Raw genomic sequence first — 119,271 nt, forward strand, 5'->3', positions numbered from 1 at the left:
TGTTCCACAATTTATCCATTCACCTATTATTTAGTTACCTATTTTTGGCCATGCCGCGCAGCACACGGGATCTTAGTTCCCCACCCAGGGATTGAACCCGCACCCCCTACGGTGGAAGCACGGAGTCTTAACCACTGGACCACCAGGGAAGTCCCTCCATTAACCTACTGAAGACATGTTGGTTGCATCCAAGTTTTGTCAATTATGAATAAAGCTGCTATAATCATTCGTGTTTTGGTTTTCGTGTGGACATTTTTTTAAACTCCTTTGGGTAAATACCAAGAACTGTAATTGCTGGGTCACACTGTAAGAAACTGCCAAACTGGGATTTCCCTGGTGGTGCAATGGTTAAGAATCCGCCTGCCAATGCAGGGGACACGGGTTCGAGCCCTGGTCCAGGAAGATACCACATGCCGCGGAGCAACTATGCCCCTGCGCCACAACTACTGAGCCTGCGCTCTAGGGCCCGCGAGCCACAACTACTGAAGCCTGCTCACCTAGAGCCCATGATCCGCAACGAGAAGCCACCGCAATGAGAAGCCCGTGCACCACAACAAAGAGTAGCCCCCGCTTGCCACAACTAGAGAAAAGCCCAAGCATAGCAACAAAGACCCAATGCAGCCAAAAATAAAAATTAATTATTTTAAAAAAAGAAAGAACCCACCAAACTGTCTTCCAGAATGAGCTGTACTATTTTGCATTTCCACCAGCAATGAATAAGAGTTCCTGTTGCTCCACATCCTTGCTCCACATCCTTGCCAGCATTTCGTGTTGTCAGTGTTTTGGATTTTGGCCATGCTAATAGACGTGTAGAGGTATCTCATTTTATTTCCAATTCCCTAATGACAAGTGATGTTGGGCACCTTTTCACATGCATATTTGCTACCTGTACATCTCTTTGGTGAGGTGTCTGTTCAGATCTTTTGCCCAGTTTTTAAATTGAGCTGTTGGTTTTCTTAATTGGTGTCACACTATCCACTTTTCTACCATTTACATTTTTAACAATACTCTTCACAAATTCTGGCCATGTTTTACTCAATTTTATGTCATTCTGTTTATTCGATATATTTCACAGTGTTAGTGTACCATACTTTAACAGACTCCTAATAGATGAACAATATTTTGATTGTTCCCAATCTTTCATTACCATAAATAGTGCTCTGGTGAACATTTGTTCATACACCTGTATGTATATGTTCCAGTTATCTACTGCTGCATAATAAAATACCTGAAAACTCTGTGGTTTAAAAGAAGCATTTTATTAGAGCTCACAATTTTTGTAGGTCAGGCATTCTAGCAAGGCTCAGTTAGATGATTCTTCTGTGTGATACAGTAGAGATCACTGGTGTGGCTGGAAGGCTGCATCCACTGGTACCAGGACCAGAGCACCTACACATTGCCTGTCCAGCCCAGCTGTGCTTCTTATGTGGCTGCTCAGGGCTTCTGGAGATTTCCAGGAGGCCCTGGTGGAAGCTGCCAGACTCTTGTGACCTCACCTTGGTCATCCCAGGACATCACCTCACCACATTCCATTGGTTGAGTCTGGGGCCAACCCAGACTCAAGGGGAGGGGAAAGTAGACCCCCACCTCTCAATCGGAGGAGTAGCGCAGTTGTGGCCATCTTAATCTACCACATTGTCTTATTAGTTCTTTTTTTTTTTAATATTTATTTATTTGGCTGCGCTGGTTCTTAGTTGAGGCATGCAGGTTCTTTGTTGCAGCGTGCAGGATCTAGTTTCCTGACCAGGGATTGAACCCGGGACCCCTGCATTGGGAGCGTGGAGTCTTAACCACTGCACCACCAGGAAAGTCCCGTCTTATTAGTTCTTCAAGATAGATTCTTAGAAATTGTATTGCTGGCTCAAAGGGCGTGTTCTAAGTGCTGCTATTTCCAAATGCATTGCCCGAGGGGAAGGTTATACTGACACTCCATTGCATATGTTTCTACTTTTGCTAACCCTAGATTTCACCAGGCTTTATTATCTTTGCTTAACATGATAGGGGGAAAAAAACCTCAGTGTTTTGTGTTTCTTTGATTTCAAGTGAGGCTAAACAGATTTTCACACATTTGTTGGCTGTTTGTAGTTCTTCTGTCATTTTATGTCCTTTACTGTTATCTATGGGGAAATTGGTCTTCATGCCTTTCATCTAAAAAAAAAATTCTTTATTTTGAAGGGTAGTGGTCTTCCTGTATCATATAATGAAAATAACTCCTCCCAGATATTGATGAATTCTCTTACAAAGACCATTTTAGAAACTGCAAAAATGAGAGATGATTCCCTAACTATTGTCGACTGAAAAAAAATGCACAACCTAAAAGTTGAGAATTCAGCTTTATTTGTCAGACTTTCTGAGCAACTGCTCTGAGAAGGTAAGAGAGGAGCCAGGATCTATGAGAGTTTTTGCAACAAAAACGGCGCAGTCGAAACATCAAAAGAGTACTGTTAATTAAAGAAAACAGACACCTCAAGTTAATGGAGTTAACACTTTTCTATGTATGGGAAAATTCAACAGTCTGGGCTCACTGAAATCATTCCTCTGATGTGCACCTTAACTATCTAGGGCCAGGATCCCGCTTCTCTCCCTCCTGAATCCCCTCAGGGTGCACCATCAGGGGTGTCTGCAGTAGCTGCCGGCTTGATAGCTGCAACATCCTTTGTTTACTGATAACGGCAGAGAGTATTTTTCATCCATGCTTTTTCTTTCAGTATGTTGCAATACTTTAGATAAATCTTTGATAACAAATTTCAACCTTGGCACTACTGACAGTTTGGGACCAATAAGTCTTTGCTGGGGGGAGGGGGGCGCCTCTCCTGTGCTTGTAGGATGGCCAGCAACAACCCTGGCCTCCCCCACTAGCTGCTCTTAGACCCCACCCCAAGCTGTGACTGTCAAAATGTCCCCCAGTCAAGAGCCAGTGCTTTGGGGGAAGGCTAAGCTACTCTAACAAAGAAACCCAACCAAAATCCACTAGCACAGAAGGAATTTTATTTCTTATCTAACAGTCCAGGGGCCAGGCAGCCATGCTCCGCGGGGTTACTCAGGGACCCAGATTCCTTCCAGCGTGGCGTCTGCCCCCAAAGGGCCTCGCCATTGTCTTCATGGTCAAGGGTGGATTGCAAGAAGGTCGGGGGGGTTGGGGGAGAGGGAGAATGCTCCGCCCACCGTCTGAAGGGGCACACACCACTGCTGCTCACGTCTCATTGGCAGTAACTTAGCCACCTGGCCCCATCTACCTGCAGGGAGGGCTGAGCGATGGCATCTAACAGGGCAGTGATGTGCCCAGCACAATCTTATTCTTCTGGAAGTAGATGAGTGCTATGGACTGAATATTCCCCCCCAAAAGTCATAGGCTGAATCCCTAAACCACAATGTGACTGTATTTGAGAGATCATTAAGAGGAAGAGAAACCAGACCTCTCTCTCTCTGTCCACAGCTGTACAGTGTGAAGGCCACGTGAGGACACAGTGAGAAGGTGGCCACCTGCAACCCAGAGGGAGAACATCAACCCTCCTGGCACCGTGAACTTGGACCTCCAGCCTCCAAAACCGTGAGGAAGATGTTCTGCTGTTTAAGCCACTCAGCCTGTGGCATTTTGCTCTTGCAACCCAGCTAAAACAGGGAGAAAGTCTTTGATGGATAGTAGCAAAGTCTGACCAATTCCTGTGATGGAAGGTGCAATAGGACAGTAAGAGCTATGGGGCCTCTTTTTTAAGGCAAAGTCTCAAACTCACAAAAGCCGAGAGGACCTAACAAACTCCACATCCCATCAGCCAGCTTCAGCAATTCTGGCCAGCTTCTGGCCCTTCCCTCGCCCCAAGTACACTCAGGCCCAGCGCCCTATCTGGCATTTCCTCCGTGAAGTAGATGCCCTTGTGCCCGCTACCAGGCCTCCGTGGCAGGGGAGACTCGCACTGCTCAGGGCAGACTGCGGAGATGGTTCTCAGTGTAGCAAGCACAGAGACGGACGCAAGGACTCTCCTGTACCTGCGTCAGGGATGTGAGGTCACGACTGCATGCATGGAGGTGCTGCAGTCACCCTGTGACCACGAGGGACAAGCTATGAGAACTGGTAAGTTGTTGACCCAACATCTGACATCACTGAGTAGCAGAAACAGTTCTTGGCTGCCTAATTCTGGACTTTGTGTTATGTGAGATGATTAGACATCCTGGTGATTTAAGCCAGTTAGGCTGGCATTCTGGTACCTGCAGTCAAAGGCATGTTGGAAGAGGTGGAAGCAAAATTGCTTCCTGTATCTTAATAAGAAATTTCACTGTACTTGTGCCAGTTTAGCAACTTCTGCCATCAAAAGGGCATCCCCTGCATACAAGGACCCAGCAGCCAGGCTCCCCACATTTCCATGGGTGACCAGGAAGGCTGTGCGGTCACAAGCTGATGTATTGCACGTGTTCCTGCCTGTCTGCCTGGTAAGTTCATCCTACAGATGTGGTACAAGGCTGTCCTGGGACTTGCCCAACCCCAGGAGGGTTCTCTTGGGTACTGTAATCCCTAATCCCCTCATCCTTTTGAGGGCAAGGAGATGAAAATTTCAGAACAAGACTCATAATTCAAAGGCAGTGTTAAGTACTAGTGTTTGTATCAACGACCTTTCACTAGGTCGTACCGCAGTAACAAAGGGCCCCAAAGTCTCGGTGGACTCGGCATCACAACTGTGTTTCTTGCTGGTGCCACCTATCAGCTGCAATGGCTGTGGCTTGGCTGTGGCTGTTTGTTCATTCCAGGGTCCAGGGTGAAAAAGCAGCCCTAATCGTGCACATGCTGTTCTCACACTGGCGGCAGGAAGGGGAGGGGTGACCCGCACAACAGCTTTTAAAGTTTCTTCCTGAAAGTCAGCTCTGGTTACTTTACAGATGCCCTGGAAGTCACAGGGCCAAACCCAACATCAAGGAAGAAAGCCAACAATTGGGAATGATAGAATCTACCACCTTTCCGGAACCCACAACCAAATCAAGCAACGGTCCATCAGGAAAACGTCAAGCGACCATAGGTGTCTGGGGTCACGGGAAATCAGGGGCTTGAACCAAATGAGGTGGGGTAGGAAAGTCAGGCAAACTGTTGCCACGACCTCAGCCCAAGCACCGAGGTGGACGGTCTAGAGCTCGCGGGGGTCCGCTGCTGTCCCCAGCCCTGGAGAGCCCTCGCCCGTCTCTCGTCTGCAGCAGGGGAGTAGGTGCTTCACGAAGGCTCCCTGGAGAGCAGTCCTGAAGTTCACGGCCACACTTCCGGCTGCCTCCGGATTTCTCCTCGGCAAACTCGAACGTTCCAGAGGCAGTTCTGGGAAACGCGGCTCTCAGCTTGGCACGGGCCGAACGCTGGTGTCCGCCCCAACCCCCTAGGTTGAGGTCTGACCCCACCGTGACGGTACCTGGGGACAGGCCTCCGGGGCCACGAGGCCCGAGGGCGGGACCCCTCGACGAGAAGGCGGCCGACGCGGTCTCACCTGGAACCGCCCCTAAGACGACAGCGGCCAACCTCACTGAGCGCTTCCCGGTGCCGGGGCGCGCGCCCTCAAGGTCCCCGCCGTCGGAGAGTCGGCGGCGGGCGGGCCCCGAGGCCGCAGCCCCGAACTTTAGGAGGAGGGACAGCGGCCCGCGCCCACGACAGCGGCCCGCGCGCGGAACGAGGCGCGCCCGGCTTCCGGCCCGGAAGAGGCGGTGCGACCGAGGCCCCGTCGGGCCAGTCGCGCCGCTTCCGCCGGACTAGTCCCAGCCAATCCGGCTCATCTGAGCCAATCCCGGCGCGCGCCGCGGGCGCCGGCCCATTGCAGCCAATGGGAGGTCCGGGCGGCCCGGCTGCGCTGGGGGTGGTGGCGGAGGCGGGAAACGCGGCGATGGCGGGCAGGCGCGGCGCTCTCATCGTGCTGGAGGGTGTGGACCGTGCGGGGAAGAGCACGCAGAGCCGCAAGCTGGTGGACGCGCTTTGCGCCGCGGGCCACTGCGCCGAGCTGCTGCGCTTCCCGGGTGGGCGCGGCGGGCGCGGGGTTCCGGGATGCCGGGGGCCGGGGAGGGGACCCAGGGGCCACGGAGGCCTCGCCGGCTCCTGAGGACGAGAAGCGAAGGCCTCCTGCGCTGAACTCGCTCTCGTTTGTCCGCGGGTCGGAGCGCGGGGACCACCCTTGTGGTCCCCGAGCCTCAGTGGTCTGTGGTTCTGTTTTTGCGCAGCTGCCCCGCGGCTGATGTGCAGTAAAGTCACGTGTTTAGTGAGTCTTGGCACATGTACACCCAGGAAAGCGTCTTCACGACCAAGAGAATGAGTATATCTGTGACCCCTAAAAGTTTCCAAGTGCTGCTTTGTAATCCAAGTCTCCGTTTTATCTTGGGTTTCCCGCCCCCTGTCCTTGCATGGCTGTTTACCCTGTGAAGGGTTTTGTGTCATATTTTTAATTTTTTAAGGCAAAACATTGATCTTGAAAACCAGGGGTAGGGAGATGGGGGGGGGATGCTTTTTAAATTTTTCTTGTTTTTTTTTCTTTTGGCCACACTGTGTGGCATGTGGAACTTCACTGACCAGGGAATGAACCCGTGCCCCCTGCGAGTCTCAACCACCGGGGAAGTCCGAAAGTGCTTTTTTTGAATATTTATCATTTTAATCTTTAAGCCAACCAGTCTACAAATCTTATACAGTTGATCCTTGAACAACATGGGTTTGAACTGCAGTGGTCCACTTATATGCATATTTTTTTCAATAAACATACAGTACTATGCAGTCTTGTGTTGGTGGAATGCAAAAATGCAGAACCTCAGATGTGGAGGGCCGACTTTGGGAGTTGAATATCCTTCTCTTGGTATCGAGGTAGCTCCTGGTACCAGTTCCCCTTGGTTGGCAGTTCCTTTGCAGTTGCTGCCTCCTACCTGAGTTCCTTCTTCCTAAAGCATTTTTCATCCCAGTGTGTCTGCACACTGCTGCCCTTTCTCAGGAAAAGGTCTGAACCTGTCTAAAGTTGTTGTAAAATAAAACTCAAAGTTAGACTTGGGTCAGGGCCTAGAAATTTGGCACAAACTACGAATGTAGATGGAGAGCCTGTCCTCACTTTTGTGTGTTGTTCTCTTTTATTTTAGAAAGATCAACTGAGATTGGCAAGCTTCTGAGTTCCTACTTGGAAAAGAAAAGCGAGGTGGAAGATCACTCGGTGCACCTGCTGTTCTCTGCGAACCGCTGGGAACACGTGTAAACACCCCTGTCCTTCTGCCGCTCCCCCTGCTTCTGTGCCTGCCCCAAGGCTGAATGCGGCTCTGTTTCTGAGTGGTTGAGAGCATGCTGGAGGCTGTACCTTTACAAGGTTCTTTAGGTCACGGATCCCAAAGAGCACTAGTTAATGCTTTTTTTCTTCTCCCCACCCCCCGCTCCCAGCTTTTTGTAATTAATAGACTAGGTAGTTTTAGGTACACAGAAAAGAGCCCCCCCCAATGCCCCCGTCCCTTCCTCCCCGCCCAGAGATGCTCTTATTTATGTCTTTGATGAACCAGTGTTGACACATCATTAAGTGAAGTTGAGTTTATGTTGGGGTGTGCCCTCTCGCACCCTCTTTTTGACTTACATCATCTTGGTGGATTCCCTCTTCACCCTGCACAACTGTTGACGAAGTGCCTGTGGGGTCCGCTCTCAGGTGCTTCTGTTTCCATTTACACACGTATGTAGGTAACACACATGTCATCGGAGGTGTTTTGTTTTAACGTGAATGAATGGGACCCTACCGTACAGATTACCTCACGGCTGGCTTCCTGAGGCCGCCTCCCGATCTGCACTCTTCCTCTTCTCTCCCGTCCCAGCGGCCTGCTCTCCGGAAAGGCTGCCCCACCTTGGACTGAGGGATGCCAGTGGGCGGACGTTCAGGTGGTTGTGCCTTGTTCCCTCTCACAGGCAAGCTGGCACTGCTCTCCTCTGGCTTTGGCTTAGCCGGTGGTCTTGTCTGGAAAGGCCTCCCCCCTCCGTGTATTAGATGAGAATGAGGGCAGGTTTACAGTCTTTAACACATCTGGAGTTTATTGACATAAATGTTGTGATTTTCGCTTTTTGTGGATTTCTAGAAAAGTAATGTCAGAGCAACTGAAAATGAGAAACAGTTCTGACTCCATTCCCTAATTGCTGTCTGCTTCCAGGACACAGGCCTGCAAGTCTCTGGGCCATTCGTTCTGCCACAGCTCCCCCTTCTGATTATTCCAGCCACTGCCATCAGATTAGGTTTGCTGACACTTGGAAGTCCTTGGCTGACAGGTCGGATGCCGGGCAGCGCTGTGGCCCCTAGTACCCCTCAGGTCTCGTGTGCAGGGCGGGCCTGGGAATGGGTGCTCAGTTAACCTAGGCTGTTTTGAGTTCACCCTGGTGCTTGGAGCACTTTCTGAGAGGACTCTGGTTACTTCCTCAGCCTCTGGTTTTCTGCCCTTTTGCTGTGCTGCGTCTTTACCGGGTCAGTTGCTGGTCGTGGAAGTCATCTCCCCTCCCAGCTGCTGCGCGGTTTCCCTGGCACCGATTGCGGTAACAGCCTCCACTTCCCTCCCCGGCTGTTTGTCAAAACCTACTGATCCTCTAGGGCCATCCAGGAATTAAATTCCTGGAAATGAGCAATCTCTCTTACTTTCCGTAGCAATTTAGCGATGTTCTTCTCTACCTGTTTTTAAACTTTTTATTCTGGAATAGTTGCAATCAGTCAGGAAGTCTGCGCCAAGAACCCCCGGGTGCCCTTCCCCAGGCTTCCCCGGTTAGTAACATTTTGCCACATTTGCTTTACCATTTGCTCACTCTTTTTAAAAATCAAGGGCTATTTTATGAAATGCTGGGTTTACCTGATGTTTCCTCATGAGTAGATTTGGGTTTGCATTTTTGATAGGAAGACCCCAGAAGTGACATTGGGTCCTCTTGAGGGCATCGTGGCGGGATGCGAGGCCACTTGGGTTTCCCCTGATTAGTGAGGGGGCTGCTGGCCAGGCTCTTCCACTAAGTGACTCTCTTTCCTGTTGTAAATAGTCAAAAGGGGAACTCATAAAACCAAAAATATCCCCTTTCTATGAAACCTCCTAGTTTGTGTTGGTTAGTCATCCTGCTGGAGTCTGTTATTGTGATTTTCTGATTCTGTCATTTCCGCAACACTGATCAGCTGGCATTCTGTGTAAGGAAGAGCTTTCCTGCCTTCCGTGTCCGTCCATCCGTCCGTCTATCATCAGTGGGTCATAAGCACTACTGTTAGTCGTTTCGCTGTTCAGATTGTCCCAGCCTCGGCCTGTGGGAACCCCTTCAGGCTGGCTCCTTCGTCCCTTGGACGTGTTTCTGGCCTGACAAGGTATTGCGGCTTTCCGTGCCTCCTGCTTTAGCCGGGGCCAGCTGTTCTCTGCTCTTTGTGGAGGGTGGACTTCAGAGACCGACATCTGCTCAGCTTCTGCATGTGTTCACGTCCCCTGCATCTGTTAGACCCCTGCCATCTCATCCAGCACCCGGGCTCATCTGCCCCATCCTGCCCTCCACGGGCTGGTCTTAGGATCACTGCCCTCACCTACGTAAAGCCTGCCTGGGGCTCACGGGTGGTTGCAGCTCTGTTGTTAGAATGGGGGCACACGGTGCTGTGTCCAAACATCTCAGGCACGCCTTTGCCATTCCACTGTGTTCATTTGGGATACGGGTAGGTTCATTTGACTTTGTATACAATTTTAGGTTTTTCTTTTTTTTTTCCCATTCTTGTTGATTTCAGTTTTCAAATATGTAAAACATGAAATGGTTCTAAGAGTCAGAATCATACAGAAAGGTCACTGCCCTGCCCACCCCCTTTCCATCCAAGCCCTGCCTTCCGCTGTCGGTAAGCAGGCCCATTCACTTCTAAACGAAATCAGCAGATGCCTGTTGTCTTGCCTCACCTTCTGTCTGATATAAAGGCAGCCGCCTGTGTGCCCAATGTGCTTTGCTTTGTTAGCAACGTGTCAGGAGGGTGTTTATGGGGCATCTTTCTCGCTCTCTGTACAGTTGCATCTTCTGTGCTCATGCCATATTCTACCAGTGTTCTGTTCATAAGATTAGGTAGTTTTAAGTGTTGATAATTTGCACGATAATTTGGAATGACGCTGTGATGGGAATGGCGTCTCACTGTTGGAGGTGCCCCCCGCTGTGCTGTTCTGCGAGCTTCTCACCGTAACTCTTGTTCCCCAAAGTGCACGCAGTGCTTCTGGCCCATGCCAAGCCTCTGCACCCATCCTGCTAAGGTCTCGGGGCCGGAGGGTGGTGGGGACCTGCTGCCTCCTGCTGGAGGGTGTCCTGGCTCCCAGGCGGATGCAGGAGCATCCTTCATCACCTCCGGGCCACGTCCAGCCTTCCCTCCTGTTGGCCTGGCCCTCCCACTCCCGGACAGCCGAGCTGCCTCTGGACAGCTGCCGATGCCAGCTGCATTTATCCCCTTTAGTGGCGTTGTCTTTTCGTGCTGGGCTTTGCTGGGAGTGAAGATTCAGAGCCCTGGGGGATGAAAGTCAGGCTACAGATGGCTGCCCGCGCGCTCCCTTCATGCTGGCTTCTGAATTGAATTGTGTCCTCAGGGTGATTTGAGCATGCGACTCAGGGCCTGTGAAGCCAGGACCATGGCTCACAGGATCCTCTTTTTTGTAGGCCGCTAATTAAGGAGAAGCTGAGCCAGGGCATCACCCTGGTCGTGGACAGGTACGCCTTTTCTGGGGTCGCCTTCACCAGCGCCAAGGAGGTGAGTGCCGCTCCGGCCCCAGCGCGTGGTTTGTGCCTGGTGTGGACTCAGTGTGGTCCCCATGGGCACAGAGCAGTCGCAGCGCGAGTCTCTTCATGTCACTGCCTCTAGCGGTTTGAGATCCCCGTGTTTGCCAGGTCAATTTGGTCTTTGTCGACAAGAAGAGAAACCTTTTTTGTAGCTACAGGTTTTCATAGATACAACTGCATTTTTCATTTGGCCGACACATTTCACATCATACATTTACACATATGGTCCATCGGAAGGCCTGTTTCATCCAGCGTCTTGTTTGCGGAAAAGATGGTGAGAGTGTCTGGGGTGCTTTCGTGCAGTGTTCCTGACCCCCTGTTCCAGGGAGCTGCTGTTTCACAGGCATAATGGCAGTGACTACACTGCCCTTTTTTCCTGCTTTTTATTTAAAAATTTTCAAACATATACCAGCAGAGAAAATAAGCCACCCAGCACCGTCACCTGCCTCAGAAGCTTCTGGTCTCTGTGACCCCCAGACACATCATCAGTCCCTTCATAAACATTTCGGTGCACATCCCCAAAGCAGCTTTTCAGAAACCTCGTCTCACCCATTCCAGAGTGTCATCATTCAGGCAGTGTGCAGAGTTCCCAGTGCTCTCAGGAGCCGTTTGATCCGTCTTGTGTTTTTACAGTTCGATTGAATCGGAATCCCGCCAGTTAAGGTCCATTCTTGAAATGTCTCTTGAATCTCTCGATACATAGGTTCCTGCATCTCTTTTCTTCCTTCCGCTAAAATTTTTGAATTTTTTATTTTCCCGAGTCGCCTATCAAGAGGCACGGTGTGCCTGGTTATCTCCTTTTTGTGGTAACCGTCTTTGATCGTGGCTAATTCACGAAGGGCTGCAAAATGACAGCCTTCTAACCCTGCCAGTCTTCCCGCACGAGCTAGCTGGGTCCTCCTTTAGGGCAGTCCCCCGAGGTACCGGCCACACGGCTCCATCTGTGAAAAGCACGCAGGCTCGGGCAGGGCTGACGGGCTCCCTTCTCCAGTCAGGGTGTCCCGGCAGCACAAGGCTCTGAGCCCACAGCTCGGTTCTAACCCTTTTAAATCTTCAGAGCTGTGTGGCTCTCTCTTCCTCTAGAAGTGGGGACACTATTTTTAGAGTTGCGAGGATGAATGAGAGGGGACATGCAGGAGACAGCACACGGGGCGCTGGCGAGCGTCTCCAGGATTGGGGTCTTCCCCTCTCTGTAGAAGGGAGTGATGCCCTGGCTCGTCTGCTGCCACTGCTTGGCCAGAGGGTGTGGGACGCACGCATGATGCCCTCGGTCCCGGGCCCTGAGTGACGCGTCCTGGGCCCCGGGGTGTTCTGTCCACTGTGAACGTATTCACATGTCAAAACACAGGAAGGTGATGTGAGTGAAAGCAAAACGCTGGAGACCTAAAGGACAGAGCTGCTGCTGTGTAAGAACTCTCCCCTCAAACGTTAGCTCGCCTTTCCCCCTTTTCGATGAATTTTGAAACCAGGAATGAGACCGCATTAAGCTGGATCCGTAACGGTTGGGTTCTTCGTCTCCAGAATTTCTCCCTGGACTGGTGCAAGCAGCCAGACGTGGGCCTCCCCAAACCGGACCTGGTTGTGTTCCTGCAGCTGCAGCTGGCAGAGGCCGCCGCGAGGGGCGAGTTCGGCCGTGAACGCTACGAGAGCAGCCCTTTCCAGCAGCGGGCCCTGCAGTGCTTCCAGCAGCTCCTGGGAGACTCCAGTCTGCCCTGGAAGGTGGGCGCGGTGCCCGGGCCCTCCTGGGGACAGCACTTTCTGGTCCTGGGGTTGGTGCAGGACGTGGGTCGGTGCCCTGATGCTGGCCCAGGGCAGGGCCGCACGGGCAGCGGCTCCAGAGCAGGCGTCCTGCACGGGGGACCCTGTGCCGAGCCGGCCGTCCAGCGGGCTCCCGTCCCCTGCTGGACGTCAGCTGTGCGAGGCCAGCACCCAGAACGCCGAGTCCGTGGGTGTCAGGCAGCGGCACTTTAGCTCCCATGCAACCGGGTCGAGCGTGGGGCCTTCGTTGACTCCAGGCGCCAGGCGGCCCGCACCCGCCACAGCTGCCACCTCCCTGCTCTCCGTCCCTGCGGCCTGGCGCCCGCCCACCTCAGGGCACGTGACCCGGCGCCCCGGTCCATCTTCCCTGCACGTGCCCACCTGGCACGGCCGCTGCTCCTCTTACTGCTGGCAGTGTCCTCGCCACTCGGGCAGGTCCCAAGGTTTGGGTTCTCAGTTCTGGCACCTCGTGCTTCTCCCTCGCCCTCCAGCTGTGCCTCCCCGCTGTCCTGCTCTGGCTGGTGCTGGTTTGTGGCCAGGGCCGGGGCTCCTCTGTGTGCAGGTCCGGAGTACACCCTTGACCTTTCTGTTTGTCTCCTGTGTGCTCGGGGGTGGAAGGAAGGGCGTGTCTTTCCCCAGATGGAGGCTGCAGCGCGGTGCCTCAGATCCCTGTCATCTCTGCTGGCTGGTTCTATCAGCTACTGAATTCCAGAGTTTTCCTCTGGTTCTTCTTTTTTTGGCTGTGCCACGCGGCCTGTGTGTGGGATTAGTTCCCCGACCAGGGATCGAACCCCTGCCCCGTGCATTGAGAGCACTGGACCGCCAGGGAAGTCCCTCTCTGGTTTTTTTTAACTAGTTCTACATGGTGTAAGTTCCTCTTGATTTATACTACGTTTCAGCACCTGCTGGGAACGCGACAAGACTTCACAGCATCAGGAACGTGAAAGGGGAAGGCCAGCGGCGCTCTCCTCTCCTTCCTGCACTGACTGTTCGTCTTGTCTCGTTTCCCGCAGCTTTAAGAACTTCCTTTAATGTTCCTGTAGGGCAGGTCTCCTGGCATAGCATTCTCAACTTTTGTTTATCTGAAAATTTATTTTTCTTAGTATTTTTCAAATTTTTAAAGCAGTCACAAACTTACAGGAAAGTTGTAAGTACAATACAAGGAACTCTTCCAGGACCATTTGAGAATAAATTAGTACCTGACACCCCCTCCCTGTCAAAATGGGGCCAGTCACATGGATCCGCTCCTACTGCCTGACCCCCCGGTCCCACTAGTGACCCTTGTAACAGGACGTGGTTCACAGGCACACCTCTCTGGCCTCCAGCCTGTGACTTTCTCAACCTTGACTTTTTTGAAGGTCGCAACAGTCGCTTTGTAGCCGAACCTCAGATTGACTTTGTGATTGGATCAGGTTGTGTGTCCTTGGTGGGCTGTCGCTGCCCCGTCACGGGCTGCGCACCCTTGGTGTGTCGCGCTCCAGCGACGCTCCCCTTGAGCTCTGGGTTAAGCAGTTCACGGTGAAGTCACTCCGCGTCCCGCTTTGAGGTGGTGCTTTGACGCTGCTCATAGACTTCCAGTTCGTTTATATGTTTACACTTGCACGGACTCACGTTTGTACCGCGTACTCACCAGCAACCTGTTTTCCTCACAATTGGAGGTGCAGGTTGGCCCAGGTCTGGCCCCTGGGTGACCCCCACCCCAGCCCCGGGTCCTTCTGATCAGTTCCCCTCACTTCCGGCCCTTCCCGGTCCCGGCCCATTACGATTGACCTCTGGGCTCACCCTGTGCTGTCCCGGCCCAGTGTCCTGAGGTGTCCCTGGTTCCATTTTATGAAGGAAGAGATAGAGGCGGTTATCTGGGCCCCCAGAGGACGAGGGGTGTCCACGTACGTGTCCACACGGGAGGTGCCACGCACCGCCAGCTGCCTGGGATGGTTCTGTGCCAGAGCTCTGCAGCTGGGCCGTGGCTGGCAAGGTGACCTTCAGGCGGGGCCGGGGGGCCCGTGGGGAGGCGGTGTCGCTCCTCATAGACTTTGTGCCGCGGTTACAGCTGTCTGAGCGTGTCTACACCCTGGAGCTTTTCCAGAGTTTGCTGCGCCAGAGGCTGCCTAGAGGCTCTTAGTGCCCAGAGCTGAGCCTTGCCTGAGGAGGGGCCTCCCAGGCACGCCTTCCCTCATGTGGCCCGGCATGTGTCCCTCCCTCCTGTGGAGGGTCGCTCCTCTCGTGGGCTGGCCCCCCGGTGACCGAAGGTCCTTGTGTCAGCAAGGTGGGGCAGCCAGCTATCGGGACGAAGCCCATCGTACCAGGGAGAGGAGTCGGACCCAAGTTGGGCTCCCGGCAGAACCTGCGGTACAGGCAGGTCCGGGCGCAGCCGTGGAGGGGCGGGAGTGGGCGCTGCCCTCGCCGCCTCTGCTGGCGGCACCGGGGTCCCCTGGAGGTGAGCGTCTGACCGGGGCTGCAGCCGGGGGGCCAGGCGGCTCGGTCCCAAGGGCCTGTCCAGCTCACTGTCCCTAGGCGAGGCCGGGGGTCAAGGACCCCAGAGGAGCGGAAGCCGTGCCCTCCGGAAGCTGCCCCACCCGCTGAGAACATTAACCTGTCTCTCCCCCCTGCCCCTGCCCAGACAGTCGACGCCTCCAGGAGCATCGAGGACGTCCACCAGGAAATCCGCGTGCTGTCTGAGGGTGCTATCCGGGCCGCTGCACACAGGCCGCTGGGGCAGCTGTGGACCTAGAGGGACGGGACCCCCGTCTGCCGCAAGGCAGGAGCCGCGTGTGCACAGTGTCCGGGGGGGGGGGGGGGCGAAGCGGGACCCCCCAGGGAGTGGCCTGCGGGGAAGCCTCTCCTGCCCTCACCTGTGCCCCGAAGATACTAATAAATTAGTTATTGTGTTTCGCTTACTGGAGTTTCACAATGACTGTGTCCAGGCAGTTCCATCAGGGTCGCTGACCTCCTCGTGGACGTCTTCAGACACCAGTAAAGATGAAATGAAAACAGCTGTGGGCAGCCCCGGGCCCAGCAGGCATCAGCCGTGCCTGGGCTCTGAGCGCCGGCCTGACCAGTCTGTGTCTGAGTGGCAGCGTCGCTATCTGAGCACGCCCAGTGCTCGCTTTGCTGTTCCCTCTGTTAAGGTCTGAAACGCAGGTGTGTAGTCCCTCCACCCTGTGAAGTTACTCCAGGATGCAGTGGCCCGGCAGTGGGCGGTGGGCAGAGCCCCCGTCTGCAAAGCACCACAGGTCTCAGCGCCCTTCTGTGCGTGCCAGGAGACCGGATTCCGAGCAGAAGAGGATGTGACAGTTTAAAGTGTCACAAGACAGTCTGACTAGGGCTTGGGAAAACCCGCATGTGGCCAAGCGGGTTCCAGCTCAGCAGTGGCGCCCGCTCCCCGCACCGGGCAGGGTCCCTTCTCATCCAGGTTGAATAGATGTGGCTGTCCATCCACAGGTGCTTGGCAGGTGGGGGCAGCCCAGCCCTCAAGGGAGGACAGGACACAAGCGCTGGGGGTGGCTGGAGCTGTGCACTCGGATGGCTGTGCTGTCAGTTCACAGCGGGTCCTGCCTGCTGATGACACCAGGCTGGCCTCGGGCGCCCGTCCGTCTGAAGGGCCTGGCTGTGTCCACCCCGACGTGCAGCATGCACTCGAGGTCAGAACTCGAGGCCCGTGACCCAGTGACAGAAACAGTTGGGAACCGCTCGCAGGGTCAGACCACTTGTTCTGCAGTCCCAAGGGTCACCCGCGGGCGTGGCCTGGCAACCCTCCCATCTACCTGCCTTTTGATCTTTCACATGACCAAGGCCACGTCCTAGGTGAAGAAAACGAAACGTGGGGCGGGGGTCTTGAGAGTACCGGGCCGTCAGGGAGGCTGCGTCGGCTGTGGGCCTGGGTGGGATGCCCGGAGCACGCTTGGGCGGGCCCCTGAGCGGGAGCTGGGCACCAGACGAGAGCTCTCTGTCCCAGGCCAGGAGCGGGGCCATGAAGGCCCCAGCGCAGACTCTCTCAGGGCTCGGCCGTGCAGGCGGGGGTGGGTGGGCAGGCCGGAGCCCAGGGGAGGAGAGGCCAGAGCTGAGTGGGGCCCACGGGCAGCTGGATGGTGTGAAGACAGAAATGGCCCCGGAGACCACAAAATTAACGGGCCGCTGAAACTTTCTTCAGTAAGCCCAGCACGGGTTTTAAAACATCTTGCCAGGGCCGCGGCAGCCGGCACCGCCGACGGGGCTGCGTGTCCTGAGGCGCCCTGACCCTCTGGCCTCCCCTAAAGAAGCCTGTTGGGCCCCGTGGCCGGCAGAATGACGGCCCCCAGAGACATCCTCGTCCTGACCCCCGGAACCTGTGAGTAGGGCGCCCACCTGGCCAAAGGAACCAGGAGGTGGGAGGCCACCCTGGAGAGCCCGGGAGGCGGGAGGGGCCTGGTCAGAGGGGACGATGCCAGCTCTGCGAGGGGGGTGGGAGTTGATCCAGGGGACGCGGGGGCTCCTAGGAGCCGGAAAGGACAGGTAGCCAGTTCCCTGGGACCCCAGGGGGACAGCCCCGTTGACCTCTGCCCGCCAGGGCCCTGAGAGGTAAGTGTTGTCTCGGGCTCCTGCGTGTGGAGGGCGTCACAGCTCAAGAAGCCAACGCGGCCATTTCTGGAGGCCAGGACTCAGGTTCTGAGCCATGGCGCTTCCTGCTCTCCTCTGGCCTTGGTCCCCTTGCACCCAAACTGGAGGGTGGGTGGGCAGGCGGAAGCGGTGAGCCGAGTGGGCCGGGGTCACTCCGACTGTCCCACCAGGACTTCCCGGGCAGGGCGAGAGGCCCTTGTTCACATCCTTGGTGACCCGCTCGGGGGTGACCGGCTGAGGCACGGGGCGCCTACAGGGACGCTGCCCAGGGAGCCAACACGCCACCCGGCACCGCAGTTGCTCCCTCCCCGTCTATGAAAGAAGAAGGGCGTCTTCCCAAAATCAGGCTCCCCTGCATTTTTTTTTTTTTTTTGCGGTACGCGGGCCTCTCACTGTTGTGGCCTCTCCCGTTGCGGAGCACAGGCTCCGGACGCGCAGGCTCAGCGGCCATGGCTCACGGGCCCAGCCGCTCCGCGGCATGTGGGATCTTCCCGGACCGGGGCACGAACCCATGTCCCCTGCATCGGCAGGCGGACTCTCCACCACTGCGCCACCAGGGAAGCCCCTCCCCTGCATTTTTTGCTTTCAACGCAAACCACACGAGTCAGAGAGAGTCGAGAATCAGTGTCGCGGAACCAGGTCCAAATAGGAGGTCTGGCAACAAACGAGCTCAGCGCGTCCATCCACCAAGTCCTTCCTCAGAACCCTCGTGAGCTTAGAAAACACTTGTTCTCATTCTTACCATGTCCAACTACAGCTCCGAAAATATCTCCGAGAAAATCAAGACACAGACGAACCTTGTTTTCTATTGAAACTGTTATTATTTGCCATTAAGAATCGCGCACTGTACGGCTAAGAGTGAGCGCTCCTCAGTAATCCTTTCCCGACACACGCGAGACACAGCCCCCGCTGCTCAGGGTGGCCCCCACCTCCGCCGTCCGTGCCGCCAGCAGGAGCTGCAGCGAGACCCCCGGCCCTGCCAGCAGCGGCGCAGCAGAAGGAATGGAAACCTTCCCACCCAACTCGACCTGATGGATGACGGGGGGATGAAGGGGAGAGAGAATGGGAGATGGAGGGAAGCACTCACGTCGGCAACACCTGGGGGGCCGGGATGCCCTCTGCTCGCTCGCTAGGCCGGCGAGGGCTCTGCAAGGAAGGCCCCCGGGGAGAAGGCTGCCACCTCCTGGGCTCCCAAACCCCCGCCTGCGCTCCCTGGTGGGACAAAAGCCACTGCGTGCGGCGGTGCCCGGGGCCCAGAACACAGGTTGAATGAAGGAGGCGGGTGCTGGCGTCCGTCCAGAAGGTCTCCAGCGGGCGCGAGGGGCAGAGGCACAAAGCTGAGGTTTGACCCTCCGGCCCCAAACCATCCGAAGCCTCGCTGACCGGGAGGCGGAAGAAGGCCCCGGGGATGCTGGAGCGACAGGCAAGCAGCAGCTCGGGGGCCCCACGGCCTCACCTGCGGCTCTGGCGGCGCGTCTGTCCCGGTGCCACCTGCATGGCGATGTCTTTGGGCCTCACCGCCCCCACCCCTTGCTCCTCTCCTCCCAATGCGAGGAGGCCCGGGCCGTGGTTCCTCGGCCCCTTCTCCCGCCGCGATGGCCCTGGAGGCCACGTCTTCGGAGCCTGGCTCAGGACACGCCCAACAGAAGCCATGTCCGTCACGAAACTTCAAACAGGACTTTAATTCCAAAGCGAACCCGGGCCTGGAGCCCAGGAGGAAGCGGGGCCGGGCAGGGCTGGCAGTGTGGCGGGAGAGCCCCTCGTGCGTGTCTGGCGCTTGGGTCTCCAGCGGCGCGGGCCTCTTTGTGGGCGGCAGGCGGGCGGGCGGCGGCAGGCGGGATGAGATGCGGCGGCCGAGCGCCCCTGCAGGGCCAGTGAGACCGTCCCCCAACTGCAGGATCCTCAAAGGGACAAGATTTCAAAGTCTTCATCTTCTGAGTCAAAGAATCTTTCCAGTCGCTCTACGTCAGAAGCATCTAGAAGGAACACGACAAAACCTCAGCAGGTGCCAGGCGTGGCTCAGCCTGGGGTGCGGGCCGAGGAACAAGGGCCCGTGTGAGCACACCCGCCCCACGAAGGAGCGGTCCTGCCCAGCGCCGGACCGGCCAGGGCGCGGAGGGAGGCCGGAGGGTGCCCGGACCACCCGGCTGAGGCGCCCTCCTCCCGGGCGGGGGGTCCGAGCAGGTGGGAGAGGGGTTCTGGCCCTGTGAGCACAGGGACAAGGGCCTGGGCGGGTGAGGGCATGTGCAGCTGGGGGCAGACACGCCCCTCACCAGAGCCCAGAGGGAAGCAACGGGGGCCAGGAGGGCAAGGGTCCCATCCCAGGAGGGGTGCCCGCCCCCTGCACCAGCCGGGTGTGGTGGGGCATCTGTCCTGAGTCTGGCGCTGGCACCCCGACCCCCGCGGTTCCCGTGAGGCGTGGTCTGTAGTCCTCCCCAGGGCAGTCCCTATGTGCTCAGGGCCCCCTGGTGGGTCCCCTTTCCCCACGTGCCACGTACTTGATGCACTCTGGGGGAGGCGCCCCCAAGCCCAGAGCCACCGGGCAGTGGGGACGGAGCCACCTATGCCACATCAGCACAGGAAGCCTGGCCTGGTCCGGCTGTCAGGACCAGGGGCCGCGGGAGGGCCCGGGCGGGCTGCGGGTGTGCTGCCCCAAGCGGGTGGGAGGAGGGAGGGCAGCACCAGCAGCGTCCCTGGTCCCACTCACGAGGGGCTGCCGAGGGGCCGCACAGCGTGAAAGGTCAAAGGTAACTGGGACGGGACCTGGGGAGGTGGAGGGCAGGGCAGAAGCATCACGCAGGCAGCACCCCCAGCCTCAAGGCAGGGGACGCCCCCGTCCCCACCTGAGACGGGGCCCTGGGGCATCCGGACTCACCTAAGGACAAGTTCAGGACGTCAGGACAGGCCAAGTGGGAAGGCTGCCGCTCCACCAGCTCAAACATTGGCAGCGCGCCTCCAAGGAGGGATAGCTGTCAGCAGGACACAGCGCGTCAGGGGCCCCGTGGGCGGAGGGAGGCGCCGTGCGCAGGCAGGAAGCCCGCCACCCCTCACCACCCAGACTCGGGACTGGAAATCCCAGTGAGCCTCCAGCAGAGTCTGGCCCCGCGCTTTGATCACAGCAAGGACGCACCTGGCGTCCAAGGACCAGGCAAGGCGCGCGAGACGCGGTGCAGCCGAGCACCGCGGAGCAGGGGAGGAAGGACCCTCAGACCCGCGCGGGGGCGGGGCCCCACCAACCTTTTTCACTTGCTGGCACCAGTCGTTAAAGTCGTCCTCGGTCCCACAGAAAAAGCCCTGAAACCAAAGCCAGCAGGAAGCGAGTGGCACACACGCCCCACCCGCCGGCCGCCGTGCGCGTCCTGGGCGTGGTGGCCACCGCACACCCGGCCCCCTTCGCCTCTCCAGCCCCTACGCCCCTCTGTGGGCTGCGTCCACAGCTCTACCCTCGCCCTGTGCCTGGACTGACCGGGGAGTGAGCCGGTCACAATGACAAGTCAGGGCAAAGCAGAGAGCGCGCCCCTCCCCGTGCCCCTGGGGCTGGGCCGCAAGCCTTAGTGGCCCACAGCATGCGGCACAAGGGGATAAGCGGACCCCTCCCGAGGGGACACCAGACATGCGGACCCCGTCCCCCTGGAGCTACCGTCTGCAGGGCTCCAGGGTTGGGATGAGCTACTGGGAATGCTCAACCCGCCACGTGGAGAAAAAGAAGCTGGGGAACCAGAGAGGCACTCGGGGCTCTTCTCAGGGCCCTGGTGTGAGAAGACGCGGGATGTGGCCGGAAGACGGAGGCCTGTTTCCCCGGAGCAGCCGTCCTCCGCGGCCATGAGAGCCAGGATGCGCGCTCCCACCTGACCTGATGTTCACGAGCTCACAGCGGGGGGGGGGGGGGGGCTCCTGTGACAGTGGAGCCCCCACGCGCCAGCCCGCCGCCACCGACCTCAGGGCGCGACCGAGACCCATGGGCGGTGCGTCTGGGGTCGTCCCTTCTCAGGACCGAGTGCCTCATCGTGTCCACAACTCAGTTAATCACTCCCCTAGGGGTGTTATGATTCCTATAGGTGTTTTTGGCCTCTTTCAAACCTATTTTGAGAACAACCAACAATTCCAGCCGTGTAATCAGAAGAGAGCAAGCGAGGAGGTTCATTCCTAGGGACCGCTGTGCAGACTGGGCTACTCTAAAGAGTGAAGACAGACCAAGAAGCCCCGCAGGGGTGCTGCAGGGCAGCGACGCGGGACACTCTCGCGCGCACACGCCTGCCTGGGCCGCACCTGAGGCTGCCGTCAGCCCTTCGTGCTCCTTTGAGTTCTAAGCCACGTGAGCATAATACTTATTCCAAAACGCTGAGATTACAGAAACGGGGATGCCTTCCTTCTCATCCTAAAGCAGCAGGACTGGGCACAAATGCCTCGGGACACCCGGGCACACGCGCGTGCAGCTGGCGACAGTGGGACCAAGCGGGGGACGCACCACGGCGATGGACGGGTCGAGCTCTGCGATGCTCATCCTGCTGGGCGGGTGCTGGCAGTGGAAGCTCTCGTCCGGGATCGGGCAGTGCTCAGAGGCCTGCAGGGCTGGCTGCGTGGTGTGAGGGTCCAGGTAGATGAGTTCCTCACCTGGGCGGGCAGCAGGCAGGTCAGCGGGAGGCCGACAGAGCTGCCTCACCACAGCCACCAGCGCCACGTGGCTGGACGGGAAAAGGGCACACGTCGCACCGGCCAGGTGGGGGCACACTGCCTGTCAAGTGGGGGGGGGGCTGCCCGAGAGACCACGCCCCTTCCTCCGACGTCACTGCAGACCCCACTCACCCACGTAGCCGATGAAGTAGCGGGCACTGTTGGGCTTCCCTCCGATCACGCCCAGGGACTGGGGCATCATGAAGCAGTGCTGCGGGGCGGAAGACAGGCCGGGCCACTGAGCGAGGGGCTTCCCGCTCCCCCTGCAGCGCCAGGTGCGGACAACCGCAGACGAAGACCAGACCCACAGGGTGCGGGTTCCGGACGCCGAGGCTGCAGGTCCTCAGGAAAGCCCCGGGCAGCCGGAAGGGACAAGGGGAGGCTGGGGAGGCGCAGACAGGGTCGGCCCAGCCTGCACACACGCCGGGCGGACAGGCGCAGGGAGTGGCCGGCGCACCGTGGGGGCGGGGGGTGGAGATGGAGACGGGAGGCCAGCAGCTCCACGTCAGCAAGAGGGGCAAGGGCTGCGGGAGGTGGCAGCAGGGACGAGTGAGCTGGCGGGGGCCGGGGGCCCGCAGGGCGGTCAGAGGGCTGGAACGGACAAGACGGAGACAGCTAGTGCTTTCGCGAGGACGCGGGGCCTCAGCCCCCCGGTGGGCAGGGAAGACAGGCGGGAGGGCACCGGCCAGCACAGACCCACCTTCAGGGTCTCCGCGTAGGCCGCATTGATGTCCGTGAGCCCCAGGCGCAGCGGGACCAGCAGCACCAGCGGTCTCCATGGTGACGGCCTGCTGGCGACCTCAGGGCCGGCCGGGAGCCCGTTACAGCGCGGCTCGGAACCTGCAGGAAGCGCTGCGGCCCCGGCACAAGGCAGGCTGCTCCCGCACAACCTTCCTGAAAAAGGGACACGTGCTTTTATGGGCTAAACGAAGTAGGCAGAAGTTCACCCAAGAGAAACAGTTACAGGATTTACACTGTTAACAGGAAACGAGTATAAAAAAGTCAAGTACTTGAAGTACACCTCAAACTTGGAAAATAAAGTATAACACTAACCCTGCTGCCGAGAGGAAAAAAAATAAATTTGCACATTTTCTATGCGTTTAACTTAAATTTTTTATTGTGAAATAAAGCATACACACAAAATAATGCAAGAAAACATTTACATGCATCTTAGAAGCAATAATAAGACAAGCACCACAGAGCCACCAGCCCGGTGGACGCAGCACTGACCCAGGGCCCCTCTGGTCCCCGCTCAGCAAGGACAGCAACGAGCGATAACTTTTCTCCTTCCTTATTCTTCTGTCTAAACACACTGGGTAATCCTTCAATAATCGGATTAACTACAGGGTTCAGTGGTAGGAGAGAGCCACTCCAGTACCCCAAGCACACCAGGCACCCCGTCCGTGGTTCCTAAACACCTTTCCCCACTAAAAGGAACCAGGGGGAAAATGTCTGATTCCAGGGATGAGGCAGGGAATGTACCAGGTGAGCCTGAGTCTAGTTAATGCCAGAAAGAGAACGCTGAACAACAAAAACGACAAAGAGGCAGTCGAATTTGGGACAAGGAATAAATAATGACCATAAGGGATAACACCTTGAATTAAAAACAGAATCCAGGAAGCTGCTGGCTCTAAAAACAGGTCTTCCAAATGTAAATAAGGCGAGGGCAGAGGGGAGAACAGAGGGCTCTTCCCAAGAAGAGCGCCAGCAGATAAACTGGAAGGGGTGCACGCACTAGAGACACCACCGTTTCAGACCCGACGTAGTACATCCTCAGTGCGTGTGATGTATCCCCGCCAGATCACTCGCGAGCCGCTAGGCACCAGGGGTGCGTCCTGAACAGGTGACCGAGGCAGCGCTACTGACAGGGAGCAAGCCGTTTCCGGGTCGCTCTACCGTGGACACCGCCACCAGGCACGCTCCTGGTCAACAGGCCCGATCCAAACCTAAACGGGCCTGTGTCACGAAGCCTCCACAAACTCCAGAAGGCCCAGGCACATACATCTCCTCCATCGGGCTGCTCCTGCGGTGTGTCCTTAAACACACCTGTGGCCTAGTGAGTGACGTGCTCCTGGATCTCCCAGCCGCTCCAGCAAAGTAACAGAGCCAAGGAGACGGGCGTGGGAACCTCCAACCCATAGCCAGTCTGTCGGAAGCACAGGTGACCACCTGCACTGGCCACTGGGGTCTTAAGTTGGGGGCGGGGGCCAGTCTGTGGGTCTGATGCCACCTCCAGGTGTGCAGACAGGGCCAGAACTGAGCTGAACTGCAGGATGCCCATTCATCTTCACTTTTTATGATCTGGTCACCAGTATTAAAGGTACGTGTTTTCTCCTGAGTTCAGTACACATCAGATTCTGATATGTAGTCTGTAAACTTGACTCTTTTTGACCCAAAAGCTAAAACAGAAGTTTGACATTTCTAGGTAGTAAGAGTTTGTCCTTTTTTCTATGTACTCTGCATTAGTTTATATAAATGTCCCATGGACATTTCTGAAAAGGTATGTTCTGCTACCAGAATCTAGGGTTTGACACATGTTCCGCTAAACGCTCTTACTGTATTATTCACATCCTTGTAACTTTATTTTTATATACTCGATCTGCCATACTGTCTCTCTTAATTTACTATAAGTTTTGCTTCGCTGATTCTGAGGCTCTTTTGTGATGAGAACATTTTCCTTGCTGACTAGATGGTCGCCACTAGCGCGGCCCCTCTGGTGTCTCTGGAACAAGCGCAGGGAAGCAGGACTGTCGTTGCTGAGCTCGGGGCTCACTGCATCCTCGCGTGGCCTGGCCCATACAAATGCCCTGTTAGTAAGGGGTGGGTTTCTGGCTGCACCAGGCCCCCATTTGTAGTTTTCTAGCCCCATTAGCATTGTCAACGTGTCTAAATTCTCTGCTTTCCCATCAGGAGACCTCATGAACCCAGGTACTCCTCAGAATTCTAAACACTTCCAGTAGCGCCTGGCATGGCCGGAAGACGAGATGGCCAGGGCCAGTGTGAATCGCCCTTCTTCATGGCGCATCAGGGCACACACAGGGCCTTGCAGTTGAACTCAGCACACAGGCGTCAATTATTTGTAACGAAGACGCAGAAGCAGCGTGGGCACCAAGTGGCCTTCCGCTCAGCCTGGCCGGCACCGCCCTCAAGGGCCCACGGGCCAGGCAGGGAAGCGAGCTGCCCTGGTCCCGTCTGCCACGACACCGCGCTCTGGCTCACTTACTGATGTCCTCCATCACCACCGTGTTGTCCATCGCTACGTGAACGGCCAGGGCGCTCCACGTGTCGAAGACGGCGAGCTTCCTACCAGAGAGGGCAGAACACACTGATGAGCCTTCACAGCTCGAAGACCTGTGGCCTCTGCCGGCCGCTTCTTCTCGCCCGGGCCCCACGCTTGCCACACCCAGCCGCCATCGTGCAGGGCAGGTCCTGTGCAGGAGCCTGCCAGGGTGCCACTTCCCGATCAGGCTGGACACGGGCAACAACCAGAATGTAAGCCCAGGTCTCGGACACTGCCCGAGGCAGGCCCAGCCCCGTTGTATCCCCCAGGGCCCCTGAGCCAACGGCCGGCTTGAGTTCTCACAGAGAACCTGCGGGTGACAGAGAGCCCAGCAGGGAGTCACCGTGCTGGGTGGGTCACTGTGGCCGAGGAATTACGGTTCTGAAAGAAGAGCAGATTCCGTGACCGAAGGCACGATGGGAAGGCCTCTGAGCTCACCTTAGGGGCTGTGCAGGGGCTCCCCAGGTGAGAGCGCACCCAGCGCACCTGGGGACACGGGTGGAGGGCGGAGGCCCCTGGTCTCCTGGTGGGAAGGCCAGAGCGGATGCCACCTGCAGGGCTCCACCGGCTACCTCCCTCCCCTCCCTCCCGGGCTCACCGAGGGCCAGGTGGGTCCCCGTGCTGAGAGACGCGGACACACAGGAAACCAAGTCCCAGGAGAGGCTGGCACTCCAGGGGAGCTAAGTGCCTGGGGAAAGCACAGAGCAGGGGCAGAGGGGAGGGCGCTCCTCTGACGCAGGCGCAGGGAGGCCTGGGTGGGAGAGGCCTCGGCGCAGAGGCCCGGGGAGCAACGCGGAAGGCCTTGGGGGGCGCTCCAGGCGAAGGGCACAGCACTGCAGGGGGAGGACAGGGCCGGCATGCTGGCCTTTGCCTGCCGCCCTCCCGGGAGCAGCGGGAAACCCCAGGACAGCTGAGAGAAGAGGAACAGATGGCCACCGTGTTTCTTGAGGATGTGACTCTGCTGCAGACTCTGCTGCAGTTTGGAGGGAGACGCCAGGATGGTAGAGAGAGAAGGCGGCGAGGGGGGGGCCAGGGGGGCAGAGAGCACTGCTCAGAGCTCGGGCACACGTGGGTGGGCTGTGCTCAGCTTTTGGCCTGAGCCCCTGGAAGGGTGGTGCTGCGTTCCTGTAGGAGCAGTGGGCTGCACTGGAGCAGAGGGCAGGGCCAGCTCTGGGTCTGGGCTATTAGGTCAACGTGCCCCTTGGGCATCTGAGGGGCACTGCCGAATAAGCGTCTGGTTGTGAGTCTGGAGTTGGGACAAATCAGGAGCTGCGCGTGCGCAAACAGGAGGTGAAAAGCCGCGACCAAAGGCGCGAGACAAGCCCGCAGGGCTCAGCAGTGCCGGCGACCAGATGGACAGAAGAGGACAGCTGAGCAGCCCAGGTTTCCAAGGAGCGCGGCAAGCACCCACACCGGGGGCTGCCTGTAGACAGCTGAGTAAGTCGGGGCTGAAACTCGGCCTTGGGACATGATGATGGAACTGACTGTGACCTCGACCGGGCTGCTTCAGGGCAGCGGGGCTGGGCCAGGACGCTAAAGGGCAGTGGGGGCTGGAAATCCCAGGGGCTGGGCAAGGAGACACAGACACAGTGGGCTTGGGGATCAGCTGGAAGCTGGACAGGAAGCGGAGCAAGTGTCCTAGACCCCAGGAACTGACCCCAGCAGCAGGTGAGGAGGCTCACGCTGGGCCCAGGGGCAAAGGGAGGCGCCCACGGGGACTCCTGCAGCGCGGGAGCAGGCGGCAGAGGCGCGAGGCGGACGCGCGGGGAGCCAAGGCTGAAGACAGTGGTCTCAAGGCAAGGGGATGGGCGGGAGCAGAGGCGGAGGCCCAAGGCGGCCACAGGCTGCCCGCCTGAGTGTCGTCACCCCACGACCACTTCCCACTTCCCAGGCCACCAGACACCATGGCACAGGAGAGGACGCGACACACAAGGAGCAAAGGCCCGATCCAGTGGCTGCATCTGGATGAAGGCATTCAGCCTCACTAGAAACGGAAATCCCAATTCGCGAGACCACCGGCACGGTCACCTCTGAGGACCCTCCTGAGGGTCCTGAAAAGAGGACGAGACCCCTTATTTCCTTCAGCAGCAAAGACTGAGGCAAGGCTGAGCACCCCAGGCACCCGTGCCACCCTGCAGGGGGGGCAGGAGCGCGCTCGGCACCTACTTGAGGACCTGGGCGACGGTGTTGGGCCCGTACCACTGGCCGATGGACTTGCCCTCGCCGACTCCCATTTGTGCTGCAGGAAACAGAGCCGGTCAGCGGCACACGTGCCCCGCCACCCCCACACCCCTCCCTGCGCCTCACAGAGGCCGATCCCAGCACGTGTGGCGTGAGGCGCGCGTCACAGGAAGCCTGCCTTGGGCACGAGCTCCTGACTGGCACCAGGACGCGTCCTCCCAAAGGGACAGACTCCTCCTCAAGATGTCCCCTCCCCACCGACCTGCACCGGGCAGCAGGACTGGGGACATGGCCCAGGCGAGCGAGTTCAGGGCTCTACCCGCACCTCCGTCTACAGGTGGAGACACGACGCTCAGAAGCTGGATTAAGACACAGGAGCGCCCGGACTGCCGGCCGGAGCCCGGGAGGACCAGCGTCCAAGGCCACCAAGTTGGTGTCCAGAGACGGGGCGCCTCAGAGCACTTCACCACTGGCCCAGGGCCGTCCCCACCCTGCTGGCCTGCGCCTCACAGCACGCCAGAGCTCTCGGGGACCCGACGCCGCAGCGTCCCGAGGCATGGGCCCGGCGCGCTGCCACCCCCCACCTATCTGGTGGATGGAGTAGCAGCTGTCCTTCCTGTCCAGGAACTCGTGCAGGACGCTGAAGTAGCTGTCCGGCTGCCTCGTCCGCCGCGTCCACCTCCAGTCTACGGAAGACACAGACGAAGTTCAGTCTCACCAAAATACAGGCAAGAAGGTTTCATTTCTCTAAGGCACTCAAGGCACTCGTGGTATCCAAACCTCTCGTGAACCTTTCTAAATTTAAGAACCGAGTTCTCCGGGATTTCAAATACACAGATGCCAACACATCAAGACAAATCCATACAGAAAGGAGAGAATGGCTCAGTAGTTTAAAAATAATTTCTACAAGACAAACGTTTATCAACATTTCTTTAAAGCCCCTTTCTCTAACCGACGAGAACCACTGGGTCGTCGCTGAAGGAAACCCCAAATCCTAAAGTGTCTCGTGGTGACCCACTCCCGCCGACCTGGCCCCACCACCCTCCTGGCTTCCTGCAGACGTGGCCGCCCCAGGCTGACTCACCTCGGCCCAGGTGCCGGCACACCAGGGCTTGGGCAAAGATCATCTGTCCACACCGTAGCATGCAGCCCCAGCCCGTGTCCGAGGTGGGGCCGGTGCCCCCTGCCGTGGAGGACAGAGAGAGAGAGGCACTCACCGTCAGACCGCGGCCAGGAGCCCACGCACGGGTCACCTCCGCGTCAGGCGACACATGCCACGTGAACCTGCTCACACCAAGGCTGCGTTTGCTGGGAAGTGAAACGTCCTAACAACCCCCTCAAAATGGGCCAAGACGTGAACAAGTCACAGAGAGAAAAGAATGTCTGGAAACATGGAAAGATGCTCAGCCTCATGAGTAACGCGGAAAACGCCGCCCACCGGCCAGGGCACAGGGAGACTCTGACGCTGGGCACCGCGGTACCAGGTGTGCGCAGGACAGGCCCTAAGATGACAGGAAACAGCGCTGAGACCACGCGGGCCACCGTGGGGGGCTGCATCCTTTGCCCGCCCCTCTGGCAGCCCCTCCCGCACACACGCGCAGGGGACAAGGCCCGCCTCCCGGGGCAGCGGTGGGACTGGGGGAGGCAGAGCCAGGTGTGCAGAAGCAGCCCCAGCCACCCACCCACGCCCCACACGGCTGGCTCCACGCGGCCAAGGCCGACACAGACCACACGGCCGGGAGAGCCACCGCGCTCCACCCGATGGCTTTTCCAAACGCAGGGCTGCCCTCCAGCCTGCCCTGCCCCTGTGGGTTCAGACACCTATGGGTTCAGGACGCTGTAGGTCAGGTGTCTGTCCTCCCGACCACACAGTGAGCCTCACAGGCCAGGCGACCCCACCCCTGACTCCAGGGCCAAGTAGGGGTGAAAGGAGAACTTTCGCTGGATGAACCAACATTTCCCGAGCATGTCTGACAAGCCCTGTCACTAGACACTAACCCTGGTGATGATGGCCACACCCCCTACCTTCCAGTGTTCCCAGACGTCGAGCTCTGGGGGACGGATGGAAGCACATCTAGCAGTGGGACCAATCAAGACAGGCCGCCAAGGCAGGGCCGCCTCCTGGTCCCAAACCTCGGCCTGGGGTTCTCTGACTGGCAGAGGCCAGGCGCGGAGCCAGGCCCCATCTGTCCACCTCCAGGGGTACCGCGAGGAGAATCACTTCAATGGAACATGCTTTCGTATCACGTGAAACACGTCACATCCACCTTCAGCTCCCACCACAACTAGGTGTGGGAGATACTAGAAAAGGCAACGGGTACGGAGCAAGGGCGTCCCAACATCCTGGACCAACAGCAAGAAGCACGCTGTACAGCTACGACGCAGGACAACACCAGATGCACAGGCACACGAGCCCCCCGGGAGCAGCAGGCTGCAGCGCGACCGTGACGTGCCACACCGCTTCCCGCCCCGTTCTGCTCTACGTTTCCAATGCCGGTCGTGACCCATTATCCAGATTTTAGGCCCCAGTAATAGAGTGTGGCTTACAGTCAGAAACAGCACTGCCTCAGCAGAATCGGGGCCCTGGGTTCGGAATCCAGCTCTGCCACCACCAGGCGCAAGACCTCAGCCGGTTTATTTAACGAGGGTTGCCTCAGGATGACACCAAGTGACAAGTACTTGACACACTGAAGTCAAAGCTAGAAACCTAAGTTTTCCTCTTGAATCACATGCGCTTCATCCCACGTTACAACAAACAGTACTCACCAATGGCCGGGAAGTTCTTCCTGTATGTAAACCAAAGTCTCGACGCCACATCGGCCAAGATCTCGTCCTTTTCTAGAGAGCGTTCGAGAGAAGAAACACACGCACAGCCGTCAGTTTCCAGGGCACATGCTACAGAGACAGCAGACAACTACCGCCACCAGACGGTCCTTTCTGCAGACTGAGCACGCAGAGCGCAGCAGGCTCCGGCAGGGCTGGTACCTGTGAAGATGCTGTACTTTCGACCCAGGATCCAAAGAGGCTCCGAGGTTTCGGGGAAATCTTCAAACTCAGCAAATCGGAGAGTGTCGTAGGTCAGAGTAGCTATGGAAAGCAAAGACACACTCTGATGACAGTTCTGTGATTTCATAAAACAACATCAGAGATAATTTATAGCATCTCCGTACAAAGAGCACACGTGGAATTCTGCATCTCAGTGCACCAGCCACACCACTACACTGAGAAATCAAACACTCGCGACCCGGCAGCGGCCCTGCACCCACTTCCTGAGCCTCTCAAATTCAAGACAGAGTCATTGTCTGGCAGACCCAAGGGTGAGAGACCAGCTGGGGGCCAGGCCCAGGGCACAGAAAGGAGGGGAAAAAAAGGCACCTGATTTAAGCCCTTAACTGGTTTAAATTTAACTCTAAAAAGACAAAAACACAAGAGGTCAAACCTTTATCTCTGTACACGAGGGCGGCCCCAGATGGCACAGAAGGTCGAGCAAGCCCTCCTGGCCGTCCCAGGGCTCCCAGGCCATCCCGACTTCTGGGTTAGGAGCCGTAATGCAGTGAGCAGCAGAGGGGCAGAGCACTACTCCTGGGAGGGACACTGACCTCCTGAAACTAGTGCAAAGCCCTTCAAGGTCCCGGGTGCCGCGAGGCCTGGAACCTGGGGGGCGCACCCCGACTTCCTAAGGAGGTGCCGTGCATGCAGCAGCGTCCACCTGCTGTGTCTCCAAGGCCTGAGCGCCTCCTCTGTGAGCACCCCCTTCCGTGTGGCTTCCACAAAGAAGCTCGAGAGGCCGTGTCCCTACCGCCCTGGAGCTCCGGCAGAGGACACCCTCCCTCTGCACACGGCCCCGGAGGCGACAGAGCTCAGCCACTGCCCGCGAGGTGAGGGGCACACAGTGTGTCCCAGGTACCCCATCTCCCCAGCTGCTGCCTCACCAGCTCCACAGTGCTCTCTTACCCTTCACCTGCACTCAACTCTTTGGAAAATCAAAGATATTAAATGCGTTTCCCCCACACCGGAGTTTATTTTTCAACAGCCCTACCTTTCGGTAAAAATGACATGCTATTTATAAAAAAAAAATAAAAACCCCGAAGACTACAAAATGTAAAAAATCACCCTCAGCTTCGTGCCCAGCACTGACTCTCCTTCCAGAAGCCTGTATGTGTAGATCCATAAATGAAGCCACGCCGCACCTGTGGTTTCTTCATCCTTTTCCACGTGGTGGTCGCAGCACCCCACCCAGATGTCTCAGGGCCTCACAGTGTCTTGCTGCACGCACATCCCTGCCAGTCCACATCCCACAACCTCCCAGCTCCGGCCTTCACAGGCTGGAGGTTCCCGAGCAGGCACTTAGCCTCTTGGTGTGGAAAGCCCCTCACCCATAAAACGGAACATATAACAGGATGCCCGGCAGCGCAGCGCTGAAGTGTCCCTGAAACCCTTCCCATGAGGGGCTCACGAGGAGGCTGGCAGACAAAAGGCTCCAAGATCAGCTGGTGTCACTAACGTCAAGGACGAAGACAAGCAATTCTACTACATCCAAAAGGATTAACTGGATGCACAGCAAATTCACAGTCACAGGGCTGGGATAGCAGCGCTCACTGAACGAACAAATCTGCTTCAACAGAAGGCCCTGTGTTCACCGCTTCAAGAATGCTCAAACTGGGACTTCCCTGGTGTCCAGTGGTTAAGAATACGCCTTCCAATACAGTGGACGCAGGTTCGATCCCTGGTCGGGGTACTAAGATGCCATATGCCGCGGGGCAACTAAGCCCGCACACTGCAACTACTGAGCCCTCGAGCCGCAACGAAAGATTCCCCATACCGCAACTAAGACCTGACGCAGCCAAAAATAATTATTTTTTTTAAAAAAAGGGATCCTCCCCCTTGCAAAAAGAAAAAAAAAAATAGAATTCTCGAACGTTGGGAACCCAGACCCAGCTCTGCCTTTTTTCTTTTCACCTGAAATCCTACAGGGTCAGAGGAGTCCTGTGCTTCCAGAGCAAGCTCTGCTGCCCAGAGGGCTGGGTGCAAGGCAGGGAACATGTCTTTCCAGACATTCTTTTCTCTCTGATGTGTCTGCTTGTCCACACCTCTCCAGACGATGTCAGCCAGGCCGCTTTGGGATCAGGGGTAAATAATTTAATGTCCAAGTTTCTCTCTCCCCTTTTTTACATAAGATTACTTGTTTCTGCAGGTGATTATAAAAACCGAGTTGAGATGAGTTAAAGTTCTACCTTTTCAAGGAGCTGAAAACATCATGTGTCTCTGCTGCCCCTCGAAAGCCACCCCACATCTTCAGAAAGCACGGCCTTCTCTGACCTCGAGGCTTAAACGATACGTACGCTCAAAACCCACAAAGATGACTCCAAGAAAAAAGCACGCAAACAAGACCTGATTTCAACTGACAGCGCTGTGGGACTGTACCTCTCACCCTGCTGGACCGAGACCCCAGGAGACTGCAGCCTTGAACTGAAGGCAGACATGCCTTCTAAACGCTGGAGGCTCTGAGCGACAGAGGGACGCGGCACACATCAAAGGACTGTTGAGACACTCCTGAGACACCTAGCTTCCCACAGTGAGAAAACTACCACCACGAGGGAGACAAGCAGATAAGGAAGAGAAGGAAACAAGGTTCGTTCTGAAAGCCAGGTGACGACGGCCGGCCGCCCTGCAGTGGAGGGGATTTTTCATCTCCAAAGACACCACATGCAAAGCAGGCACATCTCTCAGGGTAATGAGCCAACTTTATAGGCAACAAAGCCAACTTCAGAGGGAAGGTAGTAACAGGTGTCCTACCTATCAAGTTAGAACACATCACCGAGCTTCCTGCTGTAACTGACAGAATGATGGCTGTGCAGTCTCAGCCTTTAGAGTCCTCACTGCGTGAGGCACCTGAAGGGAAAAAATGGGCAAGGTGGCAGCCGCAGGGCCCGGCAGCTCAGGTGCAGCCGGGAGGTGACAATGCAGGTGGTCCCCACGTCCCCTGGGCCCACACCTCCCTGTTCCTCCTGATGGCAGGACCACCCGAGTCCTGCCCCCTGTTGGGTGCGGGTCACACCTGCCTCTTGAACCAGCCGCGGACACCCCGCAGGCCCTGCTCCCCTCTCCGGGCCACACGGGGCCCCGGGCAGAGCATCCGGTCAGCGCGCGGGGCCAGAAGTCCGTCACTCCCCCCGTGGGGACCCTCCGCGCCTGTTTCCTCGCTGGTAAAGCAGGAGTGCTGCTGCTTTCCTCGAGGCTCATGGGAGGAAGAAACACGTCAACACACAAGAAGAGCTCTGATCCTCACTGGGTGGCGATGGGCAGCGCACGCGGGGCATCGCTGAAGCGGGTAGGAGACCTCGTCTCCAAGGCCCGCGACCACAGGGAGGTGCAACACCCGGGACGACGTCCACCGCCCGAGTGACTTTACCAGACCCGGACCCGGTAACGGAGCCCGCTCGCAAGGGCAGGGCCGCCGGCCACTTCCCGGGCTGCTTCACTGTCCTCAGGCTTCCACCCCGGAAAGCAGCACAGAGACGGACCTGCGGCGGCTTCAACCAGAAGAGCGGCGAGCGGAGGGCCTCTCGTCCCCGGGCCGCTGTTAGAAAGTCCCCGCGGGCCTGCGCAGAGGACGGGACCAACCCTCCCTCCTGACACCCACCCGCGAGGCCACGGGCCGGGGCACCTGGACCGGACCCCCAGCTCCCTGACCTTCGGCTCAGCCTGTGTAACGGAGAAATGAAAGACTTTTCCGAATTCCATTCACCTCCAGTGTTCAACTTCCTAATTTGTATTAAGATTTGATTTTGGAGACAGAGAATCCACACGCTAGCTGTATGACACCCGACTCAAATCTCTAAGCCTCAGTTTCCTCACCCACGAAATGGGGAGAAGCTGCCAGCTCTGCCCAGTGGGCTGAGAACACAGGACGGGTTCCAGCACCGTGGGCAACCCCCAGCCATGGCTCTGAGCACCTCCTGTGCCTCTTCCTCGTGTGATCTCAGACCTCATTACTTACAAGAGGAAACTAAATTCCCCCTTCCCTGAACCAAACAACACTTTTGTTTTATCATCGGTATTAATTTAGCCATAAATATGTATTCATGTTTGTGCAGAACAGAAAACATTACAGAACACCAGTCCAGAAAAGACTCCAGCAGAAAAACTAATACTTTTCCCTTTTAAAACTAAAGTTCACGATCACTGAGCTTCACAGAGGCCGACCAACATGAGGAGCCCACCCTCGAAGGTTCCTCATCGACTGTTCTCAGACTGACCAGCTCCACTGGGGACTGAGGCCAGCAGCCTCCGCACTCCGCCCAGAGGGCTACCTCGTCTCACACCACAGCCCTGTGATAACCTCAGCACCTTCACATCCGACATCATTTCATTTGAAGTTCACACATCTCCTGAGTTAAAAGGAGCCCAACTTCCCAAAGAAGTCCAGTCTCCAGATGCCCAGATAATGATTTTAATTTTTTTAAATCTTTTTTTAAATTTTTTTTGTTATTAATTAATTAATTTGGGGCCGCGTTGGGTCTTTGTTGCTGCACACAGACTTTCTCTAGTTGCGGCGAGCTGGGGCTACTCTTCATTGCAGTACACGGGCTTCTCATTACGGTGGCTTCTCTTGTTGCAGAGGACGGGCTCTAGACGCGCGGGCTCAGTAGTTGTAGCTCAGTAGTTGTGGCGCATGGGCTTAGTTGCTCTGCGGCATGTGGGATCTTCCCGGACCAGGGCTTGAACCCGTGTCCCCTGCACTGGCAGGCGGATTCTTAACCACTGTGCCACCAGGGAAGTCCCATGATTTTAATTTGAAATAAGATGACACACAGAAGCAAGACAGGCACCATCCACCTTGAGAAAGAAGCCTTTTAGAAACACCTTTCCCACCTGGTCACCTGGGTCCCAAATGCCTGATTTTCCACCTCTTCCTCCCTAGGGTGTCCCTGATCACACCCAGAAGAGGAAGTGGAAAGCCTTTTAACCGAATGGCAATTCCATTTTTAAAATGTTTCAATTTAATGTTATTAATATGATAGAAAATAGCAAACTGTGCTCCATAAATGTAACCACATGACAGTCCCAATTACATAACTCATCCAGGGAGAACGACAAAAATCATGCACCATTACTTTTCCTTTAGAGCTAAGTGTAATGTACCACATTTCAAAGACATTTCCTCAAAATGCTTATGCTTCTGAAAGATTATACTCCGTAAATACATATATTATATATGCTTTATGAATAAAATTAGAACAAGGAATCTTCCTTTCCTTCAGAAAATGCTTATGTTTAAGATAACAGGTTTGCAAATAGTTTTTTCAAATCCCAAATAGTTTATATGAAAACGCTGGTGGTTCAGTTCCGAATGAAAAAAGGAAGGAAGGGAAGGAGAATGGAAGGGAAGAAAAGCTGGAACTTCAGCGGCATGAGAATACTGCACACGCCGCTTCAGTGGCCACGCTGGACAGAGCGTCCACAGCGAGCCCTGCTGCCCTGCAGTGAGCTGCCCTCCTCATCAGCCACACTTGACGCCAACACACTGCATTTCCGTTACACACAGACTCTGCAGCCCAGGAACGTCTACAGGACAGGGATGTGTGCGTTAACACCAATTCAAGTTCTGCTTCTTCGATGGCCAGCCACATACCAGACACAATGTAAAGTACCAGAGATGAAGCACAAGACACCGGCTCTGTCCTCAAGGAACGGACAGCGTGTTGATTTAAGTGCCAACTGGAGCGGGTTTTTTTTGGCTGCGTTGGGTCTTCGTTGCTGCGCGCGGGCCTTCTCTAGTTGTGACAAGCAGGGGTTGCTCTTCGTTGTGGTACGCGGGCTTCTCATTGCGGTCGCATCTCTTGTTGCGGAGCACGGGCTCTAGGCGTGCAGGCTCAGTAGTTGTGGCGCACAGGCTTCGTTGCTCCGCAGCATGTGGGATCTTCCTGGACCAGGGCTCAAACCTGTGTCCCCTGCGTTGGCAGGCGGATTCCCAACCACTGCACCACCGGGGAAGCCCCTCGGGCGTGTTTGAATGAACAGTGCTTGGGGCCTGCCTGCCACATTCAGACCTCTACACAGCAGCCCCAGGGCCCCATCCCCAGCTCTGTCTCTCTCCTCCCACACTCAGACCCTCAGTGACCTCGTCCAAAGTGGCCCCCCGCACAGTTCTACCTCCAGCCCCGCCCTCCTCCCTCAGCTCCAGGCCTGCAGACCCAAGGCTCTCTGGACGTCACAACATGGACATCTTGCAGGTACCTCATGGTCACCATGTACAAGACCAAACTCCTAACAGCTCCCCACCAAGCGGGATCTCCCCACGTCTCCCCACCTGAGTGTCTCAGCTCAAGCCATAACCTCACCATCTCCAGCCCCTCCCTCTCCACCCTGCCCTCGCCACGTCCCACTGGTACAGTCCCACTGTCTCAACCTGCAGCGGCAGCCAGAGGTCAACGCCCTCTCCCCACGCTGACCGAGGCCTCCAAGGGTTCGTGCGCGGCGTACTGCAACAGCCTCCTAACTGGTCTCCTGGCCTCGCTGCTGCCTATCTGCAGGAGGGCAGCCCGAGCAAGTCGCGTTACTCCTCCTCTCAAAGTCTCCGAAGTATCTTCTGCCCGCTCGGACGCCCTCACCACGATCCAACAAGGCCTCACCTGGGCCGCATCACTGCTCCGTCTTCAGCTCTCTCACCCCCACCCACTGTACCCTGGCCTCACTGGCCACTGGATGCTCCCGGAGCAGGACGCCTGCCCTCCCCCAGCACTGCTTCTGAGTCCTGGTCAAAAGTTACCTCTGTGGTGAGACCTTTCTGGGCCATCCTGGAGACTCCAAACCCCTCCTGTTTGACCCACGTCACCCGCCCACGAGCCACACCGTGGGTGTCGTGTCTAGCATGTCAGCCAGCACACGGTTTTTATCTATTTTGTTCACTTCTCTAGCCCCAGGGTCTAGAACAATGCCAGACACAAACCCACACTCAGTAATAAGTATAGTTATTGAACGGATGACTATAAAAACAACCAGGAACTGCATAACATCTGGCAAGGAAGGCAGAATCTGTAAGGACTCCAGGGATGAGGGGAGGCTGGACCATTAATCATCCTAAAAGGTGGTACAGCACCACAGCAGAAAGAAAACTCTCCACAACACCCTACAAATGTCATATACGTTTTTATTAGCATCAAGAGAGGCCTTCAAACGTGAACAGCTTTTCTGCTTTGAAGCAGTGATCTGTGTCCCATGAGGTATCGCCATGTGGCTACTCAACTTTAACGTGATGGTTTTCACGTTTAACGTAAAACGACCATCACAAAACTGTTTCTTCCACCCTAACTGAGTCTCCCAGTGAATGCTCTTAGGCACCCAAGCAGTCATAACCTAAAAGAAAGTAGATGACTAAATAATTCTATTCCTTCCCCGACCCCGGGCCTAGTACTTTTTCTGTTTTGAAAAACTTCACAATACTTCTGGTTAACATCATGTTTCGGGAGTCATGGCTACCATTCTGTCCTACTACCTTGTGACTTAAGTGACAAGATGCCACAAGTCACTGAAATATTGGCCATACAGGTCTATATTACAGTTTCCAAACTGAGAATTCACTAAATTTACACTGCAGCTACCAGGAAAAAAAAAATGAGGCAAAAACAATGCCATACAGAATGATAGGTGGAATTAAACCAGAAGAAAGTTTTTACAGATGTGGGGATACTTGAATACAAATCACTCCCTACAAGTTATAAAAGAACTAAAACTGCTGTGGGATGAAAAAGAGGGCCTTTCAAGGTGTAAGAATGCTTTCAAGGATACTGGACAAATATCCAAAATAGCGTGCCAGCAAAAATTAAACAATTCTCCCCCCTGGAGCAGAAACATGATGAAACAGAGCACAACAGCACATCCACAGATGTACACATACGTACGTATACGCACACACCCTCCCACCCCAGCCCCCACACACTTTGTGTTAGAGAATTAAGACATGATGAGATGGATTCAGTCCGTCTTTTCAGTCACGGAAAACGCTTAGATCACCTACTGGTTACTGAATTTGAAAAAAAAAAAATGCGTATGGTTTGAGTGGTGGAGTATGTTGCTCGCCTCCAGCCCACCCCCGTAACTTTATAAGAGTGAAAGTTTCCCCTTCGTAACTCCTAGCGAACGGACAAAAGCTTCCCCACCGCAGTGTCATGGACCGGCTCCGCCCGGCCTCCAGCACCGCTCGGCGTCCCCACCCGCCGTCCCGGACGCCGCGCTGCCCCGATCGTCCGAGCCGGCCGCGGGCCCGGGGGACCGGCCGCCGGGGCGCTGTGGGCGGCCCGGAAAAGCGAGAGACACGCAAACGGGGCTGTCAGACCCGCGCCGGCCTCCCGCGGACGCCGCCCGCGCCCCGCTCCGCCCCAGGGCCCCGCTCCGCCCCGCGCCCAGGCCGCGCCGGCGAAGCCCCGGCCCAGACCTCGGCGCCAAGCGGCCCGGCGAGCGCCGCCCCGGTCCCCCCGCGCCCCGCCGACCCTCACCTGCGTCCATCTTCCCTCCAGAGCCGCCGACTGAGCCCGGCGTCGCTCCGACGGTTCCGCAGAGAGACGCGACGGGCCGCCGCCGTGGCCAATCCGGGCCGAACGGGTGCGGGCGCGGGCGGGGCCGGAAGTACGCGACGGAAGTGCGCCGCCGCCATCTTGGCGTACGGCTGACCCAGCGCGGAGGTCCGGGCCCGCGCGCTCGGCTCCACGGCGGCCTGCGTCGTGCTTCCGGGAATCCCAGCAGCGACCCACCGGGGCAGCGGAAGCAGGCGCGAGCGGGCAGCAGGGCACCGGGGCGGGCTCGTGAGCCCGTCGGGCGCTCAGGCCCGCCGGCGCGGCCATCTTGCCGTACGGATGCCCCCCATGCGCCATGTCGCCGCAGGGCGATGCCGGCCCGGGGCGCCCCCGCCCACCCTAGACGCCGCGAGCCACGGGCTGCGCCCCGCCAGGTGCCGGGTATCCAGGGCGCGCCGAGGACCGGGCCTGGCGGCCGGGCGGCGGGCGGCCGGGCGCCGCCATCTTGCCGTACGGCGGGAGCCGCGGGGCTGGCTCCCACGTCCCGCAGCCGTGTCGCCGCGCGCCCTCCCCTCGGGGCGGTCCCGCCCGGGGCTCGGCGCGGCGAGACGAGGGCCGGAGCCAGGCGGCGGCGCGGCGGCCCGAGGCCCGAGATGGTGATCTGCTGCGCGGCCGCGAACTGCTCCAACCGGCAGGGCAAGGGGGAAAAGCGCGCCGTCTCCTTCCACAGGTAACCGAGCCCCGCCCGCCGCCGCCGGCCCGCCGCCCGCGCGGCCCGTGGGCCACGCCCCCGCCCGGCCCGGCTCGGCCCGGCCCGGCCCGGCCGCGCGGGGAGACTGAGGCCGCGCGGCCCTGTCGGACGCGGGGTCGCTCAGGGCGCGGGCCCCGGGCCGGTCCCGCGAGTGAGTCAGCGCGGCGCTGTGTGACCTTGGCCCGGCCGGCGTCTCTGGGCCGGGCGCCTCGGGCCACCGCGGCTGGCGGCTTCCATCCGCGGCCACCCGACCCCTGCGACCCTCGGCCGCCGGTGCGCTCCCCATGCCCACTCGGAGGCCGCCCGGCGCCCACGCCGTGGCCTCGGCAGCCTCTCCACCACCCCGTGGCCACCCTGCGCCCCATGGGTTCGGGTTGGCGCCGCCAGCCTCCAGAAACGGTGTGTTCTGGAAACACGCTTCTTTCGGTCGGTTGTCGTCTTGCGTTTGCTGTGACTTTTCTGCTTTTTTCGTCACGGGGGAGCTCGTCTTGATCTCTGCGATCAAGGATGTGGCCGAGCAAATGCGCCTCGTGGATTAACACGCGCTCCAGACGCTGTGTCCTAGAAGGGGCCTCGCGGTTGGCCTCGGGGAAGGTAGCCCTGCCGCGCGGAGGTGAGTCCCGGGAGGTCCCTGACAGCATCCAGCGTGGGGCCGGCCCAGCCCGCTCCTCGCCGGGGCTTAGCTGCGAGTCGTGGAGGGCTCTGTTCCGTGGGCGCCCACTGAAACCGGCCCGAGGCAGGACAGGGGCTGGCCTTCTCTCTGGCCTGGCCTGCTTCGTGAAGGCTCTGGAATTCAGCTTCTTACGGCGAGTCCTTTTCTACAACCTCCACGCTGGAGGTACCAGAACAGTGAGCAGAAGGAACTTCACCTTAGAAATCTCCTCCCGGATACTTTTCTGTTTTCCTTTTGATATTGCAGGATGGTGTTCAAGTTTTGCAAACCTGGAGGACATTTGTCCTGTAGTCTTACTGGAAGTTCATGGTGGGTTGCGCTAAGTCTTAGGTCGTTGCAACCTATCAGGATAGTAACAGCAGGTCGTTTCAGCGGTCAGCCAGCATGCTTACTTGAGTTTCCTTCAGAGCCCTTAGTTTTGTGACTGTATTTGAAAACGGAGGCAAAGCATTGCAGAGGAGGCTGCTCTTGGCATTCATAATGGCCGAGGACGTGGGAACTGGGGGGTGGGGGGAGCTTCGGGTAATGGGCTCCCAAAGCAGTGAGGAAATTTAGAGGATCATGCTGCTTGGAGCTTCATGAGGAGTTGGTGTCCCCATGGTCCTGGTCCCCAGCAGCGTCAGGTGGGTTAGGTGACCTCAGGTGCAGCAGAACAGCCCTCTGGAATGGCCGCTCTACTCCCACCCTCGTATGTGTAGTTTCACCAGAGTTTTCTAAGTAGACATCTTGACTGAATGAGAAAAAAATGATCATTAAGTGTCTTTTTCAGTGTTTGCCAGGGACTGGTTGCTTTTCAAAGGGAGCCGCAGAGCCACGGCTGTTGAGTCTCGCCTGCTCTGCAAGCTAGTTTCGTACCCTCAGCTCCTTGAGCCGCAGCTGGGGCACGGGGGCGGGGGTGTGTGTGTCTGGGACGCTCTCCTGGCCTCTTGCTCCCATCTCTGCTGTCTGATGCTTGGCCTGACTTCTAAATGGGGAGGGGCAACCATCTTCCTTTGGGCACCCCAAGTCTTGCATCCCAGGCACACCAGGAGGGTTGGCCAGCTATGAGCTTCTAGGAACTATTTCCAGGGTTTCCTGCAGCCTTTCCCGCTGTCCATCTGGTGCTGTCTCTCCAAGGATTCTGTATCCCTGCAGGGCATTTACCACAGCCTGGGAGGAGGTATCCACCTTCACTCTTTATCCACCCTATGGACTGTAAGCTTCTTAAGGGCAGGCAGTGCCATCTTTCATCTTTCTATTTCAGTAATAAGTTGCAAGTAGAAGGTATTTCTTAGATCTTTGTTAAGTTTTTAAATGGATAAAGTCAACACAGGTTGGGGTGTTTGCAAATACACTTGTTCTGCTTTTATAGTTGATAGTAGTAGGGGGAGGCATTTAATTATTTTTTTCTAATTTGTCATTTGTCCTGCAGATTCCCCCTGAAGGACTCAAAACGTCTGATCCAGTGGTTGAAGGCTGTTCAGAGGGATAACTGGACGCCCACTAAGTATTCTTTCCTCTGTAGTGAACATTTCACCAAAGATAGCTTCTCCAAGAGACTGGAGGACCAGCACCGCCTGCTCAAGCCCACGGCCGTGCCGTCCATCTTCCACCTGGCTGAGAAGAAAAGGGGGGCCGGAGGCCATGGCCGCCCCCGGAGAAAGGACACCAGGAAGGCCTCGGGGGGTCTGAGGGCACATGCAAGTGACATTGCCGACGGGAAGGCCGCTGCAGGGTCGTCATCGTCGTGCTCGAGTGAAAGCCTAATGGCCAAGCCCGAGTCCCGCAAGCTGAAGCGGGGCGCATCACAGTGCAGACCCGCAGCCAGGGCTACCCGGGAGGCCGCCGGTCTGCAGCGGGCCCGACAGCCTCTGGAAGGACACGGAGATGACGGTCCGGCCTCCGCCACCACGTCCGGCGGCCAGGGAGAAGCCAACACTTGTGCTGTGGATGCCGGCGACGAGAACGCCACCTCCCCGGACGGGGGCCTGGTGGACAGGAGCGGCATTTCCGTGGATGACTTTACCCCCCCGGGGTCGGGGGCCTGCAAGTTCATTGGCTCGCTTCATTCCTACAGTTTCTCCTCCAAGCATGCCCGCGAGAGGCCGGCCGTCCCCCGGGAGCCCGTGGACCGCAAGAGGCCGAAGAGAGACGCCGAGCCCGGCTGCAGCGGGAGCAGCCCGGGGCCCGATAAGGGGCCGGCGCAGAGCCCGCCACGCGCGCCCCCCACGGCGAGCTCATCGCTCACAGCCACGCCGCAGAAGCCCGCGCAGGGCCCCTCGGCGCCTCCGACCGACGTGACCCCGAAGCCGGCGGCCGAGGCCGTGCAGAGCGAGCACAGCGACGCCAGCCCCATGTCCATCAACGAGGTCATCCTATCGGCGTCAGGAGCCTGCAAGCTTATCGACTCGCTGCACTCCTACTGCTTCTCCTCCCGCCAGAGCAAGAGCCAGGTGTGCTGCCTGCAGGAGCAGGTGGAGAAGAAGAACGGCGAGCTGAGGGCCCTGCGCCAGAGGGTCAGCCGCTCGGACAGCCAGGTGCGCGAGCTGCGGGAGAAGCTGGACCGGCTGCGGCGGCTGAGCCTCCCCCACCTGAGCAGCCTGCTGGCCCCCGGCCGCGGTCAGTACCCGGGCCTGGCGCCCGCGCGGCTGGGGTTCGCGAGCGCGGGGCCTGCGCCGTGCGGTGCCTCCCGAGAAGGGGAGCCAGGCTGGCGAGCTCACCTCACCGTCTGGGCTCCGGGGTGCCTGGGAGGTGGCTATAGCTGGGAGCTTTAGCCGGTGAGGAAGGAGGGGTGGGAGACCCAGAACCACGGTGGTGGGGCCCGGACGGCTGGTCCTCCACCCCACTGGGGTCCCTTCCTGCCGCAGACCTCACGCAGACAGTAGTTGCTAACGAGTTGGGGTCGAAACGTAAGCTTAGACAGACGCGGTGAGCCATTAGAAAGATCGTAGGAGACTCTTAAAATCATGAGGAGGTTCTTTCCAGTTGGGTTGTGATGAATATCCTGACGTTAAGCATTTTGAACGTTAATAACAACTTTTTAAAACTTTTAAACACCTATTCGAGTAGAGTATGTTCTCTCGTAAGAACACCGCAGAAATACGTCGGCTAAGAAGTGGTGAAAATTCCCCTTTCCCACTCACCTCCCCACTTTTATTCCTGGTTGCCGTTAAAATTTAGTGTGTAGGGCTTCCCTGGTGGCGCGGTGGTTGGGAGTCCGCCTACCGATGGAGGGGATGAGGGTTCGTGCCCTGGTCTGGGAAGATCCCACATGCCGCAGAGCGGCTGGGCCCGTGAGCCATGGCCGCTGAGCCTGCGCGTCTGGAGCCTGTGCTCCGCAGCGGGAGAGGCCACAACAGTGAGAGGCCCGCGTACTGCAGAAAAAAAAAAAAAAATTAGTGTGTATTCTTAGACTTTTTTTAATGTTTTATGAAAAATATATTTATTTGGCTGCATCGGGTCTTAGTTGCGGCACATGGGATCTTTGGTTGTGGCATGTGGGCTTCTTAGTTGCAGCATGGCAACTTTTATTTCTTACAGAATCAGTTTTGAGGTTAGTATCTTTTGCCTGTTATGTGTATAAAGGTGGAAACCATTTTCCTACCACATCGTGCATTTAGTCTGAATCAACGTTTGTCTTCCAGGTTGCAATTACCACTGCAGGTGAGAAAAGGCTCCAGTGTGTGACAGGCTGTTCAGGGCCTACTAGACCCCCAGGTCAACAACCATCAGCACAACCAAAAACAAAAGCAAAACCCAAAGCCATCCTGATGTACTGGTCAGAGTTACACACTACATTCTCCTGTTATTTTAAAGTGGTTTTTGTAGTTTCTCGTACCTGATATTCTTGGTACCTTTTTCTGCTCCTCTTCGTCAGACGCCCCAAAGTTTGTCACTATTGCAGGTCTTTCCAAACAGCCTGCATTGATTAGGTCTCCGTTGTTGTTTCTGCTTCCTTCTTCCTGACTTCTTTTTGCTTTCTTGAGTTTCATAGCGGTTCTGGCTCCTGGAGGGAAGTGCATAACGTCTTTGGGGACAGTTTATGTTTCCCGGTACCTGCAGTTGAGGCTGGATCCCTCCTTCTGTCCCTTTGGCTCCCCGCCACAGACCCGCCTCCTGTCGCTCTCCTTGCCCTTAGTTTCTAAAGAGTTTGTAATTTCAGTCTTGATTCCCTCTTTAACTTGAGTTGTTTAGGAGGATGTTGTGGTTTTCAAGTGGATGGATTGGGGGAAGGGGGCTAATTTTTTGTGTTATTGTTAAGGTTCAGTGACTTAAAGATGCTTGCTTTATAGAATCTTCTGAGGTTTCACTGTGGCTCAGAATGCTCTTTGTTTGTGACTGTTTCCTTACAGCTTGAGAAGAAGGTGTCCTGTCCATCGATTGGTTACATTGTTCTGTCTGGCTGAGGCTGGATCTAGCTTATTTTACTGGTCAACTGATCTGTTTCCTAACTTATTGTATCCACTGATCTGCTGATTTTTTTTTCAATTTATTTATTTTTGGCTGCGTTGGGTCTTAGTTGCAGCACGTGGGATCTTTCGTTGCAGTGCGAGGGGTTCTCTCTAGTTGTGGAGTGTGGGCTCCAGAGGGCCTGGGCTCAGTAGTTGCAGCACACGGGCTTAGTTGCCCATCAGCATGTGGGATCTTAGTTCCCTGACCAGGGATTGAACCCACGTCCCCTGCATTGTAAGGCAGATTCTTAACCACTGGACCACCAGGGAAGTCCCTGATCTGTTGATTTTTAAGAGGTGAGGTAAGGTCTGTCACTGTGATTCCTGAGGTGCTATTGCTTCTTGAATGTCTGTTCAGTTTAACTGTATTTACAGACCATGTTATTAGATACGTGAGTATGCCTCCATGTTACCAAACAGAAAGGCCTATTTTGTCCCATTTAAAGTTTTACTTCTTTGTCTCCTTATTTTCAACCTTTTTATATCCCTTTATTTTGTAGCTATATTTTAGCTCAATCTGAGAGCCTTATATAAAGTAATTTAATCCGTTTACAACTGGGATTATAGATAAATTGAAACTTGGGCCTGACTCTTTATTTTATTTTTTAATTTGTTAGGCTTTCTCGTTGTTTCTTTTTCTATTCTGATGGGTGTCTGTCAGCCTTCATCCTGTCTTCCTGTAAATGCTTGAGTTGAGGGGCTCCTGTGCCCCTTCCCAGCCCCGTCCCTGCCCCCATCCCTCCCCGCTGCGGGTCGTCTCTGATCTGAGCTCCAAATCCTCATCTCCCCAGTAGATGCACGTACACGTGGTATTGGTTACTTTATTCACCATGATTTATCGTTACCAATTTTTCCCTCTTTTGGATAAATAGTTAATGATTTGGGGGGAACTCATATGACAGAGAAACTTTGAGAGGAATCGAGTTTGAGATGCCTCATAGGTGCTGATGCCAGAGAGCCAGCACCCAGCCTCTTGAGGTTGCATGTGTGTGCCTGCAGAGGGGAGAGAAAAAGGTATTGTAGAAAGGGGGGTGCTTTGCTGGGCTGCCGCAGCTCTGATCAGAATGGAGAAAGGATGGCCGACTCGGCCACATGGGGTCACTGGTGACCACAGTCTCCTTGGAGTGGTGGGAATGGAGCTGGGTGTAGAGCCAGTGAAGGGAGGGGCCGGTGAGGGTGGCTGGGGACCAGGCACTTTAAGAGGTCGAGCTGTGGGGACAGTGGGCAGTAGCCAGAAGGGAACACGGGTCCACGGGAAAGTTGTGTGTGTCAGATGCGGACGAGGGAGCAGGTGTCTGCTGGGGCCCAGGTGGACAGGGAGAGCCGTGAGGACAGACAGGAGCGCACTGGGCCCTGAGGAGGGGGCGGGGGTGGGTGCTGCCCCTCTGCTCCTGGGCTCCCTGGGGTGGAGGGAGAGGCTGCAGGAGGAGCTGGGCCAGGGGCAGTGGGAGGGGTGGGAGGGAGAGAGGCCATGCAGGGCCCCGCTCGGAGCCACGGTCCCCGCCTGCGGCTCTCCTTGGCATCTGCTCCCTTGACCGTTCCCAGTGTGCTTACGACTTCATTCATCGGTGAAGGAACCTTCTGATGATTTTATAGGGTGTGTTGAAGGGACTGTACACATGTTTATTCAGTCCGTGACCTTCAGCCAGTCCCATTTTTTTGGACAGAATCCCTGAAGCAGAGAAGCCCGGCCAGTGGACCTGCAGGTTCCGGGCTCTGGGAAGTTTGCCCTCCAGAAAGTTGGTGCTGAGTGGCATTCCCACAGGATGGGGTGCTCTGTCCCTGAGCCCGTGCTGAGTCCAGGCGTCATGCCGCACCAGCCCGCGTTGCTGGCCTTTCTGTGAACCAGTGAGGATGAACATCTTTCCGCGTTCATCCCCTCTCTGTCCTTCCCTGACTGTGCCATTCCCGCCTTGCCCACTGACCTGTGAATGTCCCTGATGTGACAAGGATGTCCACTATCAAGTGTGATTCAGCCGTGCCCTCAGTTTTAATTTAATACTTGCTTCAAAAATATCTGTTTTCTTCCTGCTCTTTTATTCATTATACAGACAGTTCTTGAGCTAATCTGGAGTTTTAAAAGCTTTTTATTGTGGAAATCTTGAACATGTACAAATTAAACAGAAAAGTATAATAACCCCCTTGTACCTACCCCCTAGCTTCAACATTTATCAGTATTCTGATACTCTTGTTTCATCTATATTTTTACATACTCCCTACCTTCCATTGATTATTTTCTGATTAATAGAGGGTTTTTTTAGGAAAGTTTGAGAGTAGTCAGCAGATAGTACAGGAAATTCCCCCACAGTTTCCCCTGCTACTAACATCTTGCATTTCCACTTGTGTTAGTGTGGTTTATTCATTACAAGTTATGAACCCATATAGATACGTTGTTATTAACTAAGTCCACAGTTTACATTTAGGTTCCTGTCTTATACTTGGATTTTTTTTCCACTGACAAACTATTGTTAACAAAACAGAGTATATTTCAAAGATACAAATCTCAAGAGGATTTTATTTAAGACCAACTCAGTAGAATGAAGTAAAAGATTGAGTGGGTAGAAATTTTGTGATTTCAAACCATTGAAGATGAATCATTGCTGGGCAAGAAAAACATGGTTGGGGAAGGGACAAAAAGAGGAATCTTTCAAACAAGCACAAACACAGGAGCACCAGCCTTGCCCCACTGAAGGCCTGGGGAGGAAGGCGACCACTGCACGCGTCTGAGTCCCGGCCAGGGTCTGTGCGCCCCTGGAAACACTCGGGCAGGTCAGCCCGCAGGACGCCTTATACTTGGGTTTTGACAGGTACATGAGCCCATGTATCCTCATTACAATATCACAGAGCAGTTTCACTGCCCTAAAAACCTCTCTGTCCACTGTTCGCGCCTTTCCTCCCAGTCCTTGGCAGCCACTGATCTTTAGACTGTTTCTGTAGTTTTGCCTTTTCTAGGATGTCGCCTGATTGGGATGTATGGATGCTGTGAACTAGAGCATGCAGCCTTTTCAGGTTGGCTTCTTTCACTTAGTATATATTTAGGGTTCCTCTGTCGTTTTATGGTTTGGTAGTTCATTTCTTTTTTGTTGTTCCTTTTCTTATATTGAGTTAAAATACAAATAACAAAAAATGTATCTTCTTAACAGTTTGTCAGTGTACAGTTCAGTGGCATTAAATACATTCACGTTGTTGAGCAGCCATCACCACCATCCATGCCCATAACTCATGTAAATCTGAAACTCTATACCAATTAAACAATAACTCTCCCTCTCCCCGCGCCTAGCCATTGGCAGCCACCATTCTACTTTCTGTCTCCATGATTTTGACGCATGTAAGTGAAATCATATAGTATTTGTCCGTCTGTGATTAGCTGTTTCAGTTAGCCTAGTGCCCACAACGTACATCCATGTTGTAGCATACTACAGAATTTTCTTCCATTGTATGGATGGACCACAATTTGTTTATCCACTCATCCATCGACGGACATTGGGTTGCTTCCACCCACTGGCTGTTAGGAATCATGCTGCTATGAATGTGGGTGTACAAGTAACTTTTCAAGACCTGACTTTCTGTTCTTTCGGGTGTATACCCAGAAGTGGGATTGCCGGTTCATATGGTAGTTCTGTGTTTAATTTTTTGAGGAACTTCCGTACTATTTTCCGTAATGAATACACCACATTACATTCCTGCTGACAGTGCACAAGAGTTCCAGTTTCTCGGCATCGTTACCAACACGTGTTTTCTGTGTTTTTGATAACAGCCATCCTCACGGGTGTGGGGCAGTCTCGTCTCACCGTGGTTTTCGTTTGCATCTCCCTAACGGTCAGTCACACTGAGCATCTTTTCATGTGTATATTGGCCAGTCGTATGTCTTCTTTGGAGAAATGTCTGTTCAAGTCCTTTGCCCATTTTTCAGTCAGGTTATTTGGGGGGATTTTTGTTGTTTAGTTTTAGGAGTTCTGTATATAGTCTAGATATTGATCTCATATCAGAAATATGATTTGCAAATATTTTCTCCCATTCTGTAGGTTGCCTTTTTACCATGTGGATATTGCCTTTTGATATACAAATTATAACAATTTTCTTAAAGTCCAGTTTGTCTATTTTTTCTTTTGTTACCTGTACCTTTGTTGTCATATTCCAGAAATCATTGTCAAGTCCAGTGTCGTGAAACTTTCATCCTATGTTTTCTTCTAAGAGTTTTATTACTTTAGGTCTTACGTTTAGGTCTTTCATCCATTTTGAGTTAGTTTTTACATATGGTGTTAGACAGCCGTATACCTAACCAGTTAGAGCCCACCTTCGTTCTTTGGCACGTGGATGTCCAGCTTTCCCAGGACCGATTGTTGAAAACGCTGTCCTTTCTCCACTGAATGGTCTTAGCACTCTTGTCAAAAATCATTTGACCATACATGTGGGGGTTTATTTCTGGATTCTCTGTTCTGTTCCGCTGGTTTATATACGTCTTCGTGCCAATATCACACTGTTTTGAATTACTATAGTAAGTTTTGAAATCAGGAAATGTGAGTTCTCCAGTTTTGTTCCTTTTCAGGATCGTTTTGGCTATTCTCAATCCTTTGAGATTCAGTATGAATTTTAGGATGGTTTTTTTAATTTCTGCAAAAAACATTGGTATTTTGAGAGAGGTAGCACTGAATTTGTAGATTGCTTTGGTTAATATTGACAGTTTAACAATATGAAGCCTTTCAGTCCATGAGTATGGGATGTGTGTCCATTAATTTATGTTTTCTTTTAATTGCTTTCTGAAGTGTTTTGTAGTTTTCATTGTACAAGTCTTTCACCTCTGTGGTTAAGTTAATTTCAAAGTATTTTATTCTTTTTGATGCTATTATAAATGGGATTGTTTCTGTAGTCTCCTTTTCAGATTGTTCATGTTTTGTGTATAGAAATGCAACTGATGTTTGTGTGTTGGCTTTGGTATCTTGCTAATTTGATGAATTCATTTATTAGATCCAACAGCTTTTTTTTTTTCCTTAAAGGATTACCAGATTACTTTAGCCGCCTCACCATGAATCACCGTGGGTTTATTGATGTTTTGTTTTGTTTTTAATTGAAGTATAGCTGATTTACAATATTGTGTTAGTTTCAGGTGCAGAGCAAAGTGAGTCTTTTGTTTTTTCAGATTATTTTCCATTATAGGTTGTTACAGGATATTGAATATAGTTCCCTGTGCTATACAATAAATCCTTGTTGCTTATTTATTTTATATGTAGTAGCATATATCTGTTAATCCCATAGTCCTAATTTATCCCTCCTCCCCTCCCTTTCCCCTTTGATAACCAGAAGTTTGCTTTCTATGTCTGTGAGTCTGTTTCTTTTTTTTTTTTTTTTTTGGTACGCGGGCCTCTCACTGTTGTGGCCTCTCCCGTTGCGGAGCACAGGCTACGGACGCGCAGGCTCAGCGGCCATGGCTCACGGGCCCAGCCCCTCCGCTGCATGTGGGATCTTCCCAGACCGGGGCATGAACCCACGTCCCCCGCATCGGCAGGCGGACTCTCAACCACTGCGCCACCAGGGAAGCCCTGTTTCTATTTTGTATATAGATTCATTTCTATTATTTCTTAGATTCCACATGTAAGTAATATCACATAATATTTGTCTTTGTCTGACTTCACTTATTATGTTATTTTCTAGGTCCATCCATGTTGCTGCAAATGGCAGTATTTCATTCTTTTTTATGGACAAGTAATATTCCATTGTGTACATATATACCACATTTCTTTTTTTTTTTTCTTTTGCAGTACGCGGGCCTCTCACTGTTGTGGCCTCTCCCGTTGCGGAGCACAGGCTCCGGAAGCGCAGGCCCAGCGGCCATGGCTCACAGGCCCAGCCGCTCCGCGGCATGTGGGATCTTCCCAGACCGGGACACAAACCAGTGTCCCCTGCATCAGCAGGCGGACTCTCAACCACTGCGCCACCAGGGAAGCCCCCACATTTCTTTTTAAACTGATTGACTGCTGATAGGTACTTGGGTTGTTTCCATGTCTTGGCTATTGTAAATAGGGCTGCTGTGAACATTGGGGTGCATGTATCCTTTTGAATTAGAGTTTTCATCTTTTCCAGATATATGCCAGGGAGTGGGATTGCTGGATCCTATGGTCGCTCTATTTTTAGTTTTTTAAGGAACCTCCATATTGTTTTCCATAGTGGCTACACCAATACCTATTCCCACCAACAGTGCAGGAGGGTTCCCTTTTCTCCCCACAGTCTCCAGCATTTATTATTCACAGACTTTTTGATGATGGCCATTCTGACCAGTGTGAGGTGATACCTCATCGTGGTTTTGATTTGCATTTCTCTAATAATTAGCAGTGTTGAGCACCTTTTCATGTGCCTGTTGGCCATTTGTATGTCTTCTTTGGAGAAATGTCTTTTTAGGTATTCTGCCCATTTTTGGATTGGGCTGTTTGTTTTTTGATATTGAGTTATATGACCTATAATCTAATAGCTTTTTTGTGCAGTGTTTAGGATTTTCTACATATGAGGTCATGTCATCTCAGATAATTTTACTTCTTCCTTTCTAATTTGGATTCCTTTTATTTCTTTTTCTTGCCTAATTGCTCTGGCTAGAACTTTGAGTACTATGTTGAATAGGAGAGGTGAGGTGGGCAGCCTCGCCTTGTTCCTGATCTTCGAGGAAAAGCTTCAGTCTTTCATCATCGAGTATTATGTTTGCTATGGGCTTTTCATATATGGCTTGTATAGTGTTGAGATAGTTTTCTTCTATCCCTATTTTGTTGAGTGTTTTTGTCATGGAAGGGTGTTGAATTTTGTCAAATGCTTTTTCTGCATCGAGATGATCACGTGTTCTTTTCCCTTCATTTTGTTGGTATGGCATATTACACTGATCGATATTTGTATGTTGAACTATCCTTGCATTCCAGGAATAAATCCCACATAGTCACGGTATGTAATTCTTTAATATGATGCTAACTTCAGTTTGCTAGTATTTTGTTGAGGATTTTTGCATCAGTGTTCAGAAGGGATGTTGGCTTGTAGTTTTCTTTCCTTGGAGTATCTTTGTCTGGCATTGGTATCAGGGTTATTCAGGCCTCAATACAATGAGTTAGAAATGTTTCCTCCTCTTCAATTTTTTTGGAAACGTCTGAGAAGGATTGTTGTTAGTTCTTCTTAAAATGTTCGGTAGAATTCACCAGTGAAGCCATCAGGTCCAGGGCTCATCTTTGTCAGGAGGTTTTTGATTACTGATTCAATCTCCTTACTAGTTGTAGGTGTATTCAGCTTTTCTATTTGTTTGTGATTTAGTCTTAGTAGGTTTTGTGTTTCTAGGAGTTTGTCCATTTCATCTAGGTTATCCAGTTTGTTGGCATGCAATTGTCCATAGTCCTTTCATAGTCCTTTTTGTTTCTGTAGAATTAGTAGTAATATCCCTACTTTCATTTCTATTTTTAGTAATTTGAGTCTTCTCTCTTTTTTTTCTTCGTCCATCTAGCTAGAGGTTTGTTGAATTTGTTCATCTTTTCAAAGATGGTTCTCCTATTTTTTTTTTCCTATTTTTAAATTAGGTTGTTTTATTATTGTTTTAAGAGTTCTTTGTGTATTTTGAATACAAGTCCTTTTTTGTTTTACTTCTTTATGTAATAAAGTTAAATATATGGAAATGTATGAGATAGAAATGGTAGGGAAAAAAAACAAACATGGGTTAGGAACATGAATTTTTCTAAAACTAGGGTCCAAAGAAGGAGGCAGGGAAGGAGGCAGGAAGCTTTTAGGCAGGGTGGGGGGCGTTGGAGGGGTTGGTAGGGGGTGGCTAATATAGCCTCCCAGTCTGTAGCTTGTCTTTTTATTCTCTTTTTATTTTATTCTCTTAACAGCATCTTGCAAAACAGAATTTTTTAAGTTTAATAAAGCCCTTATCAGTTTTTTTCTTACATCGATTGGGCTTTTGGTGTTGTATCTAAAAACTCATTGCCAAATAAGGTCACGTAGATTTTCTCCTGTGTCTCTTTAAGAAGTTTTGCACTTTAACGTTTTACATTGAGGCCTGTGATCCATCTTGAGTTAATTTTTGTAAAAGGTGTAAGGTCTTTGTCTAGATGCTTTTTTTCAGTCTAGTCATCCAGTTTCAGCACCGTTTGTTGAATAGACTGTTCCTTCTCCGTTGTATTGCCTTTGCTCCTCTGTAAAAACTCAGTTGCCTCTGTTTGTGGTGGTCTAGTTCTGAACTCTGTTTTGTTCCACTGATTGATGTATCTGTTCTTTCACCAGTACCACATTTTATTGATGATTGTAGCTCTATAATAGGTCTTGAAATAGGGTACTGTTAGTTCTCCAACTTTGTTCTTTTCCATCAATATTGTGCTGGCTATTCAGGGTCTTCTGCCTCTCCATATGAACTTTAGAATCAGTTTGTCAGTATCCACAAAATGATTGATGAGATTTTGATTGGGATTGTGTTGAATCAATAGATCAAGTTGGGCAGAATTGACCATCTTAACAATATTGAATCTTCCAATCTAGGAACATAGAATATCCATCCATTTATTTAGATCTTCTTTTATTTCTTTCATCAGTTTTGTAGTTTTCTTCATAAATCTTTACATATTCTGTTAGATTTGTACTTAAATATTTCCTTCTTTTTTTGGCGCAATTATAAATGTTATTTTTTTAAATTTCAAATTCCAGTTGTTTATTGCTAGTATATAGGGAAACAATTGACTTTAGTGCGTTAGCATTATATCCTGCAACCTTGCTATAATTGCTGATTAACTCCAGTAACTTTTTTGCGGATCCTTTAGGATTTTCTGCATAGACGGTCATGCCATCTGAGAACAAAGACAGCTTTATTTTTCTGTCTCACTGTGTACCTTTATTTCCTTTGCTTCTCTTGTAGCACCAACTGGGACTTCCAGTTCATTGTATGAGTGGGGAGGGGGCGTCCTCGCCTCGTTTCTGATCTTCGTAGGGAAGCTTTGAGTTTCTCACCATGAGTATGGCATTAACTATAGCATTTTTTTGGTTTTGGGGGGGGTTTTGGCCACGCCATGCAGCTTGCATGATCTTAGTTCTCTGACCAGGGATTGAACCTGCACCCTCCCCTCAGCAGTGAAAGCACGGAGGCCTAACCACTGGACTGCCAGAGAATTCCCGTCTGTAGGGTTTTTTAAATAGATGTTCTTTATCAAGTTGAGGAAGTTCCCCTTGATTCCTAGTTTATTGAGAGTTTTATCATGAAAAGTGATTTTGTCACTTTTTCTGCATCCATTGATATGATCATTTGAGTTTTCTTCTTTAGCCTGTTGATGTGACGGAGTGTATTAACTGATTTTAGAGTGCTGAACCAGCCTTGTATACTGGAATAAACCCACATGGTCATGGTGTATAATTTTTTTTTTTTTACGTTGTTAGATGCCATTTGCTCGTGTTAAGGAGTTTTGCATCTATGTTGATGAGAGATATTTGTAGTTTTCCTTTCTTGTAATGTCTCTGCCTGGTTTTGGTATTAGGGTGATGCTGGCCTCAATTGAATGACTTAGGAGGTATTCCCTCTGCTTCTGCCTTCCAGAAGAGATTGTAAAGAATAGGTAAAATTTTTTCCTTAGATGTTTGGTAGAATTCACCAATATTCTAGAAACCCATCTAGGCCTGGTACTTTCTGTTTTAGAAGGTTATTAATTATTGATTCAGTTTCTCTAATAGATACAGGCCTATCCAGATTTATCTCTTTCTCCTGGTATAAATTTTGCTAGTATGTGTCTCTCAAAGAATTGATGCATTTCACCTAAATTATCAAATTTGTAGGCGTAAAGTGTTCATAATATGCCTTTTTAACCTTTTAATGTCCATGGGATAGTAGTGATATTCCTCTTTTATTTATAATATTGGTAATTTTTGTCTTCTCTCCTTTTTTCCTTAGTTAACCAGGCTAGAGTTTTATCAGTTTTATTGATCTTTTTGAAAAACCAATCTTGGATTTTGTTGATTTTCTTTTTTTTCCTGTTTTCAATTTCATTAGTTTCTGCTCCAATTTTTTTTTCCTTTTCTTCTGCTTGCTTTCAATTTAATTGCTTTTCTTTCTCTACTTTCCTAATGTGAAAACTTAGATTATTAATTTCAGGTACTACTTTTCTAATATACATTTCCCTCTAAGTATTGCTTTTTCTGCATCCCACAAATTTTGATAAGTTGTATTTTCATTTCCATTTAGTTTAAGTGTTTTTATTTCTCTTGAGGCTTCCTTCTTGACCCACTTGGTTCTTAGAAGTGTCTTGTTTAATCTCCAAGTATTTTGGACCGTTTCAGGTATCTTGCTGTTACTGATTTAATTCCAGTGGTCTGAGAACGTATCTTGCATGATTTCTGTTCTGTGAAATGTGTTAAGATGTGTTCTGCGGCCCAGAACGTGGCCTGTCATGGTGAATGTTTCTTGTGAGCTTGAGCTTGAGCAAAATGTGTGTCCTGCTGTTGTTGATGGAACTAGTGGTTAGTCAGGGATCTTTAGAGAAATAGAACCAGTAGTGTGTGTGTGTGTGTGTGTGTGTGTGTGTGTGTGTACACAGAAATTCATTACAGGAATTGGCTCGCACCATTATGTATGGCAAGCTCGAGAACTAGGAAAGCTGGTGGAGTAATTCAGTTCCTGTTCAAAGGCCTGGGAGGGGGTAGGGAAGTCCTGGTCCATCTGAAGGCCCCAGGACAGGAGATGGTGCCCCAGCTCCAACAGAGAGAGCAAGCTCGCCCCTCTGCGGCCTTCTTATTCTGTTGAGGCACTCAAGGCCCACGCACATCGGGAGGGCCATCAGCTTTACTGAGTACACCAATTCAGATGCTAATCTCTTCTGGAAAGACCTTCACAGACACCCCCTGAAATGTTGTACCAGCTAGTTGGGCATCCTCTTAGCCCAGTCAAGTTGACACCTAAAATTAGCCACCATAGTGGTTCATAGAGATCAGTTATATTCAGTTGATTGATGAGTTCATCAGTGTCCTTGCTGATTTTCTGCCGGCTGGATCTGTCCATTCCTTGTAGTGTGTTGAAGTCTCCAGCTGTGATGGTAGGTTTGTGTATTTCTCCTTGCAGTTCTGTCAGGCTTTGTCTCACGTATTTTGATGCTCTGTTGTTAGGTACATAAGCATTGAGGATTATTAATCTTCTTGGAGACTTGGCCTCTTGGTTATTATATAATATTGCTGCTCTTCACCCCTGGTAATTTTTCTAGTCCTAATGTCTGCTTTCCAGCTATTCCAGCTGTCTTTTGATTCTTGTCAGCATGATATATCTTTCTACATCCCTTTACTTTTTTTTTTTTTTTTTTTTTTTTTTACGGTACACGGGCCTCTCACTGTTGTGGCCTCTCCCGTTGCAGAGCACAGGCTCCGGATGCACAGGCTCAGCGGCCATGGCTCACGGACCCAGCCGCTCTGTGGTATGTGGGATACTCCTGGACCGGGGCACGAACCCGTGTCCCCTCCTCGGCAGGCGGACTCTCAACCACTGCGCCACCAGGGAAGGCCCATCCCTTTACTTTTAATCTGTCTTTATATTTAAGGTGGGTCTCTTATAGACAACATATAGTGGGTCTTTTTTTTTTTCAATCTGCTCTAATGGTCTCCATCTTTTGATGGGTGGTCTTAGGCCACTCAAATATAAACTGGTCATTGCTTCAGCTGGATTGATGTCTGTCATGTTTGTGACTGCTTTCCATTTGCTTCTTTTGTTTTCTTCCTCTCCTTTTCAACCTTCTCTGTTTTTAATTGAGCGTTTTATTGGATTTCATTTTCTCTCCTTTCTTAGCATATCAATTAACACTTCTTTTAAAAAAGTTTTTTAGTGGTTGTCTGAAAGTTTGCAATATACATTTTTTTTTTTTCTTGCGGTACGCAGGCCTCTCACTGCTGTGGCCTCTCCGGTTGCGGAGCACAGGCTCCGGACGTGCAGGTCCAGCGGCCATGGCCCACGGGCCCAGCCGCTCCACGGCATGCGGGATCCTCCCGGACCGGGGCACGAACCCGCATCCCCTGCATCGGCAGGCGATTCCCAACCACTGCGCCACCAGGGAAGCCCTGCAATATACATTTACAACTAATCTGTGTCCACTTTCAAATAACACTACACTGCTTCATGGGTAGTGCAGGTGCCTTTAACAGACTGTCCCTTATGAAATTGCTGTCATTCATTTCACTTATACTTATGCTATAATCACCCTGTTACTACTAAAAATTTGAACAAACCTTTGTCTATTGTGTCAATTAAGAATAAGAAAAAGCATTTTATTTTTACCTTCATTTATTCCTTCTCCAATGCTCTTTTCTTTATATAGATATGAGTTTTCTGATCTATATCATTTTCCTTGTCCCTGAAGAACTTTTAATATTTCATGCAGGGCATGTCTGCTGGCAGTGAATTCTCTCAGTTTTTGTTTGAAAAAGTCTTTATTTCCTCTTTACTTTTGAAGGATACTTTCACTGGATGTAGGACTCTACACTTTTCCTGCTTGCAGGTCTTCTAACAAGAAGTCCACTTTAATTCTTATTGTTTTAACTCTGTAGATGAGGTTTTTTTCCCCTCTGGCCTCTTTTAAGATTCTCTGTCTTTGGTTCTCTACAGTCTGAATATGATATGCCTAGATGTAGATTTTTTGGTATTTATTTTGCTTGTTATTGTCTGAGCTTCCTGGATCTGTGGTTTGGTGTCTGTCATTAATTTTTAAAAATTCTCAGCTCTTTTTACTTCACACATTTCTTTATCTCCTTTCTTTTTCTGTATTCCAATCATGCATATGTATCACTTTTTTATTGTTGCACATTTCCCTGATATTCTGTTCTTGTTCTTTTTTCTTTTTGCATTTCAGTTGGGGAAGTTTCCATGGACATATCTTCAGACTCCCTGACTCTTTCCTCAGCCTTGTCCATAAGTGTTTTTGATTCTTTGTCTGCATTTCCTTTCTCCTCCAATGTTACTCATCTCTTCTTGCATGGTGTCCACTTTTTCCATTAGCATCCTTAGTATATTAATCTGATAATTACAGAATTTCTTCCATATCTGAGTCAGGCTCTGTCTCTTCAGACTGTGGGTTTTTTTTTTTTTTTTGCTTGCTTTTTAGCATGCCATGTAATTTTTTGGAAAGGTGGATATGGTGTATGTATCACAGTGGAAACTGACGTAGATGGGCTCTCAGCTTGAAGTGTCGCCGTAACCTGACTAGCGATTGGGCCGCGTCTCATCTCTCCTGCAGCTGCAGCTGTACGTGCCAAGGCTTCAGATTCCTCCAAGTCCTTATTTTTTGTCTCCCCTGTTGTCTTTGGGTTTCTCTGAAGACTGTTTTCGTAGTAGAGTCGGTACCTTGGGGCATTTTCCCCTGTAATCCTGTTACGCTGGAGCCCTGAGGAGTGGTGTGGGGGAAGGGAAGCATTTTATAATCTTAGGATTAAATTTCAGCCTTTTAGTGGCCTGTATTCCTGGGCTGTGACCTTCACAAGTGTTTCTTCCCCTTCTTTCCCCTCCCTGGGGTAAGACCGGAAGGCCAGAGGGGCCAAGTGGGGAAGAGCCCTTCCCCCAGGTGAGATCAAGCTCTGGTGGGGTCTTTTCACTGCAGAACAGGACTTTGTTTTGGAGAATGCTCTGGGCTTATTTCAACATGGTTCCCTTACCCTACCCCTGCCAGGGACCCAGGTGATTTTTTTCTTGGCTTTTTGTGATGAGAACTTGGTGGGTTTCTGGAAATGAACCCCATGAAAGTGCGGGGCCTGCAGGACTGTGGCCCCGCAGAGGCTTACTGTCTCGGTCTTGCGCACTCAGCCCGGCATCCGGCCCAGGGTTCCTGCCAGCTTCTGCTCCAGGTGAGCACATTTCTGCAGGTTTGGGGGAGACATCTGTGGCCGCACTTCTCCGATGGGTCCAAGGACAGTCATTAATTTTCAGTTCTTTCAGTGTTTTTCTTGTAAAGACAGGAGTTATGACTTCTAAGCTCTACGTGTCAGAGTGGAAGATGGCCCCTCCCCTGTTGAGTTCTAATTTGCGGGAAAGCTGCCCATTTTAGTAACTGCCACCTTAACAAATTCACTTATTAATTCGAATAGTTTCTCAGTTGAGACTTTTGGATTAACTAGATAACCAACCATAACATTTATCCGCAAATAATAATTTGGCCTCTTTTTATGTCTTTTGTATTTTATAGAAAATATGCTCAATTTTCTGTCATTTCCTTTTCCCCCCTGTGTGCATGGGTGCCTTTCCATTTCCTGGGTGATGAGGTGAGGGCCTTGCCATCATTTTAAAAGAACAGCTTCCCCTGGGGTGCCCGTTCAGTGGGAACCAGCCGGACCATGTGTGCCGCGTGTATGCCCTCTCTGCCTGGGACAGCCAGCGCCGGCTGGGCCACCTGGGCTCTGCACCCTATGTGTGTGCAGTTGGCGTCATTTTCTCTGTGCCCTGGCGGGAACGCTGGCATCAACACAAAGCGATGTGGGCGTGGGTGGCACCAGGAAGACGTCCGTCCCTAGGTCCCAATGGACGGGTGTGCTCATTTCCTGCCCTGGGGGTCCTGGGCCTGTCTGCTGACACATTTGCCAGGAGACACAGAAGGGGACGCGGCAGGAGTTTCCACAGTGCGTGTTCCAGAAAGAGCCTTTGCTGCTTGCTTGGCCCACGTGCTTTCCCTGTTGAACGGGGCAGTCCCCTCTGGCCGTCAGTGGGAGCAGCAGAGGGTGTAGGCCCCAGTCCTCACTCTGCTCCACGCGGTTCGCCCCTCTGGCCTGTCTGACTTTCATAAATTCACCTTGACCTCCAAAGCCCCTCTCAGCTCTAAGATTTGGTCATCTCTGGTCTGTCCTTGTCTTCCACTTTCTCCTGAGGAATCCCCTTTTATCGTGGAACTACAGTTCCCAGAATGCATCCTTCAGGTTTGGCAGTCACTTCCTGCTGAGCTGCTAACAGCCAGGTGCAAACATTTCCCGTGTATTGGCAGAAAACAACCTTGAAGAACCTTGACGGTGTCCGGAGGGTAGAAAACTTAGGGATGGGTAAGCCTGCTTTCACTGTCTTGAGCCAAAAAAAAAGAAAATTTAAATTTCTCGGAGAAAATTTAAATTTTTGTTTTTGCATTTTGGTTGAGATCTTAATAAAAGAAAAATGAAATCAGGAAAAGAAATGCATAGAAAAGCCTGTCTGGTTTATTTGAAGAGGTTGAAAGGGGCAAGTAGGCTAGATTTCCTATTTATTATACTTCTCATTTGTTTGACTTTTAAATTCATTTTATTTTTGTTTCTCTAACAAAGTATAACTTATATAGAGCTAAATACACAAATCTTAAGGATATAGTTGGATGGATTCTGGCATATGTATAGGCTCATGTCACTTGACATTTGGATTTTAGAAGAATCCTGTTGGTCTTTCTGCCCTGCAACACTTCAGTGCAAACAAGGAGCTGACAGTGGCTCCCCAGCGGTGGCAGCTTGGGGTGGGGGCAGGGCGGGGCAGCCAGCCTTCGGGGACCTGCCCACACCCAACGTTGACTGCTGTCCTTGTCCACACTGAAATTCATTACGGTTAAGAGCAAGTGACAGCAAGCCAGGAGGACTGGATCTGAAATGTTTCTCGGCGCAGGGCCAGGTGTCAGACCTTCTGGGTTGTAACCATGCGCTCGGGCCGCACCAGGAGTGCCCTGACATTTATTTAACAGCGTGCTCCTTCCTTTCCAAGCAAGCGCTCCATTTCTATTCACAGTGTTTCTGCTGGCTTTTAGAAGAAGAGTCATCTTAGAATTTTCTAGTCTTTTTAAATATACAGCCTTATAAACACACTGCTGCCCCTTCCACTTTCTTAGTGTGATGACAGTGTTCATCACATGTGAGCTCCGTGCTCAGTGACAGCCGACCCCTAGGCGAGGGGTTCTGTTTCCCGAGGACTCAAGGAACCTCGGCTCGGGAAGGCTCCACGTGGCCTCGTGTGCACCATCCGGCCCTGCCGAGTCTGCTGATGAGCACATGTGGGGCTGAATCTCCCGGAGGCGGGGAGCGAGGCCCTAAGCTCTCACCCCACCCCGCCTGCTCTTCCCGAAACACCCTGCCACCCTCTGTCCAGGGGCCTGTGCCCGGCTGAGTGCCTCTTTGGTGCTTCTGACCTGTGCTGGTGGCAGTGTCCACCTTGGCTCGTGTGGCCCACACCGCCGCCCTGATAGTGCCAACCCCCCAGGACGCCGGCTGCACCTGGACTTCTCCCCTCGCCTCCCCCACCTTCTGTCTTCATTCACTCCCTAACCTACGTCGCATCTTAAGCCTCACTTGCCATTTTCTGGTTTTGGCGACTCTCCTCCAGGTGTCTGACTTCCACCCTCAGTCCCCGTGGCCACCTCCCTGGTCCCCATCCCCGGGACTGGTCAGCCCCACCTTTCGCCTCACCTGGCTGTAGTTTGCACACCCAGCTCCTCCCCTGCCTGAGCCTGGTGGGTGGTAGCCTTCACTCAGACCCGGCCCGGGGCCGCTACCCCGGAGCGAGGAAGGCAGGCGGGACCAGTTTAGGTGGGCCGCCGGCCAGCCCTGCCATCTTGTCCCACGACCCTGCAGGTGTAAACCGCGTGGTCCAGGCCCGCCTCAGGCCCACCAGCCCAACTCTCCCGGGACCAGCTGGGCTCTGCGTATGTCAGCCAGCCGCCCCCATGCCCCGTCCTACCCATTTGAGAGCAGCTGGGCTCTTGTCCCTTCAGAGGACCCTCCGTGGAGCCCTTTTCCACCTGTGCTCCTCCTGTCTCGTCTCCGGGTCCCTGAGGCAGTTCCTTCATCTTGCTGGAGTTTCTTATAAAAACATCTTCTCTTGCCTCCTAGCAAACGAGGGTGCAGTGGAGACTCCCCAGGTCCATCTTTAATCCGTCTTTGCTCTGCCTCCCGCGACCTTCCAGGTGCCGGTGTTGCGGCGAGTCCCTGGGCCCCTGGGGGCTGGGGGCCACGGAGCATCCCTGCAGGTAGACTTCGCAGGCTCTGCAGCCCCGTTCTCCCGCTGGACCGGCTGTGCTCTCCTGCTCGTGGACCGCTACAACCACGTCCTTACAGGCCTCTCCCAGCAGGTCCTGTGGCTGTTCCTCCTGCACTGTTCAGGCTGCTGGTTTCGTGTTGACATCAGGGCAGTGGGCCTGTCCGTACATAGGCAGCGTCCCTGTGTACAGAACAGCTCCCTGTGCATCTCAGACAGTGCAAAAACCTACTTCCTCACTTAGAAACCCAGCTGAGGGCAGCTGCAATGTCCCTTGACACTCTGGAAGCCATTGGTTCAGGTTGCAGGGGGGTCGCTGGTGTCACCAGCCTCTCACTCGGGCTGGAAGAGAGAAGGGACGAGAGGCCGCGAGGGGGGCACGCACGGGCCCTGACCCTGGGGCCAGGGGAGCGCCGGGCCCTCCACAAGCCCTGTGTCGTGAGGACAAGGCTGTGACAGCTCATGGACCGGGACCACTGGGGACGAGGGGCTGGGACTCCCCACAGCCTGGTCTTGTTTTAATTTGAACATGTTTAGAAATCGCGATATTTTACCCCCAAAGTCAACATTTCTGGTTTCTCTTAAAATACCAGAATACCTGCAACGGAGAGCCCGTCCTTGCGGGGCAGCAGTCCCCCTGCAGGGACCCGAGACCCAGGAGGCGAGGCCGCCCCGTGCTGCTGTCGCACAGCCGGCAGGCCAGGGAAAGGCGGGCGTCTCTGCTTTCTTTCTTTTTTTTTTTTTTTTGCGATACACGGGCCTCTCACTGCTGTGGCCTCTCCTGTCGCGGAGAACAGCCTCCGGACGTGCAGGCTCAGCGGCCATGGCTCGTGGGCCCAGCCACTCCGCGGCATGTGGGATCTTCCCAGACCGGGGCACGAACCCGTGTCCCCTGCATCGGCAGGCGGACTCTCAACCACTGCGCCACCAGAGAAGCCCTTTGCTTTCTTTTGATGCTTGTTTGTTTCGTGGAAGTTTCAGCTCCTAATGTTTCTACTGAGGTAGCATTTACATGAGTGAGACAGCTTAGGTGTCCCCTGGATGAGGTTTGACGGGTGCAGACCCTTCAGCCAGCACCCTCAGGCTGTTTTGTGCCTTCTGACTCCCCTCCCATAGATCTGCGGGCCTGATCTAAACGTTCTTACAAGTGGAGTCATGGAATGTGTACGTTTTTGTGTCTGGCATCTCTTTTCGTGGCATGTTTTTAAGGAATATCTGTACTATTTTAATTTCTAGTCTCGCATTGTGATCAGACAGTATGGTGGGAACTCTTTTTAGTTTTTGAAACTTACAGGTTTTCTCTGACCCCTTATAAGGTAAGTCTTCATGAGTCTTTCAGAGGAACTTGAAGGAGTATTCTTTAGTTTTAAGCTACAAAGTTCAGTGTATGTCAGAACCACCTCATTAATTATGTTGTATAGGCTTTCTATTTCGTTATTTGAATATTATTCACTTGAACATAGACATGAATGGAGATTTCCTTTGGTTTCTTTCTGTCAACATCTGAGCGTCTTCAGTAATTTCTGCTTTATAAACATTGCTGCCACGTTTGGTGCGTGCGTATTCACAGATAATCTCCGGGGTGACCTGCGCCCTTAGCGTTCTGAGAGGCTGTTCCCTGTCTGCGTGAATGCATCTTGGCTTGAACTTCACTTTACCTGATTTTAGGGTCATGACGCCTGATTTCCTGCTGCTTGCCTTTGCCCCACCTTCTGATGCTTTTCCACATTATTTTAGGTGCATCTCTTGTTTACAGCAAGTGTTGAGGATCTTGCTTTGTGATTCATTCTGAAGAGCTTTTTCTTTTAACATGTGACTTCAGGTGTGTTTGGTGTTAGTTCTGTCTTAGTGCTTTATAGTGTGCCTGCTGGGTTTTGTTTTTAAAGTAAATCTTTCCCACATGGCCTGTTCCTGGTTGGGCAGCCTGGGGGCCACGGACCCTCTGTGAGGGACCAGCAGACCTGCCCTGCTCCCCGGGCTCCCGCTCCGCCTCTGGTTTCTGTGCACGGCTGGGGCACCCACCACCCATGCCCAGCGCTCACGTCTGCTGTCCCGTGGAACATGTTCAGGACTTACTGCAACTCCTCTGCCATCATCTCTCATCGCCTTTTGGTGAAGTCTGTCTTCTAGGAACACCCTCAGGGGGAACTCACAGGACAGCATTCCGTGAGTGTTGAAAACTGGCCTTTCCAGTGCTCTCAACAGGAATGTGGCCCGAGTTCCTACCTAATTTTAAATATTCTACTAAACGTATTAAAAAGGTAAAGAGAAACAAGTGAAGTTAACTTTAGTAAATTATTTAACTCAATATTATATAAAACATTATTATTGCTGATTTACGTGAAGTTCCTTTTTTTGGACTGAGTTTTTGAAATTCAGCGTGTGTCTTACACTTAGAGCGTGTTTCAGCGGACCAGCCACCTTTCACAGGCTCGGTGTTGGACGGCCCAGCCTGTACCTGGACGGCAGGGAGGGCTCTGGTGGCCTCAGGATCCTCGGATCCGCGTTCCCTCCCCGCGTCCCTGGGGAGCCTGCCACCCGTGTTGCTGCGCAGAACGCTGCTCTGCTTTCTCTGTGGACCTGCCCTTCTGGCATTTCCTACAAATCGGGTCGTGCACCGAGTGGCCTTCAGCGTCCGCCTTCCCTCTCTCCGCGTGCGTTTTCAAGGTCGTCCTCATCTAGAGCTTCCCTACTTTTTGTGTCCAAGTTGTACTCTGTGTCTGCGTGATCTTTTGATCCCCACGAGGGATCCCCACGAGGACATTTGGGGTGTCCCAGATAAGCCTCGTGTTCAGGTCTCGAGGGGGCGTGTTTCCGTCTCTCTCGGGTGCTCCGAGGACAGGATTGCCGCCTGGTCGTGGCTTCCTGCCCTTCCTGCCGCCTCCCTGGCGGCCGCGGGGGCCACCCTCCTCTGCCACCAGCTGCTTCCTGCAGCCAGAGGCCTCAGCCCTTCTGCTCAGACCTCCAGGCTCTGCCCAGAGTCAAGGCCGGAGCCCTTCCAGGGGCTGACACGGTTCTCCCAGCCAGCCCTCCCCAGCCACACTGGCTGCCTGTTCCTGCCCAGCAAGGCCAGCCCGCCTTGTGTCTGCAGCTTGTCCGCCTGGTCCACCCTCCCGAGCAGCCGCCGGCTCCGGTCCCCAGCGCGGGCTCTGCTCCCCGCCCACCAGGGTCCAAACTTGCCCCGCTTAGTAAGATTGCACAAGGTCCCCATAGCCCCCAAGTCTCTTTCTGGCTCATCACCTCGTGTCTGGGAGGTTCCGCCCCTTCTACTTATCCTTGTGTCCAGCCGGCTCCCCTCTCCGGGACGAGTGTCTGTCTCCCGTCCGCTGGCTGCTGGGCCCCTCTCCCTGGACGATCGTGTGGCACATGGCACAGATGAATGAATGAGCCACGCGTCCCCGAGAGTCGGCAGCAGCAGGGTCTGCTGGAGCCCAGACTGGATTCTGAAGCTCTATTCTTTACTTCCATCAAAGATTGTAACTAGAAGCCTGATTTCAATTTCTCTTGCTGTCTAATGATGAAGGTTTGATCAGTCAAAGCTCCAGTGTTGCCATCCTCGCTTTCTAACTTTCCACCGGCAGTTTGAAAAGGAAGTACCAGAAGAGATAGCCAGGTTGGAAAAGAAAGGGAGTTTCACCCCGCCCCACCCCCCAAAGCCTGCCCATTTTATGCCTCATGAGGCTCAGAAGTCAGAGGTGTGAGTCCCTGTCCCCCACCCTCTGGTTCGCGCTGCATGCCCAGGCCTGGCCGCGAGCTTGGCCCTCCTCCGTGGTCCCCAGCGCTTCTTAGATGCTGTCTGTCGCTTCTCCACCACCAGAGCCCTTCGAGCTCCTTTTCCCCTGGGTGTCATACTCCCAGACTGCTTTCAATCTAGTCGAAGGTTGTGTGATTTTAGAGGCCGAGATGCTTCCGGAACTCCCGTCCCCTTGGTGTGTGTGACTGGGGAGCGGGTTCCTTTGCTCTGGCATTTTGGAGCTTGTTGATAGAACCCAGAAATCAGTAGTGTGGCCTTGGGAATTCCCTGACGGTCCAGTGGTTAGGACTCCGTGCTTCCACTGCCGGGGCCCCGGGTTCGACTCCTGGTAGGGAAACGAAGATCCCGCAAGCCCTATCATGCAGCCAAGAAAAAAACGTAGTGTAGCCTCGCACGCGGCTCAGCTGACGCCGGCCTCTCCCCTCTTCTCACGCGGCTCAGCTGACGCCGGCCTCTCCTCTCCTGCTTTTGCTTAGTATCACTTGCACTGTTTGCCTGAAAGCACTTGGGTTTGAGGCGTGACAAGGCGTGGGAAGCAGGCGTACCGGGAGGAGCATTTGACTGCATCTGGGACCCAGACCACCTGTCCCTGTGCCCCCGGCGGGCCAGGTGCGGGCTCCAACCCCGCCTTCCCGTGGTCTCAGGGCGAGTCCACCGAACACGGCAGGCGTGAGGATCGCGTGAGCCCATTTCTGAAAAGCCGCTCAGCAGCACGTGGTCCTTAGCCAGGCTCCATCCCCTGACTGCTGGCGGGTAGGAGTGGGGTGTGGGGCTGGGCTAGCTGCCTGGGAGCCTGCTGGCAGTGGGCGTGGTCACGGTCCTGTCGCTGGGGCCTTTCCACCTGGCTCCTCCCCATTCAAGGCCTTGCTGTCGTCCCTCTTCAGTGACGGTGGGTCCTTTTGAGGGTCCTTTCCCTCTGGGTAATGGTCTAAAGGAGGCCCACGGGAGCTGCTGGTGCAGACCCTCGGCTTCTCCCGGGAAACTGAGTCCAGTCGCGTCTTGCCCGCAGGGTGCTCTCTTCACGTCTCACTGGCCCCAAAGCCCTCCGCTCCGCTCCCCACGAGCTTCCTTCTGCCCTTTACCTCCATCGCCAGGCCACCGTGCCCGGGCAAGCTCACCTAGTGTGGGGCCTGGTGTTGCCGCTTCCCCAGCCCTCCTCGGAGGCCCCGCGGCCTCTGGCCTCTCCTTGCCCTCCGGGCCCTCTCCTTCTCTTCTCTGTCGAGGTGCTGCCGGGCTCCAGAGCTGCATCTGGCAAGATGACGTTTGCTAATTGCTTGGCCTTTTTCTCCCCCTCTTGACAGGTGGCTGGTGGCGTGTTCAGGGCCCCGCAGGATGAGCTGTAGTGACTGGGGCCTCCCCAGTGCGGAGTGTGAGTCTCCGCACAAAGCCCCGCAGGGACCACTGGCAGCAGCCGCTGACACTCTCTCCTTCTGTCCTCAGAGGCCCCCAGAATGAACCCTGTGCTGGAGCCGCTGTCCTGGATGCTGGGCACATGGCTGTCAGACCCGCCGGGAGCTGGGACCTTCCCGACCCTGCAGCCCTTCCAGTACCTGGAGGAGGTGCACATCTCGCACGTGGGCCAGCCCATGCTGAACTTCTCGTGAGTCCGCCCGCCGCTCTGCTCTCTGAGATGAGACAGGTGAACGCCAGGTGGGAAGGTACAGAGGGCACCTGGTGGTCTGTTTCAGAAAGGTGCCCTCTTCCTGCCCTGGCACCTGAGACGCACGCTGGGTGGAAATGGTACCTTCTTGTGTTTTAGACAATGTGAAGGTGACCGCAGAGTCTCAGGCTCGGTAGTCCAAACGTGGAGATAAGTGTGTGTGTTCAATTAAGTCCTTCATCTCCTGCAGTATGCCTGTGTGGAAGTCAGCCACCCCAAGATGACTGAAGATGGGGGCCCGGCTTTCATTTAGCCCTACCCCTGAGCCAGCCGAGGGCTCAGAGAAGCTGGTGTCTCGTGGTTCTCAGATTCTTAGCGTGCAGCAAAGCGCTTCCCTGCCACTCCTGAGGAAGCAGGTCGCAGTGCAGGGTGGCTAGGTGGGGAGCACCCCGGGCCGTGGGTTGGTAGGGAGGGGGCGGAGGATATATTGTCTCGTACCTTTTTGCATGATTCTTGACTGAATGGGTGAAGGGAAAGAATATCCTGCACATAAACAAAAGGTGGAAATTCTGGGTCATGCAGAATAACCCTTAATAGAAAGCAGTCTTTTTAAACTATGAGCTGTAACCCGTTAGAGACATTTATGACTCGCATTAATTAATTTTCTTTTAATGCTGGTCACTCAGTTTTGCGACTAACGTTAGAGAAAAATGAGAGTAGAAAATACGTATTTTGGTCAGTGTCGTGGTCTACGTGTATGTAGTAGATGGTATTTCTCAGTGAGGGCTTGTGGTCTCAAGAGGGCGCGGGAGCCGTAGCCACAACACCAGCCTGTCAGAAGTTCATCCGTGGTAGCAGTAGATCCCCACACGTCGTGCTGGTGAGGCTGTAAGCGTTGGTGTTGAAGTTGTGAGTCGGTGCTCTCAGGTCAAGGTGCAGCTCTTACTCACCACCGTGAATTTGCAGTGGTGGCGGCGCGATAAGACGCTGACTCCTCGCCTGTTCTCCTACCCTGTGAATTAACTGGACTCCTAAGCAAGATAATAGCTCAGAAGAGAGAAGGCCTGGCATTGGGTGGGACTTTACTTTGTTGGTGGAGGGCTTAGGCTGAGAAGTGTGTGTGGTGCTGGGGCTGAAAAGGCCTTGGTGGGAGGACGGGTGGGGAGGAGAGATGGGGGAGCGGGGGTGCCCACACCTGTTGTCTCCCGTGTCTCCGCACGGCGTCCTTCACACGTGACTGTGTTTCCAGGTAGTGCTTCACGTTCAGTGGGTTGGACGCTTGCCAAGTGAGGAGGGGGCGGGCCACAAAGTCTGGCATGTGCTCTGGTGGGCACTGGGTACCTGGGCTTCACCTGTCACATTACCTGTCCAGGTTCAACGCCTTCCATCCGGACACCCACAAGCCCATGCACAGGGAGTGTGGCTTCATCCGCCTGGAGCCCGACACCAACAAGGTGGCCTTCGTCAGCGCCCAGAACACAGGTACTCCCCTTGCCGGCCTGCCTTGCACCCACGCGCCCTGCGTGCTGCAAGCAGGTGGGGTGACATCTGCCCCCCGATTTCTGTGTGACCGCAGACGTGGCCCCGTGGGTGCGTTTCACGGTGGACAGTGTCGGGCCTTTGGACGGCTCGGGGAGCTGGAGAGTGGGGGGCCGGCAGGCGGGGGGCTGCGGGCGTGGCTCTGTGGGAACAGGCCAGCTTCATCTCCGGCCCTCTGCGCTCACATCTGTGCTGTCGCTCAGCTTCCCATGCAGGTGGGGCTCTGGGGGTACCTAGACCAGGGAGCAAAAGCTATGTCTGGAAGTTTGCTTTGCCCCCAGGCGGAATTCATCCTAAAATAGTAAACCAGGTTCATGAATTCGAAATTACTCAACACCCACCTACGTGACCCTTAACCTCGCTCACTGGCTCAAGTGCGCGCTCACTTCCTGGCAGCAGGTGGACAGTCCCTCCTGTCAGATCGCTGGGGGGAGTGGGACGGACCCACTCCAGGAGTTGCAGGAGGAGTTGCGTCTTCTCCCTCTTGGTACCTGGGGGCCATCGCAGGTGCCTGGGCAGTTATTGCCTCGATGGCTGCGGCGTTCAGATTGGTTGAGCCCTTGACTGCAGAGGAGGGTGGTGAGCGCAGGGCAGCCGGGAGCCCCGGGCAGGCTGCGTGGGCTGACGGTGTCCCTTGCAGGCATCGTGGAGGTGGAGGAGGGCGAGGTGAACGGGCAGGAGCTGTGCATCGCGTCCCACTCCATTGCCAGGACCTCCTTCGCCAAGGAGCCCCACGTGGAGCAGGTGAGCCCGGGTGGGACCGCACGGCACCCCTGCCTTTGCACTCCATCCTGGAGGCCTGGCTGTCTCTGGTCACCCGCTTCTTTCTCGCGCTCACACAGGCCGTGACGTGATTATCTATCCCTGCTCATGCGCGGTTGGCTGTCCTCGGGTTTGTTGAACAAGTATGTCCCCACCAGCATTGCACGGCGGGGACCTCGTTCCCTGCTCCTTGACCAGTGCGGTGTGTTTTCAGGATTCCTGATTTTTTTAATCTGCTAGATAAAAGGTGGTATCTCATTGGTGTTTTAAATTTAACTTATGAGTGAGGGGGCATTCTTCGCGCTCACTGGTGGTTTGTATTTCTTGTTCCGATACTTGATGTTCAACGTCATTGCCTGTTTTTCTGCGAGGTGTCATCTTCTTGCTGATGTCTGGGAGATGTTTTATGTTCTGTGGATACTAACCTGTCGTCTGCTGTATTTGTGACAACGCCCCCGTCCGGTGGCTTAGGCTAGCCTGATTCGTGATGTCTTCTGCCCACGGGCTCTACATCTTTCTCTAGTTGCTCTCGGGGTCTCGTCCTAAAGGCCGTCTGAATTTGGGCTCTGGCTCAGGAAGATGTCTTCTGCTCCAAAAGGATAAAATTATTCTTCCATTTTCCTGTACTCTTACAACTTTCCTTTTTTACGTGTAGACCGTTAGTCTCTCTTCCTTTTTGTTTTCGCGTGATGGGCTCCAGAGACCCCGCAGGTAGCCATGCACAGCAGCGTGGGGGTGTGCTGCAGGGATTTCGGACCTTGTTCGGTGTATTTCAGTAGATACCAAAGTTGCTTTCTTTATGGTGTCGACCATAGAGGCCTCGGACACTCCATGGTGAAGTCTTAAGTGCTTTATGGTTCCTGATGCCGCTCTGTACCCCTGCCCTGCAGCAGCGCACAGAGGGCCAGCTGCCCCACACCCTTTCCCGGGCTGGGCCTTGAACTTAGGCCATCCTGGTGGCTACCAAGTGGCATTGCAGTGTGGTGTTAATTACATTTTCCCAGTGACTAATGATGTGGCTCATCCTTGCAACGTGCTTATTTGCCGTTGTATTCTTTGTTTCATGACGTGAGCGTTCAAATCCTTTGTCCTTTTTCTCCAGCAGCTTGTTTGCCTTATCTTTGAGCTGTAAGAGTTTGTTACATATTCTGGACACAAGTCCTTTATCAGGTAGATGTGTTGATAAAACTGTGCTCTCAACTTAAAACTTACCATTTCATTTCTTTAACAAAATGTTTTACTTTTGATGAAGTTCTGTTATCAGTTTTTTCTCTTACAGTTAGTGCTTTTTGTGCCCTGTCTTAACATTTTTTGCCTAGCACACACTTTCACCTGCATTTTCTTCAAGAATTTTTACAGTGTCTCCTTTTACTTTAAGGTTTATTATTTGGGAATTTATAGTTTTGTATGGTGTGAAGTAGGAGTCAAAATGCTTTCATTTTTTCCTAGATAGATATCCAGTTGTTCCAGCACTATTTTCTTTCTTTCTTTCTTTCTTTTTTTACAATTTTATTTATTTTTGGCTGCGTTGGGTCTTCGTTGCTGCTCGTGGGCTTTCTCTAGTTGTGGCGAGCGGGGGCTACTCTTCGTTGCAGTACGCAGACTTCTCCTTGCGGTGGGTTCTCTTGTTGTGGAGCACGGGCTCTAGGTGCACGGGCTTTAGTAGTTGCGGCACGTGGGCTCAGTAGCTGTGGCTCACGGGCTCTAGAGCGCAGGCTCAGTAGTTGTGGCGCACGGGCTTAGTTGCTCTGCGGCGTGTGGGATCTTCCCAGACCAGGGATTAAACCCGTGTCCCCTGCATTGGCAGGTGGATTCTTAACCACTGCACCACCAGGGAAGTCCTTAACCCATTTTTATTATTTTTATCCTCGCTCAAAATATTTTATTTCTTCAATGGTTTTGTTTCCTTGAACAGGATTATTTAGAAGAATGTTACTTATTTTCCAACTATTGGAGGATTTTCTTGCTATGATTTCTAATTCAGTTCTATAAAACCCAGAGAACGTGGTCTGTTTGAAAGTTATTTTGTGCCCCGTATATGATCTAACTTGGTGAATGTTTCATATGCACTCAGAATGAATAAGTATTTGACAGTTGTTGGCTGTAGTGGACTGAAAATACCAGTTAGGTCAAGCTGATTGATAATGTCATCAGGTTTTCTATATACTAGCGTGTTTGGGGGTGGGGGGTTCTTGGTTGTATCTAATTACTGAGAGGTATGAAAATCTCCAGTTATGACTGAAGATATTTCAGTTCCTTTCTTTGGTTCCGTCTTTGCTTCATAACTTTGAAGCTGTGTAACTTAGATGCATACAGATGATATATGTATTATATTTATGAAATGTCCTTTATAGCTTGTAATACTATACCTGGAAGTCTGCTTTGTCTGATCCTAATGTAACCGCACCTGCTTTCTTATGCTTATCATTTGTACAGTATATCTTTTTTCCTACCCTTTCCACATTCAAATTGTGTCTTTATATTTACAGTACATTTCTTATAGAGTCTTGCTTTCTTTCTCTAGTCAGAAAACTCCGTATTTTAATTGGAGTATTTAGTTCATTTACGTTTAACATAAGTATTTGTAAGGGTGGCTGTACGTCCACCATCTTGATTTGTCTGCTTTACTTCTTTCTTGGCTTTGTTCCTCTTTTGTTCCTTTAGTATGTTTTCTTGGGTTAATTAAGTATTTTTAGCATTCTGGTTTATTTCTTCTATTAGCTTAACTGTATCCTTTTTTTAAATAGTTGATTTAAGGCTAACAATATGCATGCTAAATTTATCAGAGTCTGTTTATAATCAGTGACACACTGCTACATTTCCCACTTCACATGTGTGTTAATCTTACAGCTGTGTAGAATTGCATTTATCCTCCTTTTGTGCTGGTGTCATCATACCTTTTACATGTAAAAAGTATCCACATACATTATAAACCTTCACACTAGGATTTTTGCTTTACATAATCGGTTGACTTTCGAAGAAATTACAGTGGGGGGGGCAGGGGAGTAATCGCTTATAGTTACCCACTTAGTTTCTCTTTGTGTTGCTCTTTTCTCCTTCTATAGAGTTTCCTGTGGTATCATTTCCCTTCATTCTGAAGCTGCGTTAGTGGCATTTCTTGTAGTATAGGTCTGGCAATATTTCTTTTGAGTTTATTTCGCCCCCAACTTTTTTTTCTTCTTCAGTATTTTTTATTGTGGAAAAATAGATACATAAAAGTTAATTATCTTAACCATTTTTTTTTTTTTTTTTTTTTTTTTTGTGGTACGCGGGCCTCTCACTGTTGTGGCCTCTCCCGTTGCGGAGCACAGGCTCCGGACGCGCAGGCTCAGCAGCCATGGCTCACGGGCCCAGCCGCTCGGCGGCATGTGGGATCTTCCCGGACCGGGGCACGAACCCGTGTCCCCTGCATCGGCAGGCGGACTCTCAACCACTGCGCCACCAGGGAAGCCCTATCTTAACCATTTTTAAGGGTACACTTAAATATATTCACATTGTTAATCATCTCCAGAACACGTTCACCTTGCAGAACTGAAACTCAGGCCCACTAAGCAGTAGCTCCCTGTCCTCTCCTCCCCTGACCCTGGCAGCCACTTCTCTACTTTCCATCTCTCCGATTTTGACTACTTAGGTACCTCATATCAGTGGAATCATACAGTTATTTTTCTTTTTGCATCTGGCTTACTTCACTGAGCACAATGTCCTCAAGGTTCATCCATGTTGTAGCCTGTGTCAGAATTTCCCTCCTTTTTAAGGCTCAGTAATATTCCAGTGTGTGGATGGACCACATTTGCTTTTCCATTCATCCATCAATGGATACCTGAGTTGCTTCCACCTTTTAGCTATTGTGAATGATGCTGCTGTGAACATGGGTGTACAGATATCTCTTCAAGACCTGCTTTCAGTTCTTTGGGGTGTATACCCAGAAGAGGAATTGCTGGATCACGTGGTTAATTTTATTTTTAATTTTTTGAGGACCCGCCATAGCTTCCCACTTTACCTGCACCATTTTACATTCCCATCAGCAGTGCACAGGGGTTCCAATTTCTCTGCATTCTCATCATTTGTTGTTTTCTGGTTTTTGGATATCACTCATCCTAATGGGTGTGAGGTGGTATCTCATTGTAGTTTTGATTTGCATTTCCCTAAACGATAGCGATATTGAGCAACTTTTCATGTGCTTCTTGGCCATTCATATATCGTTTTTGTAAAAATGTCTATTCAAATCCTTTGCCCATTTTTGAATTGGGTTGTTTGTTTTTGCTGTTGTTGAATTTTAGGAGTTCTCTGTTATTCTGTTTATGAATCCCTTATCCGATATATGATTTGCAAATATTTCTCTTATTCTGTGGGTTGTATTTTTTCTCTGTAAATAGTATCTTTTGATGCACAAAAGTTTTTAATTTTCATGAATTACAGTTTGTCTGCTTTTTCTTCATTGGCTGTAAATTGGTATCCAGGAAGTCATTGCCAAATCCAATGTCATTACACTTGCCCTATGTTTTCTTCTAAGAGTTTTTATAGTTTTAGGTCTTACCTTCAAGGCTGTGATTCATTTTGAGGGTTTTTTTTGTTCATTCATTTTTTGTACTAATGTTAGGTAAGGGTACGGTTTTATTCTTTTGCGAGGGGATATCCAGTTTTCCCAGCACCATTTATTGAAAAGGCCATCCTTTCCTCATTGAATGGTCTTGGCAACCTGGTTGAAAATCATTTGATAACACATGCAAGGATTTATTTCTGGGCTCTCAGAACTGTTCCATTGGTCTGTATATCTGTTTTTATGCCAGTGTCACACTGTTTTGGTCACTGTCATTCTGTAGTAAGTTTTGAAATCTGTTGAGAGTCCCTTGAGATTCCATATGAATTTTAGGATGGATTTTTCTATTTCTACAAAACGCATCATTGGCATTTTGATTTGAATTTTGTTAATTCTGTAGGTCTCTTTGGGTAGTATTTGTTTCTTAATGATATTAAGTCTTCCAATCCATGAACATGGGATGTGTTTCCATTTATTTATGTCTTCTTTAATTTCTTTCTGGAGTGTTTTGTATTGGGTTGGCCAAAAGTTTCGTTCATTTTTTTCCTTAAGAGGGCTCTACTAGCACTTAGTTGTCTTTAACTTCATTCAAAACAATTTTGTTAGATTGTGTGTGACAGCTGTCATACCAGCGTGCGTTTATAGAAAGACTTATTGGGACTTCCCTAGTGGCACAGTGGTTAAGAATCCGCCTGCCAATGCAGGGGACACAGGTTCGAGCCCTGGCCTGGGAAGATCCACATGCCGCGGAGCAACTAAGCCCGTGCGCCACAACTACTGAGCCTGCGCTCTAGAGCCCGCAAGCCACAACTACGGAGCCCACTTACCACAACTACTGAAGCCTGCGTGCCTAGAGCCTGTGCTCTGCAACAAGAGAAGCCACCGCAATGAGAAGCCCACGCACCGCAATGAAGAGTAGCCCCCGCTCACCGCAACTAGAGGAAAGCCCGAGCGGAGCAACAAAGACCCAACACAACCAAATAAATAAATAAGTAAGTAAATACTTATCAAAATTGGTGAATTTTTGTATAGCCATTTTAATATCAAAGATGGAAGAAAAAAGCAACATTTTGAGCATATTATGCTTTATTATTTCAAGAAAGGTAAAAATGCAACCGAAATGCAAAAAAAAGGATTTGTGCCATATATGGAGAAGGTGATGTGACTGATCAGACGTGTCAAAAGTGATTTGCAGAGTTTCATGCTGGAGATTTCTCGCTGGCCGATGCTCCACGGTCAGGTAGACCAGTTGACGTTGATAGCCATCAAATTGAGACATCAGTTGAGAACAATCAACGTTATACCATGTGGGAGACAGCCGACATACTCAAAATATCCAAATCAAGAGTTGAAAATCATTTGCACCAGCTTGGTTATGTTAAATCACTTTGATGTTTGGGTTCCACATAAGCAAAAAAAAACCTTCTTGACCATGTTTCGACGTGTGATTCTCTACTTAAATGTAATGAAAGTGTTCCGTTTTTAAAACAAATTGTGACAGGTGATGAAAAGTGGATACTGTACAATAATGTGGAATGGAAGAGATCGTGAGGCAAGCGAAATAAACCACCACCAACCACACCAAAGGCTGGTCTGAAGGTGATGTTGTGTATATGGTGGTACTGGAAGGGCATCCTCTATTATGAGCTCCTGGAAAACCAGACGATTCATTCCAACAAGTACTACTGCCAGTTAGACCAACTGAAAGCAGCACTCAACAAAAAGTGTCCACAATTAGTCAACAGAAAGCACATAATCTTCCATCAGGATGATGCAAAACGGCATGTTTCTTTGATGACCAGGCAAAAACTGTTACATCTTGGCTGGGAAGTTCTGATTCATCCGTCGTATTCACCAGACATTGTACCTTCGAATTTCCATTTATTTAGGTCTTCACAAAATTCTCTTAATGGAAAAAATTTCAATTCCCTTGAAGACTGTAAAAGGCACCTGGAACAGTTCTTTGCTCAAAAAGGTAAAAAGTTTTGGGAAGATGATATTATGAAGGTGCCTGAAAAATGGCAGAAGGTAGTGGAACAAAAGGGTGAAAACGTCGTTCAATAGAGTTCTTGGTGAAAATGAAAAATGTGGCTTTTATTTTTATGTGAACACCGAAGGCACTTTTTGGCCAACCCAATATATGTGAAATTTAAAAAAAAAGAAAGAAAACTCACAGAAACAGAGTAGAATGCTGGTTACGGGGGGCTCAGGTGGGGGAAATGGGCAGATGCTGCCCAGTGGGTATGAACGTCCAGGTGTAAGATGGACAGCGTGGCACTAGAGTTGACAGTGCTCTGTTATATTAGTGAAATTTGCTAAGAGGAAAAAGATGTAACTGTGAGGTGATGGATGTATTAACTGACCTTATTGTGGTAAACATTTCACCATATACACATGTATCAAATCATCATGTTTCAGCTTAAACCTATACAGTGTTACATGTCAGTTATATCTCAATAAAGCAGGGTGCAAAGGAGGGGAAAGGAGCCAGTACTGGCAGCAAGCAGACGGCATCTGTTCTAATTCTTCTTTTTTTTTTGAATTGGAGTAGAGTTGCTTTACCATGTTGTGTTAGTTTCTGCTGTACAGTGAAGTGAATCAGCTGTACATGTACATACATCCCCTCCCTCTTGCAAGTCAGTGAGAGAAACGTGAGGCCTGCACTGTCTGTAGTTCTCCAACAGTGTCCTGATGTCCTTGTTTATCAAACTCAGCCCCTTTCTTCATGACTCAGCCCCCTCCTTGATGCCTCAAGTGTTGTATGGGGTGGCTTCTTCATTTTTTTATTTTAGGACCTAAAACAAAGTCAGATCCATCTAACTCTCTCCTGGCCTTTCCTTCTCCACCTTTTCCCCACGGGACAAGACATAACAGGAACAAGAAATCATTAAAACATCAAGAAGTTCTCACATCGAGTTTCTCTCTACCGTAATATTTCTCTTTGGTCTGTGCAGTCGAGGAAAAGTGAGCACACTTGGCTAAAGTAAGAACTCGTGTCGTTGTCAAGATGGCCTCTGTCCCTGTGTTCAGAGGCTCCTTGGAGTTTGCCTTTGCCATCGGAGCTGGGCCCCAGCTGTGCAGGCTTCTCTCCAGAATGCGGCTCCTGCAGCTTCTGCTTTACCCAGTGGCCCCAACAGGCTCCACTTTGAGGGTTTAAAGGCAAACAGTTGCTTCCAGCCCCACCTTGTTTAAACTTGTTTAAACGAGGGTCAGTCTGCAGCTCAGGTGGATTCTCGTCCTGAGGGTGGACTTGGCATGACCTCAGGATCATCGTCAGCAGAGGCCGTGGGCACCGCAGGAGGTCTGGTTCTGAGCCTGAGCGATGTCATCTACGACCTGCCTCAACTTTAAATTCTGCCAAATAACTTTCATTTGAAGAGAAAACTAGCACAAGAAATTTCATCCAAGAGGCCACCAAGCCCAGAGGAACCTAACAGGTGACTCCCGGGCACGGGGACACGCTGCAGTAGCAGTGTCGTCGCTGAGGCCACCTCGGTGAACACAGTCCCGAGTGTGCGCTCCGGCGGCCGGGCAGCCCTCACACACCCTCTCGCTGGGACCTGGGGAGGTCGTGGGGGACCAGCGTCTCCACCATGGGGTCTCCCCCATGACTGTCTCCCTCCTTTTGTTGCCCTGTGTCTTGCTGCCTGGTGGCTGTTACCGGATGTTCACAGACTTCGGCACACAGAAGCAGAGCCGAAGGGCGAGGGAGCGGCCGCCCTTGGGTCAGCGCACGGTGAAATGGGCTGTGTCCTCGTGGCGTGGCCCGCAGCCCCTGCGGCATCGCGGAGGCGGGACGGGGGATGCAAGGCCGCGCGAGAAGCCAGGTAGTCCTCAGGTGCTGGTTTTCGGGTGTGACCGCAGCCTCGGCCCGTCGGGCGGGCTCCGCATGAGAGACACGCAGTGTCTTCCCTTTAACGTGGAAAGGTTCAACGGGGGGCGGGGGGCCCACCTTCCGTTCCCCGGGGAGGCATTTCCTTTGCCCCCGCCTGCGCTCCCCCTGCACGTGTGGTGCTGGGCGTCTGGCATGAGGGCGAGAGCCAGTGTCCTGCATCGGTGGTGGGGTGTCGGGGGAACAGGTGCCCCGCAGGCCGTGGGCTCTGAGGACAGGCGACTGCTGTCCTGTGGAAGCTGAGCGCGTGGCCCGTGGTGTGGGGAACACAGGCTTTGTTTCTCTCCACTGCACTTCTGTTTCCTCTGCAGAGTGGTTTCAAGGGTAAGAGCCTTGACTGTTTGTTTTGTTTTTTGCGGTACGCGGGCCTTTCACTGTTGTGGCCTCTCCCGTTGCGGAGCACAGGCTCCGGACGCGCAGGCTCAGCGGCCATGGCTCACGGGCCCAGCCGCTCCGTGGCATGTGGGATCTTCCCGGACCGGGGCACAAACCCGTGTCCCCTGCATCGGCTGGCGGACTCTCAACCACTGCGCCACCAGAGAAGCCCCGACTGTTTGTTTTTCAATTAAATTCCAGAACAAAGGCTGTGGAGTTGAAGAAGCAAGTCCCATGTGAGAATGTCGGCCCGCCACCCGTCTGCTTTCTATCTCTCTGTCCACCTCATCTGGGGCTGTGCCCTCCCGTCCTGCCCTCTGCAGCCCTCTCCCGTCCTCAGCCGTTACCGTGGCGAGGACAGCGCGTTGACCTTTGACACCTGTGGACGGTGGCAAGGACCTTAGGACAGGGCTGCTCAGACCACCACGCGGTGTGGTCCCTGGGGCTCAGGGTGGCAATTCTGAGGCACCGGGTCTGGGGCGGAGCCTGAGACTCTGCATTTCCAGCAGCCGCCCAGGTGGGGCTGGTACCTGGAGCCCACCGAGTAGCAGGGACGTAGGACACCGACTCTGTGTCCTCCTCCCGCCTCTGCTTCTGCTGTCACGTGTTGTGAGTACGCACGCACAGTAGACCCCACAGGGTTGTATAAATGCCAGTTAGCCCTCGTCGCAGCATTTGGGTGACGCACGGTTTTCCATACGTTTATCCTTGCTGTTGCTCTTCCTTTGTTCCTGCGTCTCTGCTTCCACCATTTTCCTTAAAACCTGAAGAACTTCCTCTAGTGTTTTGTGTAAAGAAGCGGGGGGTCCTGCTGGTGGTGAATTCTCTGTGGATTTTTTGTCTAAAAATGTCTTTATTTTGCCTTCACTTTTGAAGGGTGTTTTCACTGCAACCAGAATGCCAGGGGGACAGTTATTTTCATTGTTTTGAAGATGTCCTTCCTTTGTCTTCTAGTTTCCATCCCTTCTGTTGAATTTCTTGAATTCTAGACATCGCGCGTGAAAACCGCGGGTGACTTGAGGCCTGTTTGATGTCGTCTCCCACCAAAGGGCACTTCTTGCGCTTCTGGTGGTTTGTCCAGGAAGAGCAGGTCCTGTCCAGAGAGATAGCACTACTTTGAAACCGGACTTCCCAGTCTGTTTCTGGGGAACTCTTACTCCTGGGATGCGGCCCTAAGGGGGTCCTGACCAACAGCCGGGCGGTTTTCCGCGGCCCCTCCTTCTAGACGCCGGGCAGCGGTTCCAGAGGGTGGCCCGTGCAGCGCAGCCCCGTGGGTTAGGGCGCACGCACCCGGCTCCCCAGCCTCTGGGTGGCCTCTGAGAGTCAGCACCGGCCTTGGGGGGACAGCTGCTCTGAGCTGGGTCTCTCCCCTGCACGCCCTTCCCCCTGAGGCCTTGGCCTTGTAGCCTGGTTGCTTTAAACAGGCTCTGGAATCTGGCTTTCCTCTCTTCTCTGCCCGACGGTCGCTGGGGCCTGGCCAGCACGGGTTCTGACGCTCGTGGGCCCCCACCCCCGCCAGTTCTGGCGCCACCCCTGGAGGCGGCTTCCACAGTCCTCGGGCTTTCACCCTCTGTCCACAGACGTTCCAGGCAAACCCATTTTCTCATCGGGGGCTATGGTGCTGCAGGTCTGTGTTACTGTTAGAAGCAGCTGCCGTAATTGGCCCTGATGAATCGGGGGTTCCAGAAGTGCTGGTACCGAGTTTTCTGAGAACACATTTGGCATCATTTCAGGCTGTGTAGGGAGGGACGCGCTGGACAGCCGGCCCCTAGGCAGACGGCGAGGCTGACGCCCGCGCTCACCTCCGGACGTTTGGGAACAGCTGAGCGGCAGGGAGACGGCACGGGCCAGGGGTCCGGACGCCCATCACGGCTGCCGGCCGAGTGTCTGTCACCCACTGGCGGGGACTCTGCCTGGCTCACAAGCCCCTGACACTGAGGTGAAATGTTGCAGCTGCCGCGGGAGTGTGTGGCCTGTGGTGGCACCTCAGCGGTCGTTGAATCTTTGGAAGGTGAAATTAAGGCGTTTTGTATTTGTTTTGTTCTGCTCAGATTACCCGAAAATTCAGGCTGAATTCCGAAGGCAAACTTGAACAGACGGTCTCCATGGCAACCACTACGCAGCCCATGACTCAGCATCTGCATGTCACCTACAAGAAGGTGACCCCATGACCCCAGGTAGAGCTGAGTCCGGTGGGGCTGGCCTGTGTGGTGACACTTCAGCTTCTCAGCAGACGCCGCAGCAGGTGTGGGTGTGGCCACAGGTCACCGTGGGTTCGAGGGTGTTGCCACGTGTTCCTGTAATGGCACAGAAAAACCAAATAAAAGGCCTTTATTTTTATGGCTAAGCATTTTGAATATTATCACTTGCGTAGACTGCGTTTCTTTCATCTGCTGGTGACTATTTGTTTTCAGAGTCGTTTCCCTAAAAAGTTAAAAAGGGGTGGCTCTTTCTCTCCTTTCCTTCCTGCAGTTTGGACGAGACCTGAAAATGCTTATAAATCCACGGTAGTCAGCAGCAAGGTGAAGAGAAGGTCGGACACGAAGAATTGCAGCGAACCTTCCTTTCCTTTGAAAGAGCTGAGAGTGTAACGACCCCATTTCCATGTGGACGGAGGGCATTCCCACGGCGAGAGGGTGGTGGTGAATTTATCGTCATTCTGTAAATTTGATTCAGTCTCGGCAATATAATATTACCTTCATTTGTTTGTTTACGATGGAAGTTTCCAGACATACACTGACCCCCTGGACCTCACCCCGTTCCAGCTCCTGCCAGCATGTCCCCACACCGGTGGTTCCGTCTGCTCTTCCCCCCTTTTTGTGGCTGGAGCATCTTAAAGCGAATTCCACACACAGTGTCCCTTCTCTCGAACACTTCAGCATGTGTGTAAAAGCAAAACAGAGCCTTTCTCTTTTCCTGAACACAGCACAGCATCAGGGGCCTCACCGGGAACATAGACACGGGGTGAAAGGAGGCCGCGCTCAAGAGCAGGGGTCAGTGTCTGCAGCCACACACCCCCTTGTCACACACGCTGGGGACAAAAGGCACTACCGGGGTGGGGGGGTTGTCAGTACCTGGGAGCGCAGAGGAGGGACCGGGGCTGGTGCCGAGCCCTCAGAGGAGCGTGGCCGGAGTGTGAGGAAGGCGGCCGGCCCCCTGCGTGCAGGGTGGACGTGGTGGCTGGGCTGGGCTCGCCGAGAGCGTCAGGTCAGCAGAGACTCAGGCCCAGTTCGTCCCTCCAGCTGCGAACCTGGGAAACCAGACAAGTTATTGGCCTCCGAAAGTCAACGACGGGAGAGGAATGGATGGACACTCCCTTTCCAAAAGGTAGAAATAGGAAAGAAGAAGGCGTGACAGGTCCTGAGCAAGTCCCAAACCTTAAGGCTTAAGAGGAACGATCCTCTGTGGCTCAGTGTCTGTCCTCCGGGCCCCCCTGGGGTGGTCCTGCCCCCCCCCCCCCAGCTTTGCCGGGTGCAGCGCTCACCACGGTTCTCAGGGGTTGGAGTCGTGTGCCTGCGGCTCTCCCCAGGTTCTGCCCACCCCGGGGTCGCCCTAGCGGGGGCTCTACACCCCTTGCAGGGTGTGGGTCTCTGCCTAGGTCATGAGCCTGAGGCTCCAGGTGGCTCCATCCTTCAAAATTGAGGGAAGGTAGCAAGGCCCCCAGGGCTCTGCATTCTGCGTGCTGGCAGAGATGGTACCTTGTGGAAGCCAAACACCGATTCCAGCCAAGTTTGCAGCTGTGCCCTCCAGTGGGGCAGCCACGTCTGCTGTGGCCCAGGAATGTGGGGAGCAGAGCCTTATCCTCTGGGCCTGGGATGGAAGGGTCACCCCCACAATCTCTGAAATGCCTTTGAAGACATTTTTCCATTGTCTGGACTTTAGGCTTCTGTTTAGGTGGCTGCCTGGTCTCCCATGATGTGGGTAACTAGCTCGTAACTGATGAGTACTAACCTCCGTGTCAAGTCCTCCCAAGCGTCATGATCTGTCTCAGCGAGCTTTCTTACTACTTTAAATATCAGTAGGCTGAGGATTTTCCACATTTTTAAGGTCTGCTTCCTTTTTGGTTAACAATTCTGTCCTTAAGTCTTCTTGCATTTTACTCTAAGTATTCAAGAGAAACAAGGCCCCTCATGCTTCAACACTTTCACTTTGCTTGGAAATTTCCAGGCACATAACCAATTTCATTGCTCACAAGTTCTACCTTCCACAAAACTAGGACACATAGTTTAGCCAAGCTCTCTGTCCCGTCTTAACAAAGGTTGCCTTTCCTCCAGTTTCCAATGACCTCCATTTCCATCTGAGATCTCAGCAGACTGGCCTTTACACCTGTGAAAATTAGTAAAGGGAAACCTCGCGGAACTGGAGTGGGGAGGGAACTCCCTGGTGGTCCAGTGGTTAGGACTCTGAGGTCTCACTGCCAAGGGCCTGAGTTCAATCCCTGGCCGAGGAACTAAGATCCCACAAGCCACGCAGCACGGCCAAAAACAAAAAACAAAAAATAATGGAGTGGGAAGGCCACAAGGGGGAGCGCTCACCAGCTCCACTGGATGTCAGCACAGATCCTGACAGGAGGAGGCCACCTGGCCTCTTAGACCAGAAGCCCTTTACCACCCCCAGGAGGAAGGAGGATTTTCTCCCTGTCAGGCAACAGCCCAGCCAATGAGAAACTGTCACAGCTCAGCCAATGAAAAGCCACCACACTTCAGACCCCCATTTTCCTCCAATGGACTTTTTTGCTTATAACAGCCCCTCCCACCTTACCTTTTCCTCTATAAAAGAATTTCCTCTCCTTTGACCTACTGGACTTGCCTGTGGACTTGTGCCACGGTTACCTGTCCTGAAACACAAATCTTTGCTGCTCCTTAATAAACCCATTTTGTTGGTAAAAACTGGCTGTTTTATTGTTTCAGATGAACACATCCCATATATCTACCAACATTCTGTTCAGGATTACTTAGGTATTGTCTAAGAACACTGAGGCTTTCTCCACAGCTCTCCTCTTTTCTTCCTGGGTCGCCAGAATTGCCCTGAACAGTCCGTTCACAGCAGTGGAGGCTTTTGCTAACATTCATCTTAAAACTCTTCCAACCTCTAATTTCCAAAGCCACTTGCACGTTTTTAGATACTTGTTGTTTCTTGGTAACAACTTTCGGACTTAGTTCAGGCTGCTGTAACGAAAGTAACCGTCCACTGGGTGGCTTGTACACAACCGCAATTTACTTGTCCCGGTTCTAGAGGCTGGAAGCCCAAGGTCAGGCTGCTGGCTGATTAGGTGGGAGGGCTGCTTGCTCATGGACGCGTCTCCACTGTGACCTCACGTGCAGAAAGGCTGAGCTAGCTCTGTGGAGTCTGTGTTATGCAGGCACCTGTTCCAATCGTGAGGGTGGAGCCTTTATGGCCTAGTCACCTCCCAAAGGCCCCACCTTCTCCTACCATCACTTTGGGGGTTAGGATTTCAACATACGAATTTGAGGGAAAACGGACATTCAGACCATAGCTCCAAGGGAGCCTGGAGGATGGGACCAGAGCTGTCTCTGCTGCTGGAATGATGCTGAGAGGAGCTGGGAGCAGCAAGGAAGCCCCCCACTCTCTCCCTCCTGCATCCCAGGCTGCTGCCTGCTCACAGCTGGAAGGGGGCTAGAGGGCAGCACCCAGACCGGAGCAGGAAGGGTGGGGCTGAGAGCCGAGAGATGAAAAGCAAATAACTGACATGGTCACCTGGTCCTCTTCCTCCCCCCGCCCCCCGTGCTTCTTGTTGGGAAGCTGGAAGGCGTCCCCAGTCTGGATCCTGGGTTCCCCTGGGTTCCTCGCGGTGTCTGAATTGTTCCTCTAAGCCCTCTGTTTGCTGTAGTCTGGAGGTTGGATCACACTTCCTAAGGGCTGTCCGGGTCTTCCTGTGCGCCGTCGGCCTGTCTCACGTGGCTGATGCTAACGTAACAGGCCCAGACGGTGCAGCCTGCCCTCCTTATTCTCAGCGCCTGTCAATCGGCCCGCCCGTGGGTGACCCCTGCCTGAGCCAACTCCCCCATCAGAGCTGCCGAAGGGCCATCTTCCAACCCTGTCCTTCTGCATTCGGTGGCGGAATTCTCCGAAGAGCTTCCATCCGTCCAATTAGGCTCAGTTTGGTGTCTCTGAAATAAGTTCCCACCAGAAGGCCAGCGGAAACGCTTCTCTCTTCCCCTTCGATCATCGGGTTTTAGAACAGGTGTGCCAGGGACAGCGGTGCCGGCCGCCCGACCAGCCTTCTCACACCACAACCCCCCCACACACCCCTCCTGCTTCTGTTATGAACCCAGTACTTTTTGTATGTTCGATGTGAGCTAGGCAAGTCCAGTCTTTTTCTTTGACAGACAGGAGGGGCCCACATGATGTGATAGTTGGCTGGATGGAGCCCCTCAAGCCCTGATGGCCTCTGTTCCCACTTCCTGCCTCAGAACCTCTCTTCTCTCCAGTGGGGGTGGGACTGAGAGGCCCCGGGCAGAAATGGAAAATCCCTTTATACATTATTTTCTCACTTATTTCCACTTTACTATTTGAGATCTCATTGCCGAGGTCACAACCCTTCACTCTCAGCCACTTTAGCATGGGATACATGCATTTTTAAGAAAAAAAGTTGTGCATCCACACTTAGGTTTCCAATTCAAATTTTAAGATTATAAAATTTTTTACTTAAATTCTTTGATTTTACCTCTTTTAAGATGAAAATCCTGTTTATCATTATTTGCTTTCCCCTACAGGATACGTATGATTATTTGAGAATAATAATATTGTTATTAATAAGACTACTGATTGAAGTTTCCTTTTTCTTTTTGCGGTACGCGGGCCCCTCACTGCTGTGGCCTCTCCCGTTGCGGAGCACAGGCTCCGGACGCGCAGGCTCAGCGGCCATGGCCCACGGGCCCAGCCGCTCCGTGGTATGTGGGATCTTCCCAGACCACGAACCCGCGTCCCCTGCCATCGGCAGGCGGACTCTCAACCACTGCGCCACCAGGGAAGCCCTATATGAACTTTATAATTAGCTTGTTTAGATCCAGAGGGGGGAAAACATTCTGATACTTTCATAAGGATTACGTTAAATTTACAAAGCTACTTAGAGAACTGTCTTCTTTATGAGATCATTTTCCTCTGGAACATGGGATTTCTTCTGTCCTTCCAAGTCCAGGGTGTCTCTGAGGTACCTTCAGAGTTTGCCTCACATAGGGTTTCGCATTTCTCACTCCGTTTATACCCCGGAATGTCATCTTCTGTTGTTGGAAACGGGGTGTCTCCTCCACTGCAGCCTCTAACCCAATGTCCACGCAGATGCCTGCTCTCTCTGAGTGACCTTAAATCTGCGGCCTCCCTGACTCAGCGTCTGTAACATCACTTTCCCAGGCTGGAAACGTACCAAGGGATCGATCCTAGTGATGGAAGCAGGGTGGCAAAGGGACCTTCCTCTCCTCCCGCCCCCTTCCTTCCCTCTCGTCATCTGCCAGACTTCCCACTGCGAGCGCCCCTGGGTCCCATGCAGACAGAGCAGGCAGAGCTTGGAGAGGTGATGGGCTTGCAGGGGCGGCCGCCCCCTGGGAGGAAGCTGAGGAGAGGGGTCCTGTGGGGGGCCCTGGGGCCAGGAGGTGGGCGATGGGGGAAGGGGGGCAGCCCCCCTTGTGCACGGCAATCTCGCCTTTGGGCTCTTCCCCAGGAGGCTGGATGGGGAAGGGAAGACCCTAGCGGCCGTCTGGTCTACCCTGAGTTGTACAGAAAGGGAACCGGGGCTGAGAGAGGCCGCGTCCAGCACCGTGTGCCTGCTGCCAGGCCAGAGGCGGGGGGCGGGCGGGGAGGGGGACTGAGGAACGTGGGGCGCAGCTGCTGGTGCACGCACGGTGGCAGCACGTGCAGGCATATATGCGCGCAGGCCCAGTGTGGCACAGGGCAGCACAGGTTGGCCTTGGTGAGGGAAGACGTGCGCCTGTGCTCCATCACGTCGGGCCGGCCTGCCATCTGTCGGGTCCCCGGCAGTCGCAGGACAGGTACCAGGAGCAGACGGGGTCACCCTCCACGGCTGCGGAACTTTATTGGGATCGGACAAACACACCATCCTTGTCGGTCGTGGGCTCCCGCGTCCACAGGACCCTGCCACACAGAGACCCCCCCCCCCCGTGCGCGGGGGACACGCCCTCCCTCTAGAAACAGGTTCAGCAACCACCACACGAGCCTTAGGCCCCACGTGCGGAGTCAGTAACACTCCACAGCTCCTCCGGCCTCGAGAGTCACCTTCAGGCCCAGAGTCCAGGCCCCCTGCCCAGGAGGACCGAGGCCAGCTCATGTCCTGACGTGGGAACCGCACACAGATGGGGCCCGGCTCCCTTCCTTCAGGGCCTGGGACGTGACCCTGACTTTCTGGCTCTAGAAAGAAGGGGACCAGCGGGGGTTCCGGGGGAGGGGGAACGATGGGGAAGGGCCCCTGTCGGCCCTGAAGCCCAGCTCCAGGGCCAGGAAGCCCCCCTCTTCCCTGTCCAGAGGGCCTGGGTCTGTGGAGGAGGGGCTCAGGGCAGGGCTTCCAGCTTCGACGCGGGGCTCCGAGGGTCTTCCTGGCTTGGGTGGGGCGGAGGGTGATGCTTTCGGGGGCCGAGGGCCTCCCATGTAAGGGGGCCGGGCTGCGGCCCCTGCCCAAGCCAGCAGCTCATCTCTCCGGCAGCAGCATGAAGAACGCAGCCTTCAGGAAGCGGCCACAGCTGCAGAGCGCGGCCACGAGCCAGTGGGAGCGGAGGCCGGGGTCGGTGCTGACCACGCACTTGAGCACATCCGTCTGGGAGGGACGAGGAGGCAGTTAGAGAGTGGAGCGGAGAGGGTGTGGCCTGTGCCCCCCCCCAACCCTGGGTCAGCCAGGTCGCCTGAGGGAATGCTCGAGGCCGTTTGGGAAGGCTTGTGGTCCAGCTGGATGGAAGCCTCCAGCATGGGACCCGACCCAACAGGTGGATTCAGATGGTGAGAGGGAAGGGAGGGGAGCCTGCTGGGCCCCCAGCCATGGGACCAGCTACCAGCTCGGCCACCTGCTGACATCCCAGTGTCCTTCTGCAGATGCCATGGAGCCTGGGGTGCCAGGGAAGGACAAATCCCTTAGCACAGGAGCAGGAACTGAGCTTTCCAGAAGCCCAGTGAATGGCCACTCCTTACTTCCTTCTTTCTTTCTAGTCCTGCTAAGAAATGAAGTACTATCCCTACAGCTTAACCTTTGGCCGTGGTGTCAATCAGCATCCTGGCTGCCCTGGTGCCCAGCCTCAGCCGGGCTCCAGGACAGGATGGCAGGATGGGACAGCGGGAGGCCCACAGCCACGTGACTCATCCAGGAGGTGACACCCCCCCGCCCAGTGCCGCCTTCAGATGAGATCACAGCCCCAGTGGCCCCTCACCGCACCCCCTGTGGCTCCAGTCCCAGCAGAGGCTGAGCTCCGTCCCCTCGGCCAGTGTGCTTTGCACACCTTTGCCCACCATCCATTTTACAGAGGAGAAAACAGCTCTCCTACGGGTGCAGCTGCCCCGCAGTCCCCGAGGCCTGGCCAGGTGATCGGGGACATGGAGACTCTGACACCATCCCTGGGGGCGGGCGGCGGGTTTTAGCTCTGGAGTCGGGGGTGGTCAGACCCAGAGGGCCCACACTGGAGCTGGGCCGCAGGAGCCGTCCTGGGCTGGGCAGCCCCGGCCTCGCCCCTCCTCCAGCCCCGATCACCCCTGCCACTGCCAGCACTCAGGCGTTCAACCACCACCCCCGTCCTGGCACCGCCATATTCCCTCACCCATCCACCGCGTCTCCGCAGCCAGGTCGCCAGGGTCTTGCGTACGAACTCCCCGAGGCAGTCAACGAGGGCGTGGACCAGGGCGGGCTGGGCCTGTCGCACGCAGTCCACGGCCAGCCCCGCAGCCACTGAGTACAGGGACACAACCTTGCCCCAGGTGATTCCTGCAGGGAGAGAGATGGGTGCTGGTCACCAAAGGCCACCAAGACCCAGCTCGAGGCCAGCCCGCAGGGTCACGTGAGGGGGCTGAGCCTTTCTGAGCCACACCCCTGCCATTCCGCTGGTGACTGGGGTCGACACCCGGGGCAGCCTCAACCCACAGCTCCCACCAGACGGGGAGCTCGGTCAGCTGGCGGCTGTGCGAGTCCCAGCCACCGTCTGCTGCAGGTCAATCCTGCCACCGTCACACGTCGTTCTCAGGCGGGGATGTCTCGAGCCTGCGTTACACACCTGCACACCTGGGCCAGGGCCTGGCGATGACCCTGCACAGCCCTGTATCTGCTGGAGGAGGTGATGGAGCAGAAAGGCAAAGAGGAGGCTGAGCAGGTCAAGGGGGCTCAGTGACTCGGCACTGGATGTGATAAACAGGAAGCAGCTTCCATCTGCGCCTGCCCCCAGCACAGCCCTGCGAGGACAGAGGATGTTCTCCATGTAAAGAAGCTGAGGCCCCGGGAGGAATGGCCTTGCCCAGACCACCAAGCTACTGGGGGCAGAACTGAGATGGAGCCCACCTGGGAGGAAAGACAGATGAATGACAGTCTGGGGAACAGTGCTTGCCAGTTGTACAAGGTTCCTTAATATAGAAAGAGATTTTATAAATCAATGAGAAAAAGAGAGAAACCTTTCAAAAGAAATACGAACACAGAATACAAACGGCTGATTCACAAAATAAGAAGCATTAACAGTACACTAGACACATGAAAGATGCTCACCCTCACCGATAAACAAAGAAGTGTACATTAGAACGCGATGTAAATTATAGTCTATCAGACAAAATTCCAAGTGGCAATGTGAAGATCCATGTAACTCTGCAGCCTGGTAACTGTGATGCAAAAGACAGCTGGAGGGCACCCAGCACCACCTGTGAAAGGACACAAACGTGGGTGCCCCGCCTGAGTCCTAGAAGGAAGCAGCACAGGCAGGGAGGAAGCATGTCCCTCAACCCATGTTCACACCACAGCTGGGACAGTCTGTCATAAGAGCACAAGTCAGTGCGAATGAATCCCTGTTCACAGTCGCCAAAAGGTGGAAATGACAAAACGTAAATAAGCAGTGAGTGGAAAAGCACAATGTGGTCCAGCCACACAGCGGAATGATATTTGGCCTCAAAGTGGAAGGAAGCGCTGACAGGGCCACAACCTGATGAACCTTGAAAACATCGCGCTCAGTGAAAGAAGCAGACTTGAAAGGCCACACGTATCGTATGAGTCCATTCCTATGAAGTGTGCAGGACTGTCAGATCCGTGGAGACAGAAAGCAGACCAGTGGTCCCTGAGGGCTGCAGGAGGGGGCCAGGCAGTGACAGCCTAATGGGAATGGGTGTTCTTCCCACTGGCAAAGAACTTGGAGAGGTGGTGGTTGCACGATACTGTGCATGCATTCAACGCCACTGAATCATACACTTTAAAATGGTTAACTGGGACTTCCCTGGCGGTCTAGTGGTTAGGACTCTGTGCTTCCACTGCAGGGGGAATGGGTTCAATCCTTGGTCGGGGAACTAAGATCCCACATGCCGCGTGGTGTAGCCAATAAATAATAAATAAATAAAATGGTTAATTGTACGTCGTGTGAATTTCACCTCAACGAAAATTTTAAAACCCCGTAAATCAGGCCAGGCCACTCCCCAACCCTCCTGTTACTGTCCCTTCCCATCTCCTTCAAAGTAAATCCAAGTCTGAAGTCCCACCTGAGCTGGCTGCTGGCCCCTCTGAGGCCCCCTTGTCCTGCGACATGGCCTCATGCGTGCTATCCCAGCCTCACCACTGCCTGCAGGGCTCCCTCACCCCCAGGGCTCTGCCCAAGGTCCTCCCTCTAAGGGCCACACAGACCGTGATGGCATCAGGTCCTGGTGACGCTGCCGTCACACCACGCTCCCCATTGACCAACTGCTCGTGGGTGCCAGCCCTGGCGGGCTCTGTGCTGCTCACAGCTGTGCCCTTGGCACCCCCAGGCTTGGCGTCCTGCAGGTACCCACCACCACCAGGGGACAGGTGAAGGGTCAGCATGGCAGGGCGGGGATCAAGAGAATGAACACGCGTTCTGCGGTGCTGTGTGGAGAGGTGAGCTCCACGTGATGGCCACGTTTTACCTGGAGAGGAAAGCCCTGGTCCGGAAGGTGCCGGCAGGTGGTCTCTGGGAGGTGGGGCTCAGGTGTGTCCTATTCTCTTTGAGGTCTTTGTGTTCGTTTTTACGGAGATATAATTCACTAGCGTAAATTCATCCTTTTAAAGTGTGAGATCCAGTGTTTTTAGCATATTGACAATGTTGTACAGCCACCACCACTGTCGAATTGCAGACATTTTCACTCCAAATCACTGTCCCCAGGAGCACCACACCCCTGTCACCCCAGCCCTGGTAACCTCTAATCTACTCTGTCTCTGTGGATTACCTGTTCTGGACGTTTCACGAATGCAGTCACACAGTAGGTCCCACTTTGTGTCTGACTCCGTTCACTGAGCAAAATGTTTTCAAGGTTCCTCCGTGCTGTCCTGGTGTGAGCACCTCATTCCTTGTTACGGCCGAATAACGTTCCATCGAGTGGATGGACCACCCATCAGGAAACGAGCACGTGGGCTGTTGGCCCCTCCGGCCGTGGGGATACGCGGCTCTGAACACTCGTGTGCAAGCCCTTGTGTGGACATGTGGCTTCCTTTCTCAGGGGTCAAAACCGAGGAGCGGAACTGCCGGGTCAGGGGGTGACCCCATCAGAGTTACCATTGGAGAAGCTGCCAGACCACTTCACGCCCTGACTCTTCACAGCCTCACCCGTGCTGAGTTCTCTGAAGTTTTGCCTTGAGTGCCCCAGTGGGCGCGAGGTGGCATCTTGTTGTGGTTTGATGGGTGTTTCCCTGGCGACTGATGATACTGAGCAACCTCTCATGCACGTACTGGCTGTTCATACATCTTCCTTGAAGAGATGTCCATTCAGACCCTTTGCTCTTTTTAAAGTGAGGTGGTCTTTTTAGTACTGATTTCTGAGAGTTCTTTATCTCATGTGTTTTCTGATCTTTCCGTGGTGAAATATTTTGCTCTTGTAATGAGAAGAAAAAAATGAAAACACTTGCTGACTTTCAGTTTTTCCACTGAAGGGAACCGAGAAGCGCCTGCAGCCAAGACGCAGCCTGGAACAGCGCCCCCTGCCTCTGCCTTCGCGGGGGCTCAGCCACGTGGGGAGGCCACCCGGAACCCTGCCCTGCAGTCCTCGAGCCGTGCACGTCACCGGCTACAGCCAGAGCAGGTGAGGGGCCGGCCGGGACGACGAGGGGGAGGAATATCCAGCCCGGGGGGTCAGCGCGTGCAAGACCCAGCTGCTTGGGAGAGGCTGCGGCCAGAGACGGGCAGGGCCGGCAAGCATCTGATGGCTGGAGCTTGCCTGGTGGCAAGAGGGCCTGAGGACCGGGAAGGCTGGGATGAACAAGGGGTGAAGGGAGACCTCGGGTGGGCGGGAAGCGGGAGGGTGCGTGCGGCAGCCACGGGCGGGTCGGGGGGTGGGCTGAGAGCCCGTGGGCTGCACAAGGGGCGGCCCGCAGCCCTGTGCTCCACGGAGCCTGTCCCTGCTCCCCTTTCAAGTGGCTCTGAGTTCCACAGAGGTTAAGAACCACTTGCAGGTCACAGAGCCCATGAGGGGCTGGGCGCCCCAAAGCACCAGAGGGGCAGGTGGCGGTGTGGAGGCCACCACGAGAAAAGGGTAGGGCCAGCTGGGTGGGGCGGGGATGCTTGATCGCAGAGAAGTACATCCTGCTCTGGTTTCAAGCGAAAAATCACGGGCTTTAAACTGAACTCCCCAAGTGAAAGAAGCCGCTGGTACCCTGTGCCCAGTCATCACGGCCACACCTTCCTCCCTGCCCCTCCCCCTCCCCGCCCTGCCCCAGCCCCCGCCTCGTCCTTCCAGAACCCAGAGCCCTTCTGGGCACGTCTCCGGCCCGTCCGGCACTGAGCAAGCGGGGCAGGCAGGGGTGGGCGCTTAGTCCCGGCTGCCCGCCCTCTGTCCCTGCCCACACACCAGCCACCTCCCCGGGGCCCAGCCGCCCCCCGCCCCCCTCAGTCCCGAACACCAGCGGCCGCAGCCGCATTCTCAGAGCTGACCCTTCCTTTTAAAGCCAGCCCTCGCTCTAAGCCAGCCGCCCGCCCACCCGACAGCGGAGACAGACACCGGCGGCCACCCACGCGCCAGCGTCAGGCCTGACGGGAGCCCAGGGAGGGCCCAGGGCGGCTGTCAGCTCCCTTCCCCGGCCTGCCCAGGTCACCGCGAGGGCACCCGGGTCAGGACTGCCAGACCTCCTGGGCATCCCACGCCTCTCACCAGCCCCCTCCCTCCCAGGCACTCCCCCGTGAAGTCCTGGCCACCCAGTGACGCCCTGGAGGCTGGGTCCTGCAGCCGGGGGTCCCGCGTCCCTGCCACGCCAGCCTGCCCACCAGGGGTCGCAGGGGCCTCCCCGAGAGGGGACAGTGCAGGGCAACACCCAGAGGGTGCGGTCAGCGGGCTGGGGGCCCTCTGATGGGATGCGGCAGCCCCAGCCCCTCCACCGGCCTCCTTTCTTCTGCCAGTGGGCGGAGGTCCCCCATGGGGTGGGACTGTGGCTCCCGGAGCCCTCTGCCCCAAAGCCCTGCTGCCGTCCCAACCATCCGACGGCTAAGGAACGGCAAGGGGTGTTCCAAGGTCACGCCGCTGGTCGACGACAGACCCAAAGCCGCCTCGCAGAAGGGGCCCGTCCTCCCCAAAGCCCTTCCCAGCCTCGATGCCACGTGGCCACTCACACCCCCACTCCACCAGGATGCGCCCCGGGAACACTCTGGCTCTGGGGCCCCCAAGCCCCCCTCCTTGAGGGCTGGGACTGGCCATCCCGTCCATCACAGGGTCCCCAGGCCCAGGGCAGCGCCAGACAGTGCTGGGGAAACCTCGGTGGGATCGGCTGATGGGGCAGGTGCTGCACTGGGCTGGGGGCTTCGGTCACCTGATGGCCAGCAGCGCCTGGTGCCTGCTACGTACCAGGACACAGGACCGAGGTGGACACGCAGGGCAGGGGCGCCAGAACAGGGCACGAGGTCACGGGTGGGGAGACGAGGTCTGTGGACCTCAGGGAGCCCAGCAGGTCCCAGGAGGCGGCGTGGGAACGAGAGGGGGTTTTGGGGGATGAGTCCTAGAGTTTCCTGGGAGCCTGGAGGCAGGTGTGCAGACCGGAAGCAGCACGAGCTGAACTCAGGGCGAGGGCACACGGAGGAGGGGCAGACGTCACCTGCTCCTAGGGCCCAGGTGGAGGCTCCGGGAGACCCACAGGTGACTGCGGGCCAGCCGGGTGAGACAGGTGTGTCAGCATTCTCCAAACGTGTGCCGGTGAGCCGCTCCACCGGGGACTCCCACCCTAGCGCACCCCTCCCACTGTGGGGGCTGTTCTGCGACCTGCCTCTGACCAACAGACTCAGGCTCAGTGACACGGCGACTTCTTACGTCAAAAGAGCCTGGCGGCGCCCACTTGGGCTGCTTGGGACCTGCGGCCACGCCGTGAGAGCCCAAGCCCCACAGGACACGTACTGCCACACGCAGAACAGCCCCACCCCACTCCAGCCAACAGTCAGCACCAACTGGCAGCCTGGGACATGCAGCCCAGACAGGGCTTCCGGTCACTGCAGCCCCAGGACCGCACAAGAGGCCCACTGTCCTTGGACCCAGGGAGGCTCCCCTGAGAGCCCACCCAGCGCTGCAGCCCCGGCCCTGACCCACAGACCCTGGGCCATGCCAGCAGTGTGGGCCCCCTGGACACACAGGCCTACCTGCAGAAACGATCTGGGCCGCCACAGCCAGGAAGGCGTCGGTCACCACGGTCTCGGACTGCAGGGGGATGTTCAGCTGGCGGGCCACGTTGCGGTAGACACTGGGCCGGATCAGCTCCAGCTCGTCCGCTGCGGTCACACAGGCGGGTCAGAGGTGGTCACACCCACGGGGTGTGGGGCCCACACGGGCCTGGGGCCAGCCCACTCCTCAGCCTGTGGCCACAGCTGGGGACCCTGATCCCAGCCCTATTCCTGACCCCTCGACCTGTCACATGCCCACCCACGAGACACCACCCCCAGAACCCCCGGGGACAAGACCAGGGAGGTGCGGTGGGCACCCCCAGACCTGCCTCTGGGGCCTGTCCCCTCTGCCGAGCCAGCCACGCCCACCCTCCCCCCAGGGCAGAGCCGGCTGGGCCAGTGGGGCGGGCACCCCAGCAGTGCCTGACCAGTGACTCACAGCCCACAGCCAGCTGCATGGGAGGGCGGTAGTCTGACAGGCAAGCAGCCAGCCCGACATGGGTGTGGACTGTGCCAGCGACCCCACACCGGTGGGGAGCCCGGCTGCTGCCTCACAGGGGTGTCCTCGCTCAGGCGCCAGCACCATTCAGTGAACCAAGAAAAGGAGCCACTACCCGGGGCCGCCAGCACCACACAGGGTCAGACCTCGGCTCCTGGGGCCAAGCAGGGGTATCTGCATGGGGCGGCCGCACGTGGCAGCGGGAGGCCCTGTCAAGGGCGCTGCCTGCACGTGTGCCCGCTGCAGCGCCCCTGGCAGTCACGTGCCGGGAATCCCACACAGCCCTCGGACTGGGCATCCCCCAACCCAGCCGCCTCTCCGCCAAAGCAAACAGGAAAACGCTTCCGACTGGAAGTCCAGGCGATAAGGGCTCCGAGTCACCCATGGGGCCAGATGCACTCCATCTAATTAATTAAGATCTGGAACCAGAGGAGGACTGCGGGGAGGCTGGCAGAACGATGCGGGAGGGAGCATGGAAACTCTCAGGGCTGGCCTGGCTGTTCCCACATACAGACCCCGGGGTCTACTGGGGACTGACCCCAACTCGACCCGGGCCTCTTCCTGTTTGCTGCTGCTCCAGGAGCGGGGCGTCTGTGCTCGGGAGGAACTGGGGGTACGCTGGGGACAGGGGGACAGCTCCAGGCCATGACTGGTGGGGAAGGGGCGGTCACGCTGAGCAGCTGCAAGGGCGGATGCTTTGGTGGTTCAAGCCATCTCCCTCCAGGGTCCCCTTAGCCATCTCGCAGGAACTGAACCCCAGGGACTGGCCGTGATGAGGCCGGATGCTGGAGGAGGGCCTGAAGGCCTGGCCCCTGAGAGGGCCAGCGCAGGGCACTTGGCCGGACTCTGCTCCTCCAGCCCTGGCCGGAAGCATCCCAGGCTCTCCGGGTCTGAGGTCACAGTGTTGAAGGGACAGATACCGGCCCAGTCTGATTAGCAGAGCCCAAAGCAGGGCTTTTCAGAAAGTTCAAACAGTAGGGACCCCGGGCCCAAGGTAGAGGCAGCCCCGAGCCGCTGCTCGCAGGCAAGGAGATGGAGCTGGGGGCAGGCAGGGCAGAGGCAGGATCTCCTCCTGGCCACTCCAGGGCCTCTTGGGAGGTCAAGACACCATATTCACCAGGACCCTCTGGAGTGCTCCCCCAGTGTTGTCCCCACAGCCCAACTGGAAGAGGTGGCTCGGGCGCTGACCTCAGGGGAGTCCAGGCACTCTGGGCCTCTGGCTGATCCCCCAAACCCCACTTGCTCCCCTCCCCTGAGACCCAGGCGGGACACCGCCCCCCTGGCAGCCCTCTGCAATGGCCCCTCGGCATCTGTGTGTCTCCCCTGGACCCCAGCACTCCTGTGCAGGCCAGGTCTACACAACCCTGCCCCCAGGGTCCACACAAAACAGGGCAAGCAGACGCGCAAGCCAGCCTGAGGAGGGGAGGGCGTCCGCTTTCACAGGGCGTTCCCTCCAACCAGGGCTCCCCTGGAGAGCCACCTGGTCAGGGCTCCATCTGCGCTGCCACACCTCCCCGTGTGCACACGCTTGGGGTGGAACTGTCACACTGGATGGGGCAGGGCTGGGCAGCCTCAGTCCCCGTGGAGAGGTGGACTGACTGAGTCAGCTGGGCCGGTCCCTCCCCCTCTGGGGTCCTTGGAGAAGGTGGAGACAGTTACCGGGCTGTGTGTGACCCCACAGTCAAGTACCTCCAGATGTCCACTCAGCTAGCGTCCAGGTGAGATCCTGGGCTGCCTAGCCTCACGGTAGCTCAGCCCTCCTGGGGCACTAAGTTTCGCCGGGAGCCCTAAGAGGCCTCCTAATCGAGAGAAGAGCGACCCATGGCAGGATTTGCGCCAGTAACTGCAAGGACCTATTCTCCAAAACAAACAGCAGGACACGTGGTCCGACAAAGGATTTTTGTGCCCAGCTGAGCACAAGGGCCACTCAGGAAGTTTAGCCACCAAATCATCATTCTTCCCGGAGCTGTCTGTCCTTCATGGCCAGAGTGTCAGAAATCCGGGCTGAGCAGGCAAATGCGGGGAGGTCTTTGGCGGGTGCACAGGCGAGCCTGAGGGGGGACTGGAAGAGTGGGGTGCTGGAGGGATCATCGGTCTGGGTGCGCCCGCCTTGTGCGCCGGGTTACTCAGGGCACACCGGACCAGCCCCCTCTCTGCCCCAGAGGGGAGACCGAGGCCCAGCAGGGGCGGGTGCCGGCGCGGTCACCGGCGGGCGGGCCAGTGCAGGGACAGCTGTACCCCGAGGCGCAGCGGGGCCGCCCCGCCGGCCGGCTTTGGAGGGTAAGCCTGGGATCCCGCCCGCCGAGGCCCGCACTCACCCAGGCGCAGCAGCACCGTGCACACTTCGGCCAGGCGGCCGCCGGGGGCGGGCGCGGCGCGCTCCGGCGCGCTCCAGGCGAGGCCGGCGCGCAGCAGCCGCGCGTGCACGAACTCCCGGCCGAGCGCCTTGGCCTGGGCCACCAGCTCCTTGTCGGTGGGCGAGCGGTCAAAGGCGTCCATGATCTCGGCGGCGAAGACCGAGGAGCGCCGCAGCACCTCCATGGCGGGGACGCGGGCGGGGGGCGCCGCACCTGCGGGCAGAGGGTGCTCAGACGGGCCCGCCCCGCCGCCCCGGCCTGGCTGGCGGAGGGGAAGGTCGGCCGCGCGACAACGGCGGGCAGCGGGGAGCGTGGAAGTGGCGCGGCGTGCGCCTAGATCGCGTGCGTGCGCCGGGCCGGAGCGCACAGGGAGGCCGGGCCGGCGCGGCTCTGGGGAAGGGCTTCGGCCAGCTGCGGGTAAGCGTTCCTGTTTGTGCCCCAAATCTTTAAAAGCGCGGTGTCACCTTCTTTTAGATGCCGAACTCAATCACAAAGATCCCCACGGGTGCCGGGGATAGGAAGGACCTCGGGGAAATGGCGATTGGCTCTGGGGCCGCCGTGCCCGCGCTCGAAGACGAGTGCGCGGGCGGCGCAGGCGTGGGCGGGGGGCATGGCCCGACCTGCTCCCAACCGGCGGCAGCCGGGACCCCGGCCCGGCCCAGCGTCCGGGGCCACCACCCACCTCCGCGCCTCGCCGTCCTCGGTGTTTGTCCCCGGCCTCCCCGTTCCCATGGCGCGACCCGCCCTGCTCACCTCTCCCGCCGCATGTCTCGGGCGCGGGGGCTGGGGAGGAGCGCTGGCCTCAGTATCTGCTGGCCGCCGTCTCCGCAGATCTGGATCCTTCCATTCAAACTGGCGAGGACGCGCGCCCCGCCCCGGCGCCCGCCCTGTCCACGCCTGAGCCGGGCTGGAGCGCTGAGGGCGCGGGGTCTCGGGCCCTACGGGGGCTCCGGCGGCGGCGTCGGGGGCGAGGCGAGTGCGGGCAGCACAGCGCAACTTTCCTCCGGGCGATAGGCGAGGCTTGGGGCTTTGCCTTCTAAGGGAAAGGCAACCCCGGGGCGGAGCCACGGCCAGAGCTTCCCCGCCGCCTCACCGCTTAAGGAGGACCGAGCGAGTTCCCGGTATGCGCTCAAGGAGGGCCACGGGGCAGGAGCTGTCCCCCACTGTCCCAGTGATTAGGACCTGGCTCTGGCACCAGCCGCCTGGATTCACAGCCGGCTTCATTATCGTATTGATTTCTAGAGGTTCTTTATATATTCTGGATGCTCTGTCCCTGGTCTTACACATGGCTTGGTATTGGAGGTGGGTACTTGGATTTGCATTGTATGGAAGGTATTGCAAATACCTTCTGCCATTCTGTGGTTTGCTGTTGCTTATATTGAACAGGAATTTTCTCAGTGACGTCCAATTTATCAATCTTTTCTCATGTTTAGTGCTTTTTTATTAGGATATTCTCCCGTGTTTTCTTTTAGAAGCTTAATTGTTTTAGCATTCACATTTAGATCTATGGTGGATCACAAATTAATTCCTGTGAATATTGTGGTAGGGGGTCAGAGCTCATTTTTTCTATATGGATATCCTGTAGACCATCATCAGTTATTGAAAGGGCCCTCATCTTTCCACTGAATTGGAGAAGAGTCCCCATTATACACCAAGTGACTGTGTATGTGAGGATCTGTTCTGGACTCTTTTCTATCCCACTGGTCTATTTCTCTATCCTTTTTTTTTTTTTTTTTTGGCATGTGGGATCTTAGTTCCGTGACCAGGGATCGAGCCCACGGCCCCTGCCTAGGAGGCACAGAGTCTTAACCACTGGACCACTAGGGAAGTCCCTATTTCACTATCCTTGAGTCAACGTCTCAACAGGATGAACCCACTTGCCTTAATTCACATCATACAACACTTCACCCAATAGCTGTTGAATACATGTTCTTTCCGTATGCACATAGGATGTTAAACAAAATAGACCATATCCTGGGCCATGAAGTCTCAACAAATTTCAAAGGATTGAAATCATACAAGTGTGTCCTCTATGAATTAAACTAAAACTCAAAAACAGGAAAACTATCAGAAAGCCTCCAAGTACTTGGAAATTAAATATCACACTTCTAAATAATCAGTGGGTCAAATAATAATCACGAGGGAAGTCGTAAAATATTTTGAAGTGAACTACAGTGAAAACATGACATATCAAATGCTGTGGGATATAGGTAAAGCAGTGCTTCAAGGAAAATTTATAGCTTTAGAAGAAAGGTTAAAATTAATGCTCTAAGCTCCAATTCAAGAAGCTAGAAAAAGAACAACAAGTTAAATCTAAAGATGAGAGGAAATAAAAATAAAAGCAGAAATTAATGAAACAAAGCAAAAATCAGGGAAACTCAACCAAGCCAAAAGAGATTAATAGAATGGATAATCCCCTGGAAATAATGGGTAAAAAAAGAAAACACAAATTCCAATGTCAGGAATGAAAAGAGGACATCACCACAGATACTACAAACATTAAAAAGCTAATAAGAGTATATTATGAACAACTTTATGACAGTAATTTGAAATTTAAATGAAACAATTTACCCAAACTGACGCTAGAAGCAATAGAAAATCTGGATAATCCTATAACAATTAAATAAATTTAATTCATAATTTAAAATCTTCCCACAAAGAAAATTCTAGGTTCAGATGTTTTCCTTGAGGAATTCCTCTAAACAGTTGAAGAAATATCACTGACCTCACACAAACCTGCACAGAGAATAGAAAATGAGGGAACATTTCCCGTCTCATTTTGGGAGGCCAACACACCATTGATGCTGACACCTATCAGGAACCTGTTGGGCCTCTGCCTTGGCTTCCCCGTCTGTAGAATAGAGAAAATAGTAATACCTACATTTTGTGGACCAAATTAGTCAATCCATGTATAAAAGTGCTTGTCATATAGTAATTGCTCAGGAATTGGAGCTGTTTTTTCAGAAAAGCTTTCAAGTGTGAGTGCTCATTTTATTGCACTCTTTAACGCACAGTCTGGAGCAGGACAGGGTCTGCCTCTGGCATCTCTGAAGAGCACTAAGGTTTGGGATTCCCTGTATTTTATAGGTGGAAATATGGAAGCTCAGGATGGGAAAGGGATTGCTGAAGGAGTCAGTGCAGGACTGGGCACAGGCAGATTGGGACAACCCCCCAGCCCTGCCCCAGGCCCATGGAATGTATCTCCGGCAGGGGAAGAACCTATGCCCACTCCCCCGCCCCGCAGTGGCCTCAGGCAGCTTCCCACCCTGCCCACAGCCTCAGTTTCCTCCTATACAAAAATAGGATCACGTTTTCTACTTCCTGTCTCCTGGGCAGCACGGATGGGTGCGGAAAGACTCGTGCGCCCTGGCACAGGAGCGATAGATGCATCTGTTTAGCGAGCTTCCTTCAGTACAGGAGCTGCCGTGCCTGGATCCAGCCATGCCTGAACCAGTGGACCTCTCCCTGGACATTTTAGACCAGCTCAAAGCCGTGCCTCAGGACACTCACTGCAGGATACTGAGGACCCTGAGGGACTGGAAGCGGCCCAAGTGTTTATCAAAAGGGGAGATTAAGCCCATCTGGAGTATCCAGACCACGGACCCTGAGCCAGACCTTAGAGAGCCCGGGTCAGGCTAGAATCAGTTGAGACCTTCCTGTCCCTTGAGGACTGGAGGAGGCTGACCTGATCAGCCCAGTCCCAGCCCCCAAGCCCCCAAGTGTGCATAGACTTTCCTACAGTTGCCATTGGCACTGAGTTTCCGCCTCTGCAGATTTCCTGCTCTCCGCTCTTGCCTTTTGTCCGATCCCTCTGTCTGCCCTGCAATTGACCCAGTGGGTCCCTGGTTGCCGAGAAGCCTTCTGAGTGCCGACACCGGCCCAAACTGGCTTGAGCACAGGGAGCCTTGTTGATTTATGGGACTAAATTGTCCTGGGAGACGCCTACTGGTTTCAGGCATGGCTGGATCCAGGGGTCTCTCTTTCTATCTGTGAGTCTGTCTGCTCCTTCGTGACAGCTCTGCTCTCAGGCAGGCTGTCCCTGAGTGATGGCAGAAGACGCCACAGCTCCCTGTCTACACCGCACAAGTTCAGTCTTTCCCAGTGGGAAAAAAAGCCAGTCTTCCCAGGGAGTTCCTGGGGATGACCTGGGGCCAGCAGCTTCTGTCCCGTGCCTATCTCTGAACCAGCTGTGGCTGGAGATGGGAAGGTGCCAGCCTTTCGGGCCCAGTCACATTTGTGGCTCTGGACAGGGTGCCGGGGCCTATCGGTGCCACTGAACAACCTGGAGGAGGGTCCTGGCTTTCCATAAAAACCTGCTCAAGTCTGCTGTGTGGGCCACAATTTGGGGAGCAGAGGGCTCCATAACCCAGTGACACCAGTGTAAGAAAGTGAGTGGCAACATTCACCTCGACGTGGACAGGGGTCCTGCCTGGTCTGCATATGGCCACGCAGAGGGACAGGCACAGGAGAGTGTTGTCCCCGCCTCCAAAGCAAATGCCCAGGCCCCCGGAACGCTGTCCACAGCCTCCTTCAGAGCCCATGTGGGCCTCTTGCCGAGCCTGGCCCTGGAGGGGACTGAGTGGCCGGGTGTGGACGTGTAGGGCTCACGTGCGGGCTCTGGCGTGCAGGGCCAGCTGTGGACTCAGCAAGGGTCTTGGCAGGAGGCTGGCCTCCCGGTGGGTCTGGGCCTTGCACCTGGTAGGCGCTGGCCTGCATGGTCTATTGAGTGGCTCCTGGGCTCCTCCTGTGTCCAAGGATCCCCGGGCCCGCGGGGCCGGCCTCACCACAGCCTCTTCGCTCTCCTCTCACAACGTATCCCGAGAGCCACTTCTGCCTCCTTGCTGCTAGTGCCCCAGTCCAGGCCACTGCCGCCCACCCCCTCTCCAGTCCGCCCTGTGCACGGGGACAGTGTCCTTTCAAAACCAACCAGATTCGTCAGCGCAAGGCCAGGGCCTCTCCCCTCTCTGCCTGCTCGGGGGTTTCAGCTGAACAAACACACTTGTGCCGCAGGGCCTTTGCATGGGCTGTTCCTTCCTTCCTAGATTGTTACAGCTCTGCTCATGTGTCACTTCCTCAGAGAGGCCCCCTCCTGCGCCTGCCTCTCCCTTTGCCCCGGCTAAAATCTTCCCACCCCACTGTGCACAGCAGATCCCTGCAGGGGTAGCTGAAGACAAGGTGGTCTGGGAGGATGTGGCACCCTAGGGGTGTGACACACTCTGCCCCTCACGCACCCCCAGTCTGCCCTCCCGGGAGTCCAAACCATCCCTGACAGTAGTTGTTCACAACACTACATATAGTGTTGTGTTGTGTGTGTTCTGCTTCCCTCTGGGCAGCCGTCCACCTAGGCCGCCCAGGTGGCCTCCTTCTCAGGCTACCCCCCGGGCCCCCAGGCGGGTGCCTGTGCTGAGCACACGTGTGGACAGAACCGAGAGCGGGGCCGGCTGTGACTACGGCCCCTACTCCTTCCAGTGGGTCCCCAAATCATCTGCTTTGGGGGGGGAGTTTATTCTAAACCCTGAGCCCTCCTGGCCCCTTTCCTCTTGAGGGCTGCGGTGTCCGCCTGGCCATCAGCGATTACAGTAGCGATGGGACACCTCTGGCTACAAGGAACAGAAAGCCAGCCCTCAGACAGGCCAGGGACTTATGCTCTCAGCTCCTGGAAGGAGGAAGAGACAGAGGGGCAGCGGGCCTTCCCAGGCACCAGCCTCTCTGCAGGGGGTTCCACGTGCCACCTCAGTGGAAGCGGAGACGGAGGCTCCTGGCCCAAAATGTAGAGTGTCGTTGAACCCTGGAGACGTTTAAGGAATCCCAGAAGCGGGAGCTAATGAAGTACTCAAGAGGCCGTCAGTCGTAACCCTCAGGGTCGGCCCAGGCCTCGGGTGAGGTCACCGCCGGCTGCAGATCAGAGCGCCCCAGGGGCGGGAGCCTCAGGGGTGACACGCAGGGTCACAGTGGGCTGCCTCCCGGGGGTCTCCCCTCGGGCTTCTCTGGCCCCCACCCCACCCCAGGGACTAAAAGGCGGGAGCTGCACCCCAACTCCCATTGAGGAGGGGTCCCACCGGTGCCACTGAGGGGCAGGTAACCCTCCCCACCCCCCCCAGCACAGTTGGGTGGGCGGATGCTGGGGGACGGGCCCCTGGGGTGGGGCTCTGCTCTGAAAGGCCGCCTGGGTGGGCGTCCGTTCCCTGCTCTTCCAGTGACCCGGCCATCCGACCGTGACCAGAGGTGTCCAGACGGGACCTGGGGTACAGAGGCAGCACCTCCAAGCTTGGGAGGCTGACAGCCGCATTTGCCCAGAGCTCTCCCGGGGCCAGCCCCTCCCCGTTTATTTTTCGCCAGAAGCTCATTCTTCACGGGGAATCAGAGCCCAGGCCAGAAGGGTTTTGTATAAACTTGGATAAGAGCAAGATAAACAACCTGGGAGCCCGCACAACAGAGGGCAGCGCGGCCAGGGGAGGGGTCCACGTGCCCGGCTTTGAGCCCAGCCCCCCGTGTCCAGTGGGGGCTGGAAGGGTGGGCTCCAGGCTGGTGTGGCCTCGTGTCCTGGGTCACATGGAACAGCCACGTCGCACCTGCCACCATCGCCAGCCCCTCTGGCAGCACCCTGGGTGCTACAAGTTATAAAATGAAGTCTTGCCTGCCTGAGGGGTGAACAGGGCAGTCGCGTTGTTTAATGCACTCGTAGGGCCCCAGGAGCCGAGGGGGCCAAGTACCTTCCTGGCGGTCTGTCAGCGTCTGAGCCTCATGACTCGTCCTGGCAGAGGGTTTGCTCATTTTCTCCAGCGCGACTTCTTTTTCTCATTGGTTTGTCTGTGTTCTTTGTATTCTGGGTATTAATCTTTTGCCTGCAAAAGTTTCCCCCAGGCTGTCACCAAGCGCGTTTCTTTGCTGGTTCAGAACTGGCAGGTCTGAGCGTCCCGCCCTGAGCTCCTAAGCCGGCCGCCCAGGCTTTGTTCCTGACCTCCTGGTGTGCTTTTTAAAATCCATTTCTGTGAATGTGGAAAAGACTTTCTTTTTCTTCCCCAGGTTGGGCTGGCGGTTGGTGCAGCATCTCCTGCCGGAGAGGCCTGTGATGTTCCCAGAACTTTAAACACTAAGCTGAAGCGGGTCTGAGTGTGTGTGTCCCAGACCTACCCCAGCTTCTATCCCTCCACGCTTCCTATTACTTCATCATATGTGTTGACGCCTGGTACAGTCATTTCCACCTGTATGCATTTGTTGTGCATTTTAACCAAAGTTATGCATGTCCGTGGTTTAAGGAATCCAGTGGTTCTTGGGGGTTTTCCAGGAAAAGCAGCTGTCTCAGGACCACCTTCCCGGCAGGCAGTTTCCAAGTCAGGGCTCATCCCAGCCCCTCCTGTGAACGCCTCTGCTTTCACTGCTGCATTCCTCAGCCAGGGCGTATCCCTGCAGGATGAGGAACTAGCAGCTCCCACAGCCCCACACTTACTTCTTGGTCCCTCTATCTTTCTTCCTTTTTTTTTTTTCCAATTTTACTGGTCTAGTTGATTTACAGTGTTGTGTTAATTTCTGCTGTACAGCGAAGTGACTCAGTTATACGTATATATATTCTTTTTCATATTCTTTTCTATTCTGGTTTATCACGAGATACTGAATACAGTTCCCTGTGCTCTACAGTAGGACCTTGTTGTTTATCCATCCTACGTATAATAGTTTGCACCTGTGAACCCCAAACTCCCCATACTTCCCTCCCCCACCCCTACCCCCTTGGCAACCACAAGTCTGTTCTCTATGTCTGTGAGTCTGTTTCTGTTTTGTAGATAAGCTCTTTTGTGTCATATTTTAGATTCCACATATAAGTGATATCATATGGTATTTGTTTTTCTGACTTACTTCACTTAGTATGATAATCTCTAGGTCCATCCATGTTGCTGCAAATGGCATTACTTCATTCTTTTGAATGGCTGAGTAATAGTCCATTTTATCTCTCTCTCTATAAATACATATGTATATATGTAAAGAAGATGTGGGACATATATACAATGGAATATATACCCGCCACATCTTCTTTCTCCATTCATCTGTCGATGGACATTTAGGTTGCTTCCATGGCTTGGCTATGCACACGGGGTGCATGTATCTTTTTGAATTATAGTTTTGTCTGAGTATATGCCCAGGAATGGAACTGCTGGATCATATGGCAACTCTATTTTTAGTTTTTTGAGGAACCTCCATACTGTTCTCCACAGTGGCTATACCAATTTACATTCCCATCAACAGTGTAGGAGGGTTCCCTTTTCTCCACACCCTCTCCAGCATTTATTATTTGTAGACTTTTCTTTTTTAATAATTTATTTATTATTTATGGCTGCATTGGGTTTTCGTTGCTGTGCGTGGGCTTTCTCTAGTTGCGACGAGCGGGGGCTACTCTTCGTTGCGGTGCGCAGGCTTCTCATTGCAGTGGCTTCTCTTGTTGCAGAGCCTGGGCTCTAGGCACGCAGGCTTCCGTAGCTGTAACTTGCGGGCTCTAGAGCGCAGGCTCAGTAGTTGTGGCGGACGGGCTTAGTTGCTCCGCGGCATGTGGGACTTTCCCGGACCAGGGCTCGAACCCGTGTCCCCTGCACTGGCAGGCGGATTCTTAACCACTGCGTCACCAGGGAAGTCCCTATTTGTAGACTTTTTAATGATGGCCATTCTGACCCGTGTGAGGTGATACCTCATTGTAGTTTTGATTTGCATTTCTCTAATAATTAGCAATGTTGAGTGTCTTTTCATGTGCCTGCTGGCCATCTGTGTGTCTTCTTTGGAGAAATGTCTATCTAGGTCTTCTGCCCATTTTTCCATTGTGTTGTTTGTTTTTTTGATGTTGAGTTGTATGAGCTGTTTGTATATTTTGGAAATTAAGCCCTTATCGGTCACATCATTTGCAAATATTTTCCCCCAGTCCATAGGTTGTCTTTTTGTTTTGTTTATGGTTTCTTTTGCTGTGCAAAAGCTTATAAGCTTGATTAGGTCCCATTTGTTTATTTTTGCTTTTATTTCTATTACCTTGGGAGACTGACCTAAGAAAACATTGGTATGATTTATGTCAGAGAATGTTTTGCTTATGTTCTCTTCTAGGAGTTTTATGGTGTTCTCTCTTATATCTGTCTTTAAGTTATTTTGAGTTTATTTTTGTGTATGGTATGAGGGAGTGCTCTAACTTCACTGATTTACACGCAGCTGTCCAGCTTTCCCAGCACCACTTGCTGAAGAGACTTTCTTTTCCCCATTGTATAATCTTGCCTCTTTTGTCAAAGATTAATTGTCCATAGGCGTGTGGGCTTATTTCTGGTTGGCCTCTCTGTCTTTCTTTTTAAAATTTCCGGGTCCTTCATCTCAATGGATTGGTGGAGGGTTCTCCTCTCTGTAAAGGTTTGAAGCCATGTTCACAGTTCTAATTTTCTAGGGGGATCCTTCCGCGCACACCCTGAAGTTCGCCACAGGTGCGTCCAATCATCCAGGGTTACCTACATTCAGATGCGCTCCCCAGATAAAGACCCCCGGCATCCCTGGGCCCTGACCCCACAGCCCCTCCACTCCGCAGGGACTCCATCAGGACCACGAACGACGCTGTGGGCTGGTCTTACCCTGTCCTCTTAAAGACATACGCGAGACAGGTCGAACACACGTGCCGTCGTGCTCTTTAATCTTCGAGGCTGAGGACGACAGGCCCCACCTCCCTCTCTCATTGGTGGAGGACCGAGTCCCCGCCCACCTCGGTGATCTCATCACCATCCGCCTTGGCCGCAGCTGGAAGTACCGTTCGCCGCCGAGATGCCCTTCCTGCCTGGAGGTACCTTACGGCCCTGCAAATGCTTATCAGTCGCTTTAACAGATGCATCCGCCAGCCATCGTCACCTCTCCTCCGTCTTCCTGCCCCATCTGCACGGTCCCCGCCGCCCGCCCCGGGTTAGGAGAGCGCCTCCGTTCTGCCTATGGCCTGTTGGATTCTGATGCCTCCTTACTCCGTGACGGTTGCCTTAACAGTACCCTGGTCTCTGTTTTTTGGGCACAATATCTTATCTCTCTGGGGATTGTGATTTCAAAGGGCATTTTGGTGGCGGCATCCCCAGACTGCCTGCTTTGTCCCCGTTTTTCCAGCACTTCTATATGATTTGGTCCTTCCCTTTGGGGGCGGGGGGGGTGCGTGGAATTCCTTGGCTGTCCTTCCACGTGGACAAGAAGGACCAGCAGCGCCTTGTGGGATCCGAGCAGCGCCTGGTGACTGGCCGGCCTCTTTCTTGGGGTCCCCGAAAGGAGGTCTTCTTCCCCTGAGAAGCTTGCTTGGGTCTCCTGCGTGGGTGGGGTGGAGTGCCCGTCTGGCTGGTGGCATCCCGGAGCAGAGTGCGGGAAAAGGGGCCCGACCACAGGTCGGAAGGCGGCACCTCCTTTACCCCTCCCCCAGCCCTCGCCGTCCCCCACTTTCCCAAGGTTGGGGCCTCGCGGACCCAGTTTCTCTGGTAAGGAGGGTCTGAGCTCATTTTGTCCCGGGGCCTGGCGGTGGGAGGTAGGGAAGGTCAGACCCCTCACAGCCACCTGTGCCCCACTGCTCATCACTGACCCCTTCTGCAGGGACTGGGTTTTTCACTGTCACAATATTCACATCTGGGGGGTGGGGGGATGGGTGCACTCCTGTCCCTGGACAACTGGCCAGGCCACCTGACCTGCCTCGGCCAGTGGTTCGTGAGCAGTCATGAGGGCCACAGCCAAGCAAAAGCTTAAAGGTCAGGGTGTGTCTCTGCCTCCTTGCTTTTCCCTTTGCTGCAGGATGGCCAGAGAGGACTGTCTTCCCACCGGGCACCTGGAGGAGGACAGCATGTGAGTGGAGCCTTGGGGAACCTGGCAGGGGGGACACGGTGCCTGTGTGAGAAAGGAACCTCAGCTGCCGACAGCCACCGTGGTTGCCGGGCTGTTTGTACCAAGCGCGGCCGGGCCGGGCTGACAGCTGCCCTCACTGAGGTGGGTACCAGCCTCACCTTCCCATTAGAATCTCTCACCCACTGCTGTCTCCTCTCCAGTTTCCTTTGCTCCTGTGGGTTCTCCTCTGGTTAAAAGCCCTCCGTGGTCATTCCGGAGGGGCTTGCCGAGGGGGACGTGGCTGCAGTGACCCTGTGCCTGTTTCCCAGCCAACACTCGTGCAGACTTTACGGGCGCCCCTGACGCCCCTGAGCCCATGCCTCTTGGGTTCTCTCGCCCCTGTTCTCTTTCAGAGCAGCTTGTGGGAGCAAACTCCCTGAGTGCCCGTGTGTTTGAAAATGCCTTTAATTCCATTGTTGTGCTTGAAAGACTGTGGCTTGGAGTAGAATTTGAAGCGTCCCTTCACTGTCTTCATTCTCCAGGTGTACCTGTCCCCCTGATTTTTGTTCCTTTTCCCCCTCGTATCCTCCCCCACCCCTCCGTCCCTTCCTTCTCTCCATCCTTAATTTCCTGTGGCTGCTGCCACAAACCTGGTGACTGAGAACAGCAGACACCTGTTGTCTTCCAGTTCTGGAGGCTGGAAGTCAGAAGATCCAGGAGTGGCAGGGCTGTGTCCCCTGCAGTCTCCGGGCGAGGGTCTGTCCAAGGCTCTCCCCCTCTGCTGCCAGCCGCTCGGCCTGGAGCTGCGTCACTGCCCTGTCTGCCCATCTCGTCACGTGGCCCCTCCGTGTCTCCCTCTTCTTTTTTTTTTTTTTTTTGGCTGCACCACACAACCTGCGGGATCTTTGTTACCTGACCAGGGATCGAACCCGTGCCCCCTGCAGTGGAAGCGCAGAGTCTTAACCACTGGACCACCAAGGAAGTCTCTCCGTCTTCTTATGAGGACATGAGTCACTGGACTTAGGATGTCAGTGTGACCTCATCCTCACTTGATCACATCTGCAAAGTCTCCATTTCCAAATAAAGTCACATTCACATGTATCGGGGGTTAGGCCTGAAACATATTTGGTGGGGGGACACCATCAAATCCACAGCACCCCTCTCCATTTTGAAGATTTGTCTTTATCTTTAGAGTTCTGACATTTTACTATTATGTGTCAGGTCAAGATTTTCTAACCTGAAAACCACATTCCTCTTCAGTTTCGGGGAAACTTTCCCCAGCGTGTGTGTGTGTGTGTGTGTGTGTGTGTGTGTGTGTGTGTGTGTGCGCGCGTGTGTGTGCGTGTGTGTGTGTGCGCGCGCGCGGAGTGCCTTCCCTCCCCCTCCCTCCCCTCTGGTCTCCTCCTGGAACTCCTGCTAGAGGGACAGTAGGCCTGGGGCATCTCTCCTCCACGTCTCGTGACTGTGTTTTTCTGGGCTCTACATTCTCGAGGGATTCCTCGGCTCAGCACATGAATCTATTTACTGCAGGGACACGATTCCTTCCGCAGACGCTGCCCTCTCTGGCCTCCCTGCATCCCAGAGTCTTCTCCGGCTGCTCCGTCAACTGTGTTTCCCAGGCTTGGGGGTGGGGGTGGGGTTCTTTCTTCAATCGAGCTGCTGTTTCCCGCCCGTCCTGGCCTGCTTCCAGTGCCCCGTGTGCTGACTGAGTAACAAGCCCAGAGACGTTCCCGTCCAGATCCCTGAGATACGCTATTTCACACGGCCGCTGGGGCTGTGGGATTAAACTCAGGGTCTTGAGAAGCGAGAGCTCTCTGGATGGTCCAGGTAGGCCCAGGGCCATCGCACCGGTCCTATAACAGGGAGGTGGGAGGGTTGGCCCGTAGGGGAGACGGATGTGTCACAGGGTCCAAGAGAAGCTGGGTCGGAGACAGGCTGCGTTGCTGGCTTTGCAGGTGGAGGAGGGGCCACGAGGCAAGGGATGCTGGCGGCTTCTAGGAGCAGATTCTCCCCCGAGGCTGCAGAAGGAATGTCTCTGCTGACACTTTTAAGCCCCCAGGCCTCCTTTGGACTTCTGCCCTCCAGGCTGTTGGATGAGGGCGTGTTGTCTTGGTCTCGCTCAGTTTGCAGTGATTTGCAGCCCAAGGACATGGGCTTAGGGACCTGTTCTGCTGCCCCTCTGCCCCTGTAACCTAGTCATAAAACTAATACGTGTTCATCCGATAAATTCTGGGAAGTACAGAAAAAGTATTAAAATTTTGCGTGGAAGATTCATACTCTGGCTCACGGGCAACCATTGTAATGGTTGGATGCACTTCTCGCCATCCACAGGAGAGATGGGGGAGGGGACTCAGGGATGGAGGGAGCTGGGCGGGAATATGAGCCATTTCTGTTTCTCCCACTTGTGTCTTAGGTTCCGAGCGCTCGAGCGTCAGGACTTTCTAAGCAGCATTTTGGTGTCTGTACCACCTTCCACTCGATGGGCGTTTCATTCCGTTATTTATGTCACCGGGTTTTGAAGTTTGCATTTTTTCACTATTGGCCTAAATCGTGTGTCTCTGATCATTTTCCTGGCCTCAGTGCCCGGGAGCGGAGTTGCGAGGCCAGTGGGAAGGGGAGTTTTAAAAGCTTCGCATCTGGAGCGAGTTGTGGAGACAGTGTTGTCCCCCGGGGCCCAGCGCCAGGACCCGAGCCAGAAAAGGGCTGAGGAGGTGGCGCTTCGTCGGTGGGCACGGGGCACAGTGGGCATTTGGGCTGGAGCCCGATGCCACCCTTCTCTGCCCAGAGAGATGGCGCAGGCAGCGTCTGGGGGGCTGGAGGCACCTGGAGGCGCCCAGCTTCACCAAGTGTCTCCCAAACACCTCTCAGTGCTGGAACGCAGGGATTGGCCCGTGAGGCTAGAGAAGGTGGCCCAGGCCCCGGGGGGACACCTGTGTGGACGGCCTCGGGGGTGTGGCTGTCAGGGCTGCTTGCCCCTTGGCTACCCTGGGCCCCAAGTCCCAGCGGGCCTGCAAGTGGCCTGCTCACTGGGGTGCGTGGGAGAGACCTCAGCCGCACACTCGGCAATTACCGCGTGCCCCCGATGGACGTGTCAGACGTGGCGCCCACGCTGGGCAGAGAGGAGCCTGGCTCGGGCCCATCCCAGCGGCCATCTCCAGGGCTGTCACACCGTGCCCCACCCGCCCCCGGCCGTCCCCCATCTTGTGGCTCAGGGTTCATGGAGGGCCGCTTTGGGCCCTGGAGAAGGGTGGTGGGCACCCAGCACAGGCCGGCTGACCCTTGGCCAAGGTGGACACTCCCCCGGTTGCACGGCTCCTGGGAGAGGCCAGCGGAGGCTGGTGGGGGAGGGACGGCCTGCCCTGGGGGCCACCCCCGCCTCAGAGCTGGGACCCGAGGCTGCTGTGAGCGCCGCGGCCCTGAGGACGGGCAGCAGCTGGCAGTGGGCACAGGGCACAGCCCTGAGCTGCCAGAGCCTCCGGAGCAGCCCTGGGCTGTGAGGCCAGACCCAGTTCAAGCTCCGGAGAGAACCTGGGGCTCTGCATCCCAGAGTCTGCGGGTCAGGGGCGGGCATCCACTGATGCTTGGGGGAGGGGGCCCCGGAGGCAGGCAGGGGGCAACTCTGATGCCCCCACCTCCCCCGGGGTTGAGGGAGGGCAGGGCCCTGGGGTTCCTGTCGCTGTTTGGGGCGGGAGCAACCAGCCACATCCCTCACTTTTGAAGTTTCCACAGTTGGGAGGATTCAGTGAATGGGGTGGGGAGGGGGAGGAGGGCCCCACCCCCGCTCCTCGCTGCCCAGCTCCAGGGGCAGCACGGGATGCAGGGCCCACACCCCTTTGCAGAGCTGGCGACCCCAGGGCACCCCGCCTGCCCCCAAGCCTGGCCTTGAGCCAGCAGCCGGCTTCACACCCCCTTCACCGAGGCCCTAAATCGTAGGTGGTTTTCCTCTCATCTGTGATAAACGATTAACCACAGGTGTGGACCTGCCAGCCAGGTGCCAGCAGGAGGGGTTGGGGGCAGAAGCCGTGACCCCTGCGGTGCCCAGAGGCTGTCGACTGAGGGATGTGACAGGGCTCATCTGCCCAGGGGCCGCCGGGAGCCCCCCAACCTGTAGCCCACGTGGGACAGAAAGCACCCAGGTCCTCGGCCACCCCAGGCGACGGGGACAGGCAGCGAAAGGGCTGGACGATTACTGGGCCCTTTTCCTGCTCTTGGGACATTTATTTTTCCCGACAGGATTTCTTTTTCTTCCGTCTTCCCCCCCTTCCTGAGGCCTGGAGGCCTCCTTTATGCACAAATATGTTATTTTGAAGCACTCTGCATTGTTCTGAGATTTCAAAGTCACGGCCAGAAGCCAGAGACAACATATTTTTCTGGCTATAACAGTAACAGTAAATCCTGGTCACTAAAGTATGCTTGGAAAATAAGAAAGCACGCGGAGAGAAAAAATTTGCCTCTGTGTTGCTGTGTAGAGAGCAGGACTGAGTACTTCGGTCGCTTTCTCTTCAGTTTAAAGTAACATACACACTTGTCCAAAACTAGCGCATGGCTCTGAAACCTGGTCTTGCATTTAATGCTCTATCCTGTGTGCCCCGGCGTCCCTTCACATTCCTGGTGGCCGTGGGGCATCCCGTCCATAACCAGAGGCTCCTACCCGCCCCTCCAGCAGCCTGTCCTCACCCACAAGGCATGCCTGCCTGGGAGACCCCTACCCTTCGCAGACACTCCCCCCGGCTTTGGGAGTGGGGGGCTGCATTGCACGTGGCAAGTCCGAGGTCTGCCTGGGGTTTGGACTTGAACCTGACGGAGGGACGGGGTACTTCAGCTCAGAAGAGAAAGCCGGTGCCCTCTGACCTTCCCAGTCCCAGGGACCCCCAGGGTGCATGTGGTTTAGGGACCATTCGCACTCAGCTGGGGGTCCACTCACGGTCCCCATTGGACAGAGGGGAAGCTGAGGCTCAGAGAGGGCGCGTGTGGACAGCAGGGGTCAAAGTCTGCGGGTCAGGCAGAGAGACCCCAGGGGCCCGAGGCGCCAGCAGGGTGCTGGCTGGCGGGGGGGGACCCGGCAGGTCCTCTGCCCTGAAGTGCTCACCGCCTGGGTTCCGCGCCGCACCCGAGCCCAGGGGCCGCTTGACCCCGTCCTCCCTGTTCCCCAGGACACCCTGAGATGGGACAGCCCTGGGAGCCCCGTGACACCTGCCATGTCTTTGGAAGAGGGGCCGTTACGCCCAAGGAGAGGCGGCCAGGCAGGCCCCACCTACCACCCACCCAGCACGGCCTCAGCACCCTTGCCACCCACTCTCCACGAGGGCACCGCTGCCAGCTTCAGCCCACGGGGCCTGGCGATTTCCCTCAGCGACCCACTCCCAGGGGCAGGCAGCTCCAGCCCCACCTACGCCTGCCACCCACCGTACCTGCGCGGAATGTGCTCCTCCGACACCCCTGACGTGAGTCAGTTCGACACCAGTGTGGCTGCAAGAGGGCGCACCGTGGAGCAGAGGCCTGGGTGCCTCACCCCAGCGCCAGGCCCCGGACCCGGGGTCCCGGCACAGTCTGACACCAGCACCAGGGCCACCTTGCGACTGGGATCCTCAGGCCGTGGGGAGCTCGGTCAGGCCAGGAAAGGGTGGCAGGGACAGAAAGCACTGTTCCTCACTGGGACCCTGGGCCCGGCATCGCAAAGGAGAACCCAAGCTCTGGTGGCAGAAAAGCCCCCTCCAAGCGTCCGCCCCCCGCGGGAGCCCCGGCCTGATGAGCATGGCCTCGAGTGGAAGCCTGGGTGGTATCCTTCTGTGCAGTTCAGGAAGGCCCACCGGCAACCTTCCCCCCCCGCCCGTGCACCTGCCCCCGCACTGAGCCGGCTCCGTCCTGTGCAGCCACCCTGAGCCCTGCCTGGCCTGCCGCCCGTGTCCTCCGACCCCAGCACCTGGGCCAGGCAAGGGCCAGCCGCCAACACTCCAGCTGCCCGTGTCCTTCTGTTGCAGGAAGGGGGACCCCTTCCAGGGCCGGGGATGGCTCTTGTCTAACGCTTGGAAATGAAATGTCCGAGGAGACAGACGTGCTGACACAGCAAGAGACGTTATTGGGAAGGGGCGCCCGGGGGGAGAGCAGCAGGGTGAGGGGACCCAGGAGGACTGCTCTCCACGTGGCTCGTGGTCTCGGGTTTTACGGTGATGGGGTTAGTTTCCAGGTTGCCTCTGGTCGGTCATCTTGCTTGGCCCATAGTCTGACTCAGGGTCCTTCCTGGTGGCGCGCGCATCTCTCAGGATGGACTCCAGTGAGAAGGACTCTGGGAGGTCGGGTGTCTCCCTCTTCCAGCCCCTCCCGAATCCTCCCGGGGAGTTTTGGCGGTAGCGGCAGCACCGTGTCCCTTATGGGGACCTCCTGTTGTGAGAGAACTCAGGCAAGCGGCCTGGTCAGCGGTTCCCTACCGCTGCCTCATCGGGCGTGCAGCCTCTAGGTGGCAGCCCTGCCGAGCCCTTGGAAGGCAGGGGGAGACTTCCTGGCTCACAGCATCTTCCCTGCGGTGGGGTTTCCCTCAGGCTCAGCCCCTCCCTGCAGGAGGCTCAGCTGCGCCTCCCCCCTCCAAACCTGCTGCCCACCGTTCGCTGGATCTACTTTCCTTTTCCTTTGCTTTTGTGTTTCTAGCATATTCCTCTAGAACATTATGGACCGAGTGGTGTCCCCCCCAGATTCATATGTTGAACCCCAATGTGGTGGTGTTAGGAGATGGGCCTTTGGAGGGTAATTCGGGTTAGATGAGGTCCCCACGATGGCATTATCACCCTTCCAAGAGACACCAGAGGGCTCCAGCTCTCTGTCTGTCTGTCCGTCACGTGAGGACATGGCAAAAAGGTAGCCGCCCGCCTGTAAGCCGAGAAGAGGGTTCTCCCAGGAAACAACCCTGCTGGCCTTGGCCTTGACTCGGACCCCCAGCCTCCAGATGTGAGAAATAGATGTCTGTCCTCTAAGCCTCCGGGGCTGTGGGTCTCTCCTGGCAGTCGGAGCGGACTGGTGTGAGTCTGGTGCCCAGATGTCGTCTTGACTCCTTGTTTCTGCCTCTGCCACACGCTTCCGTCACCCAAGCGAGCTGTGCGCCCCCTTCCAGGCGGCTGAACTCCTACCGCCCAGGAGGGGCCAGCTGGGCTCTGAGCTGTAGGTCTGCCCCCTCCCGTGGTGCAATCACCACCACCACCCCCCCCCGTGCCCGTGCCCGGGGTGACATCACTGACGTGCAGCACAGCCCTGGAGGGCTGCCCTGTGCTGATGCGCTCAGGCACAGACGGAAAAGTGGAGCAAAATGGTTAGGAAGAGCTGCGTTTCTAACATAACTCATTCTAAGTATTTATAATTAATTTTTTGCTAATGACGGTAACACCCCGCTCACAAAATTCCTGAAAATTTAAGGGCAGGCTCTTGGGAGCCGCTTGGTGTTTCTGTTTCCGGCGGATGCTGAATCCCCAGCCCCCCTCCGTCACCATCGCCCAAGCTCTAGCCCTGGGAGTCTTCCAGCACCTTCCCAGCCTCCCTTGGCGCAGTGGCTCCCAGTGTCGCGGGGTGGGGGTGGGGGGTCCCAGCTGGGGGCACAGGTATCCGCAGGGCCCTCTGGCCCCAGCGGCCTCGCCCTGTTGTGCCCCGGCAGCTTTCCTGGGTGAAAACAAGCACAGGCTGCTCTCCTGCTCTTCCGGGGTCCCGGGGGCGGCCTGGCTCTGGGCTCTCCCGCAGCTGTTCCTGGGCCAGGCTTCTCCGAGCCAGTTTCCCAGCACTGATGACTCGGCTTCGGGATCAGTGTTCCCACCGTGGCCACCTCCCGAGCAGAGGGAGGGAGGTGGGGAAGCTCGGCCTTTCCTGCCCCGAGGTGGTGGCCCTCCAGGGGGGAAGAGCACAGGGCTGGGATACGGAAAGTCCAGGCTGACACAGTTGACCGGCCAGAGGTGACTTGAGACCACTCTCTGGGGGGAGGGCATGGTGACCCAGGGTCCAGCCAGGGCTGCCCCCAGGCCACAGCAGCACCTGGTGGTGGGAGAGCTGCCGGCTCTCCCGGGTCCCTGCCTGGGGTCCCCTGTCCGGGAGACACCGACTCAGGCCCCTCGGGCTCCCGATGCCTCCCCCTGGGCCCTGCATCTCAGCTTCCCCTGCAGACCCCAGCAGCGAGTGCCCACCGGTTCCTCCCAGCCCCACCCAGGCAGCAAACCCAAGGGTGCAGGAGCCCCGACCTCATACCCCTGTGCACTGTTGGGGGTTTCAGCCTTGTCTCTGCGGCGTGGCTCTCCTTCCCTGGGGCCCTGCCCCACCCTGCCCAGGCTGGGCTGCCGGGGCACTGCCTGCTTCCAGGCCCAACACAGACATCCCAGGACTGAGACCCAGGCCACCGCTTTCAGATTCCAATCCATTTCTGGACTACAGAAATTCCTATCATATCTTCGAGTCCAGCCGTTTCTCCTCCCTCTGTATCTGTCTCTCTCTGTCTTGCCGCCTCTGTCTCTCTCCCCCAGGTGTTCAGAAATACTCCAGCGGGGGCCGCATCCTGGACCAACTGCCTGAGGACTGAAGATGCTCCAGGAGGCCCTGCCATGAACACGGGGGCTGCTGTCAGGGGAGCAGCATCAGGACAGTGAGGTGTGGGGTGGCTGCAAGGAGGGCGCGAGGGCCCTGGACTGACTGAGGGGGCAGCCCCCAGTGGGCCGGCCCCTCCCCAGTTCCCAGGCCTGCATCGCTGTGTGGATCTGCTTCCTGGGCAGAAGAGGAGGCTGGACAAAGGGGAGGAGCGCGGCCCCAGGATCAGGCCTGGCCTTCCCAGGCCGTGGGGCCCTGATCCCTGAGTCCCAGCTGGGGTTCCCTCGAAGGACAGAACCCTGTGAGCACCCCCTTCCCAGAGCATGGGGTGGTCACACCCCTGAGGTCTGGCACTGGACAAGGGCCCGTCGTGAGGCTGGTTATCCCACAGCCAAGTGCACAGGCCCAGGGAGGCCGCTGGTCCGTCCCTGAAGGTGTGGTTTTTCCCACCTGAGGTCCGCACTCGGGAGGGGCAGGGGCTGGTTCTGTTGGCCGGGTCATCTCAGGTCCTGGGCCCCCGGCCTCCCTGGCTTTGAGGCAGCCTCGCTCCCTCTGTCTCCAAACCTTCCCCTTCTCTCAGTTTCTCAGGGCCCCTCATGAGGAGGTTCCTGGGGGGCTGCACCCTCCCCCAGCCCCACTTCTGCACAGCCTCAGGGCAGTGCCACTCAGCTGTGGGCGGGGCTCACCTGGGTGGTGAGAATGGGCTGGGCACCCGCTGGGGTGTCCTCAGCCCCCTGGGCCCCAGGACTTTCCAAGGGGACATGCTCTGTCCTCCCCCTTTGGGGTGTGTGTGGTGTCTGATAAAGGTGACCTGCACCTCCTCACAAGAAGCCATCGGGCCTGGAGTCCACCTGTGAAGTCCCAGGAGGAGACAGGAGCAGGTGAGATGGGGGGGTGATCAGCAAAGTGCAGCCTGGGCCCCTCCGCAGAACAAGTGGCCAGATTTCTTCAGCACCTAAATGGCGAAGGGAAAAAGAGACAAGACGGATCATAACGTGTGGGCCTTACTGGATCTTGATTTGAACAAACTGTGTGTAGTCACACATCTGAAACCACATATATACACATGCACATATATATGAAATTTGAACACTGGCTCTACATTTGATATTAAGGAATTATTGTCAATGTAAAAAAAATTATTTGTAAAAAAAAATACAGTAACATGGCCTTTTTTTTTTTTTTTTTTGTGGTACGCGGGCCTCTCACTGTTGTGGCCTCTCCCGTTGCGGAGCACAGGCTCCGGACGCACAGGCTCAGCGGCCATGGCTCACGGGCCTAGCCGCTCCGTGGCATGTGGGATCTTCCCGGACCGGGGCACAAACCCGTGTCCCCTGCATTGGCAGGCAGACTCTCAACCACTGCGCCACCAGGGAAGCTCAACATGGCCGTTTTTAGTGTATAGTTCTATGAGTTTTACTGCCTGTATGGATTTGCGTAATCTCCAACACAGTCCCATGGCCCGGAAGCCCCCTCCCGCTGCTCCACTGTAGGCGAGGCTGCACCCCAGGCCCTGGAAGCCACCGCTCGGTTCTCCTTCCCTGGTGTTGCGTCCTTGTGCCCATGTCACTTAAACGGAGCCCTGTACCACGTACGCAGCCTTTGGCGACTGGCTTCCTTCTCTCACATGATACATTTATGGGCCCTCAAGTTGCAGAAGTATCAGTGCTTTGTTCCTTTTTATTGCTCAGTGGTGCTCCGTGGTGGGGATGGACCACGGTCTATGCACTCACCCCGTTGAAAGCCATCTGGGTTGTTTCCAGTTTGGGGCGATTATGAATAGACACGCTGTAGACATTTATGTACAGGTTTTTTGGGGTTTTTTTAATTTAATTTTTAACATTTTTATTGGGGTATAACTGCTTTACAATGGTGTGTTAGTTTCTGCTTTATAACAAAGTGAATCAGTTATACATACACATATGTTCCCATATCCCCTCCCTCTTGCGTCTCCCTCCCTCCCACCCTCCCTATCCCACCCCTCCAGGCGGTCACAAAGCACCGAGCTGATCTCCCTGTGCTATGCGGCTGCTTCCCACTAGCTATCTATTTTACGTTTGGTAGTGTCTATATGTCCATGCCACTCTCTCTCGCTTTGTCACAGCTTACCCTTCCCCCTCCCCATATCCTCAAGTCCATTCTCTAGTAGGTCTGTGTCTTTATTCCCATCCTGCTCCTAGGTTCTTCATAACCTTTTTTTTTTTTTGCCTTTGATTCCATATATATGTGTTAGCATATGGTATTTGTTTTTCTCTTTCTGACTTACTTCACTCTGTATGACAGACTCTAGGTCCATCCACCTCACTATGTACAGGTTTTTGTGTAAAGGTAGGTTTTCATTTCCCCAGGGTAAGTACCCAGGAACGGCAATGCTGGGTCATTATGTAAAGTGTCTGGTCGACTTTTTTTTTTTTTAAGTAATAAACTTTTTTATTTTTGGCTGCATTTGGTCTTTGTTTCTGGGCGTGGGCTTTTCTCTAGTTGCGGTGAGCGGGGGCTACTCTTCGTTGCGGTGTGCAGGCTTCTCATTGCGGTGGCTTCTCTTGTTGCGGAGCACGGGCTCTAGGTGCATGGGCTTCCGTAGTGGTGGCGCGTGGGTTCAGTAGTTGTGGCTCCCGGGCTCCAGAGCTCAGGCTCAGTAGTTGTGGCGCACGGGCTTAGTTGCTGTGCGGCATGTGGGATCTTCCCAGACCAGGGCTGGAACCCGCGTCCCCTGCACTGGCAGGCGGATTCTTAACCACTGTGCCACCAGGGAAGCCCCAGGTTGACTTTCTAAGAAGCTGCCAAGCTGTTGTCAGAGTGGCTGCACCATTCTGCCTTCTCAGCAGCGACGGCCTATGTCCCAGCTTGCATCTTCACCCTGAGTGACCGACCATCCTGCTTTGCCAGGACCTAGGGGTTTCCTGGGACAGGGGACTTTCAGTGCTGGAACCAGGAAACCCCTAGGAAACCAGGATAGTTCATCACCCTATCTTTGTCAGCACTTGGTATTGTCAGTGTTTTTTATTTTAGCCATTGTAATATGTGAGTAGTTAGTATCTCATTATGGGCTTAATTTGTATTTCCCTGAGAGCTAATGATGTTGAGCATCTGTTCACGTGCTATTTGCCATCCATGTGTCCTCTGTGGGGAAGTGTCTGTTGAAGTCTATTCTCGATTTTTTCTTACTGGGTTGTTTGTTTTTTAACTGTTGATTTTTGAGAGCTCTTTATATATTCTCAGTACATACAGTTGGATATGTGATTTGCAAGTTTTTCTTCCAGTCTATGGCTTGTCTTTTCA

At 54.5% G+C, this 119,271-nt stretch overlaps 5 protein-coding genes across 16 annotated transcripts; 3 read left to right on the forward strand and 2 right to left on the reverse strand.

Moving 5' to 3' along the window:
* Window positions 1–5,670: 5,670 nt before the first annotated feature.
* DTYMK (deoxythymidylate kinase) lies at window positions 5,671–15,274 on the forward strand. Of its 2 annotated transcripts, none has more exons than XM_030850306.3 (5): window positions 5,671–5,982; window positions 7,081–7,189; window positions 10,607–10,697; window positions 12,320–12,445; window positions 15,105–15,274. In XM_030850306.3, exons 1-5 carry the CDS (start codon window positions 5,793–5,795, stop codon window positions 15,213–15,215), a joined length of 627 nt encoding a protein of 208 aa, XP_030706166.1. In that variant the 5' UTR covers window positions 5,671–5,792; the 3' UTR covers window positions 15,216–15,274. The 2 variants fall into 2 exon arrangements, with proteins under 2 accessions (XP_030706166.1, XP_030706165.1); XM_030850305.3 differs by having other exon boundaries at window positions 5,775–5,982; window positions 12,248–12,445.
* Window positions 15,275–17,880: 2,606 nt separating this feature from the next.
* Window positions 17,881–39,088, reverse strand: ATG4B (autophagy related 4B cysteine peptidase). Of its 2 annotated transcripts, XM_060301551.2 has the most exons (14): window positions 38,714–39,088; window positions 30,201–30,302; window positions 29,982–30,053; window positions 28,300–28,398; window positions 27,800–27,901; window positions 27,394–27,546; window positions 27,201–27,273; window positions 24,978–25,057; window positions 22,455–22,648; window positions 21,887–21,965; window positions 21,549–21,694; window positions 20,318–20,374; window positions 19,956–20,049; window positions 17,881–19,056 (listed from the first exon to the last, which is right to left on the reverse strand). In XM_060301551.2, exons 1-14 carry the CDS (start codon window positions 38,721–38,723, stop codon window positions 18,983–18,985), a joined length of 1,335 nt encoding a protein of 444 aa, XP_060157534.1. In that variant the 5' UTR covers window positions 38,724–39,088; the 3' UTR covers window positions 17,881–18,982. The 2 variants fall into 2 exon arrangements, with proteins under 2 accessions (XP_060157534.1, XP_069901970.1); XM_070045869.1 differs by lacking the exon at window positions 27,394–27,546 and having other exon boundaries at window positions 17,886–19,056; window positions 38,714–38,828.
* A 206-nt stretch (window positions 39,089–39,294) lies between these two features.
* Window positions 39,295–82,997, forward strand: THAP4 (THAP domain containing 4). Of its 8 annotated transcripts, none has more exons than XR_009564485.1 (8): window positions 39,309–39,461; window positions 41,567–42,753; window positions 66,725–66,884; window positions 68,257–68,366; window positions 69,064–69,167; window positions 77,006–79,619; window positions 79,726–79,931; window positions 80,044–80,180. XR_009564485.1 is itself a non-coding variant. In XM_060301548.1 (7 exons), the coding sequence occupies exons 1-6, from the start codon at window positions 39,385–39,387 to the stop codon at window positions 80,161–80,163; spliced, it is 1,758 nt and encodes a 585-aa protein (XP_060157531.1). In that variant the 5' UTR covers window positions 39,295–39,384; the 3' UTR covers window positions 80,164–80,169; window positions 80,465–82,997. The 8 variants fall into 8 exon arrangements, 4 of the variants coding, with proteins under 4 accessions (XP_060157531.1, XP_060157529.1, XP_060157532.1 ...); XR_009564486.1 differs by having other exon boundaries at window positions 77,006–77,162; window positions 77,400–79,931; XM_060301548.1 differs by lacking the exons at window positions 77,006–79,619; window positions 79,726–79,931 and adding an exon at window positions 80,465–82,997 and having other exon boundaries at window positions 39,295–39,461; window positions 80,044–80,169.
* Window positions 82,998–83,680: 683 nt separating this feature from the next.
* Window positions 83,681–97,663, reverse strand: BOK (BCL2 family apoptosis regulator BOK). 3 transcript variants are annotated; one of them, XR_011377563.1, is made up of 6 exons: window positions 97,390–97,663; window positions 96,598–96,849; window positions 93,760–93,888; window positions 90,377–91,018; window positions 88,500–88,561; window positions 88,349–88,393 (listed from the first exon to the last, which is right to left on the reverse strand). XR_011377563.1 is itself a non-coding variant. In XM_030850280.3 (5 exons), the coding sequence occupies exons 2-5, from the start codon at window positions 96,818–96,820 to the stop codon at window positions 86,655–86,657; spliced, it is 642 nt and encodes a 213-aa protein (XP_030706140.1). In that variant the 5' UTR covers window positions 96,821–96,849; window positions 97,390–97,663; the 3' UTR covers window positions 83,681–86,654. The 3 variants fall into 3 exon arrangements, 1 of the variants encoding a protein (XP_030706140.1); XM_030850280.3 differs by lacking the exons at window positions 88,349–88,393; window positions 88,500–88,561; window positions 90,377–91,018 and adding exons at window positions 83,681–86,780; window positions 87,769–87,932; XR_009564488.1 differs by lacking the exons at window positions 88,349–88,393; window positions 88,500–88,561 and adding an exon at window positions 87,796–87,932.
* On the forward strand, window positions 96,790–117,153 carry LOC115849242 (uncharacterized). Its single transcript, XM_030850283.2, has 3 exons — window positions 96,790–97,053; window positions 107,407–107,598; window positions 112,590–117,153. The coding sequence occupies exon 3, from the start codon at window positions 112,635–112,637 to the stop codon at window positions 113,316–113,318; it is 684 nt and encodes a 227-aa protein (XP_030706143.1). The 5' UTR covers window positions 96,790–97,053; window positions 107,407–107,598; window positions 112,590–112,634; the 3' UTR covers window positions 113,319–117,153.
* The last annotated feature ends 2,118 nt before the right edge of the window (window positions 117,154–119,271 follow it).

This window comes from Globicephala melas, chromosome 7 (genome assembly GCF_963455315.2).
Source record: "Globicephala melas chromosome 7, mGloMel1.2, whole genome shotgun sequence".
Classification (NCBI taxonomy): domain Eukaryota; kingdom Metazoa; phylum Chordata; class Mammalia; order Artiodactyla; family Delphinidae; genus Globicephala; species Globicephala melas.

Bases quoted from the DNA above. Each gene is read 5' to 3' on its own strand.
- DTYMK (XM_030850305.3), top strand. From the start codon at position 5,793: ATGGGAGGTCCGGGCGGCCCGGCTGCGCTGGGGGTGGTGGCGGAGGCG. The intron at 7,190-10,606 runs GTAAACACCCCT...TCTTTTTTGTAG, and splicing joins GCGAACCGCTGGGAACACGT to GCCGCTAATTAAGGAGAAGC. The intron at 12,446-15,104 runs GTGGGCGCGGTG...GCCCCTGCCCAG, and splicing joins ACTCCAGTCTGCCCTGGAAG to ACAGTCGACGCCTCCAGGAG.
- ATG4B (XM_060301551.2), bottom strand. The intron at 27,547-27,799 runs GTGGGGGGTGGC...CTCCACCTGTAG, and splicing joins CTACTCCATCCACCAGATAG to ACGGAGGTGCGGGTAGAGCC. The intron at 19,057-19,955 runs GTGAGTCCGGAT...TGTTCCTTCTAG, and splicing joins CGTCCTGAACTTGTCCTTAG to ATGCTTCTGACGTAGAGCGA.
- THAP4 (XM_060301548.1), top strand. From the start codon at position 39,385: ATGGTGATCTGCTGCGCGGCCGCGAACTGCTCCAACCGGCAGGGCAAG. The intron at 42,754-66,724 runs GTCAGTACCCGG...TTCTGTCCTCAG, and splicing joins CCTGCTGGCCCCCGGCCGCG to AGGCCCCCAGAATGAACCCT. The intron at 69,168-80,043 runs GTGAGCCCGGGT...TGTTCTGCTCAG, and splicing joins AGGAGCCCCACGTGGAGCAG to ATTACCCGAAAATTCAGGCT.
- BOK (XM_030850280.3), bottom strand. From the start codon at position 96,820: ATGGAGGTGCTGCGGCGCTCCTCGGTCTTCGCCGCCGAGATCATGGAC. The intron at 87,933-93,759 runs GTAGGCCTGTGT...CTCTCCCTGCAG, and splicing joins GGCCCAGATCGTTTCTGCAG to GAATCACCTGGGGCAAGGTT. The intron at 86,781-87,768 runs GTGAGGGAATAT...CGTCCCTCCCAG, and splicing joins TGCGGAGACGCGGTGGATGG to ACGGATGTGCTCAAGTGCGT.
- LOC115849242 (XM_030850283.2), top strand. From the start codon at position 112,635: ATGTCTTTGGAAGAGGGGCCGTTACGCCCAAGGAGAGGCGGCCAGGCA.